The sequence below is a fragment of the Juglans regia genome, chromosome 10, assembly GCF_001411555.2.
Source record: "Juglans regia cultivar Chandler chromosome 10, Walnut 2.0, whole genome shotgun sequence".
Lineage (NCBI taxonomy): Eukaryota > Viridiplantae > Streptophyta > Magnoliopsida > Fagales > Juglandaceae > Juglans > Juglans regia.
The window spans coordinates 9761224-9883674 of NC_049910.1; the positions used below are offsets into that span (position 1 = coordinate 9761224).

At 34.9% G+C, this 122451-nt stretch overlaps 4 protein-coding genes, 1 non-coding gene and 1 pseudogene across 8 annotated transcripts; all 6 read left to right on the forward strand.

Moving 5' to 3' along the window:
* Positions 1 to 3131: 3131 nt before the first annotated feature.
* LOC108982607 lies at positions 3132 to 20218 on the forward strand (annotated as a pseudogene).
* Positions 20219 to 23209: 2991 nt separating this feature from the next.
* TRNAM-CAU lies at positions 23210 to 23294 on the forward strand. The gene is given in 2 exon segments: positions 23210 to 23247; positions 23259 to 23294. It is a non-coding gene; the product is annotated as a tRNA-Met (tRNA).
* Positions 23295 to 30533: 7239 nt separating this feature from the next.
* Positions 30534 to 32655, forward strand: LOC108982608. The gene is made up of 2 exons (XM_018954043.2): positions 30534 to 31013; positions 31098 to 32655. Exons 1-2 carry the CDS (start codon positions 30978 to 30980, stop codon positions 32334 to 32336), a joined length of 1275 nt encoding a protein of 424 aa, XP_018809588.2. The 5' UTR covers positions 30534 to 30977; the 3' UTR covers positions 32337 to 32655.
* A 27093-nt stretch (positions 32656 to 59748) lies between these two features.
* LOC109001571 lies at positions 59749 to 66910 on the forward strand. Of its 2 annotated transcripts, none has more exons than XM_018978922.2 (4): positions 59749 to 60119; positions 61429 to 62462; positions 64355 to 65234; positions 66438 to 66827. In XM_018978922.2, the coding sequence occupies exons 2-4, from the start codon at positions 61488 to 61490 to the stop codon at positions 66479 to 66481; spliced, it is 1899 nt and encodes a 632-aa protein (XP_018834467.1). In that variant the 5' UTR covers positions 59749 to 60119; positions 61429 to 61487; the 3' UTR covers positions 66482 to 66827. The 2 variants fall into 2 exon arrangements, with proteins under 2 accessions (XP_018834467.1, XP_018834468.1); XM_018978923.2 differs by having other exon boundaries at positions 59751 to 60119; positions 66456 to 66910.
* A 2847-nt stretch (positions 66911 to 69757) lies between these two features.
* On the forward strand, positions 69758 to 108042 carry LOC109001572 (ABC transporter D family member 1-like). Of its 3 annotated transcripts, none has more exons than XR_004802513.1 (26): positions 69758 to 70015; positions 80452 to 80626; positions 83103 to 83382; positions 86436 to 86660; positions 87737 to 87934; positions 89262 to 89716; positions 89961 to 90099; positions 90178 to 90256; positions 91435 to 91673; positions 91775 to 92079; positions 92167 to 92524; positions 96212 to 96311; positions 96392 to 96500; positions 97399 to 97489; positions 97997 to 98121; positions 98252 to 98401; positions 98597 to 98669; positions 99988 to 100168; positions 100255 to 100413; positions 104541 to 104702; positions 104775 to 105011; positions 106150 to 106313; positions 106404 to 106456; positions 106549 to 106627; positions 107144 to 107334; positions 107783 to 108042. XR_004802513.1 is itself a non-coding variant. In XM_018978924.2 (26 exons), the coding sequence occupies exons 2-26, from the start codon at positions 80565 to 80567 to the stop codon at positions 107228 to 107230; spliced, it is 4023 nt and encodes a 1340-aa protein (XP_018834469.2). In that variant the 5' UTR covers positions 69759 to 70015; positions 80452 to 80564; the 3' UTR covers positions 107231 to 107621. The 3 variants fall into 3 exon arrangements, 2 of the variants coding, with proteins under 2 accessions (XP_035550337.1, XP_018834469.2); XM_018978924.2 differs by lacking the exon at positions 107783 to 108042 and having other exon boundaries at positions 69759 to 70015; positions 92167 to 92278; positions 92366 to 92524; positions 107144 to 107621; XM_035694444.1 differs by lacking the exon at positions 107783 to 108042 and having other exon boundaries at positions 107144 to 107621.
* Positions 108043 to 111333: 3291 nt separating this feature from the next.
* On the forward strand, positions 111334 to 111966 carry LOC118349628. Its single transcript, XM_035695124.1, has one exon. It carries the CDS (start codon positions 111334 to 111336, stop codon positions 111964 to 111966), a length of 633 nt encoding a protein of 210 aa, XP_035551017.1.
* The last annotated feature ends 10485 nt before the right edge of the window (positions 111967 to 122451 follow it).

A 122451-nucleotide genomic window follows, 5' to 3' on the forward strand; every position in this document is an offset into this window, starting at 1 on the left:
CACTGCAATGTGAGAGGACCCCACTGCTGTAGTCCATTCCCGACAATAGATCAAGCACACCGTAAGCCTCCTTCACGCCTCCTCCCTCTGATCAGCCATCTCCCAAGTCCACCCAGTCGTGCACCACCACCCCACCTCATGAAAACCACCAAGGTTAACACCACCACGAGCCACCTTCTCACGGAAAACCCAGTCGTTTATTCCCCTGTTTTCCCACACCTGAAATAGAGCCACCCCTTTACAGCTACTCCTCAGCTCCTTCTCAGTGCCACCAGCCACAGAAAGGTTACAAAGAACCTGCCGGCAAAAAACTTTCCATCACACCTTGTCGCCACTGCACGCCATCATCTCTCTCTGCCTCTCTCGCTTATCACTCTCTCTTTCTCCCCCATTCAGTGCCCCGCCAATGCCCTCGCAGCCGCCGTCCACCGCCCAGCTCACCGCTCGTCCTGCTCCCCATCTCTTGGTGAGTCTCCATCTCGCGAACTGTTGTTTCACAAATATGTTTTCTTATAACAGAGTTTTACATAAGCTTAGCATAAGTTGGTCATGCATAATATATTTATGTACCGAAATTACTTGGTTACCCTTTGAGTTACCACTATATTAATCTGTTTTTAAACTTTTAACATGTAATAGTGGACTCTATTTTATTTACGTTTACAGTATTTTAAATTGTTTTTAAAGTAAAGGATCTGGTGTAGGTGTATTTCCCTGCAAACAAAGATGAATAAAAGAAAACCTGACTTAGTTAATTTTATGATATTACAAGTTTGCCCATTAAGTACAAGCGAAATCATAAGATGGTTTGAGTTTATATTTTTTGGTTGGGTTGATTTTACGATGGGTTTTAGTATGATAATTTTTATGTTAATGTTAAGAGAGTTTCATCTTATTTTATATTAGTCAAAAATGTTTCTTAAAGTGCTTTAAATTTGTTATTTCTTTCGAAAGAATAATCGATAATGATGTATTTTTACTAGGACTTAGTTTAGTATATTGTTGTTGTATAATTTAAAATATTTTGGTATAATTATATTATCTAGTATCAGATTTTATAATTACACTTCAATAGTAAATATGTTAGACTTTTAAATGATTTAGTCGAAGTTATTAAATGGACATTGATGATTTTAGAAAGTAGTGATATATTTTGGGGTTATGAGGATTTAAGGTTTTGAGGAATTAAAATATGTTATTTTAGAGGCTTAGGTTTAAATATTGAAATACGAAATTGATTGAATATTTACGAAAATTTACGTGATTATTTTTATAGGTGATGATTTATAGTTGACTCGACATTTTTTAAGAAAATTCTGGAAAGCTAAGAAATTCAGGTAAGAGGGGTTCCTACGCTAGATTTGCATAAAAAGAAATGAACTGAAATTGGTTTGTAAAAATGTGCATGTTGTTTTAAAAATAAAAGGTGAAAAACAACCTCAATATATGTTTTGCATTCACTCATGAAATATATATGAAAGATAAAAGAAATGTTTTTTACATGAATAGTATAGACATGAACAATATTAGACATGTTTTTGAAATGTGCAAAAGAACGAATATGAAAATTGAGATTTTTTATACATGTGATATAAAATATTTTGGATTTGTTATTGATCATCTGAAAATGATATGAATGTGATCAACACGTGGTTTGATATGATATTAATATGAAAACATTTGGCATACTTATCTGGTTTGATTATGATTCTGAATATGGTTATGATATGATGATATTGGTTCACGTGATATGGTTAGTTCCAACATGATATGATATGATATGAGTGCACCCACTTTGGAAACAAATTGGTCTTTCATGATTTCTTTCCTATGTGCACACTTGGGGATCCGAGATTGAAAAATTGAAAATTTCACAATATGATACTGTCTGATTTGGCCACCGAGGATAGCACAGCCCTACCAAGGGTTAAACATAGTATATGATATGATACGATACAATATGACATGATATGATAAGATGACGATGTTTAGTTATGTAATGCCAAATCATTTTTGAATATGAAAACGGTTTTCGAATATAAAAAGGGTCTTTGATTATGAAACTGATCTTTGAATATGAACAATTGGTTTTTTTAATATAAAAATGGTCTTTGAATATGAAAAGTGTCTTTAAATATGAACAATTGGTTTTTTAGTATGAAAAAATTGAAAAGTCTTGCTCTAATTTTCTGAAAACATGTTTCTGAGATCTACATATGAAAATGAAATGTTTTGTTTCTGCATACTGAACTTTCTGAAAAAGCTTATGTTTATATACTAATATATGTTCTCTGCTTACTGAGTTGTTGATAACTCACTCCTTATCTCCATAACATTTTTCAGATATTTTGATGGTACAACTAGGGATCAAGACTAGAAATCTTGTATAAGGCTACGTGAGCATAGCGGAATAAGTACAAAAATGATACTTTGGTTATATGAGTATTTTATTCGATAGTTCTATTTTTACTTTGTCGATTGGATATTTTGGAAGGTTGGGATTTATTTTGAGATTTTGTATTGTTTTAGATTATTTATATTAGAGTAGTTAATTTGAAATAATGAATTATATATGTCATTGAAAACTTTGGAGTCTGACTATATAATTGAGACATAATTTTGAGTGACTAGTAGTAACTCTTCGACCCCCACGGGGCCGGGTCATTACAAAATGATTGTCTGAATTTAGTTTAGGTCTCACTTACCTCCCCCTTCTCTTTTTCTTCTATCTCTTTCCCCTAACTCATGGCCATAGCTCTTCTTGTTTTATTCTCTTTTTTCTTCCTACTTCTTTCCCGTTTCACTCGGCAATGTTCCTCGTTTATTGCTTAGTTTTGTTCTTTTTCTTTTTGCTTTTTTATACATACGACACATGCACGATTCGAGGGAGGGGGAAGAGACACGTCATCCACCATCTCTCTTTTCTTCTGTGTCGCCTTCTGTTTCATTGTTTATAGACATTATCTATGAGGGAACATGCAAGAAAGAAATTGTTTTTTAAAAACAATAAAGGAAAAAAAAAAACTAATTATTGGGTCATGGTGGGTGAACCCAGCAAGGAAGATCTATATGGGTCCCAAAAAGACGAGCCCGATAATGACTCGAAAACCGAAACCGCTCTCTTACTCCCCCCTGTTTGAAGCAGAGGACTCTAACTCAATGCGCGGAACGGAACAACTCGAAAATGAAATCAGAGACAGTGACGTTGGTGCTGGTGAATCTAGCTGGTATAATGGAGAGCGCCGACGAGGCCCTGTTGCCAGGGGTGTACAAGGAGGTCGGCGAAGTTCTGCACACCGACCCAACTGGGTTGGGTTCACTCACTCTGTTCCGATCCATAGTGCAGTACTTTTGTTACCCACTAGCTGCGTACCTGGCTCTGCGCCATAACCGTGCCCATGTCATTGCTTTCGAAGCTTTCCTCTGGGGGCCGCCGCTACCTTATGCGTGGGAATATCCTCCACCTTTCAAGTACCTCTATTTATTTTTCTGCTACCATTTTTCTCTCTTATGTTTATGGTTTGTAATCATTTTGTTTTTCGAACTTTCTTGTGTGTTTCATTATTCTCATATACGTAGATCCGTACCTATTCTAATACTTTTTCTTTTTTATTTTATTAAATCAGAAAATTATTAAAAAGGCGGTGTTATAAAAGGTGACAACCAGTTATAACTCAACACAAGTCAAGTGGAGAAAAGAAAGCAGCCAAGACTGAGTGCTGAGGTGGAGGGTTGCAATTTTCTGTTATGCTTGTATACTCTATAAATCAGTTCTCTGTGATTCATTTTGAAAGGCAATATTTGATGTAAGAAAGAAATGAAAGAAATACAAGAGAGTGAAAGAGAAAGAACTTGAGAGAGGGAGATACTTTCTCATTGTGAGAGGAAGTGGTCTGTGAGAGTTTATAGTCTTGTACACAAACTGTATTGTTCAACTTTATCAATAAATAGCAAAGGCTTCTAGTTGTTCCTGTCGTGGATGTAGATCATTAGGACCGAACCACGTAAAAATTTTGTGTTCTTTGTGACTTTCTTTACTGCTTGTGTATGATTTGTGAATTTCTTGGCAAGTCTTGGTAGAACAATTATGTTCTAGCATCAATACAGATTAGATAGAATTGTAACAAGTGGCATCAAGAGCCAAGTTCGGTGGGGACAACCAAGTTTGATGTCGAGAAATTCACTTAAAAAAATGATTTTGGTCTATGAAGGATCAAGATGAAAGCATTACTGGTACACCAAGGGCTTTAAGATGCACTTCTTGATGGAAAGAACCTGAGTTCTCATTCTCTATCAGAAAAAGAGAAAAGGCAAGTCTTGCAGAAAGCTCATAGCACCATAATACTTTCTCTTGGAGACAAAGTCTTGAGAGAAGTTGCCCAAGAAGACACAACAGCTGGAGTTTGGTTAAAACTCGAGAATTTATACATGACTAAGTCTCTGGCAAACAGACTCAACAAGAAGACCAGGCTCTACACCTTCAAAATGAATCCAGGTATGGCTATGGAAGATCACCTCGATGAGTTTAACAAGATTATCTTGGGTCTTGCAAACATAGACATAATAATAGATGATGAGAATCAAGCAATTCTGTTATAGAGTTCTTTAGACTCCTCATATGCAAACCTCAAAGAAACTATGATGTATGGGAGATAAAGTCTATCACTTGAAGAGGTTCAATCTGTCTTGCATTCAAGAGAATTACAAAACAAAAGTGACAATAAAACATAAACTGGAGAAGGGTTAGTTGTAAGGGATAGGCCAGATAAAAGAAATCACAAGGGGAAGAACAACAAAAAAAGATCAAAATCGAGAGGAAAACAATTAAATTGTTTCCTCTGTCACAAGGAATGATATTTTAAAAGAGATTGTCCAGAAAAGAAGCAAAATGTGGAAAATAAGTCTAGGAGGAGGGAAATGCAGTTGTTGTCCTAGATCGGTATGAAAGTGTTGAAGTACTGAATGTTTCATAAGTAGATTCAAGAGAGGAATGGATCCTGGACTCGAGATGCTCATTCCATAGGTGCCCCTCTAAATCTTGGTTTGAGAACTTCACTGAACTTGATGGAGGACATGTGATCTTTGGGAATAATAAATCCTGTAAAATTCTGGGAATTGGGACAATGAGATTGAAGATGCATGATAGTATGTAAAGGTTACTCAAGGAAGTAAGATACATACTTGAGCTGAAGAGAAATTTGATTTCTTTGGATATGCTAAATCAATCTGATTGCTCTTTTAAATCAGAATCTGGAATTTTAAAGGTTGCAAATGGGTCTCTTACTGTGATTAAGGGGAAAATAAAAAATGGGCTTTACACATTGGTTGGCAAGACAATAATTGGTGAAGCATCATTAGTCCAAAACCAAATGAAAGACAAGGTTCTGTTATGGCACAGAAGGCTAGGACATGTCAATCAACAAGGTATACAAGAACTGAAGAAACAAGGCTTATCGAAAAATGAAAAGCTTGGGGAATTACCTTCCTTTGAGGACTGTATTCTTGGGAAATCAACAAGAGTCAGCTTTAAGACAGCAACTCATAAAACCAAGCAAATTCTGGACTACATTCACTCAGATTTATGGGAACCTGCAAAAGTGAATTCACATGGTGGTGCAAGGTATTTTTTGACTATTATTGACGACTATTCCAGAAAAGTATGACTATATATTTTAAAAAATAAAAGTGATACATTTGCTAAGTTCAAAGAATGAAAAACTCTAGTAGAAATTCAGGTGTACAGAAAAGTTAAATGGTTGATGACAGACAATGGCTTAAAATATCTTTCCAATGAATTTAATGATTTCTATAAGAAAGAGGGCATGGCCAAACATAAAACAGTGAGAGAAACACCCCAACAAAATGGTTTAGCAGAAAGAATGAATAAAATCATTTTGGAAAGGGTGAGGTGCATGGTTGCAACATCAGGATTACCAAAGATTTTTTGGGCTGAGGCTGCTGTTACAACAATGCACCTAATTAATAGATGCCCTTCTTCAACCTTAAACTTCAAAACCCCACAAGAGATGTGGTCTGGGAAACCATCAGGTTATGAACACTTAGAATCTTTGGATGTGTAGCATATGCACATTCCAAAACAGATGAGTTGGAACCTCGAGCACTTAAGTGCATATTTGTGGGGTATCCAAAGGGAGTTAAGGGCTATAAGTTGTGGGTTAATGAACCTGGGAGGCAAAGGTGTATTATAAGTAGAGATGTGACCTTTAATGAAGAGCAAATGGCTGGACAGAAAAGTAATTAAGAATGTCAACCCTGTTGTTGATATGCACCTTGAGGTAGAGCAATCAAATGGTATACCATCTCATCAGGAAACTCAGGATTATAAGACCTCCACAAAGGTATGGGCAAGCTGAGTTAACAGCCTTTGCCCTTACTGTTGCAAAGCAAATAATTGAGCTAGAGCCAAGATCATTTCATGGCTAGTAAAGAGGCTGATAAATGAATTCTTGCAATGCAATAAGAAATGGAGTCTCTAAACAAAAATAAAACATGGGAAATGGTTCAAAAACAGGAAATCAGAAGTTGATTGGATCAAAATGGATCTATAAAAGGAAAGAGGGCATACCAGGGGTTGAATTACCTAGATACAAAACTAGGTTAGTAGCTAAGGGGTTCACACAGAGAGAATGAGTGGATTACAATGAAATTTTCTCTCCTGTGGTAAAGCACAGCTCAATAAGGTTGTTGCTCTCTTTTGTGGCTCACCAAGATATGCATTTGGAACAGTTGCATGTTAAAACAGCTTTCTTACATGGGGAAGTAGAAGACATAATATACATGCAGCCACCAGAAGGGTTCACAACTGAAACCACAAAGAATCAAGCTTGCTTACTCAAAAAATCACTTTATGGACTTAAACAGTCCCCAAGACAGTGGTATAAAAGGTTTGACTCCTACATTATTCAAAATGGTTTCAATAGAAGCAACTATGACAGCTATGTATATTACAAGCTACATGAAGAAAGGCCAATATATCTACTACTATATGTGGATGACATGCTCATAACATGTAAAGATAAAAATCAGATTGATAAAGTCAAATGCATATTGGAGTCAGAATTTGAGATGAAGAACTTGGGCTCTACCAAAAGGATATTGGGATTGGAGATAGTGAGGGAAAAGGAAAAATGACTTTTCTACCTATCTCAAAAGTCAAACATTTCAAAAGTTATTAACAAGTTTGGAATGGATCAAGCAAAAACAATTAACACCCCAATTGGACAACATACAAAATTGTCAATTTCTCAAATAACAGAAACAGATGAGGAAAAAGAATTTATGAAGAAAATTCCTTATGCTAGCATGGTGGGAAGCATCATGTATGCCACGATATGCACTAGGCCTGATCTAACTTATGCAGTTAACTTAGTTAGTAGGTTTATGAGCAACCCAGGAAAGCCACATTGTCATGCTATCAAAAGTGTGTTTCAATATTTATCTGGTACTAGGCATTTGGGGTTGAAGTTTGGGAAAAATAAACTTGTATGTTCTGAACTGCAAGGATTTGTTGACTCAGATTATGCAGGAAATTTGGACACAAGGAAGTCCTTAACAAGTTTTGTGTTCATTGTTTTTGGAGGAGCTGTCAGTTGGAAGGCAAATCTACAGCCAGTGGTAGCCTTATCAATAATTAAGGCTAAATATATAGCAATGATCGAGGCTATAAAAAAGGCTATGTGGCTAAAAGAAATCTCTCATGAATTAGGCATGATTAATGGCAGTATCACAATACACTGTGATAACCAGAGCACCATACATCTAGCCAAGAATCATGTTTATCATGAGAGATCCAAGCATATAGATGTTAGATTACATTTTGTGAGGGACATCATATATGCTGGAGAGATTGGGGTGGAAAAGATTCCTACCCCTCTGACATAATGACAAAATATCTACCTACAATCAAGTTTAGATATTGTATAAGCTTGATTCACATGGGAATTTAAGTACGTACCCACTAGGGGGAACCAGCAAGAACAGCTAAGAAGGAAAAGACATCTTGCAAGTTCTAAAGGCTTGTCAAGGTGGAGATTTGTTATAAAAGGTGACAACCAGTTAGAACTCTACACATGTCAAGTGGAAAAAAGAAAGCAGCCAAGACTCAAGTGCTGAGGTGGAGGGCTGCAGCTTTCTGTTATGCTTAGCTTTCTGTTATGCTTGTATACTCTATAAATCAGTTCTCTATAATTCATTTTGAAAGGTAATATTTGATGTAAGAATAAATACAAGAGAGTCAAAGAGAAATAACTCGAGAGAGGGAGATACTTTCTCATTGTGAGAGGAAGTGATCTATGAGAGTTTATAGTCTTGTACACAAACTGTATTGTTCAACTTCATCAATAAACAACAAATGCTTCTAGCTGTTCCTGCCTTGGATGTAGATCATTAGGATCAAACCACGTAAAGATTTTGTGTTCTTGTGACTTTCTTTACTGCTTGTGTATGATTTGTGAGTTTCTTGATAAGTCTTGGTAGAACAATTATGTTCTAGCATCAATACAGATTAGATAGAATTGTAACAGGTGGCAATTATACGTATAGAAGATGTTCTGACCAAGTTCTTTCTATACCTTGCGTAAATTCGTACTGAGATAGTGAGGTTGGGAACACCTATCTCAATAGTCTATTCTCAAACGAGATCCATTAGTTAGCACTTAATTTATTTTTTGGCCATAAGAAACAATATTTATTTGCTATTTTGGGAAAGTTTTGGAAGTATGTTTTCTTTTCTATTTTTGGAAATATGGAAATACAGGTTTGGAAGCATGTTTTATTTTTTGTTTTTGGAAATATGGCTTTGTAATTAGGAACCTTCTTCTTTTTCTTCTTATCTAGTAGCTCTTATTTCTGTTGAAACTATTAACGTTTCATTGTTCTTGCTCCTGAAAATTGGCATACAACACAACCTCCGACTGTTGGATTTCTGTATTCATGTGTTACATGGTTAGTATTACTACTGTTGAAAACAGAGAACGCCAACTTTATCTAGAACATATATGCCTAGAAGATGTTTCGGAAATTGAGGGATGGAGGAAAAAGAAGCAGTGTTTCCAGTTGCACCATAGTTGGCCAATTCATGTGTGCTTTATGGTTTATTTTTCCTTTCTAGATCATCTAGATCTAGTGTACTTGGCTCTCACTTAGAGATTAACAATGAAGCGGTTGCATTTCATTTCTTTATTTCACTTTTCATTGTCGTTGGCTCCACATTAAATATCCAAGAAATCTTTAGAAGGGGAAAAAGGAAACCATGACTAAGTGACTCAAGATATTAGGAGAGTGATCAAATGTACGAATGTGATACCTCATTATGATAAGTTATAAGAGTATGTGATGTATGAGATTCATTGCTTAGGAATGAGAAGTTATTGCTCTTTATAATGTTCTAATGAGGTTCTAATTGTATTATTGACTAGTCCTTTTGGAATATAGGTCGTGGTTTGCCCCTTCCATTGGAGCATTACAAATGGTATCAGAGTCTATCTCAACCAGACATGTGGGATTTGAGCCATGCCACCTATGACGGACTGGCCCGACGAGGACGTCAGGAATATAACGGGGGGGAAGATTGTGATACATCATTCTAATAAGTGATAAGAGTATGTAATGTATGGGATTCCACAATTCTTGGGAAAGAGAAGTTCTTGGTCTTTATAATGTTCCAATGGGACTTCAATTGTATCATTGATTAGTCCTTTTAAAGTATAGATCATATAGTTTGGGCTTTCCATTAGGACGTTACAACAAAGCTGCTGTACGAGATGTAATCCAACAATAATTGCAAACACAGACTTGCATCAATTATTTTTGCACCTAGGCATCGTAAATATAATCTTCTTGGAAAATAAATAACATTTTTTATATGCTGCTATGTGTTCTAGATTAGTCTCATTTCAACTGAAATTCAATTTGATGCAGCTCCAAAAGCCCTTTGGTGGGTTTATGCTATGTTCAAGTTATGAGTCACTATTGGTTTATATAAATAAATATCTTAAAAATATTGTTCTAGATGTTGATAGCTAAGTTCTAATGAACTACTATAACATTTAAGATGGGGGGAAATGCGAAATTTTGCATTAAAGTTAATCATAATTGTAGGTCTTAAGGAAAAGTTGCGTTCTCTTATTAGAGGCTTCATGAAAATAAACTTTGAAATATATGAGATTTTTAAACAAGGGTGACCCTTAATAGGCAACACTCACAAAGACTTATCACATGTTTTTTAGCATTATCTGTGGCAGAGTCTAACATCTTTGATCATTTGGTTTCTTGCCATAGGTAGCAGTCTCTAGAGGTTTAAATGGAATTGGACTTGCAGACTCAACCGATGAGAGCAACCGTGGTTTGGCTTTTGGATGGCTACAACTAACAGGAAACCTGGGATCCATCATTGGCGGGCTGTGTGCTGTACTTTTTGCCTCAACATCTGTCATGGGTATACCTGGTTGGAGATTTGCTTTTCATCTAGTTGGAATCACAAGTGTCGTGGTTGGCATATTAGTCCACCTATTTGCAAATGATCCTCATTTTTCGAAGAGAGTATAGCTAAAAATCGAGGTCATAAGCCTTTTTGGTCGGATGTAAAGGACCTACTTAATGAAGCAAAATTGGTTGTTAGAATCCCATCATTCCAGGTGATTGTGGCTTCGGGTGTTTCTGGTTCATTTGCCAGGTCAGCTTAGTCATTTGCCCCCATGTGGTTCGAACTCATTGGTTTATCCCATGAAAAAACAGCATTCCTTGGGACCATACAAATAATTGGTGTTTCACTTGGGGGTTTGTTTGGTGGTAGGATGGGGGATATAGTATTTACCCAATACTGGAAGAACAATTTTATTCACAGATAACCACGGGTGTGACCATTCCTTTAACAACTATTTTGCTGCTAGTATTTACCTGATGATCCATCCACGACATTCATGCATGGACTGGTCATGTTCATTATCGAATTTTGCACATCCTGGGCAGCTCCAGCAACTAACAAGTACATATACTTGTTGATTATGTACTGCATACAACCTCTTTTTCACATTTTGTAGTATTTTGGAATGTTTATGATGGTGTTAGTTAGACAGGTAATTTTCCATCGCAAGAGCAAAAGTCTCGCATTGTGCAAACATGCAGAGATTAATTCTTGATCTGGGTCACTTCATGCTAAAATGTTGAAGGTTCGGACTGTAACACCTAAGTCTAGTAATAAGCTATTTTCAAAATTTTTGTTTTTAGATTTATACGTATGAAGAGTCCAGTTAATTTTTGAATATTATTTTTTTATATATATATACTGGTTGTGGATCCAAATTGTTTGTTTTGGCGGTTAACGAAATTTTTTTAAAAAAAAAATAGGCTTGCTTTTTTAATATTTTCCTTAAATATTTTTGGGTCAGATGAAAAATCTTTTTATGGGCCGATGAATTTTATGGAACAAGTGTATTTTTTTTTTTTTAAGTTAAGTCAAGGCCCAAAACTTAAGGTAAAAGCTCATGCAATAATCCCAAACATGATCTAAGTTGTGGGCCAAATATTTTTAGGCTAAGAGCCCAGGCCCGTGAGAACGAATCCAAACTCCACATCTCCCAGTTCATGCCATTTTCCTTTTTCATGCACGTCCCTCCTTACATTTTCTTTAGGTTTGATATGTTTCCTACTTATAGCTTATATATATGTTAAGCATTCTCAACCCTAGATTCAATGCTACTGCCCTCTCTTCACGCCCTCAGCCATCCACCCTCCATGTGAACCTCAGTCCAGGCCGCACCACCTCACAAGCAGCCACCATTTCTTTTTCAGTAAAACACCAAACCGAAGATCTCGGTTTGCAACCAGTAAACCGCCACCCCAAAGCCAATCCACGTGGCCACAACTCCATCAAACACAGTCCGTGCCGGTACCTTAGCCATTCTGAGCTCACCACCCAAGTCGTGTGCCACCGCTCCTCTGAGTATCCTGCCCGATTCTCAACTATCGGTAAAAACACCACACATATTTTTACACCAAGAAACAGAGGAGTGTTTCCACCACCGTGAGCCATCAACCTGCCAACCCACGCCGCCAGCCGTAGTTCCGTCACTCCCAGTCAGCCGCACGCCACCTCAGTCTCTAGGTAAGCCACCAACGCTCCATCGCCGTATCTCCCTCCTTCGATTTGCTCTCCCTCCGTCTCTTCTCTCACATTATCTCCCTCTCCCTTTTTTTTCAGCACTCTCTCTTTCTCTCTTCCTATGCGATGCCGTCCGGAAAGCCACCATCACCTCAGCCCAACATCCATCGCACCTTACCCTCCACGCGTGCCTCGGTTTTCCTTGGGTAAGCCCCTATCGCCACATGGTTTTACTTCCATGTGTATTGAAGTTGGTTTAATGTGATGTTATTTTCCAGAAAACTCTTCATATTATGTTTAAGTTTACTAAGTTTAGTCTTTATTATTATTAGCTAATCTTGGAAGTTGTCTTTCTGATTTAAAGAAGTTGTGAGTCTCAATGTAAGCATATATATATATATATATATATATAGATTAATGAGAAATGAAGAGACAGAACATTCAAAATCAATCTTTACGTTGTAGATTGAAGTTTCTCTCAAAACCTACTCTGTTTTCCTTCTATTTTTGTCAACAATTGGCATCAGAGCAAACCAGGTTGATCTGAACGGTCGTCAATGGCTGCTTTGGGAGCAACTACATCAGTTCTCATCTTCAGTGGTGAGAACTACGACTATTGGAGCATAAAGATGAAGACTTTCTTCTTATCTTCAAAATAGGAGTTGCAATTCCTTCAAAAGGAGTCTCGAACTCTACACAACACAAACAAGAAAGCACCAAGGATGCAAGGGCTTTGTTTATTCTGCAACAAGTAGTGACTGAATCCATCTTTCCAAGATTGATGGGGGCCAATACTTCAAAGGGTGCGTGGGAAATCCTACAGTCATAATTCCAAAGAAATGCAAAGGTAAAAAAAATCAAACTTCAAGGATTGAAAAGGGAGTTTGAAAATTTAAAAATGAAGGAATCTGAAGAGGTGAAAGAGTATTGCTCAAGATTAATTGAAATTTTTAATCAAATGTATGCTCATGATGAAGAGGTTGCTGATCAGAGGATCATTCAAAAAATTATGATTAGTCTTCCAAAAAAGTATGATCACATTGTTGCATCAATTGAGGAATCGAAGGATCTACAAACTTTATCAGTTACTAAACTGATGGGATCACTTCAAGCTCATGAACAGAGAATAGCAAGAAGGAGTGATGGTTCCTTGGAGCATGCCTTTCAATCTAAAGTAACTCTGAAAAATAAAAAAGTGAAAGATTATAAGAAGAAACCACATAAAGATCAAAAGCACACAGATTACATTCAGAAAGAAGGAAAGATAAAATGGAAAGAAAAGGAAAGTGAGTTTCCACCTTGTGGTATTTGTAAAAAAACAAATCATCATGAGAAGAATTGCTATCATCTCAAGAAGCCTCAATGTTGGAATTGCAAGAAGTTTGGACATATGGAAAAAGATTGTAGACTCAAAAACAATCATCAAGCTCATTATTCTGAAGAAAAGGAAAAAAGTGAGCATCTGTTTTTTGCTTGCCAAGCTATTACAAAAGAAGAAAAACCTTGGTTCATTGACAATGGGTGTAGCAACCACATGGCCTCAGATGAATGCATCATCACTGATTTGGATTCCTTTGTTAAAACCAAAATTAAGATGGGTAATGGAGATCTGGTTGAATCCAGGGGCAAAGGCACAATGGCCATGTCGACAACGAAAGGTACAAAGTTTATTAAAGATGTATTACTTGTTCCTAGTCTTGATCAAAATCTGTTGAGTGTTGGTCAAATGATGGAAAATGGTTATTCTTTATGCTTTGAGAATAATCTGTGCAAAATATATGATGAAAAAAACAAAGTTGGACTTGCTGAGATAAAAATGGGAAGAAGTAGGAATTTTCCTATTCAATGGAGCTTTCCTAAAGCTATGGTGGCAACTATGGAAAATACTATGTTATGGCACCAAAGATTTGGACACTACAACCTCAACTCCTTGAGATTGCTGCACCAGAAGGAGATGATGAGGGACTTACCTCTCTTGGAAAAAGAAGCACAAGTCTGTGAAGCATACATGCTTGGGAAACAACACAGGCTATCCTTTCCTTCGGAAAGCACATGGAGAGCTAAAGAAAAATTGGAGCTGGTTCACACTGATGTGTGTGGTCCAATGAGAACTTCAACTCACAATCAAAGCAGGTATTTTATTCTCTTCATAGATGATTTTACTAGAATGATGTGGGTATATTTTCTTCATGAAAAATATGAAGTTTTTGGAACTTTTAAGAAGTTTAAGCTGCTGGTTGAAAATCAATCTGGTCATAAAATTAAATCATTGAGGAGTGATCGAGGCACTGAGTATAACTCCAAAGAGTTTGAGAAATTCTGTGAAATAAAAGGTATTGAGCATCAATTAACAGTAGCATATTCTCCCCAACAGAATGGAGTATCCGAGAGAAAGAATAAAACAATGATGGAAATAGCAAGGTGCATGTTATTTGAGAAAAAATTACCTAAAGAATTTTGGGGCGAAGTAGTGAATACTGCTGTGTTTTTATTTAATCGAGTACCAACAAGAGCAGTAGAAAATCAGACACCTTATGAGGCATGGAGTGGAATAAAACCCACTGCAAATTTTCTAAAGGTGTTTGGTTCCATATGTTACATCCATGTTCCATCTCAGAAAAGAAGTAAACTAGAAGAGAAAGCTGATAAGGGTATTTTTATGGGATGTAGCACCATTTTGAAAGGCTTTCGAGTTTTTCACTTGGAAACTAGAAAGTTTGTTGTTAGCCGAGATGTGAGGTTTAATGAGAATGCCTCTTGGGATTGGGAAGCTACGAAGGTGGTTCAACAAAGTGTAGAGATACCACTTGTACCATCATCTGAGATAGAAGAAGAAATAGAGGATGAAGTAAGTATTCCTCAGGAAAATGAAGCTAGAAGCCCCACAGCAACCCAACAGATTTCCTCCAATAGTGATGAAGAATCAACATTAGAATCTCTCATAAGAAGATCAAGAATACTGAGTGATGTTTATGAACATTGCAATTACACTTCTCTTGAACCAGAAAGTTTTGCAGCTGCATCAAAAGAAAGAGTGTGGCTGAAAGCTATGGAAGAGGAGATAAAAATGATTGAGAAAAATGAAACTTGGGAATTAGTGGCTCAACCTGCAAACAAGGAAATCATTGGAGTTAAATGGATTTACAAGACCAAGTTGAATCTCAATGGTTCAATACTGAAGCATAAATCAAGACTTGTAGTCAAGGGCTATGTACAACATCTAGGAATTGATTACAATGAAACTTTTGCACCTGTTGCAAGAATGGACACTATAAGAGCACTTGTTGCTCAAAAGGGATGGAAAATCTGGCAACTAGATGTAAAGTCAGCATTCTTAAATGGTGTTCTAGAAGAAGAGGTTTATGTCAATCAACCTGAGGGATTCATAAAGGAAGAAGGACAAGTTTACAAATTAAAAAAGGCATTGTATGAATTGAAACAGGCACCACGTGCCTGGTATGGAAGAATTGATAGTTACTTTACTGATCAAGGATTCATGAGGAGTAAAAGTGAACCAACCTTGTATATGAAGTCACAAAACAGTGCTGAAATGATCATTGTATCCTTGTATGTTGATGATCTTGTCTTTACAGGAAATAATGTAGAGATGATTGAAAAATTTAAAAAGGAAATGATGGCCAGTTTTGAGATGACTGACTTGGGAAAGATGCACTATTTTCTCGGGATGGAAGTAAGCCAAGAAGAAGATGGAATCTTTTGTTCCCAAAAGAAATACACAGAAGATTTGTTGAAAAGGTTTAATATGACAGGTTGCAAGTCAGTTGCAACACCATTGATTACTATTGAAAAGCTAAGAAAGGAAGATGATGTCAAGAAAGTGGATGCGTCAACCTATAGAAGCTTAGTGTGAAGTCTGCTTTATTTATGCAATACCAGACCTGATATTCTATTTGCTACTAGTTTGCTTTCAAGGTTTATGCAATGTCCAAGTTAGATTCACTTTGGAACTGCTAAGAGAATTCTAAGGTACTTGCAAGGAACAATTGGTTTGGGCATGTGGTACAAGAAATCTTCAAGAACAAAGCTAGTTGGCTTCATTGATAGTGACTGGGCAGGTTCTACAGATGACATGTAAAGTACTTCTGGTTACTATTTTGGTCTTGGATCTGGTATGTTTTCATGGAGTTCAAAGAAATAAGGAAATGTAGCTCAATCCACAGCCAAGGCAAAGTATGTTGATGCTGCTGGATCAGCAAACCATGCCATATGGTTAAGAAGAATTCTAGAAGATATGGGGGAAAAACAGCAAGGTTCTACTGAGATTTTTCGTGACAATAAATTAGCAATTGACATTGCCAAGAATCATGTTCAGCATAGTCGAACCAATCATATAGCAATCAAATACCATTTTTTGCGTGAAGTGGAAGCAAGTGGAGAAATTGAATTAAAGTTTTGCCGCTCAGAAGAACAAATAGTTGACATTTTTACAAAAGCTCTTCCTAGAGACAAGTTTCAATTCCTCAGATCAATGCTTGGAATATCTGAAAAATACGTCAAGGAGGAGTATTGAAGTTGGTTTAATGTGATGTTATTTTACAGAAACTCTTCATATTATGTTTAAGTTTACTAAGTTTAGTCTTTACTATTATTAGCTAATCTTGGAAGTTGTCTTTCTGATTTAAAGAAGTTGTGAGTCTCAATCTAAGCATATATATATCAAATTAATGAGAAATGAAGAGGCAGAACATTCAGAATCAATCTTCACGTTGTAGATTGAAGTTTCTCTCAAAACCTACTCTGTTTTCCTTCTATTTTTATCAACAATGCGTTTGTTCCTCTAGTTTTATTCTTATAAGTTATATAAATAAATATATATATATAAGTAACTATGTTAACCTAATATAAGGAAGTGTTGTTACTTTTCTTTACCCCTTATGTATGCCCCCAGGTTTACTGTTTAGGGTGTTTAATTTGATGAATTTATATTATGTACTTTGGGTTTGAAATAATGAGTATATTACGTGGGTTGCAGAGTATGTTTTTAATTGGACGTATTGTTAAGTTGGTATTTGTAAGAGAGTGATATTTTAACAAAGTACTTATTATGTAAATACTAATGAATTTTTGAAGTGATCAGTAAGCGCAAAATCTTATTTTGAATCATTTTAAAAGAATATTTTTTATTTGAACAAAAGTATGATTTTCTACTTATAATGATTTCGATATAGTTATGTTATTTAGTTTTATAAATTATAGTAAGATCTCATTCGTAAATAAGTTAGAATTTAATGTTTGAATCAGACTTATTAAGTTGGATATTGATGAGTTTAGAAAGTGATGTTGGTATTATAGAAATAATGAGAATTTTGAGTTTTGAGGAATTAAAAATAGGTTATTCTAGAAGTTTAGGCTTAAATATCGAAATACGAGATTGATTTGAGATTTATAAAAATTTACGTTATCTTATAGGTGACAATTAATTTTGTTCGGCATTATTGAGGAAATTTTTTTAAAAGCTAAGAAGTCCAGGTAAACGGGATTTTTATGCTAGATTTGCATAAAAAGAAATTAACTAAGGTTGGTTTGTAAAAATGTGCATGTTGTTTTAAAAAGAAATTGTGAAAAACAATCTCAGTATATATTTTACATGCACTCATGAAATATGTATGAAAGATAAAAGAAATACTTTTGACATGAATAATGCAGACAAGAGCAATATTTGACATGTTTCTGAAATATGCAAAAGAACGAATATGATATCATTGAGATTTTTATACACGTGATATGAAACGATTTGGATCTGTTTTTTATCAAATGAAAATTATATGAATATGTTTAGCACGTATTTTGATATGATATGGATATGAAAAAAAAAAACATTTGGCATACTTATCTGTTTTGATTCTGAATCTGAATATGGTTCTGATATGATGATACTGGTTCACGTATATGGTTGGTACCAACATGATATGATATGATATGATATGAGTGCACCCACTTTGGAAACAAATAGGTCTTTTATGTGTTTTTTTCGATGTGCACACTCGAGATTCCGAGATTGAAAAATTAGAAGTTTCACAATATGATACTGCATGGTTTGGCCACCGAGGATAGCACAACCCTACCACAGAGGTTAAACATGGTATATGATATAACACGATACGATACGATACAATACGATAAGATGAAGATATTTAGTTATGTTATGCCAAACCATTTTTGAATATGAAAAATGAGTCTTTGATTATGAAATGGATCTTTGCATATAAACAATTGGTTTTTGAATATGAAAATAGTTTTTGAATATGAAAAATGGGACTTTGATTATGAAACGGATCTTTGAATATGAACAGTTGGTTTTTTAATATGAAAAATAGGTCTTCGATTATGAAACGGATATTTGAATATGAACAATTGGTTTTTGAATATGAAAATCATTTTTTAATATGAAAAAGGGGTCTTTGGTTATGAAACGAATCTTTGAATATGAACAGTTGGTTTTTTAATATGAAAAATGGTATTTGATTATGAAACGGATCTTTGACTATGAACAGTTGGTTTTTGAATATGAAAATGGTCTTTAAATATGAAAAATGTCTTTAAATATAAACAATTGATTTTTTTAGCATGAAAACATTGAAAAATCGCTATGATTTTTTTATAACACGTTTCTGATATCTGCATATGAAAATGAAATGTTCTGTTTCTGCATACTGAACTTTCTGAAAATGTTCATGTTTATATACTAGTATATGTTCTCTGCTGACTAAGTTGCTGATAACTCACCCCTTATTTCCATAACATTTTTCAAATATTTTGATGGTATAGCTGGGAATCAAGACTATAAATCTTGTATAATGCTACGTGAGCATAGTGGAATAAGTACAAAGATGATACTTTGGTTATCTGAGCATTTTATTCAATATCTCTATTTTTGCTTTGTCGATTGGGTATTTTGGAATGTCAGGGTTTATTTTGAGATTTTGTGGTGTTTTAGATTATTTACATTAGAGTAGTTGATTTGAAACAGTGAGTTATACGTGTCATTGAAAACTTTGGAGTCTATGACTATATGATTGAGACATAATTTTGAGTGACTAGTAGTAACTCTCCTACCTATCCGGAACCGGGACGTTACACAGACCACATCTAGATCCCCATGGCATGAATGTGCTTCAGTAGGACCATATCTGATCTGGGGTGATTACTTTAGTTTTAATAACCAAATCCTGTTTAAAGGTTCACTATCAGTTGTGTGTTTGCAAAAGGATAGGCATAAATAGGGGCATTGTCTAGTTTAGAGTAGATTGAATTGATGTTAGTCATGGAGAGGTGCTGACAACATGACTGCTCCGCTTCTTTCACCTTTGCCTTCACAGTTTTCCTTGGTATGGCTTTCCTGTCGAGGAAAATGATTACTTGCAGAGACAGAAAACTTGTACGAATTTATCATTCAAGTTAAAACATGTTCTTCACTGGACTTATTTGCATTGCTGAGAGGTGCTGACAAGTTATTATCAGGATTGCCCTGAAAAAAATATAAACTAATGAGATCATATTTTCAAGTGATGCATATGTAACTAAGCAATTTCAACGTAAATTAATGAAGATACAATTAACACACCTCACTAATATTGTCATTGATATGTAAATGGTGTGCAGTCCAATATTTGCAGAGATAGTCCCTGAGAAGTCTCGTACAAGTATCTATGATTGGATGAATCATTTGAGTTCATGCTAGCATCATTTGGCCCTGATGTAGTCGGGATATTGGCTCAGCATATTTATGGTTATAAACCAAATGTGAAAGGATCTTCAAACTCTGTAGGGATTGAAACAGATAGAGAGAATGCAGCATCACTTGCCAAGGCACTCTTCATAGTAATTAGCATTCCATCAGCAATTTGTTGCTTCATCTACTTATTCCTCTCTTGCTAGTACCCAAGAGACCGTGAACGTGCAAGAATGGAGGCACTGATCATGTCAGAAATGCAAGCACTGGAAGTAGATAATTCTCCTTCAAGTGAAATTGACATTGATTATGAAGGGAAGAAGAGCCTTGATTTAAATGATAGTGATGACAAGTTGTCTCTGCTTTCCCATCAGGTAACGATCACAAGTACAGAAGAAAAATAATCCTGTCAAGTGGAATCTGAAGTATGTAAAACTTCTTACTCTGAAACAACTTTTAAATGATAAACAAGATTCATTTACTTGCTTTGTTCAAACTTGGTATCTGCTTATAAGTTAAAAGCTAATCCATTTTTCTATACCATATTAGTTTTCAGACGCTCAAGCTCATGATTTTATTGTGAGCTGAGCAGGTATTCTTAGGTTCCAAGTCTTTTTAGTCTTGATCATATATTCTCTCTGTAAACCTCTTAGGTGCCTAGTGATTTCGTCTTTATCTTGATGGAGTCGAAATAAATTGAATGGAAAGTGCATTAGATTTGTGTAGGCATCGACTTGCAACAAAAAAAAATATTTTCATTTCATTTCAACCGTCATTAAAAATGGAAGGATCCAGTTTATGCCTGGGTGCAACTGAAATCTCACAACTCGCCATGCACTACCTTATAGATATGTACTATGTTGCTTTATGAAGGGCTGTCAATTTCAACACCATGATTTTGTTGAGGATGACTAAACAAGAAAACATGACTCATGCATATACATATTACATATGGAAATACGCCCCCAAAAGGGAATTGAACCCAGTCAAAGAAGTACTCACTCATTTTTTGCTAAACTCCATTAAAACAGACCCCTCTTTAGGACACAATAACCCGTATTTACAGCTTGTCTTCAGAGTCAAATATAAAACGGACCTTTGTTTTCCCCTATATCGTCAACATTTAAACATTCGCCAGCCACCATCTATATATTTTGTGATTCGGGTTGGGCCGGTTTTTTGCACTGTTTGCTATTAGAGGAAGCGCCAACAGAAAGTTCGCTCGATGTTTATGCGACAGGTGGCTCGAGTGAAACTCAGGCAAAGAGTTTACTCGAGGCTTGCTCGACATATCGCTCGAGCAAATATCAGACTAAGAGTTCGCTCAAGGCACTCTCAAGTCTCAACACTTTGGTTGAGCGAATAACGCATAAAAGTGAAAATTAGAATTTTTGATGTATAACGCTATAAATATGTACTTAATGAATAGTATATAACTTTAGAGTGTTCTAAACAGTGAGATTTCGTCCCAAAATGTATTTTGTGATACTTCAATATAATATTATTCTCTGCAGCTCTATGGACGTAGGCACATTGCCGAACCGCATTAATTTTGTGTCGTGATTGATTTGCTTGTGTTTGCTTTTGTTTTGTCTATCATCGTTTTCACAACAGATGTGATTTCAACCGGTAACTTGCATCCAAGCTTTATGCTGCTTCTCCACATCGATCTAAATTTTAAAGAAGTGATTATTGCATTACCAACAAATGTTATCATGCTAAACCTCATTTTCATATCTAAATGTTTTGTCATTAGGTGAGGATAGCAAATTAGGATGTCCGAATCAATAGGTAAATGCATCTACACCTCATTGTCATATCTAAATGTTTTTCATGGTTTGGAACGTGTGCAAGATAATTAATCTCCAGGAGAAATCACTATCATGAAAAGCAACTAGTTGGGATAAATGGTGTGGGATGAGTATATGTCACACATTTAATACTTGATATAAGGATAAATGCAAGGAAATCACAAGCCAATCAGGGCTTATGGTTCAAAATGACTAGTTTTCTTTTTCCTTAAACAAGCATATCATAGATCAAATAAATGGTTACAAGATAGAAGATTCAATAAGGTGGGAGCCCCCAACAATCATCCCAAACTAGAAAATACAACAGATGAAAAATAAAATAAGGAGGGATCTAGAGTCAATAACTTGGCTCCCACCCATTTCCTACAAGGAGAAGCCGGTTGAAGTGGTTTTGACACAATTTGATAAACAGATTATAAAACTACGACTAAAAGTTGTTGTAGATTGTTGTATGCTTCATTTTGTTGGTTTGGATTGGCTTAAGGAGACTTTCACTACCTCTTCCTCTTGATCTTTGGTTAGGAAAAGTGGGAACATAGGAAAATAGCAACTCGAAGATGAGTCGAATTGTCGGCACATGACTGTCATTGGTTGTGGAGGCGCGTGTAGCACCACCCTTAAAGAGAAGATAAAGGTTGGATCTAAGAGATAAGCCGCTAACCCCGAAGGTGCCACACGTGGCAGCGATAGACTCCTCTAGCGCCACGGTGCATCAGTCTCACGCGCGGTGTGAGATGTACATGCTGCGCTTTTAATCAATTTTCTTCTTCCGTCCAAAGGATTGGCGGCTAGAAATTCTGATGGTAGGGCACGTGGTGGTCGTAGGATGTCGGAAGGCAGCAGATCAATGCATCTCGGTGCTATGGACAAAAAATAAGTAAAAAACTAGAAAAATAAATTATGGACAGATCTGGAGTGACCCGGACAAGGGGAGGGTGAGTGGAGTCGGAGCTCCACCCCCCTATGGTCAAAGAAGGGAAGATTATTCCTGTTAAGGTTGGAGAGAAATATCACTTGGGGAGAGAGAGAAAATCAGGATGAATCCAAATGATCACTCAAAATGACTAGTTAATATTAAAATTGGAGCGTACTGAAATTATTATAAAAAGGCAAGAACTTCTCCTTTCTAATCAATGTAAAATCTCATTTATCATTTTCCTATATTCAATCTAGGTCATCACATTCACAACTTTCTTATACTGAATCACTATATATTATTACATACTTCCGAAGCGTAAGCAGGGAGGAAATTATTTCCAATTCAACTTTGATTTATTCCTCACCAAATTACCAAATTATCGTAATATAATAAAATTGAATATTAAATTAAACTATTGAATTTTTTCAAATTTATATGTTGATTCAGTTTCTAACGTCAATAATATTCTCAAGTGCTTAGAGCAATGTGTCAAGTTCATGATTGCTTGATTACATATGACCATGTTCTTCAATTGGAAAACCTGGGTTCAAAATCCTCAAACCCCTTGTCAAATGAATAAATAAAGGTGCTCATAGCAATGTTCTTGTCTACTATATATAGTGAATCCTGATTCAAAAATATTATGGAGAAAAATCTTTCCATCCGGGGTGGTGGCGCAGTTGGCTAGCGCGTAGGTCTCATAGCTTCTGAGTTATCCTGAGGTCGAGAGTTCGAGCCTCTCTCACCCCAATTTTTAACACTATTTTCTTTCGTTTGGCTTCATGACTTCATCACAGTTCTCAGAATGAATAGATCCAAAGGCAAAAACATCATCAATTTTCTTTCTCCTTTAATTTTTAGTCCCGGAAGGACCCATAAAAAACCCTGTTTTTCTAACACTGGTCATGAACAAGAGCGAGCTCATTTACTCTAAACAGGTGTAGGAACTTTCTTCACTGGTATGCCCCCCCCGCTATGGAATCTACTCAATTTATTCATGACCACACTTTGGGAGAGAATCAACAGCAAATATAGTTTTTTTCTTTTTTTAACTTTGTTTTTTTTGCTTAAAATATGAGCAAGTTGTTCCCACGGGAAATTAAACATTTTAAAATTGTTGCTAAATAACATTCCTATACAACTTGACATGTGAAGGATAGACCATAGAGGCCTGGCCTTTTGTTCTAACTGACCGATATTGCATTTATTAAATGCATTCATGGTGTTTTCATAATGAGTAAACAAGTCTGCCTTTATCTGAAGCTCTATTATATTCACCATTGTTGCATCTCTTTTGTTTGGTTTTATAAAATGTACTTGGAGGATAACTTGCATCTTGTGATATCTCTAGCTCCCCAAATCAGACGATTTAATGTCATTGCAGGAGAATGTTAAGAGGATGAAGATATTGTCATCAGAAAGTTTTCTCATATGAACAGAAACTGGTTGATCAAGCTCTTGCTTGATCCAAAGATTAAGAACCAATATGACCCATTTTAGTTCATGAAAAGTGGACCAAATCCCAGATACAGAACCAAATGGGATTCGGGTGTTCAATTCATTATTCCATTTCGAGTTCATAAATAAAAGAGTAGGACTTAGGAGAGTTAGCTGCATTATCTACGTTTCATTTCATTGTTTGCTCTACATGTTTACTCTTTCCGCTGATCTTCTCAACCTGTACACATTACAAAACATGACCCATTTTAGCACATGAAAAGGGGGACCAGGTCCTCATTAAAGTTATCACTAAAGTTACACGCTTTGAAATAAAGAGATGTGTAAGTATGCATCTTTTCCTTCGCGGCCTTTTCGTCTCCTCCCATCACTCCATGTGCTTCTCCGACACAACAAAAATCTTCATCCTTTAGTTTCAAAGCTTGGTATGAAACTGGTTTTGAATTGGGTTAGAATTAGGAGTGCAAGCGCAGGCAACAAGAAAATTTAAGGCCGGACTACATGCATAACGACTGCTTAATTTGTGCCTTGGTGTAGGAGAGCAGAAGACAATATCCCTTGTCCCAATCCTAATTAATAAAGGTTCGTATTCAAAGTTGTTTCCTATCATTTTCAAAGAGATGAACCATATTAACAATCAATAAAGTCATATTCATTGCCATCCATTGGTTCAATTTGCCATCAAGAGCTTGAGGCTTGAATTAGACCCCATCAATCACACACACTCAGCTCTCAAGTATACATCTTTCGAGCCTACGTTTCAACCTCTGAATCATAAAATAGACAGCCAAGCATCTTGTGATAGTTAGCATAGATCATCTCTAATTTTATATAGACAAGCTAATTCAAATTGATAAGTTATAAATTTAACATATTGATTCAATCTCATATTGTTTTAAAGTGTTGAGATCAATCTTACAACGCCGCCGCACTGTCTCTTTGATTTTTATCTAAATAAAATCTTCTGCAATTTCATAAACGTAGAGATGTTGCTTAACTATGTAAACAATACTATGAGTCCACACAAATACGGTAAAGTACTGTGGTATCAAATTAGTAGAGGGACAGAGAATCTATGTACTTTTTGTGACAGTCACATGCAAACGACCTCTTGACAAGCTGAGAAAGACACAATTCTATTATTTTTTTTTTTTTTCAACTAAAATAAAACAACGTATATTATTAGGCTCATGATTGAGAGCCGAAAAGTTGAGGGTATGATAATTTCAATCTTACCCAAAATGGTTGACAATTAATACCAACTTTTCATTTTTCCCGAGGGCAATGATGGACAATATATACTACTAGTCTTAGCACATTGTGTGGTCTGTGCTGGACAGTTTGCTCTACAAAACGGTGTTACTTGTATATCTGTGCCTTCCTATCATATTCCTCCGTATATGGTCCGTCCCAAATAAAATCAAAGATGTGTACCCCAATGGGAACACAACCAATGAATGGTTGGCCGGTTTGGTTAAAGATCCAAAAGTGCCTCTTATCATTGCAGTAAAAGTACCTTTTAACATTTGGATCGGAATAGATTACAAGATGATTCATTGAAGTCAAGAGAACCCAAAAGGCAATTTTACATGGAGTATGCTTTGCATTATAGGATTTGAATCACATCTGTAGTTATCTGAATAAAATTTTGAAAATTGGGATGTGGATCCTAGATTTCAAATTACCACGATGAGAGTATTATGACCAGAATCCTAGAGAGAGTGGCGGTGGGTGTAACTTCATCAGAAGGGCTGACGGTGAATGGCTGAACAGAGTGTTACGTAGGGTACCCACACAAAGCTTTGGATCCCCACTCTGCGGGTCCCCCCAGGGTCTTTCAAAGATGCAACGTGGGCGCATGTAGGGATTAGCCTGTCTTGGGCCTACCAAACAGATCAGCTTTTGCTATTATTTTTACCTAATGAGAAAGCAAAATTCAGAAAAGGAAGAGAACTGGGTAGTGGGTAAACCCAAAGTACAGGGATATCAAATTAAGAGTTCAAGTTAAATGGCATTTTTAATGTCATAATGGCTCATGATGCTTGGTTAGTTGCAATCTCAATGCTGATTTCCACCGTATATTTTTTTCCATACAGTCAATACACATTTAAATGAATTTAATAACATTATTATAGATTTGAAGAATATTGATATTAAGCCTAAAGAGAAGATCAAGCATTAATTATTTTGTGGTTGTTACCTATGTCATTTGATAACTTTATGAATTCAATATTGTATGATAAAGATACTATTTCTTTGACAGATGTGAAATCTATTTTGAGTTCTAAGGAATTGAGAAGTAAATTGAACTTGAAAAGTATGGATAATCAAGACAGTGCTTTGTTTGTTAAGGGTTCCTTTAGTATAGGTAGATCTAGTGATATGGGTTCAAAGAAGAACAATGGTAAATCTAGAGGCAATTGACACTCAAAGTTTAATAAAAAAAAATATTAAATGATATTACTGTCATAAATTTAGTTATTACAAGAATGAGTGTCCTAAACTGAAAAATAATGAGGATACTAGTTCGTCTAGTGCCGTTAGCATTGCTGATGATAAGTCTAACGGTTTAGATATTGTCTTAGCAATTAGCAGCTCTAACAGTCACTTTGGTGACAAATGGGTTGTGGACTCAGCTTGTACTTTCCATATGTCCCAAAAGATATTGGTTCACCTCCCATGAGCCAATCAACAGTCGCTCTGTTCTGATAGGGAATGATATGACTTGTGAAATTACTGGGATTGGTTCATTTAAGATTAAGATGTTTGATGGAATTGTCAAAATTTTGTCTAACGTTCGACATATTCCAAATTTGAAGAAAAATCTTATTTCTTTAGGCACTCTAAATTATCTGGATTTCCGGTACACATGTGAAGCTGGAGTCATTAGAGTCATTTAGGGCTCCATAATTGTAATGAAATGAGATAAGACTGGTGGTCTTTATTTCCTTCAAGGCAGTACAATGACAAGTGCAGCTGCAATATCTATTTCAGATGATCCAAATACACACATTACCCAGTTGTGGCACATGTTTTGGGTCTTATGAGTGAAAATGGGATGTCTATTCTGAGTAATCAAGGTCTGTTGTGTGATCACAAAATATGGAAACTTGATTTTTGTGAGCATTGTGTTTTTGAAAAATAGTGTAGGGTGCAGTTTACTACATGAGTTCACAGAATCATAAGTAATGTGAACTATATTCATTCTAATCTTTGGGGTCCATCTTCTGTTTCATCAAAAGGTGGAGCTCAATATTTACTCACATTTATTGATGATTACTCCAAAAAGATTTGAGTCTATTTTCTGAAACAAAATAACAGTGTATTTGCTAACTTTAAATAGTGAAAGTTTTGATTGAAAATCAGACAGGTAAGAAGGTAACACGATTTCGAACTTAAAATGTTATGTAATTTTGCGAAAGTGAGTTTGATGAGTTCTGCAGAGATAAAGGTATTGTCAGGCACTGCAAAGTTAAACACACTTCACAGCAATATGGAGTAGCTAAACAGATGAATAGGACTCTCTTGGAGAGAGTTCGTAGTATGTTTTCGAATGTCAGCTTGTCTAAAGAATTTTAGGCTGAAGTAGTCAACACAACTTGCTATTTGGTTAACTACTCTCTAGCCACAGTTATTGAATTCAAGACTCCAAATGAGGTATGATCTAGTACTCCTGTTGATTATTCAAATTTAAAAATTTTTTGTTATCCTGCATATTTTCATGTTAATAAAGAAAAACTTGAGCCAATGGTAAATAAGGGCATATTCTTTGAATATGCCAGTGAGGTGAAAGGATTCAGGTTTTAGTGTACTGATCCTAAATCATCTAAGTTTGTAATTAGCAAGGATGTTGTATTTGATGAACAATCCATGCTTAATCCGAGAAATGAGTTTACTGTGTCTACAAGTAAAAAGTAGGGTAATAGCAATAAGGTGGAGTTGTAGGTTAAAGCTGCACAAAGGGTGTCAAATGGCACTCAAGATCACACTATTGTTGATGAACATGATTTTAATTTTGATAGTGGTGCATAGGGTGAGCAAGACTACAATATAGCTACTGGTAGACAGAAGAGGTAGATCAGGCTACCTCAGAGATATGCTCATGTAGACATGGTGATGTATGCACCTACTCCAACGAAGGACATTGATGGTCAGGAGCTTTCTAGTTATTCATAAGCAGTCGAGAGTAAGGAGTCTGTAGAGTGGTGTGCAGAGATGACTAAAGAGATTGAGTCTCTTCACAAAAACCAAACCTGGGATTTGGTTGGTTGCAAATAGGTCTTCAAGAGAGAAAAAATAAATAAATAAAAAAATAAAGTGTTGCAGATTTAAAGTACAAGGCACGCTTAGTTGAAAATGGCTACAGTTAGAGAGAATGTGGATTTGAGTGAAGTTTTCTCTCTAGAAATACAACAACTTGGTTGCTTTGCATGATCTAGAAATACAACAACTTGATATTAAAACAGTTTTCTTCATGGTGAGCTTGAGGAGACCATTTATATGCATCACCCAGATGTGTTGAAGGTAAAGAAGATCATATATGCAGATTGAAGAAATCATGATATGGTTTGAAGTAGTCTCTGAGGCAATGGTATAAGCGTTTTGATACGTTTACGATTAATCATGATTATTTGAGAAATACATATGATAGTTGTGTTTTTATCACAGATATGGGTCTTTCATTTATTTGCTACATTATGTTAGTAATATGTTTATTGCTGCCAAAAGGCATGTCTAATGTTAGCTTGTTGAAAACTCAACTTAGTGACGAATTTGAAATGAAAGACTTAGGCGCTGCAAAGAAGATTTTGGGGATGGAGATTCACATAAATAGAAAGCTGGAAAGTTGTACTTGTTCCAAGGAAAGTACATTGATAAAGTTCTTGAGGGATCTGAAATGTCCAATTCCAAACTAGTAAGTACACCACTTACGACGCATTTTAAACTTTCAACACCCCTATCTCCTCAGACTGACGAGAAGGATCAGTTCATATCTAGTGTTCCATATTCTAGTGCAGTGGGTAATATTATGTATGCAATGGTTTGTACTCGTTCAGACATTTCATAGGCAGTGAGCATCATTAGCAGATATATGTCTAATTCGGGTAAGGTTCATTGGCAAACTGTGAAATGGATACTTAGATATTTAAAAGGAATCTTGAATTTTGGCTTATTCTTTAATAAAGAAACTGATTTTAGTTCCAGGATTGTTGGTTATGTTGATTTTGATTATGCTAAAAACTTAGATAAAAAAAATATCATTAACATGGTATATTTTCACTTTGTGTGGTTCAGCTACTAGTTGGAAAGTAACGCTACAATCCACTGTTGTTTTATCAACTACAGAAGCATAATACATGGTTGCGAAAAAAGTAGTGAAAGAGGACATTTGGTTGAAAGATTTGATCAGTGATTTGGGACTATAGCAAGATGGAATTTCTGTGTTTTGTGATAGTCAGAGCGCAATACATTTGACCAAAAATTAAATGTATCATGAAAGAACTAAGCATATTGATTTCAAGTATCACTTTCTTCAAAAAGTTGTTACAGAGGGTATGATAGAAATTCAGAATATTGCTACCACTAAGAAAGATATGATGATGAAGCCAGTTCCAGTATACAAGTTTAACCTTTGTTTGGATTTGATTAGTGTTCGGGGTTTGTGATTCTCTTAGGGGATTTGATGGAGGGGGTAGGCTCTTGGTTTAATAGATTTTGTTTAGGCTTGACGGAATTCAAGCGAAGGTGGAGATTTGTTGAGTGTGACTTGATTCTAGTTGAAAAGGCATCACTCCAAGTTATTCGCTCGAGCGGTGATCTTGCTGCTCAAGCGAAGCTTCAAATAGATAGTTGGATCGACAGTTGCTCAACAGTTAGTTTGAACGGGAACCTTATAGAGAGTTCGCTCAACACTCAGTTCGAGCGAGATCAAGGCAGAGAGTTCACTCGACACTCACTCAACACTCAGCTCGAGCGAGCGTCAGCCTTAATGTTTGTTCGAGCCTCACCCAACACGCTACTTGAGTGAATGTTCGTAATCTAGGGCTCCACACCATCTCAATATAAATACATGTTATTTTCATTGTATTGTAACTTTTGAGCAGCCAAAATATATATATATATAGAGAGAGAGAGAGAGAGAAAGAGAGAGAGATAGATCCTTTTGTGAGATTCTTGAGAATTCATTGGGTATATTGGGGCTCTAGGATTGAGGATTTTATGATTGATTTCCTATACTCCACCTTTGTTGATAGTGAATTCTTTGAGACCGACATCGCCAGTGGACATAAGTTTACTCTGAGCTGAACCACTTAAATATTGGTATTATGTATGTGTGATTGTTGTTTTTTTTTTTTTGTTTTGCTTCCACTATTTCATTTTAATTTAACCGTTGATAACCAGTTAATACCAACACCATATATACATGAGAGCTTTTAGAATTGATTCTGGCATTTCATCTTTTCGATTAAGCATTTATAAGAGAGTACTGATATACATACAATTCTATATATATACAGCTATATTTTAAATTTATAGTATTTCTGTGAACCGATGTTACTTTGACATAGATGGAATAATTGATTACACAGAAATAACATTTGCACTAAGCTCAATAGATAGTTTTGACTACATTATTGCTTAGAACTCGCACAGAAAGAGAGGCAGTGAACCGGCAGCAACACGGGGCCGGTAAAACCGCGTAGGTAAAGGTTGGGGATTCTGCACTACCTACTTGCACCATGTGACCCATTTCATATTCTTTCAAGTTCAACAGTGACAGTGTTTTCGCATTAAATTCTCCTCCTATCTCATTGCTTTCCTTTGTCTACTATAAATGCACCAGTGTTAGTTTCCACCTCTCTCTCGCGCTCTCTCTCTCTCTCTCCACTATAATAATTCTGGATCCAATCGAAAGTCTGATCTTTGAAGCACCCCTAACAGAAAACTTCAAGGCAATATACCTCGGTTTCAGAAATGGCTCCACTTATAACGCACTTCAGTCTCAGAAAGGTACTTCTGCTTTATCTTGTGTTGTTCCTCTTTACTTCTATTTTCTATTGTGCCTGCTCAGAATCTCATCTTCAGAGCAAACAGTTGCTTGGTAGAAGAAGAATGTTAGAAAAAGAAGCACAAGACCCGCCGAAAAAGAAACCCACCAGCCTATCCACCAAGAACCAGACCAAGCTCATCAAGCCTAGTTTATCCACGAAAAACCAAACCAAACTCGATTTGTCCGGCAAAAACCAAACCAAGCTCACCAAAGCTACGAATTCTACCAAAGCAGCTTTCACTTCCGGTGTTTTTTCTAAGATTCAGCTCAAGAAGCTGAATTCCACCTCCAAGATCAGAAAGCTAAATTCCACATCGAAAGCCACAAACTCTACCAAACCTACCTCATTTTCCTCGAAGAAATCCTCGGATCTGCTGAAACTAGACACACCCAAGAACAAAACAACAAAACCCACCTCCACCAAAGACATCCAGACCTACCTAGACAAGAAACTCAATGAGCATGAATCCGAAAAACCGAACAAGATACAGAAAGCGGATAAAAAGGTACCTATCCAGCAGAAGATAACGAAACAAGCACAACCCAGCTGGATTGACCAAGAAGATGATCAAGATGATCTGCTTTCAGGATTCACAGATTTAACAGATTTGCCCAACAAGTTCCAGCAGACTTTGATTCCGGACCTCGAGAAATTCTCGACCACCTCCAAAGCTTACCTCACCAAAGCCAACAAAGAAATCACAAAAGGTTTCAAGCCCATTGTCGGCAACAAATATGCACCCACCATTGCCACCGTAGTTTCTTGTGCTTTCATACTCATCCCTTTGCTTTTAGTCTCTCTCGTTTTCAATAGGTTTAAAGCTTATTTCTCTCTCCAAAAGCTCCTAATCTTCATCCAAATATACCTCTCCATCTACTTCACCATTCTTTGCCTCTCCGCCCTAGTCACGGGGCTCGAGCCCCTGAAGTTCTTCTACGCTACTTCGCAGTCCACATACGTTTGTCTGCAGGTCCTACAAACGCTTGGGTACGTGCTGTATCTGCTTCTGCTCCTGATGTATCTGATCCTCGTGTTCTCAACGGAATCCGGGCTGGGCTCGAAGTTTCTCGGACTGGCCCAGATCTTTATGGGCTTCGCAGTTGGGCTTCACTACTACATGTCGGTGTTTCACAGAGTAGTGCTACATCAGCCGCCCCAAACCAACTGGAAGGTTCACGGGATATACGCCACGTGTTTCCTTGTCACTTGTCTGCTTGCCAACGCCGACAGAAGAAAGAAGTCCTACTTGGAAGAAGGTGGTGAGGAGGGCAAGAAGAGCTAGTCTTTCTCATTTCATTACTGTTTTATTTTTTATAAGAATTTTACTCATAATATCTTAAAAGTAATATTGGTATAACACTGTTAACGTGACAAACAATCAAACCAATTATCAATATAACCTGTATTTAATATCTGTCACGTCAATAATGTTATATGATATTAGATTTTGAGTATTACGTGAAGTGTTAGACATTATTATCATTATTTTTTTTTTCAATCCTTGCTGGAATGATACCATTGGGCAAGCAACCATGGTGTTAATGTAATACCTTTGAGTAGGTACAAGGAAGTGGATATATTAGCTACTTGCTTTGACGTAATTTGTGTACCTTATTATCATCTCAACAAAATTCTACATCCACATTTTGTTTTGAAGGCGATCCCACGTGTCACGTACGGTGAGCCCAAGCAATCCCTTCTAATTTGTTTTGCAAAATCTTATCACATTCAATCAAATCAGAAAGTAATGTTATGTATAGGCGTCGGTCAATCGTTTTAAAAAAAAATGAGGTCTATTATTAAAAATTTAATTTTTTTCATATAAATTTTGTATTTAATCACTTTTAAAAAAAATTACCTAATACTTACACACGATTGTAAATATCATTTTTCCTAATAAAAACACCTTCGATCGGCACACCATTATCTCTTATTTCTAATTATATATTGGAAATCTACGATGATATTTACTACTGTCTTTTACTATTGAAACTTGAGTTTTCAATTTTATAAATTTCAGAAGACTTGATTTGCACCCTGCATGAGAAAATCAAAACCTTCTTATTTCCTACATTTCTTGACAAGAAAAAAAAAAACTAATGCGATTCTATAAACCATGTATTTTATCACGCGTAATTCAAACGTTAATATATTAAACAGAAAAAAAAATCCAAAATATTATTAAACCCATAAAAAATTCAACAAAAAATATAAATTAAGAAAGCATCAAAGAAGAAAATTACAAAAAAAGAAGACCACATAGAATGTTGCTCCCCGACTGATCCTTATCCCTACCAGAAATTACTGTAAAATAATTACTTATCTCAAAATCTTAAATGGATAGCCATGGGAAGGGAATCCTTCTCCTTTTGCCTCACATGGTGGGGTTTGTGGGAGGGAGAAATGAGGGGGAATCCCACTGTCCACTCCCCTCCCTCCCCTATGGAAGGGTCCCTTTAGGCCAAATGAGGAGTAATTTTTAGATTTGGGCGAGAGGTGTTAGATTTGGGCAAGGAATAGAAGATTTGGGTGAGAAGCAGAAGATTTAGGAAAGGAGCGACTTATCTCTCGATTGGGTGATGAGACTTATCTTTTAGTTGGTTAGGCGAAGAGAAGTGGCGATTACAGGTGTCAGAACTGCGCATATGACTCCAATTCAAAAAACTCTCCTCGACACGCACATTGTGGTCACCATGCTTCACCTAGTGGGCCCCTTGTCGACTTCAAAATCAACCATTTTTACTTCTGAAACGTCAACTTTAGTCAACTCTTTCATTCCTGGTTAATTCTCGTTTATGGTAATGTTTATCAATGCTACTCATCATCTCACACCACACACTTTACACATTATAAAATTATTTTTCATTATTTTGTATTTTTTTAATTTTAATTTATTCTTATTAAACTAATTGAGTTGTTCTACTTATCGTCCATACACCGCATACTTGTTATAAAAAAATAAAAAAAAATAGATAAAGTTTATGGTGTGTGAGGATAATAAATAGAATTATTCTTATCTTTATTAACAATTTTATTCCAGATTCTTAGGCTACATTTTAGCCATAATTATCTTATTCCTTATTATACTATTTGGCTTAAATTATAATTTTATCATTTTTCGTTAGTTATTTAAGCCCAATTTGTGGATTTCAAAAAGAAATGATTAATTTTTTTATAGCAAAACTTTATTCTCAAAATTTATCACTATTTATAATTTTTTTTAATCTCAATCTCTAACTTTCATGGTTGAATTAACCGTCATAATAATAATCTTTTTATTCTATTCCTCCCACCTTGGACATTTGGATTGGACATTAACACTAATATATTATTTGCGACAGAAATTCATGATCAGACTACAATATTGATTTTCAGATTGTAAGAACTCCGATAGATCTCACATTCTTGTAAATGAGAAATCTGTAATTCATATTTTATTACGAGTGCTTAGATTCTTGATATGTTTTTGTTTTTAGAAATACGAAAAAACAAAAGAGAAAGAAAAAAAAAATATTTTCAAAAGAGTAATCTTATTTATTTTTTAAAAAAATGATAAATATTATTAAAAATAATTTTTTCATATAAATCATAAATTTAAATTTTTTTTAAGCGAGTATATAATATTTACATACTTTAAGATTATAAATATAATTTCTTTTTTTTTTAATTTTTTTTTAATGAACAGTCGAGCCTCAACCGACGGGTTCGGAGTTGGAGTTGTGTCGGTAGCTGTGGTAACCTTTGATAGGTTTATACGCGTATGGGGACTGCTGCTATGCGTGCTACCTAGGCTAAATGTTATTTTTATTTTTATTTTTTTTACATTTTTTAAATATTTTTAAAAAATAAAAAAATACATTAATATATTAATAATTAATTATTAAATAAAATACATAAACAGTAAAATGAAAAGATAAAATCATATCATTTTCATTTGATCAATACAAGCCGACAATCCAAAGGTGTTAACTTGAGTTAGGTCAATCCAAATTTATTCTATTGAAAGCTAAATCAGTGATTTTCAGCTCTTTTGGCCTTTTTCTGTTTCCACATGGCTCTTGTTCTGGAACGCACTTCCTTGGAAAAAAGCAGTTGTTTTTTTATTGACTTCAATGTCTTTTCTTTTCCTTTTTTAGCTTTGAAAAGCAGGAAAAAACTCTATTAGAGCATTCGCATGATGGACCTTTCACCTTCCTATATTATCTGTTAAATTTTACTAAAAAAAAAAAAATACCTAATTTCTATTTTAATTACACATATTTGTTAAAACCTCCTACACTTCACTCTTTATTCTCTCTCTATTTTATTAAAATAAATTTTCTTTATTCTTATTTTAACATTTTTTTTCAAACAAAAGTTATTTCTTTTCTTCATCTTTTTAACTATTTATCTCTAACGATTAATTTTTTAAAATTTTAAATTATTTTTTTCTCACAAAAATAATGTTTTCGACATCTATAATTTTCTATTAATGATAAACTCATTTTTTGAGATTTTAACACGTTTTCTCCAAAATTTGGCTAAAAAACCTTATAGGAGGGAGGAGGACTCCAATATCGTAAAAAGAAATCATTCCCAACAGCTTATAATTTTTGAAAAAAATGTATTTATAAACTCTTTTATTTGCATGCTCAACATATAATAATTGCTTATGTGTAAACATTCCGTATTAATTATTATAAAAATTATTAATATTTTGTTTTTTATAAAAATATAATGGCCAGGTTTCATAATAAGTATTGTGTTTAGAACATTGGCATTGGATTAATTATTTTACCCTTCAAATTTTGCCTAATATGTAACTTTTTCACTTTTAGCTAATCATTCAAAACTTAAAATTTACATTGGATTAGTCATCACACTCTCTATAATAATAAAATATTTTTATTTTTTATTTTTTATATTTTATATTTTATAATTATTTTTTATTTTTTAATTAATTCTATTTTCATAACCTCCTATAATCACCTATAATTTATAGCAATCATATTTATTTTCATTTTCACAATCCAATAAACAAAATCGATATCAATATTATCAAAAAAATTATATCGATTTTCAATACTCGGGAGAGGAATAGGAAAGAAGAAAGAGAAATGAGACGCGGGAGAGAGAGAGAGCCAATATTAATAAACAATGTATTTGGAGGTGAAATAATGTTTTTCATATTTAAAGAAAAATATGAATTTACTGTAACTGATATTTAGGATGAAAAGTGATTGGTTAATTCAATATGGGCCAACTATTGATAAAGTTATTTAAATTTAGAGATAAAATATTATTTGAAGAAGCCAATATGGATGCTCTCATATCAATTTACAAAACTCTAATTTTTGTGATCCATTCTCTACTACTTTGTGTAAAGACATTAGTAGGATTTACTACAATTATAGTAAAATGTTAAAATACAAATATTGTTTTATAGTAAGTTTCTATATCAATGGTATGTTTAATATATCAATAAGTAAACTTACAAATAGATTTTTTATTTCATAATTATGTATACAGTTGGTAATTAGGCATGGAGTGATGGATTAAGATGATGAATGAAGTAGTTATCTTGATTTACTCTCCATCAGTTAAATATCTTCATATTAGTTGTTTAATTCCATTTCAGTTTAATGGAGTTTGATCCAATTCTGTAATTGTTTTTAAAGAGTTGATGTAGAAAAGTTTGTTTAGCATAGCATCTTTAATGTATTAGTTAAAAGTTAAATTCATCACATATTTAACTATTAGACTCTAAAATATATCGTTACAATGGATTTGTTAAATTCTAAAGAATTTAACTACAGTGACTTCCAAAATATTTTTCAAACCTAAAGGTTACTATAGATAGACCAATACATATTTTATCATTTATTTCTCTTTCTTCTTTCTCACAACTGCCTTCTTCGACCTCCCTCTCAAAAAACTAAAAAGTTATTCCCCGAGCAACAATCTTCGTTTTACGACCAAACACAACACCACCGCACCACCACTCGAAATCTGGTCGACAAGAGGACCACCGCACCCCTGCACCAAACTCAACGATCCTCTTTACATTTGTTTCATCAAAAACACCATAGTATGCTTTAGAAAGCTTGCAAAATGATGAGTTTGCAGAGACTAGCAAGTTCTGGGGAATCCACGAGAGGATTTCGTGGGTCGAAGGCTGGGAGGAGGATATCATTGACTCAGTCCAGATCTTCACTTGCTCGTGAGGACTCGAGGAGTTCCGAGTTCCATTTGGGGAGTGAAGATGCTCTCTATTTGCTAGTTGTTGGGTAGAAGAAAACTTGGAAAAAAATATATATAGTTGGATGGGAAATATAGAAACTTGATTTGTAATTAAGACATTTATATAGAATTTTAGATGAGTTTAATTAGACATTTGTGGTTATTAGCATTAAATGACAATTAAAAAAATATAATTTTTTAACCCATAATTTAATTAGAATATAATTACTAATTAACATATAATAGGTAGAATAGTAAAATATGATAAAATAAAATAAATTAATAATTAAAAAATTAAATATTTTTTTAATTATTAATTATTCATTACTATATAATGAATAAATAGATGATCCAATTTGAAGATTTGATGCGAATAGCTAAAATCAAATTCATTTTATATTATTTTATTGTTATATAATGAAAAAAATAGTTATTTTAATATAGAGACTTGTGTGAATAAAATAGCTAAAAGTTAAATTTATCTTCTATTCATTAAAAGTGTAATTTAACTTTGACTAATCTATTGAGATGCTAGGATGGTAAATAGAAAGAGGAAGGTCATTTTGCTGTCAAGGCAGACAGCCAGATTTTGAGGTCCAATGCGTCTTCTTAATTCCCTAATTCCTAATAAACAAATGGGAAAGTTTGACATTTTCAAAGAGAGTAATGCTACATACAGTCGTAAAATGCGCAAATACCGTGCAGTCGCTTTGAAAAAGAGTGGGATCTACTATTAAAAAATTAATTTCTTTTCATGTGGGTCCCATATTTATTCACTTTTTTTAAAGTGACTGTACGGCGCTTGCACACTCACGACTGCAAATATCATTTCTCTTTCAGAGATAGGGTCAGTTTTATATATGTATATATATACTAGTAAGAGCAACGACCGCACGTATGCACAGATGATAAAAATAAAGCTTTACATACAAGTCTGCATTTTATTTAAATATATAATTATAACAGTAAAAAGTTTATATGAACTTAAAAGTAAAAAAATAAACATAAACTTTACATACAAGTCAGCGTACTATTTAAGCATATAATTACAACGGTGAGAAGTTTAACAAAAAGAGATTTAGAGTGTTTATGATGTAGTTTATTTTATAGATTCGATGGAGAGCACGTTGAACTTATTCTGGCATAATTGTCCATGTTGATTCATTTCTAGGCGCAAGTGTATAATTCATTTTCTGAAACTGTACTTGCAATATTTACTAAATATGATAGGTGCTCCTGTAATAATGAAAAAATATAAAACATAATGCAATATGTTTTTTTGAATAAAGTCATAAACATATATTTTACCTTGCCTGTGTGTTCAAATAGATCAACAGCTATAGAATTTAGTATTTTTTTTGCCATCAGTCCAAAGACAACAACTGCTATGCATCCAATATCGTCATCTATTTCTAGATAGACTTGACAACTATAATTAATGAGAATATTATTATTTCGTGATTTTGATAATTACTATGTTATATTTCTCATGTCAAACATGATCATTTAAAATGATGAGATAAAATGCTTACCAAGGCTGTCTGATGCTCATATCTTTGCAATTATAGAACAAGAATTTTTCATTATAATCATATACAGTTGCTTTATTACAATTTGCACAGGACATGTAGCAGAACGACTGATGTAAGTCGAGTAATAAAAATTTTTCTTTAACTGTGAATGTTGATTTCTGCATTAAAAATTGAGAAATAAATGTATAATATGAATGTAGCAGTAAAGTGAATTTAAATAGAAAGAAATAATTTAGTTTTAAAAAAGAAAGGTATACCGCCATTGATTCTAGAATCAATAATCTCGACAATGTCAAAAATTTTTGTTATCGTCTGCATGGCACTGGTTGAAGTTGATCATCTTAATGTATCTAAATTATTGGCAATGATTTATTCTAGCAATGTGCATCATTTTGTGTTGCCCTAAAAAGTTGGATTAATAATTAAAGCGACGTAAATAGTAAAAAAATCGATAATATATGTTCAAGGTATATGATATTATGTTATAATGAATGAAGCAATAAATAATTTAGATTTTATAAAATTAATTACTGAAATAAATTCTTTTAAACAAATTATTTACCATGTACGTAATGAAACTACAGGTGCTAGAAGATGATTGATGATGAAAACACTTATTAGTTTTGATGATAGAGAAAGGCCTACAATATAAATATGTATTAGCAAATATATAAATATATGATAAATAATCAAGAAGAATATTATTTTCAATGAAAAGTATCATTATAAGAACTAACTTTAATTCATGTTTCAAGAATTATTGGTTTTGCTGCAATAATATTTGAAATTTGTTGACACGTTATAAACAAATCAAGCCCACATTGTTAATCGCAAAGGTTTCAGGTTATACAAGTTGGAAATAAAATTAAGTTTGTAATAATAAAAGTATTATAACGTATTAAATAAAAAATGCTATAAATGTAATTGGGAATGTGTTTAAACTTTTCATCAATAACTTATATATCTTAAATTGTTGTATTTTCATGAATAGTGTTGACTTCTCTTGATAGCATTATTTGGATTGCAACAACTAAAATATCTATTTTATCAAAATATTTATTATTAGTTCATCAGGAAACAAAAGTATATAAATATATATAATAATTACCTATAAAACAATTACCTATTTAAGAATCAGTATCCTTATAAGCATCAAACTCATTCAAATAGATGATATTATATTTTAGATGTATTAATATAAAATCTAATACTCAACAATCAATAATAAATTTTCAGAATATAAAACCTGTTATTTGTATAAGATTTGTTATTCAAGGAAAAAACTGATTCATGATTTAAAAAAAAAAAAGTTTCTCGAAATTATATATCCAAACAAATCATTAAATGAAATTGATTAATAAAATAAAAATACAATAGATATTTCAAAAAAATAAAATAAAATGTTGTACAACATTATTTTGTTTTTTTTTTTAAATTAAACAGATTTTCTAAAAAAATGTAATATTCTATAGAGACAAAAAAAAATTACAAGAATGCAGCCCACCTATACCTTCCTAATCCCAAATTCATACGGTGCCGTTTTATTATAACAAACCCTAGATATTTTTTTCCCTCCCTATAAATACATCTCGATGGGACCTCACATTCCCTTATCTCACCTTCTAGACCCTTCTTCATTCACCGTCTCCTTTTTCTTTATTCACATTTGTTTTATCCCTCTCTCTGTAGCTATTTCTTTATTTCTTATAATTTTCTTTTCGAAACTCCCACAGATCTGAGATATTATCTTTTAGATATGAAAATGTTAATTTTTTGTATTTGATATGTGCATTTATTTAAGCTGTTATAATTCGAAATAATCATTTATCTTTTTGTTTTATTTATCTGAGGTTATATTTTCCAAATCTGGAATTTTTTTTTTCTTCTTTATCCCTATCTCTGTAGCCGTTTCTCGAATAATATGCCACCGTCAAAATTGAAGCGGATCTGACCAAATCTGATTTTTTTTGTCCTAAAAAAAAGAATGTAAAAATGACAACCTTCTACCACTTGCATTTTGATTTTTTTTTTTTTAGTATTGATGAACTTAAACTTTATAATTGTCATTTTTTATTAGAGAATAACTGACCGACAAAATATATATTATTCATCATTATGAAAAATATAATTTTATAATTGAAAAAATAACTTTATAATTGTGATTATGAGATGATGATAGGGTACTGATTAAAAGAATGACGAGTAAAAGCTCGTTTGTTTTTAAAAATAAGATGAGATTAAAATTAAAAAATTAAATAAAATATTATTAAAATATATTTTTTAATATTATTTTTATTTTGAGATTTAAAAAAATTAAATTATTTATTTTATTTTATATTAAAATTTAAAAAAATTATAATAATTATATGAGTTGAGATAAAATGATATGTTTTCTAAAAACAAACTAAGCTTGATTACTCCACTATTAATACATGAAAATGCATTAACCCGGATCACTTATTACCAACTCTTCAATTTTTACTTTAATTTATTTTTATTTTTTTCCCGGTCAGACCAACATTTGTATAGGTTCTAATTGGGTGACTCTACAGCCACCGATTGGGAGCCACCGTTATGGGTAAAATATTGTGTTATTTTATTTTATTTTTTTATACATATATTTTTTTAATGCTGGAAAATATTTTTTAAAAAAATAAAAAAAATTATAATATTATTATACTTAATTATTAAATAAAAAAAAATTAAAAAAATATATAACGAAATTGGAAACGGTAAGAGTAGCTTTACTCGGTTCTATTTAGGATGGCAGACAGGCCGAAAACAGTTTTATTACCGACTTCTAATAGATTGCGGGTCCAATTACTGCTTTATGGTTAGGGAAGGGCAGCCCAATTATAATGGGTCAAGGCCCTGAACAGCTGAACTCATGTGCCGTCTTAGATTCAAAACTAGTATGCCGTCTTTTTTTTTAATGTAATTTCTTCAGAGCATTGAAATGCCATTCTCTTTAATTTTCTTGAAGTTATTCTTAGCCGATATTGGTCCCACATTTGTCTCACAAGTGCAGCAGTGCTTGTCTTCGAAATTACTCCCCAAGCACATTAATTCACCTTCGTCTGTCCCCTCAGAAGCTCGCTCGATCGTATAAAATGATCATCACCGTGTATTAATTGCAGTGCTCTATGTTTTGCATATATGCATGCATGGGACGTTTCAACTGCGCGCTTACTGAGTTCTGAAATGAAAGGGACTGCTTGAGCTGCATGCCCAAACTCCTGAAGCTTGGTTTTCAAACGCTAGAAACAAGACATTATACGTTATATATTGGTCTTGGAGTACAAAAATGAAAAAACAGTGATCTGCTTCATGCAATCTCTGGAAAACAGACATCGATCATCGCTTTAAACGCCATTAATTGTACGTATTGTGTGTCTTTTTTCTCAAAAAATTACTCATGACTTGGAAGTATAGTATCAGAAAAACACGCTAAAAAAAATAATTTCCCGAAAAACAAGATCAAGATGGAATGGCACATAATAATGGAAGTTCATGAATCAAAGGATTAAGAGTATTAACATTGGCTTCATCAAAATTATCTCTAAAATTTGATGAAAAGTACATGATTTTTATAAATCCAAACATTTCTTAGCCATAACTCCACATTGAATTAACTATTGAATTCATCAAAATAATAATATAATATTATTTTTTTAATAAAAATATTTTTATTTTTTTTCATATTTTACAATTACACTAATTATATGTTGATTAATAATTTAATTTAATTCTTACATTATTATTACAAGACGGTTGAAGATTAAACATGAATAAAAAAGACTTTTAGAGATTAAAAGTGAATAAAAAATAGATTTGATTAATGAATAGTAGACCTTCAAATTTGAAGAAACCTATAGATTTACTGTAGCTCAAAGTTTCACATTTATCTATTTGACTAATCCAATGCAATCCTATTTTGATAAAATTCATCAAATTTTATATTTAGCTAGGCTTTTGATGAACCCAATACTAATGCTCTAAATGGGACCATTTAAAGGTTGGCGGCCGGTGCATGGCTCCTTTGCATATGGCTGATAATCATTTGATAAAATGGGAAAAATTCATGTGATTCAGATAATTGAAGGATTTGAGCTGATCACAACCCCTAATTTTGTTCTCAAATAATATTCAAGGTGCATAATGTATTTATATAATTTAATAGAGATCATATATATCATATGAATATTTCATATTATATATGTTAGTAGTGAGTCAAAAAGATACACGACAGTAATCAGTGCAAACCCAAGTTCATGATGATCAGGTGCCTAACATGCATCTTTCCTCTTCGTCACATTATTAAAAACGTATCATCATATATATATTATGGTTTATATCATATTACATGAATTTCTTTTAAAAAATATTTCTGCATAAAAATATCACAAGACCTCGTGTGTGTATATATATATATAGATGCACTTTAAAAAAAATATTTATTTATGACCAAGTATTTACGAAAATGATAATTTACTATGAGAATGAGTGAGAGTGATATTGTAAATATAATAAAGTATATTAAATCAAGGTGAAGTGGCTCCAGTGGATCAGCTTAGCTTTGAGAAGAAACAGCAAGAGCATCAATGTAATGTTGATAACATGTAAACAGGTAATAAGACCGAGGTGCTTTATAACTCATGTTTGATCAATTATATGGCTTAGAATAAATTATAAGAGTGACGCACTGTATGGCATCTACGTACGTACAATATTTATTATTAATTGTGTGCATGTCTTGTTTAATGTACTTGTAGATGGGTTATTAATCAATATCAAAGCTGGGGCGGCTCAATGCACATGGTGGCCTTAAGGCCAGAATTTAAGATGAGATTATTTTTATAAATTTTTAATATAATAATTCAATCAACTCTCCAATTAAATATAATACAAATCAGTAAACATTTGATTGTACAATATATCCTTTTTTTTTGTGTAAGTTTTAAGATCAGAATTTTTTTTTTTAACTAAAGGCATGTGACTTGATTGTCATAACATTCAGCTTCCAAAATAGAGGTTTGAAATTCAAAACCACCTCCCCCAAATTGAAAAAAAAAAAATCATAAAACTTTTCTTTTTCAGATCATGATTAATATTATTTAAAGTTGAGATTATAATCTAAATTTTATATTCTATTCTTAATTAATGTATATCTGAAATAATTACGCTTTTATGTTATAAGGTGTTTATTGGAATTATTAATTATTAATTTATTTACAACTCATAGCAAAATATTAAAAGAATATCCGAGATGTGTTGGTTACAATACTTACCTTTTTTAATATCTATTTTCTATCAATTTTATTTTTTAAAAATATATAAATGACTTGTGTCAATTTTTTTGAACAAACCACATTAGCCATTAGGGGCTTAATTAAGGAGTGGGGGCCTTAGGCAAGCACTTTAGTCGCCTTGCCTTTGAGCCGCTCCTGTATCAAAGTGCTTTTGTTGCTAGCAGACTTATTTAAGATAATGTATTGGTTATTAGTCAATATCAAAGTGCTTTTGTTGCTAATTAACAGACTTATTTCAAATAATATATTGGTGGCCTATGAGACACTACATTCTATGACTACTAAGATGAAAGGCAGAAACGGTTACATGGCCTTGAAGTTAGATATGAGTAAATCTTATGATCGAATGAAGTGACCTTTTATTGAAGTTGTTTTGCTTAAGATGGATTTTCCTTGTAGATGGGTTAGTAGTGTTATGATGTGTCTCAAATATGTCTCATATTCTCTGCTAATAAATGGGATTCCAAGCTAGAAGTTATTTCCTTTAAGATGACTGAGGGGATCCTATTTGTCCTTATATATTTATCCTTTGTGCTGAAGTGCTCAGTTCTTCTTTGACTAATGTTGGACATAATGGTGTTATTCATGGAGTTTTTATTGGTAGAGATGGTTTTAGATTGAATCATTTGTTTTTTGTTGATGATAGTCTGATATTTTGTAAAATCTCAATGAAGGAATGGTGGTGTTTGCATACATTACTACATAAATATGAGATGACTTCGGGACAAAAGTTGAACAGAGACATGACAACACTATTTTTCAGCAAGAATATCAAAGCAGAAACACAAAACTATTTGAGTAATGTGCTTGGGGTGCCAGTTGTTAGATGTTATAAGAAATACCTAGGGCTTCCTGTCATGATAGGGAAGGGTAAAATCAAATCCTTTAATTATATTATGGACAGAGTTTGGCAAATGATCAGTAATTGGAAACTTAAGTGGTTGTCACAAGCAGGTAAGGATGTGCTTATCAAGGTAGTTGTACAGGCCATCCCCACATATTGCATGTCGGTGTTTCAACTCCCAAAAGGTATACTGTAAGGTATAACTAAGATGATACAAAACTTTTGGTGGAGTCATAAGCAGCAGAATAATAAAATTCACTAGATCAGTTGGTCTGTTTTGAGTAAGACAAAAGGGATTGGTGGATTGGGCTTAAGGGATTTTGAGTGTTTTAATAAGGCCCTCCTTGCTAAATAAGTGTGGAGATTAATTCAAAATCCTACTTCTCTTGTAGCAACTGTGATACAGAAGAAATACTATAGAAATGGAGATTTTTTGACTTCTAGATTGGGTTCTCAACCTTCATATGCTTGGAGGTCAATTCAAAGTGCTAAGAGTTTATTGCAAGAAGGTATGATTTGATAATTGGTAATGGGAGGTCAGTTTCTATATGGAATGATAGATGGCTTCCTAAACCTTGAAATTTTAAAGTTCAGACTCCTCCTATAAATCTGCCCATCTCAACAAAAGTTCATGACTTAATTGATGTTGATAATTGGAGGTGGCATTCTGATATGGTGAGAAATAACTTTACTGCTAGTGATGTTGATATTATACTACAGATCCGGCCTCTTGGTATGATGATTAATGAAGACAAGCAGATATAGCAATGTACACAGTCAGGAAGTTTCTCTGTAAAAAGTGCTTATCACTTGTAAGAGATGCTGATTGATAGGAGTACATGTGAATCTTCTAACAAATCAACTCGAGGCATGTTTTGGAAACAACTATGGACTCTATCTATTCCAAAGGTAGTTAAGGTCTTTATTTGGAAGGCATGTTACAATGGCTTACCATCCAAAGCAAATTTAGTAAGAAAAATGGTGATTGAATTTGATCTGTGTCCTATCAATGGATTGTTTTCTAAAGATGTGATTCATGCTCTTTAGAACTGTGGAGCAGCATGATATGTGTGGAGTCTTGGTTGTCATAAAATACAGAAAATAATTAGGTGGGGTTTGGATTTTCTATCACTTAAGGAACACATGTCTGCAGTTTAGAGCCAAATGAATTTGTTAAAATGACAATCATTTTAAGAAGAATTTGGCTTAGAAGGAATGTTGTGATATATGAGTAGTCTTTCCTCCATCTTACAACCCTTGTTTGTTAAGCTAGGGAGCAGTTGCAGGAGTTTCAAAGTGCTCAAATTAAAAGGATATCCCAATGTAGTGTCAGACAAGCAGAACAACAAGGGTGGAGGCCACCCAAGAGGCCATGGGTTAAGGTTAATTGGGATGTTGCAATTGACAATGGTTGTAGTCGGGGATATACATGGAGAGGTCTTAGTAGTGTTTAGAGAACCAGTGATGTTCAGTGCTGATTCCACTTCGGCTAAAGCTAGAGCAACACTGAGTGCTTGTGTTTTCTATTGTGAACTTGGTTTTGATCAATTGATATTGGAAGGAGATACTAAGATTGTGGTTGATGCAGTAAATAAGCCACAAGAGAATTCACACGGTATGGGCATACTGTGGAGTAAATTAAACAAGTTTTAAATGGTTTAGAAGCTTGGCAGATCTGCTATGTTAAGAGGACTTCTAATCAAGTTGCACATGTTCTTGCAAAACATGCTTTATTACGTAGTTCTAAGTGTGTAGATATGAGATTTGTACCTAATTGTATTAGTGAGATTGTATTGTCTGATTTGGTTATAAGGTGTTTATGGATCTCTCAAAATCTAAATCTTAATATTCGGATAAGAATTTTAAAAGATCTAATCGATCAACTCTAGGATTAGTAGAAAATAAACTAAGGGGATGTTTAGAAATAATTTCTATCTCAATCCATCTTATTTCATCTATTTTCATTTCCAAATATTATTCAAACATAAAGACTTTCAAAATAATCATTACAATTTTTTCAAACTAATTATTATAAATTTCTCAAATTATCAAACAAAAAATAAAAAACAATTCAACTTTTTTGAACTTCAAAACAAAAAAAAAATATTAAAAAAATTATATTATAACAATATTTTAATTTTAGAATATTTTTTATTCAACTTTTTCTCTCTCATTTTCCAAAACTCAATAAATACTTCATTCAAACTATTTCATTACTATTCACAAATTATCTTATTACTATTCACAAGATTTTTATCTCATCTTATTTCCGAAACATTTCCAAAATGGCTATATGTTTTCCGTCCATACATCCTTAATTCCTGTTACATTGTAGGCATTGCTATTCTGTCCTCAATATTTTTCCCTTTTCCAAGTTTGTTATTAATTTGTAATAATCATGCGGGATTATACAAAGGTCTTAGGTAGGTTGTGGACATTTATTTATGGTTCCCAGTACTTCCATGATCTCAAGTTGTCGTGAGCACGTGAAGAGCCATGCATGTAGTCTGGATCTGCGGTCTGAATCTGATTACTTCGATCCAAAATATTATGTCTACATACATGCTGAAGATTAATTACTATAATTATTCAAAAGATAAATTCTATGCGAAAGCCTTACATTACATATTTTTATTTAATTAATATATAATTTATTATTTTTAATTTTTTAATTTTTAATTTTAAATATATATTTAAACAGATTAATAAAAATAATAAATTACGTGTAAGTTTGGTGGAAGTGAATGATGTTTCTTATAGCATTTTTTATACTTTGAAATGGAAGTCGAGGTGAACCAGAGAGAGAGAAGGGATTAGCTGAGTTGTCTACGTCGATGTGGTCGGTCCTCGGTCCCCCACCACCTCCCATCATGCATCCTGTGTTGGAGTCAAAGGCCAAAGGCCAGCATTTGGCTGTTCAAAGCATTTCTCACTCGTGTTACGTCCCTCGCTCTCAGTTTTCGTTGGGAGTTATAGTTAGGTAAATATTTTTTTTTTTTTACTTTTTTTATATGTATTTTTTAATATTTTTAAATATTTTTTAAAAAATTAAAAATATTATAATATTATTAAAAAATACTTTCTTAATAATTAAATAAAATAATTAAAATAATTAATAAAAAATCACAACGATAAAATAGAACGATAAAAATGAATGATAAAAATAACATTTTCCTTCTCACTGCCTATTCTCTTTCAATAGCATTTTTATACTTTGAAATATTCTTTTTTGTTTTTTTTTTTTCACATTTTCTTCAAGATCAATATCTTATTTCTTTGTTTATATTTGCTATTTTTGGACTTGATTGGAAATAAAGGCTAGGTTAGGAGTAAGGTAAGTTTTCTTTTTTCTTTTTTAATTATAATGTTGTTTGACACACACTATATTATAAACATAATTAGTTTATAACAAAGTAAACTTATAAAATGATGTGATTTGATATTATACGTTAGATTATAAAATTATTTTTATTATAAAATTAATAAAAATAGATTTAATAGATTTTATAAAATCACATTAATTTATATGTTAATTTTGTATCATTTTTTTTTTGTATCTGAAATAGTTATATATATATTTAAAAAATAATAATAATTTACAACAAAGACCCATCCCTTACAATCTTGTCATAATTGCTGTAAGTCTCGAAGAAAGGATGGTTATGGAGTCTCGTGGATCTCTATGGAAAGAGACCTACAGCCACAAAAACCCAAATGCCGTCCTCAGTCACTCCATTTTCTATCTTTAATTATTCCAACCTACCTATATGATGTTAGCTTTTTGGGGTTGGGGAAGTGGCAGGTAAAAAATAAACAAGAAATTAAAAATAAATAAATGCTATATTCTATTAGTTTTATATAATATATAAAATGTTGACCGATTCTTTCTCATGAAGACGTTTGTAAGTGGGAGTCTATCATCTTAAGAGTCCTTTAAGTGGTCAAACACTCCTCCATTCAATTTAAATTGATCCCATGAAAATAGGATCACGTGGGACACGTAAACCCGAAATTTGATGGGAATTTCAGCTATAAATACATGTGTTTGGTCCCCAAACTCACTCACTCAATTCCCTCCGGTAATACACCATCTAAATAGAGTAGAGAAGAGTTTGGAAGAGCCAAACACAGTAAAAACCGAAACAAATACAGTGAATTGCATCAATGGCTGGAGGTAAGATTTCTTGACGTTAAACCCTTTAATTCTCGTTTCTAAAGTGTTATTCCGCATTAGAGAATTTTATTTAAGTCTAACAGTTGGTATCAGAGCATTAAAATCCTCTGTCTTGATGTTTAAATTCAAAAAACCGTGTTCCTCTGTTTTTTGGCCGAGAATTGAAATTTTTTTTTGGTTTTGATTTTGGACGTTTTTTTATTTGAAAGAAGTTTAGAAATCATATAGAAATATTTTTTCTAAACTTTCTGTGATTAAAAACATCATTTTTGACGTGAAAAAACACTGTAAAACGCGAAAATCGCGCTGCGTCTGGAGGTAGAAGACGACGAGAACGACATGTCGTTTTCAGGCTTGTTGAAAACGACATGTCGTTTACAGCTGCTTTGGTTTCATTCGGTACTGCTAAACGACAGGTCGTTTTCAACTTTGATGAAAACGACATGTCGTTTAGCATAAGGATTCTTATTCCCGAATACCACTAAACGACACGTCGTTTTCAATTTAATGAAAACGACAGGTCGTTTTGCTTCGGAGCCCGTTCAAGTGTAATGACAAAAACGACACGTCGTTTTTTAATTGATGAAAACGACATGTCGTTTTATTCGGTAGTCGTTTATCAAGCCTGAAGGTAAACGACATGTCGTTTTGAGTTTCAGTAAAACGACATGTCATTTAGAGGCTGTCTGTGTTTTAAGAAATGGGCAAAACGACACGTCGTTTTTTCATTCTAGAAAAACGACATGTCGTTTACTTGGTGCAAAAAAAAAAAAAAAAATTTTCCCATTTTTAAATGGGTTGAATAGTGGGTTTTTGGGTTTATGCCCATTGTGCTTATAATTTTTTATTTTTATTTTTAATTATATGCATTGAGGATATTTGTTTATTATGCTCATATTTAGTTTGCATAAATTGATTAATTTTTGCTTTTTACATGCAATTTTTGATGAGTATATAGTTTAGAGCATGAGATTAAATGTTATGCATAATATTATAATCTAGATTGTGCAATATTTATGCTTATATTATGAATCTTTTGTGCATAGTTATAACATGTGAGTATTAGTTAAAATTATGTAATTCATAATATTAAGCTAGTCTTATGCAATTTAAATGTCTAGTGATCCATATAGTTTTATGTTAATTAGAGAATAGCCACAGCATCTTTAATTAAGTAAAATTATAATGATTGATTAGGATCACATAAGAAATATTAGACATTAATTGTAATTAATTATACATAAATATAATAAATTTTATCCCACAGGAATTTTTATTATATTTATATTATTAATTAGGATAAAATATCAAGTTATTCATTAATTACCCACAGGAATTATGAATGAAGTAAATAATTTGATAGTTTTATCATAAAAGTCTAAGATAGAATACACATGAAATTCATAATATATCCTTTAGAATTATGAATTAAGTAATAATATTGATAAAATTCTATCATATAGATTAATTGGATCTACTGGTATTAAAATTTAGCCCACAGGCAATTTTATGTCCTTAGATTCAATTTTTAGGCATGATTTACATTGGTAAAACATGAATATTTATTTAGGCCTCAATTTTAACATAAACATGTAATCTATATGCAGTTTCACAACCTACAAATTTCTCTGATATTCGTTATGATATCCCTGAACTTAAGGGAGATAACTATAAGGTCTGGAAGGAGAGAATTCTTCTTCATTTAGGGTGGATGGACATAGATTATGCTATTAGGAAAGACGAACCACCAGCTGTAACTGATACCAGTAATGCAGCAGACATCGCACTTTATGAGCGATGGGAGCGATCTAATCGCCTAAGCATGATGTTCATTAAGACTAGAATATCAGCTGGTATTCGTGGTTCTGTCGATCAGCATGAAAAGGTCCGAGACTTGCTAAAAGCCATTGATGAACAATTTGTCACTTCAGACAAGGCTCTAGCAAGCACCCTAATTATGAAGTTCTCATCCCTAAGACTCACCAGTGTGAAAGGTGTGCGTGAGCACATCATGCAAATGAGGGACAATGTGGCTCAATTGAAGAAACTCGAGGTTGAAATGTCGGAGTCCTTCCTAGTGCACTACATCCTGAACACACTCCCGCATCAATATGGACCCTTCAAAATCTCTTACAACACACATAAGGATAAATGGTCAATTAATGAACTCATGACCATGTGTGTTCAAGAGGAAGGGAGACTGATGATGGAACATGGTGAAAGTGCAATGCTGGCAACGCATGGAAAGGGCAAAAATCAAGCCAAACTGAAGGGAAAAGGCAAAATACCTCCGCAATGTGGTATTAAGAAAGATTCCAAGTGTTTCTTCTGTAAAAAGAAGGGACACATGAAGAAGGAATGCGCCAAATTCTAGAAATGGCTTGCAGACAAAGGTAATTCGACCTCACTTGTTTGTTATGAATCTAATATGGTTAATGTCAATATTAACACATGGTGGATTGATTCTGGATCAACAATCCACATTTCGAATTCCTTGCAGGGTTTGCAAAACCTAAGGAAGCCAGTGGGAAGTGAGCGAAGCATCTTATCAGGAAACAAGATGGGCTCGCATGTGGAAGCTGTTGGAACTTGCTATTTAATTTTATCTAGTGGTTTTGTTTTAAAGTTGGAGAAGACCTTTTATGTTCCAAGTTTTTCTAGAAACTTGATTTCAGTTTCAAGACTAGTACCTTTTGAATATTCCTTTAATTTTTCAAATTCATCATTCAGTTTATTTTATAAATCTGATTGTGTTGGGAATGGTACTTTTTCTGATGGTCTTTACTGCATTAATTTACAAAACAATACCACTTATGATTCAATGCATGTTCACACTGGCACTAAAAGATGTGTTATTAATGAGGATTCCTCTAAATTATGGCACCGGAGATTAGGTCATATCTCCATAGATAGGATTAAAAGATTAGTAAATGAAGGGGTACTTAATACTCTAGATTTTTCTGATTTTGAGACTTGTGTGGACTGCATAAAGGGAAAGCAGACCAACAAGTCAAAGAAAGGTGCCAATAGGAGTTCAGACATATTAGAGATCATACATACTGATATATGTAGTCCAGACATGAACTCATATGGTCAGAAATACTTCATCTCTTTTATAGATGATTACTCACGATATATGTATCTCTACATGCTTCATAACAAGAACGAAGCATTAGATGCCTTTAAAATCTTTAAGGCTGAAGTAGAGAAACAATGCGGTAAACAAATTAAGATCGTGAGATCAGATAGAGGTGGAGAATATTATGGTAGATACACTGAGAATGGACAAGCACCTGGGCCATTTGCAAAGTTTCTTCAAGAGCATGAGATTGTTGCCCAATACACCATGCCTGGTTCACCGGACCAGAATGGTGTAGCAGAAAGAAGAAACCGAACATTATTGGACATGGTGCGGAGTATGCTTAGCAGCTTCAATCTTCCTAAATCATTGTGGGTTGAAACACTTAAGACGACAGTGTATATATTAAACCGAGTTCCAACCAAGGCTGTTTCTAAAACGCCATTTGAATTATGGAAAGGTTGGAAACCGAGTTTGCGACATATGCGCGTTTGGGGATGCCCGTCTGAGGTGAGAATTTATAATCCACAAGAGAAGAAACTAGACCCAAGGACCATTAGTGGGTATTTCATTGGATATGCTGAAAGGTCTAAAGGTTATAGATTTTATTGTCCATCTCACAGTACTAGGATTGTGGAATCAAGAAATGCAAAGTTTCTTGAGAATGACTTGATCAGTGGGAGCGATCAAACCAGGAACATAGTTCTGAGAATGATCATTCAGAATCTCAACCTTCCACTTCAAGTGATAGATTGGTTATTGTTTACAACACCCCTCAAGTACCAACTGGTGTTGAACTACCAATCATTGAAGTTCCACAAGTTGCTAACGACACTCTAGTAGATCAGGTAGTTCAAGAGTTGCCAACAACTTTTGAACAACCAGTTGAACCACATACTACTTCTCAGGAAGATGATGGTGCAACATTAAGAAGATCTGTTAGAGCAAGAAGATCAGCAATTCCTAGTGATTATGTTGTGTATCTGCAAGAATCTGACTATAACATTGGAGCCGAAAATGATCCCGAGTTATTTTCACAAGCCATGAGTTGCAAAGAATCAGAATTATGGTACAATGCCATGAAGGAAGAGATGAATTCCATGAAGAGTAACGAAGTCTGGGATCTTGTTGAGTTGCCTAATGGTGTAAAAGCCATTGGATGTAAATGGGTCTTTAAAACCAAAAGAGACTCATTAGGCAACATTGAGAGATACAAGGCAAGACTCGTTGCTAAGGGATTCACTCAGAAAGAAGGAATCGATTACACGGAGACTTTCTCTCCCGTATCTAAGAAAGATTCCTTGCGTGTTATTTTGGCATTAGTAGCCCATTTTGATTTTGAATTGCAACAAATGGATGTGAAAACAGCATTTCTCAATGGAGATCTAGAGGAGGAGGTTTACATGAAACAGCCTGAAGGATTCCCCTCTAGTGATGGTGAGCAATTGGTTTGCAAGCTTAAGAAATCCATATACGGTTTAAAACAAGCATCTCGCCAATGGTATTTGAAATTCCATAATGTAATTTCTTCATTCGGTTTTGTAGAAAACGTTATGGATCAATGTATATACCAGAAGGTCAGTGGGAGTAAAATATGTTTTCTTGTTTTATATGTGGATGACATTTTGCTAGCAACCAATGATAAGGGTTTGCTGCATGAAGTGAAACAATTCCTCTCTAAAAATTTTGATATGAAGGATATGGGTGAGGCATCTTATGTCATTGGCATTAAGATCCATAGAGATAGATTTCGAGGCATCTTGGGTCTGTCTCAGGAAACCTATATTAATAAATTTTTGGAGAGATATCGGATGAAGGATTGTTCACCAAGTGTAGCTCCCATTGTGAAGGGTGATAGGTTCAATTTGAATCAATGCCCAAAGAACGACCTTGAAAGAGAACAAATGAAGAACATTCCATATGCTTCTGCTGTCGGAAGCCTAATGTATGCTCAGGTCTGTACAAGACCTGACATTGCATTTGCTGTGGGAATGTTAGGACGATATCAGAGTAATCCAGGTTTAGACCACTGGAGAGCTGCAAAGAAAGTAATGAGGTACCTTCAAGGGACCAAAGAATACATGCTTATGTATAGACGAACGGACAATCTGGAAGTAATTGGCTACTCAGATTCTGACTTTGCTGGCTGTGTTGATTCACGCAAATCAACATCAGGATACATATTTTTGATGGCCGGTGGAGCTATATCATGGAGGAGTGCCAAGCAGACTTTGACTGCCACTTCTACTATGGAAGCCGAGTTCGTCTCTTGTTTTGAGGCCACTTCACATGGTGTATGGCTTAAGAGTTTCATTTCTGGGCTTAGAATTATGGATTCAATCTCTAGGCCATTGAGAATGTATTGCGACAATTCAGCTGCTGTTTTTATGGCTAAGAATAACAAAAGTGGGAGTCGGAGTAAACACATCGACATTAAATATTTAGCCATAAGGGAACGTGTTAAAGAAAATAAAGTGGTCATTGAGCACGCAAGCACTGAACTAATGATCGCTGATCCTTTGACTAAGGGCATGCCACCGTTGAAATTCAAGGATCATATAGTGAATATGGGACTTGGTTCCATTATGTAGTTTTTCATTGTATGAACAATGTTATTTTTAATGAAATTCTTAATCATTTTGATGATCTTTTCTCATATTAATGTGCACCTTAATTTATTTTTGAGAAAATTTATCAGTATTGGACCAAGAATAAACATAGGGTTTATTCATTAAGAGATTGTTCCCACATAAATTGTAAAGAATGAATACATAGTAATACATGGAAGGTAATACTCGTCATTAGAGGACCTATCGCCATGATTCATGTATTTATTACTTAAATGAAGATTATTGATGGGTTTAAGATCAGGAGTGTTGACCAAGTGGGAGAATGTTGACCGATTCTTTCTCATGAAGACGTTTGTGAGTGGGAGTCTATCATCTTAAGAGTCCTTTAAGTGGTCAAACACTCATCCATTCAATTTAAATTGATCCCATGAAAATAGGATCACGTGGGACACGTAAACCCGAAATTTGATGGGAATTTCGGCTATAAATACATGTGTTTGGTCCTCAAACTCACTCACTCAATTCCCTCCGGTAATACACCATCTAAATAGAGTAGAGAAGAGTTTGGAAGAGCCAAACACAGTGAAAATCGAAACAAATACAGTGAATTGCATCAATGGCTGGATGTAAGATTTCTTGGCGTTAAACCCTTTAATTCTCGTTTCTAAAGTGTTATTCCGCATTAGAGAATTTTATTTAAGTCTAACATAAAAGAGATGATGAGAAAGCACAAACTATCTCTATACCTTCTAAGGTAATGTGGTCCATTACGTATAATTCTTAAATTCGAAATGTCGTAATTTTAAAATCAAATAACTAAGATTTAATCACACACGAGCGTTTATTATTTATACCAACTCAACATTTACTAGACTTGTATCTAACATATGTAGCACTATCTAGAACTTAGAAGTAATAAATTAATATCGTGGCAAAAAAATATTTTTTGACTAGTTCTACATGTTCATACAATTTTACGCACAATATTATATATATTAAATGTCAATTATATTGTTTTATCAATACTTTTTTTTTTAAAAAAAAATTGGATTTCAATTTTTGAATTTTATAATTTTTAATAGTTGACACATTAACACGTATAATTAAATAAATATGATTATAAGTATAAATAATATTTTTCTTAAAAAATAATGATCTCGGAGATTTTAAAAATGGTATACTGCAGAATAAATGTACGTGGATTGTATGAAAGTGATGTGTTAGTATATGAATACGTACAATAAAATAATATAGCTACACATTTTTTACAATTATTTTATAATCAATTTCAAATTAATTAATATAATTATATCGCTCTATTAAAAAAAACTTTAATTTTACAGAACTTTCTATTGATGTTGTATTTCGCAATCCAGACACTTCCATGGTATCCAAGCTCGCGTCACCTGCAAAGTAGGAAGAAGGGCTCTGGTGACGTTCGAGGTCACTCCGATGCCTAAGTTAGCTAACGATTCTCTATTGAGAACTCAGAAGAATAGTAAGAATAATTAGAAATTAAGCCAGGGCTCCCATGGGAAGTAAGCTCGTTATTTATACCTGACACAAGTCCTACTGGAGGAGGGGGGGGTATGTCGTGTGTCAAAAAGCATACTCATTTATCATTTCGCGTACACCACTCTAGCTAAGGCGATGGTGTGTCAGCCGTGATAGGCTTGTCCTCTATTGGGGGTCGTGGTGCGTCAGTGTGTCAGGCCTGCTACTACTCATTTCCTGCCACCATAGTGTGTCAGTCTGCAGCTATGGCGGCTGAAAGAGATCGTGGCATGTAAGGTCGTGGGTAAGGCAATCCTTAGTGTGTGGGATGCGTCGTCGCGTGCTGGGCTTCTTGACTCACACTTTTGAGTGCGTCTTCCCATGAATTTGTGGAGTATGTGCCCATGCATATGTAGCTGTCCGCGCACTGCTTGGTGCCTCGCCCCACGTCCTATAGTAGGTCCTGGTGGGCTACCGAGCCCTAAGACGTTCTCATCAGCTCCTCCGAACCCGGCACCAAAAGGTCTTTCCATATGGGTTTGCTATCCTGGGCTCAGCACGTAGTCGTTCGACCCGGACTCTTAGCTTACGGAGGGGTCTTGTCCTTGGCCTGAAGTTCTTGGGCTTGGCCTCCTCGGGCTTGGAGTTCCCGGACTCGGCCTCTTTGGGCCCCTCCCTCTCACTTTCTCTTTTATTTTAAATAGAATGAGAAAATCATAATAAACTATTTATAAGCTTATCTATTTATCATAATAGTTAATTTTGCTAACGATATAATACATTACTAATGTCGGAATTGTATGGCGATGAATAGAACTGCAGCATTAATGAGGAATAAAAGTCGAATGATTATTAGAGAAATGATTTGTATAAGTTTTTGTAAAAAAAAAAAAAGTAGATTTCACCTAAAAAAGTATAAGAAAAATATTATTTATGAATGAGATCTAATTTTTTACAAAAGACTGCTATGAAACTTGTTTATTTGAACAAGACCGCTTTGGAGTGGTTGGGCTAGTCCTTTGGCTTTAACAGCCCTCAATCAGAATATGCCACGTCAGCAATTTTATCCAAGGCACAATGAACCTTATCATACTAGATCTTTCAGAACCCTTATCACACCTGATAGAAATCAATTCAACATTCTATTGTTCAAGCCTTCAGCACCGTCGCAGGAGTGCACTTTAGCAGCGTCGTTCATCACCATCATCCTCCAGCCCGTCCATCACTATCATCCTCACTGTTTGCTACTATAAAAATCCATCGTAGCTGTCATATATGTCTTAAAAACATGCTATTTAAAAATCATAGATTTTTCAAATCAAAGGAGGAGAAATAAGAACATGCTTCTTAACAAAACTGAAGAACATGTTTCGATTCTAAGAACAAGCAAACAACAAGATAATTAGAAAAAAAAAAATTAACTTGGTGTTGAAAGGAAGAAGAGATCTGCACAGCAGAGGGGGAGATCTAAGTGTTGAGAGGGAGCTCGCTGACAAAGAGATCTAGGCAAGTGAGGGGGAGATCTGTTGTGAGATTTGGACCAAGGGGCTACTTGTTGGTCGAAAAAGAAAACTGAGATGGGGAGAAACGAGAGTGAGAGTCTAATTTTTTCTTGTATATAGTCTCATTGTAGTGTAAATGGAATGTCTATGTGGTAATAAATTGCTATTTTTTGGTGGAGGTCAACCCGACTAATTATAAGATTAACTTTTTATTTAAAATTTGTATCTAACACTACTATTGGAAACTATGCTTAAGATATTGAATGTCATTAGACAAGAAGTATGGGGACTGTTATGTAATTTTGGGTGTCTCCAATTCAAACCAATGAGAAAAAGAAAGAAAACAGGCGTGTAAGAGACTGGGACCAACCCACCAATACCCCAAAGAGAAAATAAAGGGAAAGTCGCACACTGTGATCGCAATTATAATAGCAGTATTATGAAGCTGGTCCAGTCCACTCTTCCTCAAAAAAACCTTCACTTTCATTTTCAAAACTATTTCTTCACACGCGCTCTCACTCATATATATTTTTTTGTAATCTTATTAATTTTTTATTATTCAAAATAAATAAATAAAATTATAAATAAATTTAAAGTATGGATGCGTGATTCTCTCGTCTGATTTTAAGTTATTATGATATTTTACGTTAAGATGAAAATACAATATTATTTATTTTTCTAAAGTATCTAATAAATTTCTTGTTTTTGGATAAATGCACAGTGTAGATTCAAAAAATTAAAGTTTCGTTTGGATAATGAAATGAGATGAATGAGATAGTTTTAAATAAATTGAATAAAATATTATTTTTTAATATTATTATTATTTTAAAATTTAAAAAAATTAAATTATTTATTATATTTTGAATGAATTTGAAAAAATTGCGATGATGAGATGAAATGAGATTGATTATATCCAAATAGGGCCTAAATATGATTTGTAAATAATATAGATCTCAATATTAAATATTGAAAGATTATTATAATGCCTTTATATTTTTTCTCGATTGTAAAAAGGTGTTTGATATTAAAATTTATGGGCTATCATAATCTTTTTATCTAATCATTTTTTCCTTAGTTAATTAATTCCATTATTTCTACCGGACCATATTGCATATGAAATTCTACACAACAATTTGAAATCATAACTTTGAAATAGAGGTGTGTGTTTTGCTTTGTATTTCTGAAAGTGGTGGGAATTAATAGATAAAAAAATTAATAAACTGTTATTAAAATAATCACTATTTAAATATAATCATCAACCTTAATATAACACACATTTGTAATAATGAAATGTCTCAAATTACATAAGAAAAATGCTATTTATAATTATAATAAGTGATGTGTTAATTATTAAAATGGTGAAAATTTTAAAATTTGAAATTTAAACTAAAAAGAAAGAAATTAATAAAATAAAATATTAAGAAATTATTAAAATAGAATGAGATGAGATGAGTTGAAATTAAAGTTAAAAAATTGAATAAAATATTGTTATAATATATTTTTTAATATTATTTTTATATTAAAATTTAAAAATATTAAATTATTTATTTTATTTTATATAAAAATTTTAAAAAATTATAATGATAATAAAAGAATTTTTAAAATTTTAAGTTTTAATTACCGGATTTAAGGTTGTGTTTTGATGTTGAAGTGAATTAAGTTGAGTTGAAATAATAAAATATTATTAGAATATTATTTTTTAATATTATTATTATTTTAAGATTTGAAAAAGTTAAATTATTTATTATATTTTGTGTTGGAATTTAAAAAAATTATAATAATGAATTGAGATAAGTTAACCAAACGAAGCCTTAAAGCCTGGCGTGGCTTGTCCCCAGCCTAGCGTGACTGCAGTTGACGGAGGTAGCGCGTGGGAAAAATGGATTCGTTCTTTTGGGAAACTTCATAAATTGAACGTTTCGGTGTGGGGTTGAAAGTTTAAACTTTTGAAAAAATAGTGTGCAATTTGCCAAATTTCATAGTGAGGGATCTTCTCAGGCTGTCAGAATCAAAACCCGAAGACACAAAGCACCGTTATATGTTTGGACAGGGAGGCACCACTACTGCCCGCTCCTTTCTCTCTCTTTCTCTTTGGTCTTTTATGCTCTCTTTGGTCTTTAGTTCCATGTCCGTTCGGCGACTGCAGCATAACTAGCAGAAGAGACTCACTCCCTCTATCGCAGAAACGAAAATATAGTCTGCTTTCAAGCATCCGAGAATAATCTATAAAAGCTCTTCTTTTTTTTTACTTTTTCTTTTCTCTTCATCGGTTTGGCTAAGGAATTTCTTTTAGTTCATTCTTCTACCGTTGTTTTCGTCTGTACGAAGCGGGTTCGTCCGAGGTATCTACTTTTTTGTTTCACAATCTGTCTCTGTTTTTCTTCTTTTGTTTTCGGTTTCACATGTGTTTTGCTATTTAAATTTGTCTCGCTGTTTATACTCGAGGTTGATTTTTATTTTTAATTATTTTCAGTTGTGGGTTGAATTTTACTGTGATTTGGGTAGCCTGGGTTTTGGATCTTATTTAAATAGAACTTGATTTATCTATTTACTTATTTGCATTGATTGATGATTCATCATTTAGATCTAATTGAGGTTAAAAATGTAGCTTAGGTGGTACTGTTTTTTAGCACTAGAGTGGTCACCTCTATTTTCTAAGGTTTTCAATTATTTCGAGTATTCTGTTGTCAGAACGCTATTGTGAATTATTTGTCCGTCTTTATAGATGCGGCTATATCATATACTCTTGTTTTCTATTTTAATTTTCTTGTTCGTTGAACTGGTAAAGATGCACGAAAATCAGAAATTCGTTAAAGAAAATATATCTTTTTTTAAGGTAGGATGCTGTTGCTTCGGCATTTTGCAAATGCAATTAATTTTTAACTTGTTTGCAGTGCATGAATATCGAATTGATTCAGTTTTTTGTGCGTCAAATCATATGTGGGTTTGATCTGTTTTTCGTTTTTGATTTTCTGTTGTTTCCATGGATTCAGCTATAATAATAATAAAACATAAATCGCACAGTCCACCAATTTTCCTTGTGGTTTGCATAGTTAGCGAGCTGTTAAATTTTCTTCTGTCTCAAAATAGTGAATGTAATTTGTTGGTATGGCTAACTCTCTGCACCTACAATCTGCATTTCTGAGAATTATTAGTGTTAGGAAATATGCATCGGAACCTGTATGTAAAGTTGTGCGGCTGTATGCATCTAGAAAATCAGGCAATTGTTTAGAATGAATATAATTTGAATGAGAGCATGCCAGCAAAAACTAACTTTTGTGTTTTTTTTTGTTAAGTAAAAAACTAACTTGTATTTTTCCTAATAAAATAGTAAAATTTAATGTTTTATCCAAACCTGTAGATTGGTTCACAAAATATTGGTTATACATGATTAATGTTTTATCCAAACCTGTAGATTGGTTCACAAAATATTGGTTATACATGATATAGGACAGTGGTCTGTATTCATGAATACTATTGTGGTCAAGTTCCAATGAAAGAATCCTTAATCCTTGTTTCAGTGGCTGCAGTATGTTCTCTTGCCACAAAATGTTAATGGAGCTTACAGTTGTAGCAGTTGGGTGGTTTAATGATTTTGGTTGGCAGCTGACATTCTGCAATAAGCTAATCCAATATTTCATCTATATGCAGTGTTGAAGCATTTGTTCAGTTCAGGTAGTCGATGAGGAACTAACTAGTCAAATAAATGAATGAGCATGGATAAAGTATCATCTGACTGCCCGTACCCAGGATGCTTCTTCTGTGTCATGAAAGAGGGGAATCCGAGCAAGCGCAGAGCAAGTATACTGAAGTTTTTTAGAGAACTTCCTTCGCAGGATGATGATGGTCAGGTTCTCCCAATCAGTGGTCTTTGGAACACTGCTATGGCACATCCAAATGACCCGGAGTTCATTGAGTTGGGAATATTTGAATGCATGGCTGAACTCATATGGAAGGGCCTAAAAAATCGCCGCTGGCTTTCTCATGACCAAAACATATATATTCCTTATTATGCAGCTCATGTAATTGGATCTTATACCATGAACATGGAAGAATTTGCAGAAAGTTCTGTTCATGCTGGAGTGATCCCTCCCTTAGTTGAACTTCTGAGAGGTAGGTTGACTTGGGTTGAACAAAGAGTAGCAGTTCGAGCTTTAGGGCACTTGGCTACATATTCCAGCACATTTTCTGCTGTAGCAAGTCATGGTGAGATACTTGAGCTTTCCATTCAACTAGCGATGAGCTCCCTGGAAATAGTTTACTCGCATTTTTACCAATATGTCGATAGAAGGCTAAGCTATCACTGTGATCTGCTTACACGTGGCATGGGTGGTGTTGAAATGGAGTCCAGGAAGGCGGAGGAATGGGCTAGCCAGTTACAGTGTTGGTCCCTTCAGCTCATTAATTGCTTTGCTTTTAAACCTGAGTTTCTTCCTAGTGTATGTAAGCCTGAATTCTTAATAAAGCTACCAGGCATGTGGGGTGGACTTGTTAATGAAAACTCACCTGCGGGTATTGGTTTGTTAAGAACAATCTGTCATCATAAGCTGGGTAGGGGACCTGTTGCTAGCTGTCCTGGCATCATTGAAGCATTGTGCAATATTGCTCGATCATCAGATGATTGGCAATATATGGCTATTGATTGCCTTCTTTGGTTACTACAAGACCCAAGTACATGTCATAAGGTATGTGGCTATTGATTGCCTTATTTGATTACTACATATTGTGCTGCCTTTTCTTTTTCTCCAATGTGGATTGTTTAGCTTTGCTTTTGCCCTTGTGTGCTTAATATTTATCGTCATAAGTTTTTTCCTTATATGCTCAAGTAAAATAATGCCTGCTCTCATAAATTTTAGATGCAGATGTCCACCTAAGTTTTATATTAACTTCTATTTTGCCAAATCATTATGTTGAAAAATTTCACATATGATGTTTGAATTCAATTTTTATCGTGGATGTTAGACCTAAAAAAGTACGATATATAAAGCATTTTGAAGGTTTGGAAGTTTTCAGCATCATTGAGTTGTGTGTTATTCTTTTCTCACTATAAGTTATTCTGTTTACTTGGAAAGCCCTTCACATGTGGGTTCCTATAATTTCGCTAGGTACCCTTAGCATGTGTGATGCGAGCTGGTCAAGCTCTTTGAGGGCCCATTTGGATAGTGAGATGAGATGAGATGAGATGAGTTGAGATGATTTGTGAATAGTAGTGAGATTATTAGTTGAAATTAGATGAGATGAGATGATTTCATCTCACCTTTGTATCCAAACGGGCCCTAAATTTTTTTTTGAACAGGCACATCTTTAGTTCTCATATACAATGAGGTGACTAAGATTTGAACATCACCATAGTCAAATTTAGATTTTGTTTGATGTAATGGTTGTATACATAAACCTCAGCACTACATGTTACCCTCTTTGTGCATATTGAATGATGAAAGTTAGATCTAGTGGATCTACTCAAATTTCAATTTAAGTTCCAGCTGTAAAAGCACGTATGACCACCTGCTATGGCATTGCAGGGTAGATCTTCCTCTATACCGGCTCTTTAACCAAAAACTTGATCTAATTCTTTCATAGACAAGCAATCTTGTGGTTGAGAGGAGCTCAAATCGGCTTGACCATCAAAAAGTTGTACAGTGGATTTGTGGGTTATCTTTTAGTTTATGATACAACTGTTAAATGTGTTTAATAATTTGCTTCTTAACATAGTGCCAGAGGCAACTCCTGACTTATGATTTCAGTGGCTTTTGAGGTTTTGCATTGAACCTTCAGGTTCAATTCTATGCTCACAAGAAGAGTATAAGAATTTTGTTAGACATTTTCCTTTCACCTTAAGGCTCGCTATATGTCTACAACATGTGCCTGATATAAGCTTCTTTTCAACCTCATAGCCTTTTGTTTCCTTAAGTGTTCACATCTGTTGCTTGCTTGTTGAATTTAGATTGTATGATTAAAGTTGAAAAACATACTGCCATGCTAATAAGTATCTTGAGGAATAGCTCATAATTCAATCAGGCAACATATTGAGGATTTCCATCATCCATTCTTGTCTCTTGATGAATTGAAGACTGTTTTATGTAGAGACATGCACGGTTAATGTTTGCATCTCACCTACTTCAGGCCTACAAGAAACTTTACTTCATTATAAGCTCCTTTTTCATTTTTATTTTATTGAACGTATAATTTTTCTTTGAGAAACTCAATATCGAAACACTCACCTTGTTATTTTATACTAGGACCTGTTTTTGGTGACATTATTTTAGGTTTCTTCTGCCTCAAATGTTGTAAACAACGGCACACTCTACATTTCAGGACCTTTTTCATTCAAAATGTAATGTAGTTTGCTTGGCATTGCTTTTGCCAATTTTTTGTAATTTAGTTTTTGAGACAAAAAGGGTGAAATTAAGAATTACTTTCAAATTTAGTTTGAAGTATCATCTTGTTGAGATATTATTAGGTGAACACCAAGATAGGGTGTCTTCTTAGGAAGAAAGCAACCTACTTTTGATTTTTTCTCATTCTAAGTATGGACTCAGCTATTACCTGTTTTATGCCTAGCCAATTTCTTTTTCAGGTGATCGATAAGGCAGTACCAGCACTTGTAGACCTAGCAGAGATATCAGTTCTAGGTGATCACAAGAAGCTCGGTGATTCCATTTTAAATGTTCTTCAGGAATGCATTCAATCACAAGGGACTGGACGTAACTCTCTCAGCAACCGCACAAAAGAACAGATCGAGGAACTACTAAATTCGAGGCAGAGACTGAAATGGGAAAAAAGCATGCCAAAAGAGGATCTCCATATTAAACAGGCAGCAGCACTAGTGGTCAAGCTTGAAGGGAATTCCCTTTTTTCATCAGGAAATATATCTGGAGCGGCGTTAAAATACTCGGAAGCATTGGCATTGTGCCCAGTGAGATCCAAAAAAGAGAGAGTGGTTTTGTACAGTAATCGAGCTCAGTGTCATCTTCTGTTGCAACAACCCCTGGCTGCCATAAGTGATGCTACACGTGCTCTTTGTCTACACAACCCTCTTAACCGTCATGCCAAAAGTCTGTGGAGAAGAGCTCAGGCATATGACATGCTAGGCTTAGCTAAGGAGAGCTTATTGGATGCCATTTTGTTTATAAATGAATGTTCTCAATCAAATGACCCTGATCTCTCATTAAGGCAAAATAGGGTTCCTGACTATGCTGAGCGATTAGTGAAGAAGCAGATGCGTGCTGCTTGGTTATTTAGGGAGGCAGCTATCAAACATGGGGGTGTCCACTGTGAGGGTGATGCTGGTGACATCTATGGCCAAGATACTGACGATTCTGAGTGGGAGACAGCTAGTGAAAGTGATATAGGAAATGATGGAAGGGACGACATGGGCGCCGATGATGATGATGATGACGGTGCATGGAAGAATGATGATGAGAGGAAAGATAAATATGACAAGCCTTCGATGAAAGGTACCGTTTGAGATTGCTACTATGAGTATATTTTTATGTACTTGGTATATTGGAACTCTGAAAATGCTTTGCCAAATGGTTCATATGTGGAGTGTACCCCACAATCTCACTGGCCCTACCCATGATATTATCCTAACTGCCAATCTAATCAGGCTCACCCTGACATTCATCAAATATTTTTGTGGTCAAAGATGAATTGAAGTGAGGCTCAGGAAGATTCTAATAATTTGTTTCTGGCAACTGATGACTTTCTGGAAACAGGAAAGAAAGAGAGGAAATAAATACTTAATTTGTGTTGGTATAATGAAATTAGTACTAGACTATGACCTGGTTAAAATGCTTTATATATGTAGCAAAGTATAAATCAACAAGAGCAGCCCTTCTACTTTAAAAAAAAAGGAAAGAAAGAAAAGAAAAGACCAGCCCTTTTGCTTTCTGGCTATTTTCAAGTTCCTCCTTTGCTTTTCTATTTTTCCTAAGTTGGCATAGTAAACCTTTTGTGAAGAGACACAAAGTTCTTATTTTATTGACAGGGAGTGATTGATGATGGTGATTACCTAGTACAAGGAGTTCTGGAGAAATGAAATCTTTTCAAATCAAACATCCATCTATTAGAACAGTACCCTAAAGATATCAAATTTCAATCTAATTTTTGGGTAGTAGACCGATATTAATTCCATGAGCAGGTGTCAGTAATCTACAAATACCTTTCTGTGAAGTGTAAAATGGAAAACTGAGTTGACTTATTGGTGACCAGATGGTTAGATATAAGCTTGTTTGCACTTATTATTTTGAACCATATCTTGCAGCAGGTTTGGTGTAAATAGATTCAGATTTTATCTTGTAGCTTAGGAAATATTCTTCTCCTTGATCAAGGACTTCGACTATATATAAAAAAGGGCCTAGAACTATACATTAAATAGGACAGGATGACTATTCCCCTTATATGTTTGTCTAAAGTTTAATATTGTAACCTTAATTTTTGCAATTGTGAATTGAAATAGAAGCAGTTCATTTTGGAGGCAGCTGCAATCTTCATCATGGTTATCATTTACCTTTTACATGCTCCACATGTTCCTTTCTTTAACAAAAGTTTTGTTTTCCCTTTGTTTTAAATGATGTTTTACTCTTGAAGTTTTTAACCTGTGCTTATTTTGTTCCCTTTACATCTTTTCCCTATTGGACTCCTGAATACTGTGTTAGAACCTTGTTATGGAACAGACATAAAGCATGGATACAACGAGTGAACGTCATTGAATGCAAAGCAGAAACACTTGCTGTAAACTATCAAGGCCCCAAATTAAGTAGCTTGGAGTTATGAGATTTTATGTTCAGCACCTACAGCGGTGGCCACCTCGATGCATTGGAAATTGTCTTCTTTCTCGTATCAATTAGTTTGGGAAGGAAATATGCTTTTTGGTAATTTTGTTTGACAGTGATAACTACTTGTTTAATCTTTCTTTTTTCATTGCCATACATGATTTTTACCTTCTTTTTTTTTTTTAAAAATGTTAAAAGGCAACTGTAGAAAATGTTAAGATGTGGAGTCTAGAGCAAATATTGAGTTAAATTATGTGATTGTTTTTCAAGTGATTTAAGAGGCTTGTACATACGAAACCATGGGGTATTGAATTCGAACTACATCTTTCTGAATTTGAGTGATGACATGATTTTCATCTGGCATGTTCCTTATAAGCTTTCGGCTGAAAGACTCTACATGATCATTTTTTCCACTAGCATTCAGTAATCATGTTACTCATTCAGGTCTCGTTTGGTTATACAGTTCAGATGGAATGAGGTGAGATATTTTGTTGAAAGTTAAATAAAATATTATTAGAATATAATATTTTAATATAATTTTTATTTTAAAATTTAAAAAAAAAATAATGATACGATGAGATGAGATAATTTTATATATTCAAAGTGGGTGGTGTTCATGTCTCTCCGGCATATTGTCCCTGCAACTTTTTGGTGGTCCTTGTGAACGACCCCTAACTTTGAGGGGTGCCCTTTTTTATTTTATCCGTGACTGCCTGCATGGCTGTATATGCCATACATGATATTTACATTCGTAGTGTGGAAAGATGGAAATCAACATTGCAGAAGGTGATTTGGTCGGAATATGACACAAATACATTGAAAAACAACAAAAATGAGAAACTGAGGGTCGTACTCAAAAGTAAAAAAAATGAGAAACTTTTGGGGTCACTTTTGAAAGATAGAGCAATATGATGTGCTCCTCGGGGTAAAGAGGATAAGAGTCAAGACTGTGTTGGGGCCTACCTACGCTGACCAATCCTCCACGCGAAGAAAAGCAAAGGCCCTCAACTCAGCTCAGCGCAGGGGTACTGCACATCCCAAGGGGTTGTTACCAAGTACTGCGCGCAATCAAACGTCATGCCATCGGCAAGCGCGCTCGACCAGCAGGCAACTCGCCCGCGTGGCTGTCCTACGTTCAGCATCTTGATTGGATAAGGATAGGAGTATTGGCATTGAATTAATCAAATATCTTTTTATTTTTAAATTTAATAAATATTATCTATATTTATTTTATATTAAATTAATTAAATTATTTTCATCTTAATTATAAATTATAGTAAATTTATTCTTCCTTTAAAAAATATAAAAAGAATAATAATAAGTCTAAAAGTATTTTTTAAGATTATTATATTATAGATATGATATTTATATGATATTTTTATTCATATGAGATTTTACTATTTATATATATATATAAGATTATTATATTATAGATTGTTAGATTGTGAAAATAAAAATGAATATAATTTGTTGGAAGTTATTAAAGATTATGAAAATAAAATAAAAATTAATAAAAAAATATAAATAATAAAAAATAATAATATTTTATTATTATAGAGAGTGTGATGACTAATCCAATATAGACTTTAAGTTTTGAATGATTAGTTAAAGGTGAAAAAGTTACATATTAGTCAAAATTTAAAAAATAGGATAGTCAATCCAATGCTAATGCTCTAATTATCTCCTATCCATTTACCTTTTTTTTTTTAATTTTTTGTATTTAATTTAATGATTAAGATAGTAATTATTAATAAAATTATATATATTTTTAATTTTTTCTTCATAATCAAAGATTTTAAAAAATAAATATATAAATAATAAATGAATAATAAAAAATAATAATCCTATCACCATCAACTTTGTTTTGTCTCTTTTCATGTTTAAGTGCACTAATTTTGATTTGATTATCCCTGTAACTCTAATCAGAGGATTATACATGGTACTTTGAAATACCTAGCACGTACAACATTTAATATTATTTAGAAAAATACATACAAATAACAAAAAATGCGTCCTGATTTCTTCCTCCGAAACCCATTTCGCTACTCTGAACATTGAGAAGCAGTTGACTTTGTTGACGTAGCACTTCTTTGACATCTATGAACGAGCAATGCACAAATTTCAAATAGAAAAATAATAAACTTATAATTAGTCTATAATTATTTTATAACTCTATTTAAAATAAAAGATAATTATGTAAAATTAAAAATATTTTTTAATAAAATTGTATAATTACATTAGTTGATTGATTTGAAGGAAGTGATAAAATAATTATAAAAGAGTTGTAGATATATCATTTTGACATTTTCCTTATAACAAGACAAGTGTAATATTTTAAGAAATATTATTCCTTTTTTTTCTTCTAATAATTAAGAAATATTATTCATCTTAAGTTTTATTATTTTTAATTATATGTAAATATTTTAACTTATTTTATATTAAAGTTTAATAACTTTAATTATATAAAATTATTAAAAATATATCACATCAATGTATATGATTAAATATAAAAAATAAATAGGATTTTATTCTTATATTACACATAATTATATAAATAATTTTTTATATAATTATGTTTTAAATTGAAGACATTTTTATAAATTATTTTATGAAAATAATTAATGCAAGCTTTACCGGCACCGAAAGGTTGAAATAAAAAGAAGCAAAAAAAAAAAATCTTTGTTCAACTACAAAATTTGGGAAAGAATGGTGCTATTCTGCTATGAGCATTGCTATTCATAAGCCCATACACCATACATCAATTTTTTTTTTTTAATTTTTTTAAAATTTTTTTTGGTTTTATTATTCTTAAAATAATTGAATTATTCTACTCATAATCCATATACCACATATTTAGTAAGAGAATAAAATTAAAGAAATCATAAAAAGGATGGTGTGTGGTGTATGAGATTTAGGAATATAATTTTTCTTCTGCTATTCAGAGTAGACAGTTACTCGTGACCACAGGTAAAAATTAATTTTTTTTAAAAATTTTTTTCACATTTTTTTGTCATTTTAAAATATTTTTAAAAAATATAAAAAAATATTAATAAATTTATAATCACTTTCTTAATTATTAAAAAAAAAATTAAAACGTAATAAAATATATTAAATGTCAAAATGAAAATGTAAATATTTTTCTTTAGAAAAAGTATCCTAGTTTCGTTTTCTCGTCACCACCCTCGTCATCAAACCATTCGCTATAAACTCGTACAACTCGCTCTCTTTTTCTCTCTCTTCCTCTGCTCTTCGATTCGGAGTTTGGTTCTTCTTCGGCCATTCATACGGTTAACTTGGATTTAAAAATACTAGGGTTCTAGATCGTCCCTTCCGTGGAAGATCTTTGTATCCGCCTGATTCATTGTCTTAGACGCTGGGTTTAGACTGGCAGATGGGAGTGAGACAGAAGATAAGGAGCTCCATTTCTTATGGCTGCGTTTCTGTTTCTTGCTAATTATGAGGTACCGGAAATAGTTTACTTTGTGCCTTGTGGAACTCGAAATTCCTTTGGACTCCGGAATTGAATACCCTCTTTTAAGGACTGTAGATTGAATTGCTCTTTTTCAAGTATTGTGCTATTACTTTTATGGATAATGTTCTTGCATGGTGATCTATATTGTTGAAATTATATTTGCTAGGTTTTTGAAGTTATTTTTTTTATCTTGTATATGACATAGCTAGGCAAGCGGGTGCGACTCGCAGCTTAATTAACAATGAATATTCAAAAAACATACACACAAAAAAGGAAAACACAAATGAAGTAATATCTTGTGCACTTTTTACAATAATTACGCTGATAGAGTACTCACGCCATCCTTACTCCATGTTGTGGTAGGACGAGAGTACCATGCCATCCATACTATGGGAGTACCTAATAATTTTCCAGAAGGAAAGAGGTACTTGAGAAGTAAATACTCACATAAAAATAGCCTTTTCCAAATTATATACTTCGACGTGCAATTTCCTTCAAAGGATTTATCAGGTTTTATGACAATGATTATATATCGCTTCATGCTGTGATGGGAATCTAGTAATGCCTAAAGTTTTATTGACAAGTAATAACTAATTCTTTTTTGAATAATAGGCATAGCCCATGTATGCAGGAGTAGTGTATAAACTTAGTCAGAGCATTCTTTAAGGTATAGAGTTTCACCATGATATGGTTTTATATCCAATATCATAGAGTGGAAGATGTGATTAAGAAGAATTGCATGAAGGTTTTGTCTGGTTTTGTGCCAGTGGTGTGATATATATGCTTATCTTACTGTGATATAATGCATTTCAACTTAGATTTAGTTCATCATGATCTGATTTTAAGTCCATTGGATTCGTTTTTTAATTACAATTGGATGTTTTAACGGGGAAGATAAGCATGGCACACACAAAACAAGAAGAGTAAAAGCCATAGTAAGCCATGCGACACAAGAACGACATGTAATGTGCCCAGAGTCACACAGTGCAGGCACCATTTGTAAAACCCACTTTCGTTGTATGATATATAATTGGCATGGGAAATTTCCTTTTTCAGTGGATTGGATGTAGGAAAAAACAGAATGATCTGATTGAAATTCCTGTATCCATTATAGCATTCCTTTTTCCTAATGAAGTGTTTGGCCTTTTTAATCATAAAAGAAGGGTGTTATGCTTTTGAGCACCCAACTAATCTCTATGAACATTTAAGGAATTGCATAGGATTTCTAATTTGGGTAATGCATCCTGAAATGTCTTGATAAGTGTAGCTATTTAAGTTTTGGGACAAACCATACAAACTAGACGAAAAATTTGAGAAACTTTTTAGACTTATAGAAACTATACGAAAAACCAAGTATCAACTTATTTTAGACTTATAGAAACTTGGGTTGGGGAAACAAGTGCATTCCACTCATCCACCTGCTGTGATGGCGAAGATGCTAATGGCTATTTTAGCATTTAAGTACTGTGATGAATTATATTGATGCAAATAAGATGAATTATATTGATGCAAATATGTGTGCACGAAACAGATAGGGGGTGGTGGGAGGGATTGTTTGTGCACACCGTCCTCTAGCGTAAGTCTAACTTGACTTCTTCAGTACGGCCAATTGAATGCACTCTTCTTTACTTTTTATTTTTATTGGCAAATAGAATTTTATGGAAAATAAGAATAGGCAAGAGCCCAAGTACACGTGACATGTGTAGGAGTGTCACCTATGGTCCTATGCATGATAATCTAGTAATACAAGAACTTATGAAAGTTCACACCATTAAAACCAAATACAATCGACCAATGGTGTAAAGTAAAGAAAATTCTGAGCTCATCCATTGACCGCTCACGATCATCAAAGCTTCTTTCGTTCTTTTCCCTCCAAAGGCACCATCATAGGCATAACGGGGCCATTTTCTTGATTGCTGCAATTTGTGAATTACCTGAAAACCTCGCCAAGTTGCTAGAAGATCATTCATCCTTTTTGGCATTACCCAAGCTAGTCCCACTCTAGCAAAGAAGTCATTCCTAGGACGTAGCAATCTCACTGTGAAGTAGTAGATGATGAACGGACTTCCCACTCTTTTTGGACACGCATCACCAATCCATGACAATGATCTGGTGTTTTCTTGGGTTGTCTAATGCAAGGGTCTTCCCTGAGGAAGCATTCCATATAGTAAAGATTATCTTTATCCTAGTCTAGCTTGACTTCTTCAGTATGGGCAACTGAATCAAGACGTATGATGATCTCTTTCAGGTGTCCTTTACTTATGGTCTGAAAATTTGAGATGCCACATGTTACAATGGGGTATTCTGGTCTTTGGTACATGTTGCTCTATCCATTATATTCTTTGTCCTCTCTATCATTCATTAGGCAAACTTGACTTGGAAATATTATCTTTGATGGCTAGTTTATTGTTCTTATTGTCTTTAATTGTTCATGTTGTTTCATAATGCCTTGGTTATTGACGAAGCTATATGTATTCCATACATGCTATGAATGATTGCTGCCAATGACAATCTTTAAGCACACGAACCTTATGTGATGCTCGTTTGTTGGTTCTAAATTGGAATCTTCAGCCTCTCAAAATTATGCCTCTCAATGGCTTTTACATGCGATGGAGCATGGTTAACATCATTCTCCATTTAAAGGTTTGTGTAATCCTTTGGAGTGGATTGGGTGGAGAGTTTAAATTTCACCTAGTCAATTGGGAGAATCTATGTTGTCCGATCTCAAGTGGTGGGTTGGGAATTCAAAATCTAAGGATGTTCAATTGGGCGCTTCTCAAGAAATGGTTGTGGCACCATCACAATGAGAGGGAGACCTTTTGGAAGGATGTGATTGATTCTAAATATGGTGGTTCTTGGGGACAATGGTGCTCCATGGAGGTGCAAGGGTTTATGGTGTTGAATGGTGGAAAAACATTAGAAGATGGAGTATTTTATCGACATACAAGATTTATGGTGGGAGATGGGTCCAGGATTAGATTTTGGCATGACATTTGGCATGGAGATAGGGCCCTTAAGGACACCTTTCCGATTGTATATAGAATTGTGTATAGACAAGAGACTTTGGTTGCAGAGGTTATGGAGATTTCGGGTGGTTCTCTTTAGTGGAATGTTAACTTTATCAAAGCTGCCCATGATTGGGAAGTTGGGTTCTTTGCAGATTTCTTCAGCCTATTGTATTTCATGGGGTAAGAAATCAAGAGGTAGATAATATGTGGTGGGTTCCATCCGAAAAAGGAAAATTTTCTGTCCGTTCCTTCTACAGGTCCATTATTGATCAAGAAAACAATTTTGTCCTTGGGAAGAACATTTGGAAGACTAAGGCCTCTCAAAAGGTTGCTTTCTATGTATGGACTGCATCATTGGGGAAGATATTGACAATGAAAGAACTATGAAAAAGGTGTATCGTGGTAATTGACTGGTGTTGCACGTGCAAGAAAAGTGCCAAAACAACAGACCATTTGCTTCTTCATTGTGAGGTAGCCAGGGCTTGTGGTATGATTTTTTCAGCTGGGTTGGAATGGCATGGATAATGCCGGGAAGGGTGGTTGATCTCCTAACCAGCTAGAGAGAAGTTTATTTATTAGAAATTTATTTCTTTGGGCAATAGTTATTGATTTTAATGGTCTCAATGTTCATGAATTCCTTGTATCTATGTCTCCCTCCTTTTCTAAACTAGGTTCCTCCTCTTGTATATGACCTGTGTAATTGGGTTTTACCTAGTTTGGATTAGTCAATTAGAAGCCACCGAGACTTAGCATTTGGTAAGTAGCCAATGTGGGACTTTAGCACCCATGACTACCTTTTTAACTTATCCAGTCTGTGTGAGTTATTCCTTTTCCCAATATGGGATGGGGATGTTATAGTTTGTGGTACCTTGAGAGCTCACATTGCAAACTTAATGCCATCTAGTGTCGTCTATGTAGTTGACAGTTTTTGTCTTATTTATGTTGTCTATATACATGATCTACTTATTACTGTATCATCATAGTATGATATCCTTTGTGACATAGCTTGATCTGTCAAATTGCTAAGAAACCGAGAATGCTTAGAGAACTTTGTTGGAAAACTTGACTCTATGAGTTCAGCCACTTTTAATTATCAGTATGCCCAAAACGTCTATACAAAGGAATGTAGGTCAAATGCTATACACGGAAAAACATCTAACTGATCCCTGTTATTTAGCCTATATACATGGTAATATATCTATACAGCTAATATTAATAGAGAAGTCCTAAATTGTATAAACTCTTAAATTGTATATGCTAACATCCCCCCTCAAATTGATGCTGGTAAGTCAACCGACAACAATTTGCCAACCAAAAATTGATGCCGCTGTCGAGTCATTGCTTTGGTGAAGACATTGGCCACTTGGAGATCCGAAGAAATGTAAGGAAGAGATATCACCCCACTCTCCAAGGTATCTCGGATAGAATGACAATCAACCTCAATGTGTTCATGGAAAACGGGATTGGTGGCAATCTGAATAGCACTAGTGTTATTAGCATGAAGAGGGGTAGAAGTAGTCTCTGAGGAAACTCAAGCTCCTCAAGAAGACCGTGTAGCCATACAATCTCAATACAAGCAGTAGACATGACACGATACTCGGCCTCAGTAGAGGATTTAGAAACACGATCTTGTTTCTTACATCTCCAAGAAATTAAGGCATCACCTAAAAACATACACCAACCCGTAGTAGATCGACATGTATTTGGACACCCAGTCTTATCAGCATCACTATAGGCCACAAGTTGAAGAGATGAGCCTGTAGGAAAGAATAACCCCGAGTAGGAGAACCTTGAAGATAGCGGATGATGCGTCGAACTGTAGCAAGATGGAGATGCCGAGGAGAGGACATAAACTGACTGACTTCATGAACGACATAAGAGATATCAGGGCGAGTAGTGTTCATGTAGATGAGACTCCCAACCAGGCGCCGATAGAGAGTAGAATCATCCAGAAGGTCACCTTCATTTTTCCTATATTTGACATTTACCTCCATAGGAGTATCAACAGTAGAAGTGTTCTCCAAACTAGCCAAGGTAATAAGACCTTGAATATACTTATGCTGGTTTAAGAAAATACCATTAGCCCGATGATGTACTTCCAATCCTAAGAAGTATGTGAGCTGACCAAGATCTTTCATATGGAAAGTCGCATGCAATAGCTGCTAAAGTTTAGTAATCAAACCACAGTCAGTGCCAGTAATGATAATATAATCCGCATAAACCAAGAGAAGGACTATACCCGATGCAGACTTGTGGAAGAAGAGAGAAGAATCATACTGATTTTGTGTAAAACTGAAGGTAAGAAGTGTATTGCGAAACTTCTCAAACCAAGCCCGGGGAGCTTGCTTGAGCCCATACAGAGAATGCCTTAGCTTACAGACATTATGAGAGAAGAAGTAGTCATACCAGAGGGAAGCTTCATGTAGATCTCTTCTTGGAGATCACCATGAAGAAAGACGTTTTTCACATCCATCTGATGCAGTTGCCACGACTGTGAAGCGGCAATAGCTAAGATGGTTCGAGCCGTGGTCATTTTGGCAACATGAGCAAATGTCTCCTCATAATCAATCCCATATTCCTGTTTGTTTCCCAGAGCTACTAGGTTAGCTTTGTACCGATCCAAAGAGCCATCAAAACGAAGTTTTACAGAGAAAACCCATTTACTCCCAATAGGCTTGATTGTAGGGGGGCAAGGAACGATATCCCAAGTGTGATTCTCCTCAAGTGCTTGAAGTTCTATTTGCATTGCATTTTGCCAACACTTATGTTCCATGGTCTGTTTGTAGCAAGAAGGAATGTAAATAGAGGATAAAGTAGCTACAAGAGAGACATGTATTCGCCGCCAGAATTAGCGCGCAAGAGCTTGATGCTGGCAGAGAATTGAGTTTCAAGAAGTGCAAGAAAGCGCTTAAATACTGAAAAAACTTCGGCCTTAGTCCGTAAGAAGTAAACCCAAGTAAAGCGACTATAGTCATTAATGAAAGTAACAAAGTACTTGTAATGCGCATGAGAAACAATAGGTGCAATTTCCCAGACATCACTATGAATAATATCGAAACATTGTGAGGTACGAGATGCATGATGAGGAAAAGGTAGAACTTTACTTTTGCCAAGTTTGCATGATGTAAAATCAAAAGAAAGATCAAGAGAAGAACATTCTTTATTTCCCAATAAACAAGAATTGAACAAAGTACGAAGTACATCAGAGTTTAGGTGGCCTAGACGTCTATGCCACATCTTATTTCTATAACCAACAACATTATATGCAAAGGAAAGTAAAGGAAAACTAGGAATAATGGTGGAAGGAAAAACGTGAAGAGGAAAGAGTCGTCCCACTTTAGGCCCCTTCACAATCATCTTCCTTGACACTTGATCTTGCACAACACAACCAGAATGACAGAAATGAACATTACAATTATTATCAACCAATTGACCAACAAAAATAAGATTTGTGGATAGGTCAGGAGACACAAAAATATCAGTTAAGGAAGAGGAAAGATCACCAATAGCATTGATAAGTAGAGAACTGCCATCAGCGGTAGGGGTGATTAACGGTCCGGTCGGACCGAACGGACCGACCGTTTCGGTCCGGACCGGACCGGACCGGACCGAGACTTAGACTGGTCCAGTCCGGTCCATATTTTAGAGGACCGAAATCATTCGGTCCGGTCCACAGTCCACAGCTTTTTCGGACCGGATCGGACCGGACCGGACCGAATGAAAAATTAAAAAAAAAAAAAAAATTATATATATATTTTATATATAATAATTGTACAATTAACAATATAAATTTTTAAATATATTATTAATATTTGTTAATATTCTATAAATTAACAATATTTTATATATATCTTCATTTAACCTATCACTATTAACAATATAAAATTTTAAATATACTATTAACACTTGTTAATATTCTATGAATTAATAAATATATAATATCAATTAGTTAATTATATAGTAATTATATAAATTAATAATATAATTTTCATCTAATTTATTATCATTGACCATATAAAATATTTTTTTATTGAGTTTGTTACATAATCCACATTAATAAATCACTTAGTTTAATTTAGTATTTTAAATAAATTTTTTTTATTAATTATTAAAAAAAAAAAAAAAAAAAAAGAGGGCGGACCGACTGGACCGGACCAGCTATCGGTCCGGTCCGGTCCCTTTGGGTGTTCAGTCCGGTCCGGTCCGGAAAAATAATGGACCGAAAATTTTCGGTCCATCGCCAGACCGGACCGGACCGGACCGGACCGGACCGGACCGGACCGGACCGGACCGGCCCGTTTGCAGCCCTAATCAGCGGTGTGAATTTTTAGATTTCCATCATAATTTCTGACATTGGAAAGAGGAACAATAGTATTGGTCATATGGTTAGAGGCTCTGGAGTCAAAATACCATGGCTTAGAAGAAACTTTATGATTACCTGAGAGCCCAAAAGCAGAAAAAGCAAAAATGATCATCTGTTGTACCATTTCAGGAGTGAGTGTGTTCGGGTTTGCTAGGGCTGTAGGAGTAGGAATAGGAACAACTGGCAAGGCAACAGGCAATGCAGCAGAACTAGAAGTACCAGTGGAGGCATGATAAGCAGTACCCTGCTACCTTTCAGGTCAAATGGGACAAGTAGAGATGATATGACTCTGTTTCTTGTAGTAGTTATAGAACTTCTTGGGGCAATCCTGAGCAATATGACCAAAAGTTTTACAACTAAACACTGGACAACACGCATGTCTCTACCCTTATTCCTCCCCTGTGCTGCATAAGCCATAGAAATAGGTGCACTAACATTAGCCCAATGTTCCATGGCAGCCTGAGTTACAATATGCTGCTCCTCATGAAGAAATTCACTCAAACATGCATCCAGAGATGGTACATGATGATGATTCATCAAATTAGAATGTGCAGTTTCAAAATCAGAACGGAACTTCATCAAGAATTGATCTCTCTTGCTTGTTTCATGCACTGCTTGAACAGCAGAGAGATGTGCAGCGGGAACATTAACATAAACAATATCTGAATAATTAGCCCAAAGATTTTGAAAACCAGAAAAATATTCCTCAATGGAGAGACTTTCCTGTGTGAAATTAATCATCTCATACTCCAATTGAAAACGCCGAGCCGTGTTGTCTTGATTGTAAACCTTATTTAGATAATTCCACATGGTAGCGGTAGTTTTATAAGGCCTCAGATTGAGAACAAGGTGAGGCTCAACTGAGCTAAGGATCCAGGTCATAACCCAAACATCCTTGATTTCCCATTTAGACAAAGTCTCGACATCTTGAGATGCGGGAATACTCCCATCAATATGACCCCAAAATTCTTTTTCTTTGACAAATAATTTAAATTCAAACTCCCAAGCAGAATAATTTTTGCTAGTAAACCGAATATGAAACAAGTCTACTTTATCGGATGACATGATGCAGCCGGAAAAAAAAATTGCTGCGAGAAGCATTGAAATCAGGGAGTGCTGATAACACTCCAAACCCGAGAATAATAATAGAGATGCCGTAAGAAGTAACTCACCAAACCAAACTAGTTGGCGCCGAAGAGTGAAACCCAAACCAGAAAAGTGAGCCAAAATCTAGAGGGCACCAAGAAAAAAATATAACCCACAAAGGAAAAAAAAACAACAGACTTGGCCGAAAGTGAGAAAAGAACCAAAAAGCGCAAGAAACCGACAATAATTCCCAGTTGCTGCGCCTAGCATCACAAAAAATTCCAAAAACCAACTTAGACAGCTCCAAAATTGCAAGAAGCACTCAGATGGCGCTGAAAATTCACAAGAAAGCCTCAGAAGGTGCCAAAAGTGACCAGAACCATGGCACCGAGAATCATATGAAAGGCCAACCCGAGAAAGGAAAAACAATATCGTAGATGGCAGGAAAACTATGAACCTACTCTTGATACCATGTCAAATTGCTAAGAAACTAGGAATGCTCAGAGAACTTTGTTGGAAAACTTGACTCTGTGAGTTCAGCCACTTTTAATTATCAATATGCCCAAAACGTCTATACAAAGGAAAGTAGGTCAAATGCTATACACGGAAAAACATCTAACTGATCCCTGTTATTTTTCCTATATACATGGTAATATATCTATACAGCTAATATTAATAGAGAAGTCCTAAATTGTATAAACTCTTAAATTGTATACGTTAACATTACCATCTTCTTTTCCGTTTGTGGAACTCTATGTTCTTGTTTTAGTTTGTAGGTATTGATTCTAAACCCCAAGGGGTTGGCCCAAGTGGTGAAGGCTTTGGTCTTGGGGTATCACTCCCTTCAAAGTCCAAGGTTCAACACCTCATGGGTGCAAACAATCCTTTGGGGCCCCACCTTCTAGTTAAAAGCCAGCGATTTAACTAGTTCAGTGTAGGAAAACTTCCGAGAGTGTGGTGCATGGGACCAGGGTTTACTCTACAGGGGTGGGTCCAAAGGGCCTGCCTTGGAGAGGTTCTCGACATAAAAAAAAGAAAGATATTGACTGCTACCTGTCCATATGCTGCACACTGAATTTCTAGTGATTAAATGTCAAATGAGGAAAATTAATGGAGGTCTCTATATTCTTGTTTTAGTTGGCTTGTAAACTCTAGTTAGGTACTTATCATGTATACATACTTATCAAAAACAGCTTCTCATGTGTACATCCTGTGTACTTGGGATATGCTTTCTTTTCTTGTAAATAAAACTCCTTGATTGACTATTAAAAAAATCTTGTTTTAGTTGGCTGATATCAACTGCTAACTGTCCATAGGGTGCATACTGAATTCCTGGTGATTAAATGTCAAATGAGGGAAATGAATGGAAAATATACAGAATTTTATTTTTTTCCTCAAAGATTTACTCATATTTTCCATTTTTAGTTATTTTGGTTTTGAAACTTCCGCCATTTTCATCCATTCAACTCAATATAACTAAACCCAAGATTTCGTTGGCTCAGTGCTTCTTGTAAGCTAAGTGGGTTCAATCACGTGTTTATTTCTTCCATTTTAGGGCCATGACAGTTCCAAACATGGTTGCTTTTCAGTTTTTCACGCACCTTTTAGACCTTTAACTATGGTTGGAATTCAAAGTTTAATGATAGGTCCCACTGAAGAGTTCTGGTCTAAGAAGTAGTATTAAATAAAAAAGGAAAGGTGAATCTGGGTTTTGACAGTTGCTATGACCATATTTGGATGCATGAACGTGTTTGTCAAACGGTCTTCATTTTATCGACTGAATCTCAAGTTAAGGGGTGGCACTAACTTTTGTGATTGATTAGACAATATTTAACTCTGATTTTTGTTGTCATGGTACATTATTAATGCTGTCAGTATGTGGAGCTTACAACCTTGATGCATTCAATGTTCCTACTCACTCTCTTTCTCTCTCCATAAACTTTTAAACTGCTTTTATTCTGGCTGCAGATGATCATATCTGAATTACTTTTAATATTTTCAAGAAGTTTTGGCTCCTGGAGATTAGAGGAAGCTATCACAGCTGCTGATATTTGTTGATAAGGGAAGGTTGATCTTCAGCCATGCCTTCTCTTCAACTTTTGCAATTAACTGAGCATGGTAGAGGTTTTGTGGCTTCGAGAAGGTATTAACTTCTTTCTATACCATTTTTCTGCTGATACTCAATTTCAGTACCTGGTTTCAACACTTCTACCATTGTTAAGTCAATCTATTTGGTTTGTTTGTAATAGAATTAGCTCTTGAATTTGTGCTATCTTCACATTGCCCTGATTTTACTGACGTTGTAGTCCACCCAAATTGTCAACTTTGACATAGAAGAATTAGTTTTTTAATGTGCAATGAACAAGCGTAATTAATTGACTGAGTTAGTATTCATTAAAATTGCAATTCATTCAAAGCATATCTAGGTAATATGGACCAACTTAGGATAACTATCTGTGAGAAACTTCTGAGTGCTAAGCATAGGCTTGGGGAAGGCAAGAGAGGAAGCAGTCATTGTTTATAAATAGTTAAATTTATGGAGAAAGATTTGAGAATTGAATAGTGAAGCAGTTTCCTGTACATATTTGCATACTTGTCAATACAAGTATTGGGGGGGATTCGTAACTTGACGAAGAGGGGGTTGGGGGAAGAGTTCAAATTTCATATGGTAAATTGGTCAATTGTTTGTAGTCCAATTTTTGGAGGTGGATTGTGGATTTATAATTTGATGAAGTTCAACCAAGCTCTATTGGGTAAATAGTTGTGGCGGTACCAACACAAAAGGGGGGCCTTATGGAAGTCCGTTATAGACTCACAATTTGGGGAGGTTTGGGGAGGATGGTGCTCTAATGAGGGTGGAAATTCATTAGAAAAGGGTGGTAGATCTTCTAAAGACATGAACATATTGTGGTGGGCAATGGTTCTCGTGTTAGATTTTGGTATGACAAATGGTATGGTGAACAAAGCCTCAAAAACACCTTCCCTGCCAATTTTGAGCTCGCACGAGAGAAGGATGCAACGACCTTGTGGTCTTTTCTAGTGGCTCCTCTCAATGGAATGTAGATTTCATTAGGGCAGCCCAAGATTGAGAGTTGGAGGTTATCACAATGTTCTATGCGGCACTCTATTCCGTAAGCATGACCGAGGTTACCATAGATAAGATGAATTGTAGCCCCTCCAAGAAAGGTAGATTCACCGTCAGATCATTTCGCCAAGTTTTAACAAGCTCGGGAATGACCACATTCCCAGGAGGAGTATATATGGCAGACGAAAGCTCCTTCAAATGCATCTTTTTTGGTTTGGACAGCATCCTTAGACAAGATTCTTACCACATATAACTTAAGGAAACGTCGGGTAATTGTGTTGGACTGGTGTTGCATGTGTAAGAAGAATGAAGAATTAGTAGATCATTTGCTTCTACATTGCGAGGTGGCCAGGACCATGTGGGATGACTTTTTTGCGGGATGGGATTATCATGGGTCATGTCTCTTAGATTGGTAGATTTCCTTGCAAGCTGTAGAGGTCTTCGAGGTAATTCACAAGAGAGCAATCTGGAAAATGGAGATAGAGATAGATGAGCACTTTGGGATTAGTTGACGGGGTTGATCAGTTGGTGGAAGTTACCTTGGTGTGTAGGGGTTGACTTTAACATCATCTGCAATGAGTGATCAAGTGAAACATGTATTTCTTTTGTAGTGCCAGAGTTTTTTGACTTCATCTTTGAACAGAGATTGATGGATCCTGCATTGGTTGGAGGCAACTATTTCTGGCCCAACAATCGTGACCCCCCAATGTGCTCACGAATCAATAGATTTCTCACATCCCTATGAAGTTCAGTTCCCATATGTTTCTCGGAGGACGCTCCCTAGATTAGTATTGAATCACTTTTCTCTTATTGCTTGACTGTAGTGGTGTTGTGAGACAATGGGGAACTTCAAGCTTGCGAATGTGGCTAAAATCCTTGGATTTTGAGGTCAAGGTGAGACAGTGTTGGACATATATGATTATAAGGGATCCCTTGGTTTTATTATGGAATGAGTTTAGTGATACTGAGAGGTAGGAAAAACTACTTTGGAATGAACTTTGTGAGGTTGAAGTAATTGCAGATTTTATTGGAGTAGGAGGTGAAAATGGTGAGATAGCTAACAATTTAGAGAGAATGACTCTTTTGGAAGTGGCGTGTTGGAGACAAAGATCAAGGAAACTTTGGCTGAGGGAGGGTGACTCGAGGATATTCTTTGCTAGAATTTGAACTTGGTTGTTTCTCCTTTAAACCCTATGTGGGTTGCTGTCTCTTGTATACTTCATGTCTATTCGGTTGTGCCACTTGTGTGTGTGTGTGTGTGTTTTTTTTTTTTTTTTCAATTTTTTTTTATATAATTGCGAATCACTGTTAGTGCTACTTGTGATTTTTTGATATAAATGTGAATCGCTGTTAGTCAGCCTTGATCTGTCATCCTCCAGTTAAAGTAAAGGTATAATGCTGCACTTGTTTTTTTTTCCTTAGTGTTGGATTACTTGCATTTGAGTGGCTAATGTACTTTTTTATTTAACTTAATTTGATTTGCACAATTCCAGGCTTCACTTTTGTATGGCAGCTTATTTTTATTGTTCTACAGGAAAACTCTACTTCTTGCCACTGGTATCCTAGCTGCTGGAGGAACTGCTGCATATGTTCAATCAAGGTTTAGCTGTAGAAAGCCCAATTCTTTTAGTCATTATAATGGGCTTAATGATGCTAAACAAAAATCAGAGAAGGTGCCTAGGGATGACAATAATGTAAAGAAAACGAAACGAAAGAAAGGAGGATTGAAGTCAATTCAAGTCCTTGCTGGAGTCCTACTGTTTGAGATGGGAAAAATGGGTACGAGGGACCTCTTAGCTTTACTGGCCATGGTGGTAAGCCTCTTTCTGTGTACATGAGGAAAGTGGGGTTTGAATATTTTTGTTGTTATATCGTGATTGCTTTGTTTTTTTTTTCTCCACTTTAACACTTTGAATTAATAGTATGAACCAAAGTTTTGATTCTGTTCTAGTGACCGTTCTGGTGACCGTTCCGATTGAAGCACTGGAACGGAATATTTTAGTACCGGTACGTTTCAGTATACCGTTTCGGGATAAACGTTATATGAATAAATTATATATATAATAACTATATTCCAAAATAAAACCAATACAAGTCTTAAAAACATACCTACCTGATAAACTTAATAATTCTTCTCAATAGTCAATACAAGTCTTAAACAAATGTATTTATAAAACTCAATAAAATACTCAATAAACACACCTATTCATTCCTCCATCAAAGTAAATGTTGCCAGTGTATATTACATTCAAAATGATAATCGCAAGGAACTTTTTTGATCTTTTTGCCTGAAAATCCCATCTCTTTTATTTATTACATGGTAGATGGAGACGTGTTCTGAGTCACTGAAACATCTTGATTGGAAAAAATAAAATGGTAGATGGAGATGGTACTGACACATACTGATCAGAAAAGAAATCAGTGGGGGTAAATAAGAAGATGAGGAAATTACAAATATGCCATGAGATTCAAAATAATTACAAAAAAACTGTGTTAGATTTTTGGACCGAAATGGTCATTCCGGAAATGCAGGAATCAAGCCAGAATGATTGAAACGCACCAAAACGACCGGAATTGAATCCGGTACCAAATATTCAGCCACATCGTTCTGGTTACTGTTCTGGAACGGCAAATTCCGGTCGTTCTGGCCGGAACGGAACGGTTTTCAAAACTTTGGTATGAACTACTCCAAGCCACGAACATTCAAATAACTCGAATCATGAAGATGAACATTTTGTTGTTATATCGTGGTTGCTTTGTTTTTTTTTTTCCACTTTAACATCTTTGAAGTAATAGTATGAACTGCTTCAAGCCATAAACCTTCAAATAGCTTGAATCATGAGGAAATATTTATTGTTTTATCATGTTTACCTCATTATATAGATAATGTATATTCACATTTTGAATTTATAGTGTATAGTTCTTGGACGTAAACGCTGTCACTAGATCTATAATATTCTGCACTTTCTGATAGAGAAGTTCAAAAGTATTTATAAGTAACAGTAACATTCCTTTTAATTCTATTGTGATACCAAATTTAGTTTTTTTTATTGGTATACAAGATTTTATTGATCATAAGAATGGGCAAGAGCCCAAGTATATGTACCAAATATAGTTATACTATGCATGTACTGTATGTAGTAGCATTTTTTAATGGGTAAGGAATTTAACATATGATTGAAGAGACCAATGAGCTCGAATTCAAGATGGCATGTCCTCTCATTTGTAAGGGCAGGTTGAAGGGTAGGGTTGTGGTCCAATATCTACCGAGTGCCTGTGTATCCTTCGACGAAAAAGAATATCTGATTCATTCTGAATTAAAGAATTCGGAAAAAATGCTTGATTATCAGGGTTGCATAGTTTAATTTCTTAGATTTATAGGCATACTTCCAACTGTTATCTGTTACATGTGGTTAGCAAAATTCTTCTTTTAAGTGATTTGCTTTCCCCTTTCCCTGTTTTTCCCCACACCAACAAGGATCCTACTTGGCTTGAAATATACGTAATTGGTCGCCATTTTCATTAAAACCTCATGTGATAGGGCAAACCAATTTTTTAACAGTGGTAAAAGAACATGTGAATTTCCTAATATGAGGCTCAATATCCAAATGCTGGTTCTACTGTGGTGCCATCTTGGGAGGATGGCTTGGATGTGGTCCTACCCTTCACTTGTTTTGCATGAAGTGGCTACTCTCATGACTCGATGGAAATAGGCTGCTCTCAAGACTAGAATCCACTCACTTGTGCTTTGTAGCTTGAGACTTCTAAGGTCCAAGCTAGAGAATTGCTCTTGTAATTTAATTAATTTATTAATTTTGTAATCAAAGGATCCAATCAAGATGGATAATGGATAAAGATCAAATACTGCTTAATATATTAGTATTTGCTTCTTATGTACGTCAAGTGTACATGGGCTAGGCCTATTGTTTTCATCAATAAAATTCTTGATTACTTATAAAAAAAAAGTAATTTATTCTCAAAATAAATTATGATGATGGCGGTTATTATGCTTATTGGAAGAGAGAAGACATAAGCCCTTCCATGAGTGATATAATAGGCATTGAACTTGCAGTAACAGCATGTCACAACTTGGCACCAAAGAACTAAAAAAGTTGAGATTCTATGGGGTTTCCTCCTTTTAGTTACAGTAATTTCGGGATAATTTTTCATCTGTATAAATGAAGTTAGTTTTACCCATTAAAAAAATCAGGATAATTTATTCCATTAAAAAAAATAAGGATAATTTATTAAGTAATTGCTTTATAGTCTGAAAACATTATTGATTTCTGTAGGAACATGATCTATCTGTGTTTACATGGACGAGTCATATCCTTGTATATCATCGTAATGAGCTTTTGTTTTGTTTCCTTTTCTTTTCGGTGGCATTTTTCTTTTATGAGTAAGATAAAGTTTTATTGATAATGAAAAGGGATATTATCCTGGTACACAGGAAGTATACATGAATCTCCATCTTTTTGGTAGTTAAGTAGTATATCTATGGTTAGAGGCTAGAAATGATTATGCATCTTGTCCGTCTTAGAATTGTCTTTTGATAAGCGAACACACAAGAAGAAGAAAGAAAGAAAAGATTTGTTGTGGATGTTTTTAGAGGCAAAACTATTGAAAAAAAGATAAGCCCCAGCGTTGAATTTGTCTTAGAATTGTAGAAACGAGGAAAGAGAACTTTTAACATTGGAGCTATCTGCAGACAAAACTTATATAAGAATATCAATTTTCTGCTAGAAGGAATGGATAAGACTTTGGTCAAGCATGAGTGTGAAGTCTTTGATTCTCTACTGCTTTCTCTAATGCTAGCTCTCAGTTGATTGTCGTGTTCTTGTAATTACTACCTTTCTGCTGTTTTCAGGTGTTGCGAACTGCTTTAGGAAACAGGCTGGCAAAAGTGCAGGGATTTTTATTCCGCGCTGCTTTTCTTCGACGTGTACCATTATTTTTCCGGTTGATTTCTGAAAATATTATATTATGTTTTCTTCTTTCAGCCATGCATTCGACCTCAAATTACATTACAGGGACCCTTAGTTTGCGGTTCAGAAAGATATTGACGAGACTTATCCATGCTCATTATTTTGAGGTAATTCTGCAAGATTGCTGTATCAAGGTTATTTTTTTGGTTTTTAATAATTTTCAATGTTTGCAAAATTTTTTGTAGTTTATTTATATGATTTTAATGCCTTTTGACTAAATTGGAAAGTTATAAAGGAAAAATATTCCATGGTTAAGGTTTGTTGGGTATTAGTGACCATCCTCTAGAGGGATGTACATGAATTGGCTTTTGCCATGGTTAAGCTTTTGACTAAATTGCCCATTACAATTTGTCCCCAAAGCTTTGGACAAGTCTTGATTTAACACTCAGATGGGTTCATCTTTCTTGTTAGTTGGATATTATATATGTAGGACAATCCAGAAGTGGTTTTGTCGTGAACTTCTGTGTTAGCTTACTCAAAAATATAATTCTTACACCAAGATTGGGACCTTCCATTGAGAGTGCCTCTACAGGATTTCTCTCGGATTCTAAACCCCTTGTCCTTTGAAAAATGGCTTGTTACATGGTGCATTTGGGCACTTTTACATGATTGGAACTTTCTATTTCTTCTTCTAACTTATGCTCGTGCGATTTGGGTTGATACATTGCTTCAATGTTATGTAGTTTGTATATATTTGGATCTTGTTACCCATTTCCTCCACTTTTCTGTCTGATTGGTTTTTCTTAGATCAAAATGCCTGTCGATGACATTATCTCTGAATGGTATTTCAGGATATTGTTTTATTTATTTATTTTATCTTCTCTTCCTCTTTGGGGATAGAGTTATTCAATGTGTATGTCTGATTTTCTCAAAACCATTTTGTATTATCTTTTCCATTTGATTTGTATTTTTTCTACATCTTAATACTCGAACTATGTGTCGAACTATGTGTCCAGTTGATATGGGATCTGATTTTGTAACTACTTAGCTCTGTTTTAGTAAAGAACATGATAATCTCATTTTTCAATTCTTTTTTCTTTCACTGCTGACACAAGAAAGTGCAGTTACTAATAATTGATGAGTTGTCTAACAAATACCATAAAAAAGATTGCCTAATAAACGCATGATGATGTTTTGCTTGGTCCTAACAGTGTGCTCTCTTTAATTCTTATTTGGTTTTCAGAATATGGCTTATTACAAAATATCACATGTTGATGGACGGATAAATAATCCTGAACAACGAATTGCAAGTGATGTACCAAGGTTCTGTTCAGAGTTGAGTGAGCTTGTACAGGATGATCTAACCGCAGTGACTGATGGTCTGCTCTATACTTGGCGTCTATGTTCTTATGCCAGCCCCAAATATGTCTTCTGGATTTTGGTAATTTTCAATCCGTTTCTTGACTTTTTTTTGATAAGTAAACAAGAATTATTATTTCATTAAAGGCCACAAAGTGCCAGTTACAAATGCCTATAAGCCTTATCTACGAAGGCACGTTAGAAACTAAGAAATCATGAAAGTTCATGCCATTGAAGTCTACAGCAATAGCCCAAGTACAAAGAGTCCTAAAAAAGAAAACTTTAAGCTCCGCCAAAGATCTCTCTTTGTCTTCAAATGTCCGCTCATTGCGTTCCTTCCACAAGCACCACATGATACAATTCGGAATCATTTTCCAAACCGCTTTGATCTGTTGCCCACCTCTAATAGAGGTCCAGCTTGCCAACATTTCCGCCACAGATTCTGGCATCACCCACGCTAGATCCATTCTATTCAGCACCTCATACCAGAGAGACCTAGCAACCTCACAATGTAAGAGTAAATGATTCACCGACTCACCCTCGCTTTTACACATGCAGCACCAATCTATAATGATTATCCTCCTCTTTCTCAGATTATCTGTAGTGAGAATCTTACCTAAGGATGCTGTCCATACAAAAAAGGAAGCTTTGGGTGGAGTCTTGTTCTTCCAAAGCCTTCTCCAAGGAAATTGTGACTCAGGTTCTTGTGTGAGAACCTTATAAAAGGATCTAACTGTGAATACCCCTCTCCCCACTGGAGTCCACCACAACCCATCTTCCTGCTGGATATTCGGACGACAAGAATACAACAGACTATACAAGTCTACAAAACTCTCCACCTCCCAGTCTTGTGCCGCCCGGATGAAGTTGATATTCCAGTGTGTACTCCCATCCACCCTTCCCATAAGCTCTGCCACTGTAGCATCTTTATCACTTGCAATTAGGAAAAGTAGAGGAAACAAATCTTGAAGGGCGTTGTTACCACACCAAACATCCTTCCAAAATCTGATCCTGGACCCCGTACCCAGCTGAAGCCGAGTGTGATGATGAAATGCCTCCCACCCTCTTCTTATATGTTTCCATAGCCCCACTCCATAGGTGCCTCTAACTTCTCTAGTACACCAACCCTCCCCTAATCCACCATACTTCATCTCAATCACGACTTTCCATAAGGCATCCGGTTCTTTAGTATAACGCCACAACCATTTCCCAAGCAGCGCCCGATTGAACAATCTCAAGTTTCTGATACCCAATCCGCCACTAGAAATAGGACGGCAGACTTTTTCCCACTTGACTATCTTGACTTACTATCTTGTTATAGTTTGTTCTAATCCAAAAAGCTCGTAGGTTAATGTAATAATTATTGTAGTTGGTTGTGTGCAACCTTAACCTTTTATGTTACTTTCCAGGCCTACGTAGCAGGAGCAGGGGCCATGATTAGAAACTTTTCTCCTGCTTTTGGGAAACTTATGTCTGAAGAACAACAATTGGAAGGAGACTATCGACAACTCCATTCACGATTAAGGACACATGCAGAAAGTATAGCATTTTATGGCGGAGAAAGGAGAGAAGAATCTCATATTCAGCAGAAGTTTAAAACCCTGATTAGGCACATGAGTGTTGTCCTTCATGATCATTGGTGGTTTGGCATGATTCAGGATTTCTTACTAAAGTATCTTGGTGCTACAGTTGCCGTTATCTTAATCATTGAGCCCTTCTTTTCTGGCCATCTGCGACCTGACACTTCAACCATTGGTCGTGCAGAGATGTTGAGCAATTTAAGATACCATACGAGTGTTATAATTTCACTATTTCAGTCTCTTGGGACTCTTTCTATTAGTTCAAGACGACTTAATCGTCTCAGGTATTATATAATCCTTTATTTGCAGATCTACTAATAATTTATATTGGCATCTTTCAAAAAAGAAATATTGTCATCTTTCTAACTTCATTATTAGAGGTCTTATGGAGCATTTTTATGACTAAATATAAAACATGTGGCCTGAGTTGGGGGGGGGGGGGGGGGGGTTGAAGAGAGATAGAGAGTGAATTAGGCATGTCTTATTCTAACTCAGGAATAATATTCTGATGTGTTCTCTTGTTTACAGTGGTTATGCTGACCGCATTCATGAGTTAATCATCACATCAAGAGAGCTAAGTATGGTTAATGATAAATCTTCTCCGCAGAGAGATGGGAGCTCTAATTACATTAGTGAAGCTAATTACATTGAGTTTGCTGGTGTCAAGGTATGTGAAACTTCTTTAATTATCCGTCCTGCGTTTTTGTTTTTGTTTCCATGTTCTGATAGCTTCGGTATTTTGCAGGTTGTTACCCCCTCTGGTAATGTCTTGGTGGATGATTTGTCTCTTAGGGTTGAATCAGGATCTAATCTTTTGATTACAGGTAACTTAGGAGCATCTTTATTTGGTGTTGTTTCATTGTACTTTTCTTTGTTTCATGTCTCCTTGCCCTGTGAGCATTATTCTTCAGATAGTTTTCCATTTTTTTCCACACAAAGGAAATCAATTCTTATCCTCTTTTGATTTGTGAACATCAGTTCTACAGTAGAATATGGCACTCACTTCAGGAATTTTTTTTCCATGAATTTTGATTCTAAATAATGGTTGGAAAGTTGCTGTGCTTGGTAATTATTAAGTGATTAATTTTGCGTGGTCTTCAGTATTGGAAGCTTATTTCTAGCAAAATACTCTATGTTTTGAATCTAGAGACCACATGGGTAGCTAGGTGTGGTTCTTTTCAGTACAGCAGTGGTGTGGCAGAAGTATGGTGTGATGATTATGTTGGTGGTAGTGGTGGTGGAGGCAAGGTAGCATCAATGCTATTCAGATGTTATGGCATAGGTATGGAGGTGGTTTAAGTTGGTTGTGGCAGTTGTCTGATTCATTTAAGTCCCATAGTGGTGTGTTTGAGCAAATGAGCTGGCTCTGGTTTTGAGATGGTTGGGTGGTGGCAATGGAAGTATAGATTAAGGCGGAGCTGATGGTATTGAATGATATTGTTGTTTATGAAAGGGTATCCAGGAATGGTGGTGTTGGTGTTAATGTCAATCAATTGGTAGAGCTCAAGCTACTGTTTGATAGCAAAATTGGAAATGACAAATAGAATTTTATAAATATAAACAAAATAAGCAACAGTTACACAAATCTTATCTAAATAAGCAATAGTTACACAAATCAGATAAGATTTAAATGCATGAGCAGTACAACATAGCAATCCAAGAAAATTTAGTTCCAAAACAGTTTCTTCTCAGTATCTCATTTGTTAACCTATATATGTACTCTGATTTTATGATTACCCATAAAGGGCATCATTATGGCTATTGAAAACTTTGGTTAAAAAAGGCTTGTGTGTATATCTCATATTCAACATACTATCCTGATCTTATTGTTAAAAGTTAATGTTCTCTGGATGTTTTACTGTCCATTATGATTATATATGTATTGTATATCAAAATAGAAAAACAAAATGCTTGTTTTAGCATTAATGGGTCTAAAAGATGTATTTCTTTCTTCTGAGATACCAGCTCAGCATGTGATAATGTTCTTAATTTTTTTCTGCAGGTCCCAATGGTAGTGGAAAGAGCTCACTTTTTCGAGTTTTAGGAGGCCTCTGGCCTCTGGTATCTGGCCACATTGCGAAACCTGGGGTTGGTTCTGATCTTAATAAGGAGATTTTCTATGTGCCACAACGACCATACACTGCTGTAGGAACACTTAGGGATCAGTTAATTTATCCTCATACTGTAGATCAAGAGGTTGAGCCTCTCACTCCTAGTGAAATGGTGGAGCTATTGAAAAATGTAAATTTTCTAATCTTACATTTTTTCTCTTATTGTTTTCTCTATATGCCTTGATTCTTAAACATAACTCATCGAATGGGTATTGTATGTTTTTTTTCAAGGTTGACCTTGAGTACCTGTTAGAGCGTTACCCACCTGAAAAAGAGATTAACTGGGGAGATGAACTATCTCTGGGCGAGCAACAAAGATTGGGGATGGCCAGACTGTTCTACCATAAGCCTAAATTTGCAATTCTTGATGAGTGCACGAGTGCAGTCACAACTGATATGGAGGAACGCTTTTGCGCGAAAGTCCGAGCAATGGGAACATCATGCATAACTATATCACATCGACCAGCACTAGTTGCATTTCATGACGTGGTGTTGTCTTTGGATGGTGAAGGAGGCTGGAGTGTTCATTTTAAAATGTTGGACTTCTAAGTTCAGTTTGCAACGTTTTGTGTTTATGTTAATGATTAAGAGATTTGTTTGCCTAACTTTGATTATAATTGCAGAGAAGATTCTCCTGTCCTTAGCGAAGCAGATATAACTATGGTGAAGAGTCCTGACACAGAACGCCAGAGTGGTGCAATGGCTGTACAACGAGCATTTGCGACAGCTGGAAAGGTTAAAATTTTAAATTTCAGTTGTTGTCATGGCTGTCTTCTTTTATACCATTGTACTTTATACAACCCTTCAATTCTTTGTGTCCAGAATTCTACTCGCTCAAGTTCCAAAGCACAATCATACATAACTGAGGTGATAGCAGTGTCTCCTCCTGTGAATGAAACAGTTCCATTGGCAGTGTTTCCACAAATCCAAATGACTCCAAGGTTATTGTCATTGAGAGTAGCTGCCATGTTCAAAATACTGGTGAGTTTTTTTTTCATGACCTATTTCTTTTATGCTTTTGGCATGAGATTGGTTCTCTGTGTTGAAGATAATATCAAATCAATAACTTGATTTGATTTTCATAATTAAATCACTTTGATTTGATATTATTTTGATTTGATATTCATAATGTTTACCTTATCTTATCTCAATGTAATTTCCTATAAATAGGGATGTATGTCTTGTATTCAATAACAATCAAGAAAGTAAAAATATAGCCCTCAAAAGTATCTTTCCCTGTTTCTCTTTTCTTCATCTTCTTTTATATTATATTTGATTTTCTATCATGGTATCTGAGCCCTTGGCTAACGCTAGGCTCGATCTTGTGGAATATCTATTCTTCCACTAGGTTTACCGCCATTCAATTATGTATCGTCTCAAATTAATGCATTTGAAGTATCTCTATTAGTTGTGAGACCTTTTTTATTGGGTTTTGATCTGTTGTGAGCATTGTTTGAAGCCTAAGATCCAATTTTGGCCTTTTGATTTTGGTCTAATAGTTGACCAAGGCCATATATAGCCTATTGTTGGCCACAATTCTAGATTTGATGTTCCAATTACCAGCCACTTCATCACCAACACCATCATCTTATCGATGATCAATTAATGAATATGAAGGCTAATTTCAAATTTCAAACTCAAGATTCCAAAGTTTTCCACCTTGAGTTTGAGGGGGAATGTTGAAGATAATATCAAATCAGTAATTTGATTTGATATTATATTGATTTGATTTTCATAATTATCAAATCAAAGTTATTTTGATTTGATTTTCATAATGTTTACCTTATCTTATCTCAATGCAATTCCCTATAAATAGAGATGTATGTCTTGTATTCAATAACAATTGAGAAAGTAAAAATGTAGCCCTCAAAAGTATCTTTCCCTGTTTCTCCTTTCTCCATCTTCTTTTATATTATATTTTATTTTCTATCACTCTGGACTAGTGGATTGTGGTTAGGGGTGATGCCCCCCCTATATGGGTAAGTTTTCACCTCCTCCCTTAGTCTCTGTCCCATCCAAGCGGGGATGCAGTTTCACCCCCGCCTCCGCCCCACCATATATTCGCCTGTACCAGCCCAACGGATGGGAGGATTGGAGCTGAACTCGCCTCACACTGCTACTAGGAACCCTAGTCATAGTGAGCTCTACTCCACACCCATAGTATGGACCTATTTGCCTTCTCTTCACAATGCAGATCCAAACAAACCAATACCAAGACTGACACTCAAGTATTCCTGACAGAAAAATCGTCCATAGGGTTTGAACCAAGAATGAAAATCTCGAAATAAAAAATTAAAACAAAAAATGACCAACATACCATAAACGAAACCAAAAACAAAGCTAAAATCAACCAGAGCTTCCAACAACGAGGGAAATCTCCTGGATCTGGTCGTGGACAACATGGTCCATACTTCGGTTGATGTCCATGCTAACCACAACTTGTGGTTATGTTTTGTAGTTGTGTTGATCTTCTAGTTCTTGATTTTGAATGCTCTGAGACTAGATGCCCTACTCTTTGCATTTCCTTCATATTTCCAAATTCTCCATATTGAGTCCCTTGGTTATTCAAGGCAAAAGCTTCATCCTTATGATTTTGCAAGTTACAATTGTTGATAGATTCACGCACTTACCTTCACTTCTAGTTTGTGACTTTATGCTTTGCTTTAACCTCTAGGCACTTTGCAGGGTGCCATTTTATGGTGGCAATTTCTGGCGGTTTTGATGTTAAGGAGATTTTTTTCTCGTAATTCTTTGGGAAGAGTAGAAAGAATTGAACTGCACACAGAAACTGATGCATGTTGATAATTTATACTAATTTTAGTAAGAACTACTTTTGGTAAACGTCTTCATCCATTTGTTTAATTTTATCGAGCTGCTTAAGTAGTTGTACTCATGAACTGGTGTAAATTCACTCTCCGTGTACCTGAAACAGCTACAATAGAACATACTCCACTAACTCTTAAGTGATGCAAATCAGATCCACAAATAATATCTAGGTTATCTGCAGATAAGGAATGCATAACTACTAAATCCATAGCTCTCAGGTTGAGGTGTTCTTGGTGAAATGACCAAGTCTGTTTGTTTTTTTCTAAATTGTGCCAAGTCATATTTTTGTCCTCATTCATTATATTCTGCAACGTGAAACTTGGAGCATTGGCATTGGATTAGCCAAATGCCTTTTCATCTTCAAATTTAGCAAATATCATCCATATTTGCTCCACATTGAATTAGCTAAATTGTTTTCATCCAAAATATAAGCTACCGTAAATTCATTTTTATTTTCAAATATGAAAAGAACTATAGCAAGTCTAAAAGTATTTTTGAGATTATTATATTATAGATACGAGAGTTTTATTTACATATGAGATTTTACCATCTATATACATATGAGATTATTATATTATAGATTGTTGGATTGTGAAAATGAAAATGAATATGATTGTTGGAGGTTATTGAAGATTATGAAAATAAAATAAACAAGTAATTAAAAAATAAAAATTAATTAAAAAAGTATAAAATGTAAAAATAATATTTTATTATTATAGAGAGTATGGTCACTAATCTAATGTAGACTTCAAGTTTTGAATGATTAGCTAAAAGTGAAAAAACTACATATTAGTCAAAATTTGAAGAATAGGATGTCCAATCCAATACCAATGCTCGTGAACATAAAAACAATAAGAGCCAATCTTTTCTGATAGAAATGCCCCTTTTGATGGAAAAAATGTAAACAATAAGAGTCATATTTACCCAAAAACGTGAGAAACAGTTTAGGAAGCAGTTCAATAATTGTTATATATTTTGCCTCAAATATCCAAAGCCCGCAGTTCTATTTCTTCAATTGTCCCAAATTTGGCTTCCTTGGGTAATCATTTTCAAGAAGTGTTTTGTTCTGTTGGGTATTTTTTTTCTTTGGTCGTGTAGCATCTAAAAATGTTTTGGGGGTGTTTTTTTACTAACGGGGGGGATCTCCCCCTGACTTGTCCAGCTGCTGTGCAAGAGGAATGGGGATTTCTCCACCCTCCACCACGGCTTGTGCAGCTTTGGTTGTTTCAAAATGTGTTTTTAAGATTTTTCTTCTACTAAGGGTTTTTGGTAAGTGAATTTTTTAATACCGTTCCCGAGAACGGTTTTGCTCTCTTGAGCTAGGTGGAGAGGTCTAACTAGCATGTAAATCCTTATCAAAACCCCAGGTGTACCAGAGCCAACCAATGTGTCTGTATATGTATTTACAGCTCAAAACTGTAGAGGCCCAGATCCAGAAAAATTTAAGCAGAGGGCGACATGTATCCACAGTCATGCGTTTCCATGTATCCGATCATGTGTTGGTAGTAAAGCTTACTCTTCTACTTGGGAATGTATTTTAAACTTAGTGATTAAAAAAATCCCACCCAGTCCCCCCCTCCCCTGGGTCTCTCTCTCTCTCTCTCTCTCTCTCTCTCTCTCCTGCATGGGTTTAAAAATGGGTTGGGATTTTGTTGATCGCTTGGGAGTACTGTTTCGCTGTCCCATACCAGTCCACTTGCCATCCCTTGTGAACGCTTTATTCTTTTCATGATATCAAATATTCAAAGACTACATTCTCAGTTATACATTGCATCTATTTAAACCATGGCAATAAGTTTCCTAAAAGTTATTTTATTGGCCATCAAACTGCTTGGCTTTCAGGTACCAACATTACTTGATAGACAAGGAGCACAATTCCTTGCGGTTGCTCTTCTCGTTGTATCAAGAACATGGATCTCTGATCGAATTGCCTCACTGAATGGTATTTTCTTTTCCCTTCTATAAGCATTTGATAATATTGGGGATATTGTATTTGTTATTGAGGGGCATTAATATTCACAGGAACCACCGTGAAGTTTGTTTTGGAGCAGGATAAGGCATCCTTTATTCGGCTAATTGGTGTTAGTGTTCTTCAAAGTGCTGCTTCTTCTTTCGTTGCACCTTCTTTAAGGTAATTTTGTCATCTAGTGGACTAGGCTTTTTATAGAAGTCAGTACAGCTATAAACCAGTTGGATTGCCGGGTACAATGGATTCCAACTGATTGTGCTTATTCGCAACTTCATGAGTTTTAGAGCTAGGCACCGGAAGGTTAAGAGGGTAAATAATGTGTTAGCACTCAAATCCATGTCCTTTTTACCTCGTTCCTTCAGAAAGAAGGCTTAGTGATATTCCGTTTGCTGTAGTTTTCTTTATTGGGTTGCATTTGGTATTTCTGTTGCTTCAATCTTTTGATACTGGTTTCCTGTTATTCTTACAGACATAATGTTTTATGGCTCGCATATTGGTGGGCATTCTCATGGTCATTTGTAATGTTTTGTGTGATGTCTGATGAATAATTCCATCATAAATCATACTCTAATAAATTGTGTTGATATAAAGTTTCTGCTACATCATGAAACTGTTGGTTTTTTATCCGTCTGAGTGTAACGCTTAATTTAATTATCCAACGATATCGAAGATTTATTCATCAAGGATCAAGATCCCTTAAAGTTCTTGTCCAAACTTTAGGGCCTAAGGTGAGAAATATATACGCACAAAGTGAGCCTCACAACATTTATAGTTATTAGAGTGATTTTTTGACTAAATCCATTCATCAGTGAGCCGTGTCAGTTACTCAGTTTGTATTCTTCTTTTTGATACTCTTGATGCTATAGTCAAGTGTAACTTTCATGAGTGTTTTTTCTACTTTTACAAGCTTAACACTCCTCTCTCTTTTTTTCTAAAAAAAAGTTATTTTGCACATCTACTGCATTAGATTGTTTCTGGTATGATGAAGAGAAGGTGAAGTACATGATAGTTTGTTACCATTCATTTTGCAACAATCAATTAAATTATGTTTGTTTTCTAGGCACTTGAAAGCCAGGCTGGCCCTTGGGTGGAGGATCCGTTTGACTCAACATTTACTGAAGAACTATTTGAGAAATAATGCATTTTATAAGGTATTTATTTTAAGTGTGTCGTCAATTCTTTTTTTTTTTTATACGTAAAATGGATTTTTATTAATACTAGAAAAGTATGTAGTCAATTCATTTGGCATGCCTATCTTGCATGAACCCTGTATGTGTGCATGGGAGGCATTACAGCATTGTGAATAAAAGCTGTTTGCAGTATTTATGGATAATTTTTGTTTTGGAAATACTTCTAAAAAAAAATTTGTTTTGGAAATTGTGTGCTGCATATTTGTAACTTATCTAGTATTATCTTTTTGTTACGTGCATTAGACATTTATATTTGTTGTCTATGAATTAAATATCATTGTTATAGTACCTTTTTAGTGTTAAAAAAGGACTCTTTTTGGAAATTCTGCTCTTCATATTCGAAAATTTGTTTGTTTTATACATTGGGATTGTTGTCTGGATCATTAAAATCTATTTGGTTGATTTTTAAGCTCTCTAGCGAGACATACAGGATTACAGGCAAACTCATTTCAAAATGCATCTTTGTAGGTCTTTCAAATGTCAAGCAAAAATATTGATGCAGATCAGAGAATAACTCATGATCTGGAAAAGTTGACCACTGATTTGTCGGGACTGGTTACTGGAATGGTAAAGCCATCTGTGGACATTCTCTGGTGAGTAATCTATTCAGTATGGTTATCATGGTGCCAGGGATTTAGTCTTTCTAGGAGCCTGATAAGAGTTTCAACTACTGCTTGCTCGTCTTTTCCATTGATCCTTGTAAGTGTTTCTGTTATTTTCAAGGTTCACGTGGAGAATGAAGCTGTTAACAGGTCAGAGGGGAGTTGCCATATTGTATGCCTATATGTTACTGGGTCTGGGTTTTCTAAGAACTGTTGCTCCTGACTTCGGTGATCTGGCAAGTAAAGAACAACAACTTGAAGGAACCTTTAGGTAACCTTTTTTGGTTTGCTGCTTCCCATGTCGTAATGCTTGAGCGATATTGCTTTAACATCAACCTGACATGACACATTTTGTATGAAATAGGTTCATGCATGAAAGACTGCGTACTCATACTGAATCATGTCGCTAATGCTTGAGCAATATTTCCTTTAACATCAACCTGACTTCACATTCTGTATAAACTAGGTTCATGCATGAAAGACTGCGCACTCATGCTGAATCTGTTGCTTTCTTTGGGGGTGGTGCTCGAGAAAAAGCTGTAAGTTGCCTGAACTTCACGGTGTGTTCTGTTTATGGGTGTTAAATTGCTTTCGTGTGATAATTGATATTGATATTTCTTGACGTCCTGGACCTTTTTTTCAAACATGGACATACGGTTTGCTGTTTGACATGAAATATGAATGTCTGCCATTGCCCTGAATGTGGATGCCTCAAGTAAACGTTTGGGGAAAAAAGGTTTATGTTATAAAACATTGCTAAAAGGGGAAATTTGAGCAATAACCTGGTGAATTCTTATTGAAGTCTCTGCATTGGTGTAGGACACTTGCACATGCAATGTTGTCTATCATGCCACTATTTGATTTGAGTTCCCTCCATGGCGACCTTTTTTTCTTTTTCTTTTTTTAATTTTTAATTTTTTACATTCATTTAATTTACTTCAAGTTCGACCTTGGCTTTTCAGGTGATTTATTATTTTCACTTCAAACTATGTTTATAGTCTGTGGTATGAAATAACTTCTCACTATTCTACATCCATTTTATGGTGCCTTCTTTGGTAGTGGGTTTTAAAAGCTTAAATGCTTTTAAAAAAAAAAAAACCTGCCAGCCTGAATGGTATTAGTAGAAGAGTGATCTGTTGTAAAAAATGCTATCACCCGTGAGCTCTTCACCTTGGCCATGTTTCAAGCTCTTGTAAGGAGCGGGGACATAGATCAGAGTCAAGGTAGTGAAGTGAGTTACATTTTGAAAATTCAGTACATGAAGAAGAGTTGTGGCTTTCTTCATGAAAGTGATAGATTTGATCCAGAAAGCTCTGAAAGGTGCCCTACTAAGAGGAAGCCAGTAATCCTTTTCAGTAGAGAATGATAAGCTTAAATCTGTCAATGACATGTTAACACTCCTAGTTTGCTGAGCATTCATTTACAGATTGGTGGCAGCTTGGGTGAGAGTTACGTTAGAGATATCAAAATAACTGAAATACTTTTATGGACCCTTAATATAGGACTCTTTTCAGTGATAGCTGGCATCTTGTAAATCTTCTATTCAGTGGTAGCTTAAACAGGAGTGTTTTTTTTCGTGCCATTGGTGAGGTGTTTTTAAAGATCATCTTTTGAACATTTTAGAACTTCATAGATACTTATAAAAAAAACATTTTAGAACTCCATAGATATATATTTGTTACCGTTACAATGTCTACATGATAGGAATACTAGTTTGAAGCTTAACAAATCAGTATTGTTTGAGGAAACTAATAATATGTATGTTAGATTGTAAATGATTCCCTTCTGAATGCTATATGTAAGATAATTGGTATTAGGTATTAATTTATGGATTTATATGTTCTTGTTACTGAGCAGATGATTGAGTCGAGATTCAGGGAGCTTCTCAATCACTCCATGTCACTTTTGAAAAAGAAATGGCTGTTTGGCATGCTTGATGATTTTACCACAAAGCAACTCCCACATAATGTGACTTGGGGGTTGAGCTTGTTATATGCCATGGAACACAAGGGTGACCGAGCGTTGGTTTCTACTCAGGGTATGATTGGTTCGATAATAATTTTGATATGCTGTTGGCCTTCTATAATCTATCTCTCTCTCTCATATACAATTATATTTTTTCAGGTGAGCTGGCACATGCATTGCGGTTCTTAGCTTCTGTTGTATCTCAAAGCTTTTTAGCTTTTGGTGACATTCTTGAATTGCATAAAAAATTCCTTGAGCTCTCTGGTGGCATTAACCGAATTTTTGAGCTTGAAGAGCTTCTACATGCTGCACAGTCTGGTATGTCATTCTTTTTCCTTTTAGACTTCAACTGATATCTTTATTGGATCTTTTTTAAAGAGCTCAGTCCAAATTTCTTGTGATTCAAGAATGGGGAGAAGGAAATGATTTTTTTTATAAGTAAGAAGATATTTTACTAATATTGAAATAGGCATAGCTCAAGACTAATTAGGTATACAAGAGAATACAACTAATTAGGAACTAGAAAAGGATACAAGGAATTTATGAAAGTCAAGACCATTAAAATCTATAACAATGTCCCACATAAATAAAGTCTTCAAGAAAAAACTCTTAAATTTTTCCCAAGTTGAGAAGGAAATGATAAATAACAAAATACAAAAGGTGGGAATGGAATAAGGAAATACCTGGGATCCTAATTAATTATTGTGAATTATTTATGGGATTCATTAGTGGCTGGAATACATATTTGATAAACCACACCAGAGTTTATTACAAGGGAGTTTTTAGGAAGAAACTGTTTGATGGGAAGCTGATATATGGTGTACTTGTGTATGAAGAGCTCTCTAGTAGCTAATTCTGAATTATTGATAAGTTTAAATGCATCACATAGCTCACATATGGCTGATAATGAGATGATTCTCTTGCATTTGTTCATTCATATTGTAACAAGTATCGATATACATCAGATATAATACCATTTTTTAAAACAAGAGAGTCCATATGGCCTGAATTGTGCATTTTATCCATCTAAATCTGCAATCAAGAGCTTTGAGATCAGAAATTGGGAAATGATATATTCCACAGACAAACCATATTAGTCACTCTGTGGGCAGAGGAGAGATCAAGAGATTGTCAGAGCAAGGACGGCAAAGCAGTAGAAGAAAAATATTTTGGTATAAAAGAGAAGATGTTGTCACCTACCTGGTGCATGCCTTTTTGTAGAAGTAGCAAAACTAACAATGCCCACATATTTTGGCTAAGTGGGGTCGGATTACACTAATAAAGAGCACCCTTTCAAACCTGCCCACATATTTCTTGTCATTATTTCCTCTTCCAGCTAGTGTTACCTCTCGGATCGAGAAGCTTCTACAAGATTTTTTGTGGAGTGGACTTGGTGATGAGTTTAAGTATCATTTAGTTGGGTGGGATAGGGTGTGCTCTCGAGGGGTGGTGGATTGGGGATTCATAATGTGAGGGCCTTCAATAAGGCTTTTCTAGGGAAATGGCTATGGAGATATAATTATGAGAGGGAAGCACTATGGAAGGTGGTGATTGATACTAAGTATGGGGGTTGGGGGGGGGGGGGGGGGGGGGGGGTGGTGTTGGTGCTCTAATGAAGTTAGGGGGGCATACGGAGTGGGGTTATGGAAGCATATTCGGAAAGGTTGGTGGTCTTTATCTAGCAACACTAGGTGTTTGGGGAATGGAAATAGAATCAGCTTTTGGCATGATGTTTGAGTTGGAGATATGGTTCTTAAGGATGCCTATCCCTCTATTTTCAGAATTGCACGGGAACAAGATGCTTTCTTGGTGATCTGTGGGAAATTACAAATGGTGCGCAGCAATGGAATGTTAGCTTCATTAGGGAGGCACATGATTGGGAAGTGGGTGTTCTGGTTGAGTTCTTTAACTTGTTATACACAATTAGTCCTGTTGCTACAGCGGCAGATAAGTTGGAGTGGCGGCCTTCCAGCAAAGTCAAATTTTCTGTACGCTCTTTCTATGAGACTCTCACTGCCCAAGCTAGGAATAATTTTCCTTGGAAGAACATTTGGCAGAGTAAAGCACCTCATAAGGCTTGCTTTTTTTGCTTGGACAGCAGCTTTAGGGAAGATTTTGACCATGGATAATTTAAGAAAATGTGGGCTTATCATCATTGACTGGTGCTGTATGTGCAGAAATAGCGGTGAAATAGTGGATCATTTACTTCTACATTGTGAGTTTGTACGGGACATATGGAATTATTTCTTCAGCAAAGTGGGATTAGCATGGGTTATGCCGGGAAGGGTGGTTGAACTATTAGCTAGTTGGCGAGGGATCATGGGGACACCACAGATTGCAGCTGTGGAAGATGGCTCCCATTTGTATATTTTGGTGCATCCGGAGAGAAAGAAATGATGGACATTTTGAGGACCATGAGCATTTCTTAGAAGAGTTTAAGAGCTTTTTCTGGAAGACCTTATATATATATATATATTTTTTTTATAGTTAATAAGAGATTTTATTCTAAATAAAAAGGCATAGCCCAAGTACATAGGATGTATACAAGTGAGTACAGCTAAATACAAGCTAAAGCAAAAACAGTACTAAAATAAAACATGACAAATGTTCCCATCCCTTACAAGATTCTTCACCCAAAACTTAAAAGTGCTAAAGAAAAAATCCCTAAACTTCCCCATGGAACGTTCGCAATCTTCAAAACAGCTCCCATTTCTTTTAAGCCATAAGCACCAAAACAAACATAAGGGAATCATCCTCCAAATTGCTGCACTGCCTCTACATCCCACTGAACCTTGCCAGCAAGCCAAAAAATCCACCACATGCATAGGCATCACCCAAGCAATGCCTACCCTTGCTAAAATCTCATTCCACAAAATTGTCGCCACCTCACAGTGAAGGAAAAGATGGTTAACAGATTCACCATCCTTCTTACAAATAAAACACCAATCAACCACAAAAAAATCTCTCTTCCTCAAATTATCTGTGGTTAATATTTTCCCAAAAGACACCAACCAACAGAAGAAAGCAACCTTACTAGGCACCTTTACCCTCCAAATACATTTCCAGGGAAAGTCTTTAACTCCCTGACTAATTAATGCCTTATAAAAAGATTTTACAGTAAATCTGTAGTTATTTGTTTGCAACCACAGTAGGCTGTCCTCTCTATTCTGGTCAATTTTCATATCATATAATCTTCCCAAAAAATCAGAAATCTCACCCACTTCCCAATCCTGCACATCTCTATTGAAATCCACATTTCACTGAAGCATGTTATTAGAAATCTTATAAGACTCAGCCACTGCAGTTTATCTCTAGCAATCCTAAATAAATTAGGACAAATGTACTTAAGAGCTGAATCCCCACACCAAGTATCATGCCAAAAGTAAATATTTGCCCCATCCCCCACTTTAAAATTTAAGTTTATAACAAAGGCCCCCCATACTAGCCGGAAGACCTTATTTATGTGGGCCATTGCTATAGATTTAAATGGTCTTTGTTTCCATGATTTCCTTGTAAATGTTTCTAGTTCCTAAATAGGTGTAATCACATGTATACTTCCTATGTACATGGGCTATGCGTATCTAATATCAATAAAATATCTTTTACTTATCAAAAATAATAAAATTCAAGTGCGTGCACTATAGAAAGTCATCTATCTAGAATTATGATTTCTAATGGATTTCTAGCTATCCACAGAAACAGTGTAAATTACTTAAATCTAAAATAATATCAGTGAAGCTTTTCATCTTGGAGTCCAAGGTTTTTTGTTTGAGGTATACCATGTTCGTCATTAACAACTACATGATAGCATATCAGTAGGGAGAGACAAGTTGTTTTCAAGCTTTCAATAGTAGAAATTGAAAGTACTGTTTATGGAACATGTATCTGGAGCATATGGCACTGGATAGTATCTCAGAGTAAAAATGGAATTACTATTATATGTTCTTTTTCCCTATAATGAGTAAGTATTAGATTGCTGGGACAGTTGGACATGATGATGCGTATTATCATCTTTGGGGAGCATGATAAATAATCCCTTGTTTGGGAAGCATATCTATTTTTATTGGTATACATGCAGATTACAGCATGGCCTACCTTTTTGCAAAAGGCTACAATGTTGTTAGAAGGGAGCAAATAAACTTCTCTGCATAGTAACATTAGTTGCTGAGCTTTCCATATCAAACTGTGGAATTTGGATGTGGTTTTATTCTGTCTTAAATCGTTGATTGTAGTTATACCAATTCCATATCAAGATGATTTTCTTCCATTATCTTGATTATGTAAATAAAAAAGGAAAAGAATTAGATTTAATACTGTCCTTGTTTGGTGTTTATTAATATGTACTTTGGTCAATCAATAGCAATCATTCTTCACTTCTCTTTTCCTGTTAGATCGATTCATCAAGAGTTACATGTTCACGCTAACGGACTTTGTTGGCCTTGCAGCGGACTCTATGTCTGATATCAAGTCACCATTAGACAGGAGAGATCATTACTCTGAAGACAGCATTTCCTTCTTTGAAGTGGATACCATTACCCCAGCACAGAAAATGTTGGCTAGGCAGTTGACATGTGACATAGTACCAGGGAAAAGCCTGCTTGTTACTGGTTAGTGCAAGTAAGCTTCTTTATTTATCTGGTTATGCAAATTTGAATCTGACAAGTATGCATTGTTTTAAGGTCCAAATGGGAGTGGGAAAAGTTCAGTCTTCAGAGTCCTTAGAGGTCTATGGCCTGTTGTAAGCGGAAGACTCACTAAACCATCCCAAGGTATCGATGAAGTGGCCGGATCTGGCTGTGGTGTTTTCTATGTTCCTCAGCGACCTTACACATGCTTAGGAACCCTGAGGGATCAAATTATATATCCTCTCTCCTATGAGGAGGCGGAATTGAGGGCATTAAAGTTGTATGGAAAAGGTGAATTTCTGGCTTAAATTAGCATGCCCATATGATACTTTTTTTTTATAGTTAAAAGAGAGATTTTATTCCAAGTAGGCATAGCCCAAGTACACAGGATGTATACAAATGAGAACACCTAGTTACAAGCTAAAGCAGAATACAACTAAAGCAAAACGTTACTATCATTCCCGTTCCTTACAAGATTCTTCACCCAAAAGCTTAAAGTACTGAGGAAAAACTCCCTAAGTTCACCTATAGAACGTTCACAATTATCAAAGCACCTCCCGTTCCTTTCTAACCATAAACACCAAAGTAAGCACAGGGGGATCATCTTCATCACAGCAGTGTCGTTCCCCAGACCATTTGAAATTGCACCCATGACACAGCCAGACCCTTTTAATAGATTGTTTATATTTCCCCTGGGGGATGCAATTTGGCCATCCTAAAGCATGAAAATGTTGAGAAAACACTTTTGATCTCACCTTTAAAAATATTTCTGAAGTACTTGGCATATACTTTTGATCGGTAAGTCCTTGGCATATACTTATCAGCAAGAGTTTTCAATGTAGAGACATCTAAGACAATTGTAGCTCGAAATATTTGTGATAGCTTCAAGGTTGTGCGTGATTTAAGTCTCTTTCTCTCTGCATCAAGAAACTGAGAAAATGCTATCAATCAACCTTTTACCCCTATTTGTTTTTTTTTTTTTTTTGCAAGCAAAATAAAATTTCATTGAAAATAGTAAATAGACATAGCCCAAATACACAGGAAGTATACAAATAGCATACACCTAGTTACAAATTAGGAGCTAGAAAGTGATGCAAGAAAATCATGTAAGCTGGTTCCATTAAAAAGACAGGCTGAAGCCCAACAAAATGAAGTATGGAAGAAGAAACTTCTAAGCTCATCCGGAGAACATTCCTTATCTTCAAATCAAAACTTTGACTTGACACTTTATTTACTATAGACAATTTGGGAAAGCGTGGAACTTCAAATCTTCAAGACACTCTTCAAAACTTCAAGAGTTCCGGTGAATTAGACACTTTATTATTATTATTATCATCATCATCATCATTATAGCCATTGTTTAAGAAACAGTGTCAATAGTCTACTTTTTGCCATGATTCAGTTGAGGATTGTAATTGTGAAAATTCAGGTCAAAACACTCCTGACACCAAGATTGTACTGGATTCATGCTTGAAAACTATTTTGGAGAATGTTCGATTAAATTATCTTTTGGATAGAGATGAAGGTGGTTGGGATGCTAGTCTAAATTGGGAAGATACTCTTTCTCTTGGAGAACAGCAGAGATTGGGCATGGTGAGCTGAATCTTTTCAAAAGTCACCAATTCAAACTATACTACTATGACCAAGAATTTACTGAAAGATTTATTTCCTTTGTTTTACCAGGCACGCTTATTCTTTCACAAGCCTAAATTTGGCATCCTTGATGAGTGCACCAAGTATGTTTCAGAACCGCACAACTTGTTCTTAAAAGAAGTGTTGCTAGTTGTCTGACATCTTTGTTTTATGTGTATATTTTCTGAAATTGTAGCGCAACCAGTGTTGATGTCGAAGAACACCTTTATAGGCTTGCAACAAATTTGGGCATCACAGTTGTTACCTCCTCACAAGTAAGTATTGTAATTATGTTAGAGGTGCACTCAGTATTGATTGGGGACCCCTTCCATTTTCTTGTTTGCATGTATTGTGATGTAAATGTGAAAAATTTTATAGATTGTGTTGTTATGACCGTAATGACACCAATCAAATTGAGTTCCAAGAAGTAATCCGACTAGTGCATCTAGTTGGCTATTGCTGATGTAGCTTAGATTGTGTTGGATGCAATATTGTAGGATAGGGCTGGACTTTAAAATCTGGGCCTTTAAAATCTGGGCCATTTCTTCCCAGAATTCCATTCTGACATTTTCCCGAGTGACACAGAAATATGGTGAAGATTGATATTGTTGTCCAGCATTAATCGATTTATTTGCTTTAAATCAGCACATCTTTTTGTTTTGGTGAATACATTTAATTTTCCTCATTTTTCTGGAGTCCTTGAGATGACTAATGCGATGCTTCCCCAACTCCCTCCTCGTCCCCCGTCCCCCTCCCTCTCTCATTATGCTTATATCGCTCATGTTTTGCAGCGTCCGGCCCTAATACCATTCCATTCCATGGAATTACGGCTAATTGATGGTGAGGGCAACTGGGAACTTCGTTTGATCAAGCGATGAATTCCAACTCTGCTAGCATCTGCAGTCGTGACTTCCTTTTTTTGGCTGTTCTATTCTTACAAAATGCAGTGGGAACAAGACAACGTTGGCTTTGCCAATCAAAGGTATTGATATTTTCTGGTACTACTGCCAATTATTGTGCGCTATACATGATCTTGCATTTCTTTTGGGAGGGTGGGGGGCAAAGCAGAAGATAGTCAGATCAATCCAAATTGCAGAAACTGTTAGTAGACAGTGGCATTAAGAATCTGTACAGTTTTTTTTTTTTCCTTCTCTTTCTTCCTTTACCCTTTCTGTTAACCATATGTTGTAAGAAATCGAAATCTGTCATATTGATTAGCCCCCATTAATAAAATTTCACAAGAAAAGGTCATTACTTGTTAGCATCTTAGTTTGTGTGGTTTCCTTTTCGATTTTGTTTCTTTTTTCTTTTATAAGATTTTTTAAGCCTGCTCAGTTTTTAGCTCTACCACCACTTTCAAGCACCCTATATTTCTGTCACTCTGTTTATGAAATTTATGTTAATGAAGATTTTTTCTGTTCTGTCTCAAGATTTCTCATGTCATGCTACTGGCCAAGATGGAGTTAGGATTACGAATGTGAAATGTTAGGCTTGAAAGAGAACTATAATGACATGTTAAGATCTGATCCTTTACTATAAAGAAGAACTTTATGATCTAACCTAAAATTGTATTTTGTAATTTTCTTTGCATGCTAACATTTCTCGTTACAAATTATTCTCTAGTAGCTAACCATTTACATCTTTTTGTAACAAGATGAAAAATATATTTATCAAAGCAAAGATTAGAATTTGACTTATTTTATGAGAGTTGTGTTACTTTCAAGTCAGTGTATAAATATGTCATTTATGTGGGACCGCATCGGTCATAAAAGGTTCGTTACACAAATATTTTTTAAATACTATCTGATGTGGCAGATTTTTGCATTACCAATAGGTTTGATATATCGAAAAATTGCACTTACGAATGGAGTTTTTGGTTATAAAAGCTATTAGGATTAAAGATAAAAGTGGCTTGCTTATAAATAAGAAGGTAAAATTGGCGTAGGAAGATCAGGCTACTTTCTATTGTATGGAGAAATAAATAATTCTGACTGATTCAGGTACGTTTGGATGTGATAAGATGAGAAATTTTTTTAACTTCTTATAATTTTCTTTTCAAAAATCACTAAATATAAATTTATTTTCAGATTTTTTACTTTTTTATCTAATCATTATAACTTTTTCAAATTTTAAAATAAAACAAAAAAATTAATATCAATTTTTTTAAAGTTTCAAAATAAAAATAATATTCGATTAATTTTTAACTTTATAATATTTTCATTAAAGTTTTTCTCCCCTTTTTCAAAATCTAATAAAGATATCTTAATTTAAACTCTTTTATTACTATTTATATATCATTTTAATGCTATTCACATAATTTTGAGATACTTCAAATGTTCAATGGAGCCCACTTATGTTTTGAATAACCTTAAGAAAAATTATATCCATCATTTCTAAATCATAATTTTTTTTTCTCTTATTAAATGTGTGGTATATAGATGATGAGTAGAAGAATTTAATAAGTTTAAGAAAAATAAAAAAAAATTAAAAAAAAAAGGTGATATGTGGTGTGTAGGGATATAAATTGCAAAGCTCCGAGGATATAGATGTATTGAATGTGGTTGTTTGCAGTATCCGGTTAGGGTCTTCGACTTCAACCCTTTGGTCCCCTCATTTAGACCACACAGCAAATTGCCTTTTACCAGGGAAGAAGTTCTCGACTCTTTGGTCCATTGTCTTTTTTATTTTAATCTTTATCTATTTTTTAATGACTGCAAGCACTATAACGAAGCATTTGTTTAGGACACCCCAGATATCCTCCTCTTAGTATCTCTGTTTTAGTTTAATAGAAATTTGCTTATAATAAAAATAATCTTAATGACATGACGTATCATGATTAAGAGGAAAAAAAAAAAAAAAAAAAAAAAGGTTTCATTTCCACTTGCAAGTATAATACTGATTTCCTCCAGAACTTGTGGTGTGGAGATGATGGCGAGCGATATGGTGGAGATTCAATTGGGGATTTTATAAACATTGTGCCATAACTTTAATTTTATGCCTTGCAATGGCAAATCATTTTACGTAGTGGACATTTTATAAATACATAAAAGGATAAGGAGAGAAGAGAACACAGTACTTATGCTGGACGCTTAGGGACTTTGGGTCTTTTCTACTGAAACGAAATACAGTACGTGCTCAGAAAAAAACAATATTATATATTGTAAATTGAATTAACCCTAATCTCTTTTCAAATTCATCATTTATTTAAGACAAGTGTTATGGCTATAAAGATATTCTACAAAAATAAATTCACAAAAATAAATTCGAGAATGACTTGAGTTTTAGTTTCTAGTTTCAATGGTTTTTTCCAGTGATATATTGAAAGCAAAATTAACAGAAAGATTTCAAATGAATAAAAATATTATCTTATTTTTAAATTGAGAAATATTTTAGTCATGAAAGAATTACATAAAAGTAAACTCACAAACTGATGTGTTAAATTATAAAATTAATTTTTTTGTAAAGTAGATCTAACGAATCACATGAAATCATGTCAATTTATAAGTTTATTTTTAAGAAATTTATTTGTGTCTAACTTTACTAAACAAAATTATAACACATAAATACCACTTTTAAGTTTTATTACAACAAAACATTTAAATCTATGATGTCTTGTTACGATTCCCTTGGTTTTAAATCCTTGAATCCATATACAACCTAAAAGAAAAGCGAAAGGATTACTAAAAGCCAGGGAAATACCACTCACGCATAGATTGATCCTGTTTTCGTATCTATCCCCACTTAAAGATGAGATTGAAGCTGCACTACTAGCAGTTCTGATTAAGTTAGCAATTAGCTGAGTAATGTTAAGTATAAGTTTTAAATAGATAAATTTAATGTAAATTCGTTATAAAAAAAATTAAGTTTTATTAATAAAAAATAATTCTTTTTTATAATTTTTTAAAATAAACTCTATTTTTTTATAAAAATATTATATGAAATTTCTCTATTTAGAATTTATAAAAATATATATATATATTTACGAGAATCTAAAATTCTCCAATTAAAGAGGGAAAGTCTAGTGCTAAAGCTGCTCGCCCTAGCTAGGAATATCTGACCAAAATGTACATTTGTCAAAAACCAAATATCAGAAATCAATGGCCAGGCATGTTTTATTTATTTAATTCTTAGCAAAAAAACGAAAAATTATATTCGTTTCATCATTTATTTTTTTATTAATTTTCATTATTTTATAATATAATATTAGATGATAAATTTATAAATAAAATATAATAAATAATTTTTAATTATATAATACTATATTATAAGATGATGAGATGATAAAAATTAAGATGAAAAATATTACTTATACTACAAGACACGAGTCCCATGTATAAATTAAGATGCAAGAGAGACACTCTATCAAGTATCAAGTCTAGAGAAACACTTGTAAAGTAGAGATCGATATGTTTCTCATCCACTCAAAAGTGGACACGATCTTTACAAGAGACACTCTATCAAGTGTACTAGAGAAACTCTATCAAGTTTACACGTGTCTTTTAGCTTAGGTGGCATGGTTGTACTACTTTTCAGTTTCACAAGGGTCAAATATGTAATCATTCATGACTGGAAATAACTCCTTTCTGTTAATTTATTTTTTATTTTGATCTCCTTCTTAGTGGGGGCAAGCAGGATCCAGGCAATATATGCGCTCTGAGAGTGTAGCCCAACACTCTCCCAACTTGCAAGGGTCACTTGTGCAAAATCTTATCCCTTCAAGATTTTATAACCCTATTTTAATTTGGCATAATCTTCAAGTCAATCTAGCAGGATCCATGTCCATCTTATTATAAAGCATAAAAATCAAACTCTGCACGAAAACAATCTAACTAGCCTGCTGGGTGTTTATACAACAGCGGCCTCAGAAAAAGTAATACCAGCGCAGCTTCCTTCCAATATGCAAACACTATATATATTCCCCCACCAACAATCAAAACCTTCATCAACAATCAAAGCCTTCATCTCTCTCTCTCTCTCTCAAATGGGTACTTCTCAGCAGTTTTCCTCTCTTAGCTGTAAACTAACCATCAAACAAGCAAAACAAGTGGAATTGAGGTCCACGGGTTCTCTCTTTGTTAGATACTATCTTTCTGCAGGAAACAACAAAAGAATTCGGCTAAACAGTCGAGAAATCTCCTCCAGGTCCGATCTGTATTGGAACGAGTCCTTCTCATTGGATTGCTTTGCTACCCACGACACCATGGACAACCTAAAGCAAGAAAACGTGGTTTTCGAGCTCCGGTGGAGATCAAACAAAGTGCCTGTTCTTGGGAGGAATATTATTGGGGGCTCAAAACTCTTGGGTAGGGCAGAGATTCCATGGAAAGAAGTCTATGAGTCACCAAACATGGAGATGGAGAAGTGGGTCACGATGATTCCCACGAGTGGATCGCGTGTGCTTGTTGAAGGTGTCAAACCACCTAAGCTGCAAGTGGGAATGAAAGTTCAAGTTCCTGCAATGGTGGAAAAGGAGATCAGGAGGAGATCAAATTATGGGAAGGGAAAGAAATCATGGGATGAGTCATGTGGATGCAAAGATGGTCATGGGCATGGCTGCACTAGTTGTGAAGATTATAATATTTTTGCACTAGCGGCTGCTTTGGAGGCATTTTAATTAGGCGCAATGACATATAACATGTAATATTGGTTGGAGTCGACACTAGCTAGTTTGGCCTTATTATTGATTTATTAATTGTATTCGGGACATTGAGTTAATTTGTACTTAAGAGATGAATATGTATATTTAATGTGATGGGACTACAACTCTTGAAGAGAAATGAAATGGAGTCCAGCTCTTCAATTTTCAAACAACACACTATCAATAGTTTATAAATTAAATTATACCATGTAATATAACAGCCTTCAAATAACATTACTTAATAAATATATCCAACACACCATCAATAGTTTACTTCACCTTGATTTCACTTTCATTAAAAATACTGTAGCATTATTTTGATAACACGATACAAAGGATTGGAAGAAAATCGGTGGCATTTTTGGTACGAGTATATGCATTTAAAATAAAAAAAAATACTTTCTTTAAAGAGATTATACAAAAATAAATTTATAAACTAATATAATTTGATATAATATGTTAGTGTATAGCTCTTTTTTTTTTTTAAGAAAAATTGTCATCATTCATTCATCATATAAACTTACATACATGACCGGATATATTTTGGAATGTTCTCATATCAAACATGACATCATAAACCAAAATAATGCATTTGGAGCTCCACCATTACACTATTTCCTTTTGTGACCGGTCTAATCTTCATTATTGCTGATATTCTTTACAAACAAACATCTAAGAGACAACATTCTCTGCCTAAATAGAGATTCAACCTCACCCATCATAGAACGAGAGGACTCAACCTCTATAGACAAATGTCCGAGAGACGAACTTTTTTTTTTAATTAACAATAGGGAAACCAAAAAGGAAAGTAGTAAGATAGATGCGAAAAAGAACGGATAACAGTCTGGATCAACTCCAGTAGATTTCAAAATCTATGACAACTCGTGAAAGCAACACAACAAATGTCATATCTGAAAGGTTTGGTACGTGGTGGCGAGTCCGGTGATCTGATGAATGTGTCGAGAAGAGCTCCTAGATGGGGTGGCACGGGAGGACCAGACGCAGTGATTTTTGCATAACCATCACTTTCCTCCGAACGATTTTTGACTTGTGAATATTCTTGTGTCGCGCGTGTCTTTGGAGAGTTGCCGAAAAATTGTAAATTTATCTTTTTAGACCTTGAAGAAAGCAAGATAAAACTAAGCAAAAGAAATCTTGATAGACAATGTGGGTGAATGGAGGAAGGAGAGAAGGAGAGGGAGGAGGAGGAGGAGGAAGCCGAGGCCTCTCTTCCTCCTCCTCCTCCCCTCTCCGGTGAAAATCAGATTTGGAACTCCTGATTTTTGCCCGTATAACTCATTTTTGTAGCAAGTATGTGAAGACAGAGCATTTATATAAATATAAATATATATTTATACATATTACTCATAGATACGTATAAAGAAAAAACATCTTCTGCTAGATCTCATTCTCTTAAAACTACCCAAAACAATAAAGGTTTCATCATCCCCTACCATAGATTTTATTCTCTTTAGTGTGACCAAGGATTTGACAACACTTGTGAATAATATCCTATTAAATTACTAAACCCAAAAACAAAACATTAATTTTTTGGTTAAGTCAGTTATGTTTTCATTGTAAGTTGGCAAATTATATCTACAACATCCAATTGCTCAATAAATATTTGTAATATTCTTGAACAATTTATTTATTTTTTTAAAAAAATACATGAATTAATGTTGGGTGAATAGAGGTCCAGCTACCAGTACCACTCATTCACATCCCCAACAAAGGTCTGGTCATTAGTCTCTACCACAATCCTAATGTTGTGGTTAGTCGAATTCAGTGGGTTTTGACAGAAGCTTTGTGGTTAAGAGTAGAGGACTTAGTGAGGGGCTTGCTTTTTTGTGGAATAGCACCTATGACATTACCTTGGAATCGTTTTCTTAGAATCATATCTCTTTGTCTATGAGGAGGAAAGAAGACAATGTGGAACTATTGCAAACTGGTTTTTATGGACACCTTTCCACTTCTCAGAGGGAGGGTAGCTGGCAGCTTTTGAGAATGCTTAAGCCTAGCAAAGATAGAGCCTGGATTTGTTTTGGGGACTTCAATGAAGTACTGCATCAACATGAAAAGAAAGGTGCAGCTCGAAGGCCTTATCACCAAATGGAAAATTTTAGGGAGGCAGTGGAGTTTTGTGGTTTGAGTGATCTTGGTTTTGAAGGAACAAAGTTTACTTGGAACAATGGAAGAGATGGCTCTCAATTTACCAAGGAAAGATTGGATCGAGCTTTTGGAAATTTGTCTTGGACTAAACTATTTACTGAATGCAGTGTCAATGTTCTAGCAGCATAGACTTCTGACCATTGTCCTCTTTTGCTTAAAATGAGGAATGTGAGGGAGAGGAGATGGAGTGAAGAAGGGGATAGAACAAAGGTGTTCAGATATGAGGCAAGTTGGGGTCGGAGGGAGGAATGCAGTGGAATTGTTCATAATAGCTGGTCAAGAGAGTAGAGGGCCAAACAGATATGGCTCAAAGATGGAGATAAAAACACCAAGTTCTTTCATAGAAGTGCTAAATAGAGAAGAAAAGTTAATGTGATCAAGAGAGTGGCGAGGGGAGATGGAAGGGTGGCCAACTGCTTCGATGATATTTCAGAAACCTTTTGTTTACATTTCAAGGACCTTTTTTCCTCTTTTAATCCTGATAAGATAACTGATTGTTTGACTCATGTGGGAAGAAGGGTGGATGAGCACATGAACATAATGTTGTCAAGGGAGTTCACTGCACATGAGGTAAAAACAACTTTGTTTCAGATGAATCCATTGGGGTCTCTTGGCCTTGATGGATTCTCAGCTGTGTCTTATCAAACTCATTAGGACATCGTGGGAGGGGATGTGACTCGAGCTATGCTTGAAGTTCTTAATTCAACCGGTGACATTTCCACTATTAATGAGACTTACATTGTGCTGATTCCTAAAGTAAAAAATCCTCAAACAATTTCTGAGTTTAAACCTATCTCTTTATGTAATTTTATTTATAAGGTGGTCTCAAAAGTCCTAGCAAATAGGCGCAAGCTCATCTTGCCTCAACCCATTTCTCTTGCACAAAGTGCCTTTGTGCCTGGGAAACTAATCCTTGATAATGTGATTGTGGCATTCGAGGCAATGCACTCAATGAGTTCTAAGGTGAAAGGGCAGCATGCATATATGCCTTTGAGGCTGGACATAAGCAAGGCCTATGATAGGGTGAAATGGAGTTTTTTGAGAGAGGCAATGAAGAAGATGAGTTTCAATTCTAGAAGGATTTATTTGGTGATTGGGTGTATTTCAAATGTTTCATATTCCATTCTTATTAATGGTTCCCCTTAAGCTTGGTTCCAACCCACAAGGTGATTAAGACAAGGGGATCCCTTATCCCCCTATCTTTTTATCCTTGTCTTTGAAGTATTGAGCCTCCTTTCGAATCATACTGAAGCTTCTAAGTTGATTCACGGTGTCCAATTTGGTAGAAGCAAGTTAAGCATTAATCATTTATTTTTTCGCAGATTATAGCTTGCTATTTTGTTGAGAAAATGCAATGGAATGGTCTAAGATACTTGACTTGCTTGATCTTTATGAAAGGGCCTCAGGACAAAAACTCAAAAAGGACAAAACATCCATATTTTTCAGTTCAAATAAAAAAAAGTTGACAAGAGATCCTGCTCTTATTGGTAGGTCAAGGTATCATGCTTTTAAAGGGGTGTTGGATCGAGTTAGAAGTAGAGTGAGCCATTAGAAGACAAAACTACTCTCACAAGCAGGAAAAGAGATTTTAGTTAAGGATGTTATTCAAACCCTCCCCACCTATTGTATGGGGTTCCTAAATTGCCTCAAGCACTTCTAAGGGAGCTCAATAGAGTTATGCATCAGTTTTGGTGGGGTCGACACATAGAGTCGACCCCACCAAAACTGATGCATAGAGTCCATTGGCTTTATTGGAAGCAAATGGGGAAGGCCAAAACTGCAGAAGGGCTGAGTTTTAGAGACTTGGAGAGTTTTAACCTTGCTTTATTGGCTAAACATGGTTGGAGGATACTGCAATAGCCAAATTCTTTGGCTTCATAGGTTCTTAAAGTGAAATACTTCCCATGTACAGATTTTCTTAAGGCTAAGGTTGGTGCAAGACCGTCCTTTATCTGGAGGAGTATTTGTTCTGCTAGAAATCTGGTTGAAAAGAGTTCTTTTTGCAGGATTGGTGATGGTCATGATACTTTTATTTGGAAGGACAGGTGGTTGCCTATTCCTTCTGGCTATAGGGTCCAATCTCCCACTAAGATTCTACCTATAAATGCAATGGTTGTAGCTCTTATAAACCATACAGAGACACAGTGGAATAAGGTGCTGGTGAGAGATGTGTTTGGGAAGGAGGAAGCTGGTACTATCCTGAAGCTCCCAATTAGTGCCACTAGTGCTAGGGACAAATTGATATGGTTAGGCACTAAGGATGGAGTTTTTACAGTTAAGAGTGCTTACCACCTTCAAAACGAGTTGAATGCATTGGCTAGTGGTCAGTCATCTCCTGTTGCTCATAAGGAGAAGGATTGGACTATCTTGTTGGAGGTATAAAATCCCAAATGCAGCAAAAAGTTTTATGTGGAGAGCTTGCCTCGAGTCATTGCCTACAAGGTTAAACCTGTTCAAGTAGAAAATTTGTGACTCACCTATGTGTCCTATCTGCTTGAGTGAAGAAGAGACTGTGGTCCATATTTTGTGGAACTGTAAATCTGCTTTGGATGTTTGGAGTTAAGGCCCTTCCATGTTTCATAAAATTTCCCTCAAAACAGAAAGATTTATTGAGCTTGTTGAGGAACTGAGCCTATCTTGTGATCAGGAGACTATGGAACTCCTTGCAGTAATAGCTAGGAGCATTTGGTATAGGAGGAATCAATTTATCTTTGAGCAGTGATTTGCACATCAAACAACTTTAGCTAAGCAAGCTGAGAAGTTCCTTGATGAGTTAAGAGCTGCTCAATAGACTCCTAAGGCTTCCACTCGTGTGATATCAAATGAGAGATTTAATTGGATCCCTCCTCCACTAGGCATTATAAAAATTAATTGGGATGCAGCCTTAAGTGAGGTCAAAGGTAGAGCAGATTTTGGTCTAGTAGCCCATGATCATAAGGGTTGGGTGATTGCCACTAAAAGGATTTTAAAAGAAAGCTTAATTGATCCTTTATTAGCTGAAACTCAAGGAGCCTTTCATGCTGCAGAGTTGGTTGCTGATATGGGACTTAGATCAGTACTCTTGGAGGGTGATTCAAGCCAAGTAGTCAAAGGCATGGAGAAGCAACTGGACAGATGGGATCGGGTGGGCATGGTCCTTTGTGACACTAAACTGAGACTACCATCTTTGTCTAGTTGGAGTGTTCTGTTTGTTAAAAGAGATGGCAATACGTTTGCTCATAATCTTGCAAAAGCATCTCTAGAGTTAGAAGAGGATGCTTCTGAACTAGCTTTTAGTCCAACTTATATGCAATTTGCTACTTTTTCTTGAGTTTTAATAAAGAGTATTATATCTTTACAAAAAAAAAAAAAATAGCTGAGTAATGTTAAGTATAAGTTTTAAATAGATAAGTTTTGTACATGTCTTTTATAAAAAAGTAGGTTTCAATAATAAAGAATTGTTTTTTTTATAATTTTTTAAAGTAGAGTCTACTTTTTTAAAGATTTATGTGAAACTTGTCCATTTAAAACTTGTACAAATCATTTTTATATATACATACACACAAGTGTCTAAGGTTGCATTTGGATATAAATGAAATATTCTAAGGTATTATGTGAATAGTAATGAAAAAGTAATAAAAAAATAATGATAAAAAATTGAATAATAGTGAATAGTAGTGAAAAGTAAGTAAAAACTAATAATAAAATAATAAATAATAGTGACGTATTATGATAAGAGAGACCCTCCAGGCCGGTTGGATGTTTTTTTTCACTTTACACCCACAAATTACAAGCTGTCACGTAGGTGTTGCAATAAAATATATCTTACACTCGTGTACAAGTGAAATGTTTTTTACAACTCTTTCCCCTCTCTCTCTTTCACTCCCTCCCTCCCCCCACCCCATCACTTGCTCTTCCCCCTCCCTCTGTCACTCTCTTTCTCTCCCTCTAGAATACGATCTGCGTAGAGGTATTTATGGCCATCGACGCGAGATAGGTGAGGGTACTAGCTCACAAATTTTTAGTCTGATGACTTAGTCTTTATTCTGTTGATATGGGAAACACTCGGGGAAGTAATTTTCTTCTTTTCTTTTATATATTCGATGGATTCTTCTGGGTTACTAATGGAATCAAATCATTTCATAATCATATTTGATTGCATTATATTTTTTTTCTTTTTAAAATTTTGAAAAGAGGAAATTTTAAAAGATTATTGATTGCGTATCACAGAATTGAGACATGAAGTAGATAAGTATCGTTTTTGTGGAATGGCATGACAACATATTCAACGATAACAATGAGAACTCCGTCTCAATTTTTCTTCAAGCAAACAGATACAAGACAAAGTTTTATTATTAACAGATTTGATTGTATTAGTCGTAGAAGAATTTTCCTTTTTAATTATTACTTGGAGAATGGGAGTGTTGGGGCAGAGTCTTTCTGTAGTAGTGACAGTGATTGCGCTCTACCTGATCTCACTCACCTTGCCGAGAAGAGGTAATTCTCTAAATAAAATCTGAAGACGAAGATGGCCTCTATTGAAGGAGATGAAATCAATGCAAAGAAAATGTTGAAGGAGATGAAATATGAGGATGAAAATGGCCTCTATTGAAGGAGACGAAGATGGGTTCGAGGAAGTCCTTCGGGGAAAAGAGGAAAGAGAGACAGGAGAAGAGGGAAGAGAGACGGGAGAAGAGAGAAGGTAGAAGAGAGAGAGTAGAATGGATTTGATTTTACCGTAACTTTAATAAGTCTACTACGTATCATAACTTTACTAGCAGGTGTAAAAGTGAAATCGACACCCAATCGGGGCCATTTTCCTCGGGAGTGACACTCGTGGGACTACAACAAAGGTTTAGTGGCATTGAAGCAATTGGTTTTTTTGTCAGGTAAGTTGGTATGAGAACAATTGCAATGGTCTTACAGATTGCAATTCTATCAACCGGCAAGCGAATATAAATTAAAAAATAATACATGACCAGAGTCTCAGGCCTTTTTCACTGTATGCTATAAAGACAGAAGCTACCAAGCAGTGATATGTGCATTAGGAAAGCAATCCTGAAATGACATATAACATGTAATATTGGTTGGTGTCGACACAAGCTAGTTTGGCCTTATTATTGATTTATTAATTGTATTCGGGACATTGAGTTAATTTGTACTTAAGAGATGAATGTATATTTAATGTGATGGGACTACAACTCTTGAAGAGAAATGAAATGGAGTCCAGCTCTTCAATTTTCAAACAACACACTATCAATAGTTTATAAATTAAATTATACCATGTAATATAAAAGCCTTCAAATAACATTGCTCAATAAATATATCCAACACACTATCAATAGTTTACTTCACCTTGATTTCACTTTCATTAAAAACACTGTAGCATTATTTTGATGACACGATACAAAGGATTGGAAGAACATCGGTGGCATTTTTGGTACGAGTACAAGCATGTAAAATAAAAAAAAAAAATACTTTCTTTAAAGAGATTATACAAAAATAAATTTATAAACTAATATAATTTGATATAATATGTCAGTGTATAGATCTTTTTTTTTTTAAGAAAATTGTCATCATTCATTCATCATATAAAATTACATACATGACCGGATATATTTTGGGATGTTCTCATATCAAACATGACATCATAAATCAAAATAATGTATTTGGAGCTCCACCATTACACAATTTCCTTTTGTGACTGGTCTGATCTTCATTATTGCTGATATTCTCTACAGACAAACGTCCAATGGACAACACGCTCTGCCTAAATAGGGATTCAATCTCAGCCTTCATAGAACGAGAAGACTCAACTTCTATAGACAAACGTCCGAGAGATGAACTCTTTTTTTTACTAGTCTCTTTTCAGTTACAAATGTCATATCTGAAAGGTTTGGTACATGGTGGCGAGTCTGGTGATCTGGTGAATGTGTCGAGAAGAGCTGCTGGAAGGTGTGGCACGTGAGGACCACACGCAGTAATTTTTGCATAACTATCACTTTCCTCCGAACGATTTTTGACTTGTGAATATTCTTGTGTCGCGCGTGTCTCTCGAGAGTTGCCGGAAAATTGTAAATTTATCTTTTTCGACCTTGAAGAAAGCAATATAAAACTAAGCAAAAGAAATCTTGATAGACAATGTGGGGGAATGGAGGAAGGTGGGAAGGAGAGGGAGGAGGAGGAGGAGGAAGCCGAGGCCTCCTCCCCTCTCCGGTGAAAATCAGATTTGGACCTCCTGATTTTTTACCATAAAACTCATTTATGTAGTAAGTATGTGAAGACACATCATTTATATATATATATATATATATATATATTACTCATAGATACGTATAAAGAAATAACATCTTTTGCTAGATCTCATGCTCTTAAAACTACCCAAAACAATATCAGATTCATCATCCCCTACCATAGATTTTATTCTCTTTAGTGTGACCAAGGATATTACAACACTTGTGAATAATATCCTATTAAATTACTAAACCCAAAAACAAAACATTAATTTTTTGGTTAAGTCAGTTATGTATTCATTGTAAGTTGGCAAATTATATCTACAACATCCAATTGCTCAATAGATATTTTAATATTCTTGAGCAATTTATTTTTATTTTTTAAAAAAATACATGAATTAATGTAGGGTGAATAGAGGTCCAGCTACCAGTACCACTCATTCACATCCCCAACAAAGGTCTGGTTAGTCATTAGTCTCTACGACAATCCTAATGTTGTGGTTAGTCGAATTTAGTGGGTTTTGACAGAAGGTTTGTGGTTGAAAGAAGAAGACTTAGTGGGGGGCTTGCCGTTTTGTGGAATAGCACAGATGACATTACTTTGGAATCGTTTTCTCATAATCATATATCTTTGTCTATGAGGAGGAAAGAAGACAATGTGAAACTATTATTGACTGGTTTTTATGGACACATTTCCACTTCTCAGAGGGAGGGTGGCTGGCAGCTTTTGAGAATGCTTAAGCCTAGCAAAGATAGAGCCTGGATTTGTTTTGGGGACTTCAATGAAGTACTGCATCAACATGAAAAGAAAGGAGCAGCTCGAAGGCCTTATCACCAAATGGAAACTTCAAGGGAGGAAGTGGAGTTTTGTGGTTTGAGTGATCTTGGTTTTGAAGGAACAAAGTTTACTTGGAACAATGGAAGAGATGACTATCAATTTACCAAGGAAAGATTGGATCAAGATTTTGGAAACCTATCTTGGACAAAACTATTTACTGAATGTAGTGTCAGTGTTCTAGCATCATAGACTTCTGACCATTGTCCTCTTTTGCTTGAAATGAGGAATGTAAGGGAGAGGAGATGGAGTGAAGAAGGGGGTAGAACGAAGGTGTTTAGATATGAGGCAAGTTGGGTTCAGAGGGAGGAATGCAGTGGAATTGTTCATAATAGCTGGTCTCAGAAACAAACTTGGCAGGGGTCTCATTTATGAGGTGTGCATAACAACTTATTAAGGTGCAGGGACTCTTTGATTAAGTGGAGCAAAAATTCCCTTGGCTAGCACAGGAAAAAGGTTCAGGAGAAACTCAAAAAAGTTTTCAAAGTTGCAGGATTCTAACTCTGGTGATCACACAGTGGTTGTGAAACAGATGCAGAAGGAAGTTCATGTACTTTTGGAAGAAGATAATGTGAGATGGAAGTAGAGGGCCAAGCAGATATGGCTTAAAGATGGAGATAGAAACACCAAGTTCTTTCATAGAAGTGCTAAACAGAGAAGAAAAGTTAATGGGATCAAGAGAGTGGTGAGGGGAGATGGAAGGGTGGCCAGTTGCTTGGATGATATTTCAGAAACTTTTTGTTTACATTTCAAGGACCTTTTTTCCTCTTTTAATCCTCATAAGATAACTGATTGTTTGACTTATGTGGGAAGAAGGGTGGATGAGCACATGAACAAAATGCTGTCAAAGGAGATCACTGCAGATGAGGTAAAAACAACTATGTTTCAACTGAATCCATTGGGGTCTCCTGGCCTTGGCGGATTCTCAGCTGTGTTTTATCAAACTCATTAGGAGATCATAGGAGGGGATGTGACTCGAGCTATGCTGGAAGTTCTTAATTCAATAGGTGACATTTCCACTATTAATGAAACTTACATTGTGCTGATTCCTAAAATCAAAAATCCTCAAACAATTTATGAGTTTAGACCTATCTCTTTATGTAATTCTATTTATAAGGTTCTCAAAAATCCTAGCAAATAGGCGCAAGCACTTCTAAGGGAGCTCAATAGAGTTATGCATCAGTTTTGGTGGGGTCAGCAACAGATTGAGCATGGAGTCCATTGGCTTTATTGCAAGCAAATGGG

Coding starts and splice junctions, on each gene's coding strand:
- LOC108982608 (XM_018954043.2), top strand. CDS start 30,978: ATGGCTCCACTTATAACGCACTTCAGTCTCAGAAAG. Junction 31,014..31,097: donor CGCACTTCAGTCTCAGAAAG/GTACTTCTGCTT, acceptor CAGAGCAAACAG/TTGCTTGGTAGAAGAAGAAT.
- LOC109001571 (XM_018978922.2), top strand. CDS start 61,488: ATGAGCATGGATAAAGTATCATCTGACTGCCCGTACCCAGGATGCTTC. Junction 62,463..64,354: donor ACCCAAGTACATGTCATAAG/GTATGTGGCTAT, acceptor TTTCTTTTTCAG/GTGATCGATAAGGCAGTACC. Junction 65,235..66,437: donor TGACAAGCCTTCGATGAAAG/GTACCGTTTGAG, acceptor ATACTGTGTTAG/AACCTTGTTATGGAACAGAC.
- LOC109001572 (XM_035694444.1), top strand. CDS start 80,565: ATGCCTTCTCTTCAACTTTTGCAATTAACTGAGCATGGTAGAGGTTTT. Junction 80,627..83,102: donor GGTTTTGTGGCTTCGAGAAG/GTATTAACTTCT, acceptor ATTGTTCTACAG/GAAAACTCTACTTCTTGCCA. Junction 100,414..104,540: donor TCTACATGCTGCACAGTCTG/GTATGTCATTCT, acceptor TTGGCCTTGCAG/CGGACTCTATGTCTGATATC.
- LOC118349628 (XM_035695124.1), top strand. CDS start 111,334: ATGGGTACTTCTCAGCAGTTTTCCTCTCTTAGCTGTAAACTAACCATC.